Source organism: Homalodisca vitripennis, chromosome 4 (assembly GCF_021130785.1).
Source record: "Homalodisca vitripennis isolate AUS2020 chromosome 4, UT_GWSS_2.1, whole genome shotgun sequence".
NCBI lineage: Eukaryota > Metazoa > Arthropoda > Insecta > Hemiptera > Cicadellidae > Homalodisca > Homalodisca vitripennis.
This window is the reverse complement of record NC_060210.1, coordinates 93,738,934-93,862,183: the sequence shown is the minus strand read 5'-3', so window position 1 is coordinate 93,862,183 and position 123,250 is coordinate 93,738,934. Positions and strand designations below refer to the sequence as shown.

The 123,250-nt window shown below is 32.7% G+C and overlaps 3 protein-coding genes across 7 annotated transcripts; 2 read left to right on the top strand and 1 right to left on the bottom strand.

Moving 5' to 3' along the window:
* Positions 1 to 6,595: 6,595 nt before the first annotated feature.
* LOC124359781 (ras-related protein Rab-28-like) lies at positions 6,596 to 24,599 on the bottom strand. Of its 2 annotated transcripts, none has more exons than XM_046812805.1 (5): positions 24,280 to 24,599; positions 17,048 to 17,233; positions 12,321 to 12,444; positions 7,582 to 7,688; positions 6,596 to 6,806 (listed from the first exon to the last, which is right to left on the bottom strand). In XM_046812805.1, the coding sequence occupies exons 1-5, from the start codon at positions 24,343 to 24,345 to the stop codon at positions 6,636 to 6,638; spliced, it is 654 nt and encodes a 217-aa protein (XP_046668761.1). In that variant the 5' UTR covers positions 24,346 to 24,599; the 3' UTR covers positions 6,596 to 6,635. The 2 variants fall into 2 exon arrangements, with proteins under 2 accessions (XP_046668761.1, XP_046668762.1); XM_046812806.1 differs by having other exon boundaries at positions 17,048 to 17,137.
* A 6,117-nt stretch (positions 24,600 to 30,716) lies between these two features.
* Positions 30,717 to 51,126, top strand: LOC124359780 (TGF-beta-activated kinase 1 and MAP3K7-binding protein 1-like). Its single transcript, XM_046812803.1, has 8 exons — positions 30,717 to 30,982; positions 35,087 to 35,324; positions 37,315 to 37,447; positions 38,097 to 38,331; positions 38,425 to 38,581; positions 39,963 to 40,065; positions 45,159 to 45,432; positions 48,488 to 51,126. The coding sequence occupies exons 1-8, from the start codon at positions 30,901 to 30,903 to the stop codon at positions 48,679 to 48,681; spliced, it is 1,416 nt and encodes a 471-aa protein (XP_046668759.1). The 5' UTR covers positions 30,717 to 30,900; the 3' UTR covers positions 48,682 to 51,126.
* Positions 51,127 to 64,088: 12,962 nt separating this feature from the next.
* LOC124359778 (P protein-like) lies at positions 64,089 to 120,756 on the top strand. 4 transcript variants are annotated; one of them, XM_046812801.1, is made up of 20 exons: positions 64,089 to 64,174; positions 66,572 to 66,693; positions 75,149 to 75,304; positions 75,504 to 75,608; positions 77,044 to 77,179; positions 80,571 to 80,649; positions 82,078 to 82,259; positions 84,455 to 84,567; positions 84,698 to 84,857; positions 85,812 to 85,883; positions 87,212 to 87,373; positions 90,454 to 90,578; positions 92,369 to 92,507; positions 92,660 to 92,801; positions 97,105 to 97,249; positions 109,404 to 109,452; positions 113,579 to 113,809; positions 115,951 to 116,209; positions 117,538 to 117,631; positions 120,458 to 120,756. In XM_046812801.1, the coding sequence occupies exons 2-20, from the start codon at positions 66,596 to 66,598 to the stop codon at positions 120,534 to 120,536; spliced, it is 2,526 nt and encodes an 841-aa protein (XP_046668757.1). In that variant the 5' UTR covers positions 64,089 to 64,174; positions 66,572 to 66,595; the 3' UTR covers positions 120,537 to 120,756. The 4 variants fall into 4 exon arrangements, with proteins under 4 accessions (XP_046668757.1, XP_046668758.1, XP_046668755.1 ...); XM_046812802.1 differs by having other exon boundaries at positions 77,041 to 77,179; positions 92,660 to 92,795; XM_046812799.1 differs by having other exon boundaries at positions 77,041 to 77,179.
* The last annotated feature ends 2,494 nt before the right edge of the window (positions 120,757 to 123,250 follow it).

Below are 123,250 nucleotides of genomic sequence, written 5' to 3'. Positions count from 1 at the left end.
TTTATTTAGAAGTTTTGCTCTCTTAAAATTCTTTAACTCTGCCTAAAACTTAAAAATTCCAACTGGTTATAGGTAATGTCAAAAACATCCTAACTGCAATTTCAAGATGTGACAACGTACTTGATAAATTGTTTATAATATAAGAATACACTTTAGGTAAGACTTGCAGTCCTTTTATATTCAACATACATTTAAAAATTTACACTCTTTTACAAATCTGGACTAATGTCTTCAGGATACAGAAAGCAAAGTTTCATCACTTTAGATGAACGAGTCAGTAGAAGCGTAACACTTTAAATCTAGTAGTTATGACTTCATATGCTTCTTTCCTGTTTGTCAAGTTTGCTAAAAAAAGTCCATTATCTTAAGGGGGGAGTTCACACCAAAAATGGCCAAAATATGAATTTTTACAATTTTTTATTTTTTTTAAATTATATATTAAATTCTGAACATAAAACAGTTAAAACCAACCTTATACGATTTTTTTTTCTCATAAAAAAAATACTTTGAAGTTGCACTTTATTTTAGTGATTTTTGCAGCATTACACAATCTTGACATAGTTTGCTTTTGTAGATTGATTACTTATTCTAAACTAAATCTAGCCACTAATTATAGTACTAGCATATAGTATTATGGATTTACTTCCAAAGCTAGAACCCATCAGCTGACTGAGAAACCAGTTCCAGGGAAGGGGGGGAGGGTATTATTCTATAGCAGAAATGTTTTCTGAACAGCTGACTCACTGTTTTGTTTACTTTGGTACAGTACAATAACTAGCTCCAGTCTTTGTTGTTGTTACCATGAAATTCAAAGTTTTCTTCATTATGTGTACATTTGTAGTTATTACTGAGTGAATTAGCCGGTTTAGTGAAGCTGTATGACTTACAATTTGATCTGTTGAATTTCACCAACAAATTTGTTTTGTTCCTGTAGTGTATAATTTAGTACATTTGATAAAGTGCTTTAGAGGTTAGATTTTTTTAGTTTACTAGTTTTTGCAATAACTGTTGACTATGCCTCCTGTGAAGCAAGCTGTGATAAAAGAACTTGGTACAAAAACCCGATCTAAAAAATCTAAGGCTGTGTTGGCAGCAAACAAGCGATGGAAGAACATAGGCCTAGCTCCAAACCTAACTAGGCCTAGTGAACCTACACATTCCACATCAAATCAAACTCAGGCTGTGAATCCTGTAGTTGAACAGCCAAGTACTTCTCAGGCAAAAGATAAGTATACAAACTACAGAAAAGATAACCTAAATTTGTCAGAAACTGAAATAGATCGAGAAGTAAGCCTAGGCCTACCAGCAGACACAGCTGCGGAGTACTTGCTAGTTGATGTAAATAGTTTGCGTACCAGTAAGATTAAACGCCGGGGCGGCAAATCACGAATTTGACGTTACCAACGTATTCTGCTCACCCTCCTGAACAAAAAATATATATAGTACTATGGGGTGCAAATGACAAATAACATGATTTTAGGGGGTATATTGATAAGTGGTTAAGCTCCTAATGTTTTAATGTTCAGTTTGTGTGTGCTGTGTCTGGATAATCTGTTTACTTGAATATTATCTGCGGCCGGGACTGATAGCAGCCTGATAACGTACCTGTTATCTGAGTTCTCCGGGCATGGGTCAGTTCTACACAAGATATCGTGTTCAGTAGGTCGGATTGAGTGAGTGCGTTTACAATGATGAATCAACCATCCACTAGTTCAACCAACCCTAGTGAATTGTGTGTTTCGTAGGGCACGTAAAGAGTTTACGTTTTAACCGAAACGAAATTATCTCTTTTTTAATTGAACATGGAATTTTTAAAAATGAGTGTATGTGTTCGTCGTGCGGTCGAGTGGTGTTTTTAAACCGGGAGACTTTATCGTTTCGTTGTGATAGACGACTTTTTTGTTGCTGCTGCTCAGCTGTATCCGCCAACACACTTATGGTATGTGTTCTCTGATCCATCTATATATTTGAGTTTTTCATGATTTATTTAGTTTTTTAACTTTACATAATTGCCTTCGCATTACATTTCAATTTATATTTTTGATCAGCCCCTCTAGTATTTTATATTTTACTGATAGGTACTATCTCGAGGGATGTTTTTCTTTTATTGACATCAGCGCGGGGCAGCACCGAAGGTGCCGAAGCCCGCGCTGATGGCCGGAGGCACTCGTAATTAATTTTTTTCTCGAAATTAAGAAAAACATTATTTATTTTGATCAAAATTCTGCTCATTTCTGTATTATTTTTCATTTACGTTTGCAAAGATGGCGGCGCAACCGATGACGTCATCACGAGGTTCAATCATTGGCCACAAAAGGTCACGTGACGCTAGACGTGGATGTAGAACATGGAGATATTACTGAAAAGTTATTTAATTTTTCATTTTCTAGAACTTTTGTCATTTCTCATTTCCACCCCAACAAACCTTATACTTTTTTGTTCTATATGACGATTCCAATAAGTTTTTAACGCAAAACTCGTATTTTTCCGCCCCGGCCGTTAATATGATAATTACCGTTTGAACACTTTAGTTGAGCAGCTTGCATGCAATGAGTGCTTTGAATGTGAACTAGTTTTAAATATAAAAAGGAATGTAGGCTTTAGTACCTCTTTATGTGTGGAATGTACAAAATGTAAGAAAGACGTAGCGTGTCAAGCTCAAAAAAGATTGCAGAGGATGACTCATATGATGTAAATAGGAGAGTAGTTAGATCTTTTTTGAATATGAGCAAGGGTTATTCTGCAATAGAAAAATTTTCTCTTATCATGAATATGGTTTGTATGAGTAAAGGGCTATTTCATAAAACGTCGGCCGAACTCCATAAGTTATCCCTAATGAACGGCACTGAGTATTTGGCTAAGGCAAGAAAATGTGTGAGAGACTACTGTAAAGAACATGACAATACAGTTACAGACAATTCTGTAATTGACTTAGCTGTAAGTTACGATGGTTCGTGGCACAAACGTGGGTTCACGAGTAATTATGGTGTTGGGACTGTCATCCATATCGATACTGGTTTAGTGATTGACTGTTGTGTGCTTTCTAAGTATTGTCATAATTGTGCGCTCACCAAAGAACGGTTGGGTGAAACGAGCCCAGAGTTTTTTTTTTGGTATGAAGGGCATCAAGCAGAATGTGACAAACTACACTGGATCGTCACCAGCAATGGAAGTCGCTGCAGCTGATACACTGTGGAGGCGCTCACTGGACTATAACTTTCAGTACACAACTGTTGTCTCTGACGGTGACTCGAAAGTATTCAGCCACCTGATGGAGATGGATGTCTATGGTAAAGATGTGGTAATAGAAAAGGAGGAATGTGTTAACCATGTCTCCAAAAGGCTGGGAACAGCATTACGGAAGTTAGTGAAAGACGCTAGTAAAGTGCATAAAGTTACTCTTGGAGGTAGAGGGTTTGGATGCTTGACCGAAAAAGCGATTTGTAAACTAACTAAATATTATCACAATGCTAATTTGGAAAATGTCCACAAAGATGTCATATCCATGAAAAAATCCATTCTGGGTACACTGTACCACTGCATTTCTACCAACCAGAATCCAAAGCATTTTAAATGTCCCGAGGGTGAACACAGTTGGTGTTTTTACAACCGAGCTAAGGCCAATAACTTACCTCCAGGTGATCATAGTCAAAATGTAAAAACACCCATAAACAACACAGTTCTAAAACATATTGTACCAGTATATAAGAGACTAACAGAGAGGGAACTTCTAAAAAAGTGTTTGAGAGGGCAAACTCAAAATAGCAACGAAAGTTTGCACAGCCACATTTGGCGCAGATGCGACAAAGCCAAGAATACTTCCAAACGTTTAGTAGAAACTGCAGTTTATAATGCTATCAGTGAATACAATTTTGGAAACGTTTCCACCATAGCAGGTCTTGTGAGAGCATCGTTGAAGCCGGGCGCAAACACCACAAGAATCGCCAAGATCCGTGACCGACGTTGTTGCCAAAGAATAGAAAAGGCTAAGTGTGAGAGGTTAAAAAGACGAAGACACTACTTAAAGTTGAAGAAAATCCATGAAGAAGAAGCAAAGAAAAAAAATGAAGGAGTCACTTATGGACCTGGAGAATTTTAATGTAAGTAGGTCTTTGTCAATCACTAAAAGCACCGTGTTTTGGTTTTCGGCCGTTTTTCAAAAGTTTACTTTTTTCGCATGGGAACATAAATATCTCAAGTTCTATACTAGATAGAAGGATGAAATTTTTTTATTTTGTTCAGTTTGACAAGATTTACAATCTCTAGCATGGATTTGTAAAAATAATGTCATTAAAATATTTTAAAAAATAGTTTTTACCAGTTATTTTGGGGAAAAAAATATTTTGAAATTTAAAAATTTACTGTAATTTTATTTTATATAATTTCCTTAAACCCATGCTAGAGATTGTAGGTATTACTCTCAGGAACAGATTAAAAAAAACAACCCTCTATCACTTTAAAAACCTGAGAAATTTATGTTCTCGCAAACCCTTGCAATACACAAAAAATCCCCCACCCTTGGGTAGCGGAAAAAAAATTTTTCCAGTTTTTTGTGTATGTTTTATATAACTTCACCTTAAGGTGTAGTATGAGTAAAATTGGTTTGTAAATAAAGATTTTCACTTTTTATTTGAACTCCCCCCCTTAAAGAACACATTATTTTTTAAATTTGTTCTGTTATCTAGGTATGTTTCAATAATACATTTCATCTGCTAATCATTTCTATTGCTTGTCATGTAGGTTTTTGTGAAGCATTGTTTCAAAATACTCCACTTATATGATAAGAAGAAAATTAGTTCCAAGAAAGATGAAGCTAAAGAAAACTACTGTAAAAGTGCAGCAACCAGTCCAAGATTTAGTGAATGTGATGCACATTGTATGTATTCAGCAAAAGGACTTTCTTATTTTATTTAGGCCTAGAGACCTAAGTAAGGTGCTCCAAAAACTTACAAGAAAGCCACCTTTTTCTAGCAGATGTATGTGATATTCCAGGCAGAGTCATTCTACACGTTTTGCCTCCGTTTGATGTAGGTATCGCAAAAGAATATCCCAATTGTTCAGTATGAGAACAATCAGGTATTGAATCTACTATAAGAGAGTAGTTCCTAACTTCTTTTTATTTCATTAGTACAGTTTTAAGCACACAGTTCCCAACAACTTAAATAAATTCATAACATATTTGAGTAGATAGGTATGAGGTATTCCCTTGACCTTTGTTACCAATTTCCTAATTTGTTGGGCAAGCAAAGAGCCTTATTCACTATTTAATACAAACCATTTGAAGTTGATCCAAAATCCCCGTTGTCTCCTTAGAAAGGTAAACTCCTAATTGCCAAAAATGTTACAACAGAAACTATTTTTAAAACTATTATTTCACCATTAGCTTCCCTCTTCTTCATACTATGAACACATAATTTTATCATCCTGCATTAATAATGAACAATTATTGTTTTTGTCTAGTGGTCTAGTAGTTCATAGCAGTGCTTCTAGCCGTTAAAACCAGAAGAAAACTTAGTTTTTCATTATCTTGATGAAATACAACAGATTCAATACAAACAACATTGAATACAAAATACTTTCGTAGTACACTGTTGGTATAATAACCAACCTCTTAAAACATCTACATTAGGGGCAGTGCCCTTAAACATATTTTGAGACAATGTTCACCTGGTAAAATAATACATTCTTCTTAACTATTTCCTCTTTTATCATCATTGTAAGTTTACAGAGATTTGGAAAAATTCACCATTATGTTTTTTTTTTTTCAGTGTTTAATAACATTCTCAACTACCAAGTGTAATTTCAGCCTGTGATTGTAAACTACTTCCAAATGCCTGCTGAAGAATTTCCAATCCAATTAACACATGGCTGATTATTCTTTATATATATATATATATATATATATATATATATATATATATCTAGTAAGTCTTCTTGTGTAAAGTTAGACGAGGTTGATGACGAAGTCGAAGGTCTTGTTGAGTCATCTTGGCATTCATAGATAGATGATGAATGAGTAAAGAACGTACCTATTTTAAGCACTAGTTCAAGTTCGTCACTCTGACTTTTAACAGTATGTTTTTGTAATCAGCACCACTTAACTTTTTACTCATGATAATATACTCAAAAACAGCTGAAAATTACACAAGACAATGAGATTAGTAACTGAAATTATTTGGTTGATGAGCTGACACAAACAATTACGCACACAGCATAACTGTTGTTGACAGAGCAGTGATGACAAGTTAGATTGGTGGCAGTGTGGCTCAAGCCACCAACTATAGAGCCAGTTGCAATTTTCCATCTGCATACAGGCCGTAACTACCTGGTCCAAATGTTCAGTTTGTCCGATTGTAAATTGGGGCCTGCCCGTACATTAGAAATAAGCCTGAGTTCCTGTTATCCTGTTTACAATATCATTAAAAGTACGGATCTGTTTACATTAATAAATAAAAGTCCCAATTAAATTAATGTTTTATTGCTCACTGAGGTATATTCCGAATTTAGGTTTAAAGTTTTGGAATTGACTTTAAGAACCTGGACTGCTTATAGTAAAGAACATGACAAAATATTGGGTAAAGAAAACAAGATAGAAGACAGCACAAATATATTTTTATTAACATAGATTGTTGGTTTCACTGAAGAGAGCAGATAGTAGAAGGCGGTGTCTGCAGGCCAGCGTATGCCTGGTTGTGGTTGGCTGCAAGAATTTCAGCCTTGACTACACTTAACTGCTCCTCTTGGTCCACACGGCTCAGACGCAGCCCCAGCAACTCCGCCAGGATCCTCTGGAAAGCTAATGTCACCTGTATCAAAAACGTTACTACTATTAATGAACATCAAGGTGTTATTAGTAACTAAACATATAGAAATATAGATCCAACTCCCTCATTCAGATTTTGAAAAGTACATGATATTACGATCTCTCTACCGATCTCAATATAATTGTGATACATTAATGGTTTTGAATGACCTTTCATAATAAAAAAAAATATCTAAAGCCAAATGAGGCGAAATTTTAATGTTTATAAATTTTCTTCTTGTACAGGAGAGAAAATTTTTCATGCAAAACCTGTTTTGCAAGGTTTGTTATGAGTTCACTGTAGGTTTTCCTTACACCAAAAAGTAGTATTTAAAAAAGTGTGGTTCATGTATAAGTGGTATGAAAGTTAACCTACAGACATTACCACTGTAATAATTACGTTAAGATTGGCATTTACCTGAGTAAACTTTTACTCTGTCTTTTATTTTTATAGTGTTAACAGTTTTACACCCCAAAACCATTATTTGTCAAAAATTAAAATTTTCTAAAAAATAAGATGGTTTAGAAATTGGTGATTTACATATTTTATACTTAGCTTATACTTAGAAAACAACTGACTTGATCAACACTACTGCTAAACTAGGCTTTCTAGAACTCTCTGAAATGTTTGGAAATATAAGACACAGTTCATATCCGTTAAGAAAATATTTACCGTATTTTGTAAATATTGTATAATATGATTTTTGTGTTATAGTATTTTTATATACTTTTCTAATCAATTAGCACAGCTTTTTTACTTATTTATAAATATTACATACATTTTCTCCTGTGCGAGCTGAAACAGAGTGAGTAGAATGGATTCCAAGTTCATTGACAAATCTCATCTGTTTCTCTAGACTGACAGCTCTCTGATGTTCCATGTCACCTGAGAGAAATGATAAGTTCAAAGTTCAAGTTACAATGAGACTTAAATGAATAATCCATTTGACACTTATTTTGAGTTAGTATTTACAAAAATAATAAACTATGTGACCTTTAATTATTATCTTGGTAATATTTGCATCACAGGTTTTAACATTTTGCCTTCATCCAATTCTAAATATAGAAACTGAATGTCTCCTTATGTTTAAAAAAAAGTAACAACTCCTATTTCCATTGGCGAATGGTATGGAATGCATCTAAAGATGTTCACTTTTTGAATTGTATGTTGTATTACTTAATCTATCAAAAATATACTATTTAGTTTTCAAAAATAATTAAAAAAAACTTACAACACTGCCATTTGAATAGTGACGGTATAATTGTTTTGTTCATAAGCATTGATCTGTTTTTAAGTTTTTAGTGCACACTGTTTAATTTAATAAGCATAAGATGATGGTTATAATTTTTGAAATGACGATTCCTGATTGTGAGATCAAATAAATGAATTAATAGTTTGATTAACACATGTGTACACGCATCCACTTTGTGTACACAGCAAGTTGTGCAAACTTTTGCTCATGCTAAATTTTTTACTATTTGGGATTTCTCTTTGATGGAAGATCATCTCAAAAATGTATTAGTTTGAATTGTTGTTTCTCAGAATATATTAATTTAAATAATGTACATATATATAGCTCAAAGACGTATTACACGTACTGCCAAATTTACCTAGAATTTACACTACATGGGATGTCACTTACGACCAACAACAATCTGATAGGAGTTGATAGCTTAGCACCAATCAAAATAGCTTCTTGGCTAAATCATTCTTCAGAAAACTTTATAAAGATATCTTGTATGAACATAGAATTAATTATAGAAACAGACCTTAAGAAGTTAACACTTTGACAACTAGATAGAAAAAGAGTCAACTCTTATTACCAACTTGAAGAGAGGATTAAAAAAAAACTAACAAGTGATACATGCAATGCGAAAATTGTGTAAAACGTGTTGCGTGTGACAGCTAAAAAAGAACAAAGAATTATCAAATTAAGAAAGTGATGAGAGATTCAAAAACAATTCATTTATATCCACTTACATACAAATATACTACCCTAGGTATGGAAATTATTAAGTACATTTACATTAACAATTTTATCACATTGAAATCTATTCAACAATGCCCGTTACTATAGCTCACTGTCAAATCTTATTTTGTCAAAAAATGAATTGTAAATCTAAATAAATTTATTAAAATCCAACAAGATATGGAGTCTAACAAAAGCCGAAGTGGGTTCACTGTATCTGAAAACACAGAAAACAAAATCACTCGTGTTCTCAAAAGGACCAAAAATCCATACTTAAACTTCACACAAGACTTTCTTGCCCACTTCTCTGGAGATAATGTTTCTCAACAAGCAAAGATCTGCGAGGCAGGAGAGAAGTGGCGATCGATGTCAAATGAGGAAAAGAAACCTTACATCCAAATGGCGGACAAAGCAAGGAGGAAAAGGAGGAAGTTAATGTAAACATTGAACCAATACAATAACCAAAATCTCTGTCTATGCAATTCTTTAGCATTTTTTAAACTTGTTCTACAACAAATACAGTTTTCTATTTCCAACTATAGTTTAACTATTATCTTCATTTATTTAAATTGTATAATTATTCTAGAATGTCAAAACATTCTTAACCTTCCAGACAACGGAAGTTACAAATGTGCAAGATTGTATAATTTTCTTTGATTATTTAAAAGGTCATTTGTGTTTTTTTAGACTTGTTGAAAAGAACATTGACGAGGTCAGATAGAATGGTTCTAGATTAGTCAGTGTTGAAGAAAAAGGTTTGCCAAATTCAACGTCTAACTGGAACATTTAGGAGACAGTTATTTTTTTATGAAGGAGGAGATAGCAGAAACACTAATGGCGAAAATAGGAAGGAGAGTACAGATGAAGATCATGGCCAGAATGAAAGAGGGGAAGAGAATGGATCGGCAATGTAAATTATAAAGAAATCCCGCACATATTTCAATAAATAAATTATAAGATTTATAAAATATCCCATTAATTGTCAGACAACATAGCAGAATTGAGAGACAAACAAATAGTAATCTTGTATACACAAGAAAAGAAAGAAAAACACTTTTGGACCTGCAACCAAAGACACAAAATAGAACAAGAGGAAGAAACATGTTGAGAATGCATGTAGGGAATATTGATAGAAGAGGTAAAGAATGCACTATTGCTTTACATGTATGAAATCTTCTTTACTGATGAAATGATTGTAGATAATACTAATATTTGGATTGAAAAAATAAACATTTTTCAAAGAAAAGAGATTGTAAGGTAACAAAAACATCTTAGCTCAGAGCAGTTTTTGAGTTATTGTTTATGGCAGGACTGATGAAATTGTCTCAGGAAAATTTAATAGATGTTTAAGCAACTGATGGCACAGGAATTAAATTTTTCCCTCTTGTCATATTAAGAAGTAGGCTGCAGTTTTTGCTCAGAGTTCTAAGGTTTGATAATTAATAGAGTAAACTGCTGGATAATTTAGCTGCTATAGTTGATCTATTCATAGTTTGTCAACAAAACTATGTTGTCAGTGAGTTTGTCACTATTGACGATATTTCTGGAACCCTTTAAATTTTGTGTTTACATTTGTACATGTAATTACATTTTTTTTCTTTAACATTTTATACAGCAAAAATGGAAATATATCTTGGTAGGAAACCTGACGGACCGTTCAACGTTGATAATTCAGCTGAAAGTGTTATCACACGTTTGATTGAGCCGATTACTGGGAGTAGGCAAAATAACACAGTCAACAATAGGTTTTGCTCTGTTCCCTTATGTTAAGAGCTTCTGACAAAATCATCAGCTTACCTTAGTTCGCACGCTACAAAAAAATAAGAGGGAGATTCCACCAATGTTCGTAAAAATGGTTTAGAAGCTCCATTTTTTCATTCTAAGATGAATACACTCTTGTTAGTTACCAATCACATAAAAACAAGAATGTGATTCTCTAATCATCAATGCATGGCGGTGAATTAGTTGACATGGACAAACATTTAAGAATCTATAACAAACGAGAAATTATCGTTTGTTATAATTCAAGTGAAGATGGAGCTGACACAATTTAAAAATATAAAGAAACATTCTCCGTTGCCAGAACAACTACCATTGGATTTTGGGGGTTTACTACACAATGTTGGATATTGCAGGACTGAACACATGCACAGTTTTAAAAGAAAATCTACAAGATCCACGCATGATTCATTACTTAAAGACATTCGCCAGGATGGAAAAAAAAATACATCAGCTGTTAGGTGTTCAAGCTCCTCAGCCGCAGCCTGTGCCTCCAAAAGACAATTCCTGGACGTTGCTACTGTTGTGACTGGAGGAAGAACTGCCTGTCGAAGACCAGATGTCAAGAATGCAGATTTTTCATTTCATGAGAACATTCTTCTTCTGCCCGTGTCAACTGTATTCCTGGCAATGAAGTTCCTTTACATTTTGAACAAGTTTCAATTTGTTTGGGATTTTTTATGGGTAGTTATCATTTCCAAAAACCACATTATATATAAAAAAATATATGGTTGCCTGTAAAGTCGGTTTTACGGGCGAAGATTTTACGGGCGAAGATTTTACGTGCGAAGATTTTACGTGACAACGTCTTTTTCTCGGTAGAATATTTATTGATATGAATATTATTAAATTGCACAATAGGAACAAGGAATTGAATGAAAATAAGAATTGCACAAATTTTAACTATAGAAATATATTTTGTTTACTAAAACATTGTACATAATTTGAAATTAATTAAAATTTGTAAATTTTGTAAATGGTAAAGTTGAATAAAACATTTACTATAATTGGAATTTGAAATTCTTGCTAAACACAGTTAAATTCTAACTCCGCGCGTGGTGATTGGTCGGTTTAGTTCGTTTGTTTGGTCGCACTGTTATGACAGGTTAGAGGTTATAATTTGTTATTTTAAATGTTTGACTAGCAATACGCGCTGTTTCTTCTCAATCGACTGAATTACGATTGATTGCAGAGTGATTTAAACTAATAATTTACTTAACACTATCAACATTTGTCAATAGTATGACATAACCTATAAACTCAGTTTCTCAACTTTTGTGTCAATCTAACAATTAATCAATCAATCATAGTTTACGATAATGAAATATCAGTGTACAATTATTTACCTTTATTGTTGTAGTTGTTGTAAATGACGAATCTAAGCACTCCACATTTTCACGAATAAACATAGTTATCTGCTTTATCCCGTGCGGCGGACCCACAGTTATCTGCTTTATCCCGTGCGGCGGACCCACTGGACGGGCATCGTAACGTTACCGGGCGTTACACTTTTTCATGAGTGACTCCGAGCCGCAACCTAATTTAAGACGTTGTCACGTCAAAAAAAAAATATATATATATAAATCTTTGGAACCCAGGTGTGGTTTTGCGCTTTGGTGATGAGGTTACGTGGAGATATTCTTTAAGTGCTGCTACCTTGAGTACAATTGCAAATTATTTGAAAACTAATTTTGAAAATATAAGTGCTAAGTGTGTAGTGCAGTGGCTACTGAGGGTGCCAAACGTGAGCTATACATGGAGGAACGAACATTTGTTAGCTATGAGGGTCACCAGCGGCGGTTTACCAAAGACAAAAGAAGATGCAGCATTTAGCCATTCCATCAGGTGGTTGAAGCTTGTTAAGTTGGTAATGTCAAATATTAATAATATAGCCTGAAATAAAGAAACCACAGACTAATTCAAAAATAATATGTTGCTTCTAAACATTTTAGGATAATACATTTTATACATCAAATATCAATATAAATTAGAAAATAAAATTAAGGATTGTTGTAAACATTGGGCGGGTAACATAAAAAAAATTTTAAAAATCAAAATTATTGTAAAATACACACAAGGCATTTACAACTCTATCAGAAAAATTCAAACCTTTTATGGTCAACAATAAGCATAAATACATACTACATACAACAAGATTTTTTTAACAAGAAGAAGAATATTAATAAATAATAATATATATATATATATATATATATACACATTTTATATATATAATATATATATATATATATATATATATATATATATATACATTATATATGTATATATAGAAAACAATGTTGGAAATTATTTTGTGAATACCTTCAAAAATACTGAAACAACTAAAATGTGTTAATTTGGATGTGTATTAATTATATCTTTAAAACGAGACATTTTCATAATTCTGTGACTAAAATAAGTTTGTAAAAGTGAATGAGGTTTAATATTTTTATGGAGCTACAATCAAGATGGCAACCAGAACTACCAGTTCATAGTAAGGCAAAGTAGTTTTGCCATCAACATGTTTCAGGACTGAGCATGTGGTCACAGATGTAGTAAACTCATAACAAATACGAGGGAGGGTCAAAAAGTTTTGCAACTAAGGTATAACGAAAGGTGTTAACAATATGAAACTAATTTACTTTTCTACATAACACCACTTAATTGAATACATTTGTTTAACCTGTTTCGAAGACTACTTATGACTTTGTAAAAAAAATGTTTTCTCCTGGTCTGCAAACCACTTTTCTGTAGCAGCTTTTATAGTCCCTTAAGTCTTAAAATCTCCTTTCTGTAAGCTGTTTTTTTCAAGTTGGAAACATGAAATAGTCACTAGGTGCCAGATCTGGACTGTAGGGTGGGTGGTTGAGCTACTCATAACCTCACTCCCACAGGGCAGCCTGTACAACAAAAGACTGATAAATTGTCATGCAGCAGGAGAACACCTTTGTTGATCATCCCTCGTCTCATGGAGTAGTTCAATATAATACTCCCTGTTATTGTTCTTCTGTTGTCAAGGTAATCAATTATCAGCTTATCGCTAGTGTGGCCCTGTATACAATAAATGGTAGTTTCGAGGTATGACCATACGATTGCACTTAATCAGTGTTCCATTACGCATTTAAGTATTAATGACGCTTCTTTATTTTGTTTTCTATACTAAATAATTTCTGATAAATCTAGAAATTTTCAACATTCAAACACTACTATTAGACAACTCCTAAATCCAGGAATGTACAAATTAAATTTCAGTAAAGTATAGCAATTTTTAAATTTGTTGAAATGTTGAATAAAATAAAATGGAATTAAATGTCAGCAAAACAAAGTATGTAAATTTCGATTTAAGAGGCTTTGACTTTGAAAAAAATATTTTATATCACGATTACACAATGTACAAATCGATTAATCGATTGTAACTGTCAATCTATAGAAAAAGTCAAATTTGTCAAATATTTGGGAATAACTTTAGATGAAAAAATAACTTGGCAACATCATATTATTGCATTACATAAATCTATTTCCATCAGTATTCGAAAATTTTATTTTTTAAGGAATTTTTGTAATGAATCTCTTTTACGATCACTTTATTTTGGGTTAATTCAGTCACGTATCCAATACGGAATAATTTGCTGGGGAAATGCTTCAAAATACCTGTTAAATAGACTGAGAATAACACAAAACCATTATTTGCGAATAATCTTAAACAAACAAAAACAAGAAAGTTCATTTCCGTTATTCGTTACATTAAATATTCTACCTGTTCAACATCTTTTTGTATTCAAAGTCCTAAGATTATTTTACATTAGAAGCGGAAATCAGGGGACAAACAACCTTTATTACTCTACAAGAAACACTCAAAAAATAACTTATAGAATTCCAAAGGTCAACAAAACTGTGCTCAGACAATCATTTCTTTATAATGGACCCAAGTATTTCAACCAATTGCCGCTTAAAATAAAACAAATTAGCAATGTTAAATTATTTTCAAAAAAATTAAAAGAATGGCTTTTTCAAAATAAGTGCATTGAGTTCTTAAACTCCTTTTTAGTCTAGTTTTGTACTTATATATGTATGTATATATATATAAAAAACCAACAATAATAATAGTATTCTCATAGTTTCATTTTATTATTTATTTATTCTCTCTTTTTTTTTAATTATAACCAACTACAAAGTCTTATGTTAAAAACATTACAAATATACACATATATATTATTTTGTATAAGAAGATAATACTTTGGAAAAGACCTATTTAGTTTAAGAAGAAATGCTTTGTATTTTTATTTTTTATTTAGTTTGTTTTCTTTTTTAGTTATATTAGATGCATGGTGTTATTTGGACGCTGCGGAGAGCTCTTAGTTCTTAGTTTTTAAAGTAGAACTGGACTCAAATTTGTTAATTTCTTTTTAAATAGATGTATATTTTTCTTCATGCTGGTCGCTTACTTGATACTGACCAGCATTATTTCCTGGGTTATAAAAGTGTTACTTTAAAAATTATTTTATTGATGGAAATAAATCATTTATTCATTATTCATTTATTCAATTGTATTAAGAACATTTTCAAGCCCTAGAATAAAAAACCAGATTTGCATGAAATAAAATCTTTTTAAACATTTAATTACACAATCTGATATAACCTCAATATAAATTTGGACATTTTAAATGATATGAAATAAATGACAAGAGTTAATGTCATGATAACGACCCTCAAAATCTATTACCTGTAGAAGACCCTATTTGTGCACTTAAGGCAGACATCAAAAGCTACACTTTTATCTTACTCTATACAACTTCTACCCTATTTTAGCTTGGCAGTGTCTCGAGCTATCAGTCACCATTGGGATCAAGTGGTTTGCAGGGATTTTAGCAACTGTTTTATTACTACTTACATTCTATCGATATTACAATCAGTATGATAATTTTATTTCATGAATAAGTATCTAACCACCACTTTCGAGTAAGTACTAAATATCAAAATTACACCATACTGGTCACAATGTAATCAATATGTAATAAGATTAGAAAACTGATTTATATTTTACTATGTTTTGGTATTGTGTCCAACACCAACGCAAATACAAATTTATCACCATCTGGCTCCACCAATCACCAATATGAAAACTCATCTACGACTGGATTGGAAGTGCTAGCGTCACATCTCAGAGAGCAGCAGTGACGATCTGAACCAAAAACCTCTGAAGAGGATGGTCGCACTCCCTCTCACTCTTTTTCACTGTTGTAAAAAAATCAGTGTACTAATTAAATCAAACAACTTTGTTCACTCAGCATTGAAGACATGTGTCAATACAGAAACTGGCACTATGCAAAGTCCATGCGATTTTTCCTAGCGTTTGTGTGATTTTTCTCTAGTTCCCATCTCTAATCAACCATCTGGAGCCACTTCACACAGGATTGCATCCCTTTCATGGAAAGGATCTAGGCCAAGAATCAAACCACAAACATCTTACTCCTCCCATTCGAGCTGACTCATTTCTACTGACTAGTAAGTGACATAAAAGAATATCTTGCTACTTCACGGTAAATTCAAATCGGTCAGGTAACTCCAGCACAACACTCATTATAATAACTTTCAACAAAATTCAAATTCATGTTCTTTATTGCCAGAACATCTTGACAATGTATAGCAGTGTCAGAATCACATTCAGCATAAACAATCATCTATGATATACATTGCTTAGGCCTAATAACAAGTGTCTATCCAATTATAGCAAAATAATCACTGATGTCATATGCGCTGATATTAATCAATAGCTTTTTTACACTTTTCTTGAAACAATTAATTCCAAGATATTTAAGATGAGAAGGAAGAGATTTGTAGAGTTTAATGCATGTTTCACCAAAACAATTCAAAGTGGTTTTAAGACTACATTGAATTATTCTAAGGGAATTTGAGTTTCTAGTCATATGATTATGAACAGATATATTTGTAGGTATGGCATGTCAATTTCTTTTTGTATACAATAGCCAATCTAAAATATACAGTGCAGGTAGTGTAAAAATACCATACTTCTTAAATAAAGGTTTATAGTATACAGTAATGAGGATGTCTGTTGTTACAATATATCTTAGCCTAATTAATATAAAAATACCCTTAGACACTTTATTGCATAATATTTCAACGTGCCTATCCCATTTGATGTTACTCTGAAGAATGACTCCTAAGAATTTGACATAGTCAATTTTCTGTTGGCTAGAAGGTCTTAAACAAAATTCTAGAGTCTGGGTTTTATCTTTATTAAGACAGAGTGAATTGGCAGCTGACCAGTCCTCGATAGTGTCACTAATATTACAATAAATAATTATTATTCTATTATATCATATTCAGTGCATTCTCAATTTTTATGGTTGTGTCTTAATAATGAAATGTAATTGAAAACATTATTGATTTTTAAGTGAAAAATCCAAAGTACAAAATTATACTTATACTTAAAAGTACAATTAACACTAACAAATTTAAATACAACTTTTTGTACCTGTGTGCCATACAGATAGTTCTGGAACATGGTTGTATCCAATGATTCGCCTCCCACATCCCACACAACTGCTCGGACTAACCTGTTCCCCTGTAACACAGTTCGTTTGAGGAAGAAGTCCACACCAGCAGTTGGGTAATATTGACGACCAAACTCTTCATGACAGAATTTAGATGCCAATGATGTCTGAAACACGTGGTAGAATTTTATAATTAATTCATGACTGTATACTCATATAATTAAAGTACGGTTCATACTATACCTTGTGAAAACAGTTCCAAATGCTGTAGGTTCCACTACATGTATCGGAACGTAGAACAAGCATTTTACTGGTGACAACTCACAATGACAAAGTCATCTGATCGGAACTTTTCAGGTAGTGATGAATTTACTCATATTATCAGGCTGATTTTTAAACTCTGTTGAAGGAATTCTGTTTCTCAAGTAGCACTGCCCTCATCACTTGGCCTTTCTTCTTCATAATAATTTTCAATGAATCAAACTCTTTTCATCTTTTGTTTTACACTTTAATTTTCTCCTGCCTGCTTTGGTCTGCTCCATTTCTTTCCATCACTTGTTACATTTCCCTTTGATATTTTTTAAAATTATTTTTCATCTTTCTTCTGCAGCAATTTCTCTGTATTTAATCATAACCTGCAACTCTTCAATGGACACACTTCTATATTCCACTGTAACTGCAAATATTTTGCCAGTAGTACTTGAGGCAACTCTCAGATCCCATTGTTTCTATGTAGTTGATGGGCTGATCCCCATATACTTGAAAAACTTGATACTGGTGTAGTTGCAGCTTAGCAACTTTTTTACATGTTCTAGTGCTGTGTCTGTGTGCCGTGAAAATCCCAGTGATTTAAACCCAGTCATGAGATTTTCTAAGTTATTAGTTTTACATAACTACAAAGTTTTCTTGACCAGATATTAGTTAAAAAACTTTTGAGCATTGAGGTCGCTAACCTAGAACAGCATTCCTCCACTGACTGCACACTTAGTGCCAATGGAATTTGAATGGAGCAAAATAGCTCACATCAAGTGGCTGCAGGAAATGTGTAGTTTTGTGGTAGAAAAATGGAAGAAATGTAGAAAAATGTTCTCTTGGCACAAATTATAGACAATATACTTTATCCATTATCATTGAGACAAGAATGGTGTCATTAAGCAAATACAATTTTTTTTTAAGTTGAGATAAATCACAGCGGTTCGAGAGATGTGGTCAGGTAATTAGTCCTCCAGTTCAGGAATTCCTCTATTGTATAAAAAGGCCGGTCAAGAAGCCAGTCGATCAGTTTTCGTCGGAGTTGTTGCTGTTCCGTGGTGTTCTTGAACTCTTGTGGCAGGATGTTAAGAAATTTTGCACCAGCATAGGTGGGTTGTTTTTCGTAAAGAGCCAGACGATGGGTGGGAAGTATGTAGTCGTGTGCGGATCTTGTGTTGAGGGTGTGAACGTCATTTCCTCTTGTCATACGTTGTTGACTTGCATATGGAACTACTTCTAAGATGTACAGGGCTACTGAGGTTAGTATTCTTAGCTGTTTAAAAGCACCTCTACACGATTCTAGAGGTCCTGTTCCCATTAGTATACAGATTGCTTTTTTCTGAAGCACTAGTACCCTTTGGGTGTTAAATTTAGAGGAGTTGCCCCAGACAGTTATTGCGTACCTCAGGTGACTCTCAAAAAGAGCATAGTATGCACATTTTACTATATCTGGGCTAGCAACATGTTTTAAGCGCCTTAGGACATATAAAAACTGTGCTAAGTTTCCCACATAGTTGGTTGATACGGTCACTCCAAGAAAGAAATTCGTCAATTAATATTCCAAGGTACTTTATGTTGTCCATTCTTTCAGCGTCCGGCAATTCCCGCACTTCTTCTTTCTTCCTTCCCATTATTAGTTGCTCAGTCTTTGTTTGATTCAATACCAGGTGGTTTGCTTGACAGTATTCTATTGCCATATTTATGGCAATGTATGTGTCTATTTCCAAGGACGAAGGTTGTTTATTTTGTAGCAGGAGTGTCGTGTCATCTGCATACATGAGCATGAAGCAATACCTTTTTAAGTAATCAGGAAAGTCACTCACAAAGATAATGTAAAGGATAGGGCCCAGGACTGATCCCTGCGGAACACCTCTGTCAACAGGCAAAGGTCTGGAGGTAGTTGTTTTTTTCTTTCCTTGGTCTGTACTTTTTATTTCTACTGACTGAGTTCTCCCTGATAAGTAGCTCAGAAACCAATCTGCAGTTTTTCCTGTGATCCCTCGGCTTTCTAGTTTTTTGAGGAGTTTGTCATGACTAAGGCAATCAAACGCTTTAGTGAAGTCTAGAAAGATAGCAGTTGTTGTATCGCCCTTATCAAGTGCTCTTATTAGATACTCAACGATTCTAACCAGGGCAGTTGATGTTGATTTACCTTCTATAAAGCCGTGTTGATTATCAGGGAACAGGTTATGTTTTTTTAAAAAAATCTAACAGTCTAGACAGTACAATTTTTTCTTTGATTTTTGAAATTGAAGGAAGTAGAGAGATTGGGCGGTAGTTAGTGACCTGGGTTGGGCCTCCTTTTTTTTAGTTTCGGATAGACTTTTGCCAGTTTTAGTTTTGATGGAAAAATTCCTTCTGCAAATGAGTTGTTGATTATATTAGTTAGGGGGTTTAATAGGGGCTCACTGCAAGTTTTTAATAATCTTGTGGAAATGTTATCAAAGCCAGCTGAGTTTTTCGTTTTCAATGTTCTTATAGTCGTCTTAACTTCCTTTTGAGATGTTGGCCAAAGAATAAGAGAGTCATTTACTTGAAGTCTGTAATCTGGAGTAACAGGATTCCCATCGTAGACAGCTTGTGCTAGTATTTCGTTGGCAATGTTTACAAAGTATTCATTTAGGTGTGTTGCTACATCCAGGGGAGCTGATATTAGTATGTCATTAGATTTAAGATGTATTGTTTCATTGGTGTTGTTGTTTTTACATCGTTCTTTATTAATAACACTCCATATTGCTTTACTTTTATTTTCAGACTTATTTATGAACTCAGATGTCATAAGTTTTCTTTGGACCTTGAGGTGAAGGTCATAGATTTTCTTCTTCTCTGTTGCTCTAGCTTTGTTTTCTTCTGTCCCAGTCAGTAGATATTCCTCTTGAGCCGCTAGATATTGGTTGCACTTTTCTATCGTTTCTTGGTCATTCTTAATAGGTTGTCTTTTTTTCGACTTTTTGTGAGTGCGGATGTAAGGGCATGCTATATCCATATGGTATGTCAAAGTATTCAGAAACTTGTTATAGGATTCCTCCGCTGATCTGGGGGTTATCACGTCACACCATGTTTCTTGTTTCAGTAGATTATTAAGAAGTGAGAGGTTCTTGTCGCTGAAATGTCTGTTGAATATTATTTGGTCAGGTGTTTGAGTTTTGAGGTTCTGTAATGTGGCTATTTGCCCTGTATGGTCAGAGATAAATGTGTTTAGGATGGTTACTACTGGTTCCGTAGGAAGTTTGTTAGAACAGACTATGTCAATAGAAGTGGAACTATATGGGGTGACACGTGTAGGTGGTAGCTGAAGTCTTGAGGTGTTATAAGACTTTAAAGTTTCTTGAAGTTTTGTGTTTTGTCTGTTTGTTTCCAGACAGTTAACGTTTTAGTTAACTGGCAAATATAAGTTCTAGGTGGAATTTGAAGTTGTTACACAATGACATGTTAAAAAAATTTTCTGGAAGCATTGAAGAATATAAATACTCCTTCAATGTAGTAGTATGCAATAAGCAGTACAGCAATGCGTTATTATAGCGTCTGTACTGTACTGTATAATTTGTTTATAATATAGTTTTTTTTTTTTTTTAATTAAGAACATGTAGGCTTAAGTGATCAGTCAAATTGGTCCCAATTTGACTTCTACCAGAAGTGTGTTTAACCTTTGTGAGAAAGTGTTAAGTAAATCAATCTACAAAGACAACCAGATCTGATACATTCATTCTTGACCATTTAGAGCCATGTAGTAGCCAGTCTGATGTGTTGTTTTTAGCCTTAGACACGAAATAAGGAGGCAAAATTTTTCCATCTCCACTATCACACATATCATAACAGTAAAATCAGATCACGTGAGTGCCCCTTTCCGCCCTGCGGCTAAACCAAAATGCCCCTGACCACAAGTGCAGGCTTTGATGGCATGGCGCGCACCCTGCACTGCTGGTAATAAAAAGAAAAACATCCTCATGTAGTACTTAAATTCAAGCTCAGATTACGTGAGTGCCCCTTTCCGCTCAACCAAAAAAATCCTTAATCATAATCCGACATTAGAAAACTAACTAGCCAAAACAATAATTGAAGTAATAAAATTTCAAATAAAAAGAAAGGATCAAATGAACAAAATAATAAAGAAATAAAAAAAGGTAAAAATAATAGCAACTTACAAATACTTAATGAAGAAGAGAATACAGCTCTCGGCTGCTCTGGGAAAGTTATAAAGCTGATCCAGTGGTCCATATTATTGCTAAAAAAATGGGAAAATATAAAAATAACTAATACAACTGAAAACAAGAACAAAAATAAAAAATTAGGATTAGGAGGATATAACTTGGAGGTTGCTATGAAGTGATGAAGCCGTTCCAGCGGTTCATAGAATTGTTTGAATAGGAATTCAGCAAGATATCCAATAAATAGCCCTATCTTGATGCAGTACCGTGGGCTGGTAGCCCGTACCTCTCTCCAAACCCGCTCAACGGTGTTGGTATGCACACCAGTACATGGATCCTTGAAGTTTACAGAATGATTTACTAGCAAATATCACAACCCCTCTTAAGACAAACAATCATAGGTCACTGATGATGGTTGTCCCAGGAAGAATCCACTCATTGATAATTGCCAGCAATGTAGTAGAGTCCCTTCATTCCACATGAACAAAGAAGGATTTCTTTGTAGAGGGGTCAATACCTTGAAAAACTCAATGCGATGTCCCCAGTTGTATTTCTCTTGCTAAATGTTGTCTCATCAATCTGTGCAATGTGTACTTGAGGCTCGCAAAGTTTTTTTGATTTTTCCATCATGTGATGGATAAAAACTTCTCTAGTAAAAGAGTACCAGTCGACCACTGTCCTAATGCTTAGATTTAATTCTCTTTCTATCAGGCTCCGTTGGGGGGGGAAGGGGAGGGGTGGAAGATGAAGAAGAAAACTACATAAAACAAAAGTATCCTGAATAGTGATGTGGCTACTTTCTTTTGCTTTGATTTAGTGACCGGGCGAAATAATAAAAAACAGTTATTCTCAGCTAGAGGTCAGTGGCCGCCACATCTATTAGGCTACACAATGTAGATCTATTCAAAACTAGCCATGCTGATGCAATTCAATTTTCAAATTGTTCATTGTTCCGCTTTTAAGAAACTTATGTGAATTAACAACTTGTTAATCACTGGTTCAATCACAAAATCACTTGTTTAAGGTAATCCCATTATTCCAGCAAACCACAAAAACATAACTGGAATCGAAAAGACGCCAACACAAAATGGCTAATAGCAACGTGAAAACACAAAGCACGTCTTTATTTTAGAATGTAAAACACAGAAAGTCTGACCAATCACGAAATGGCTTGGAATAAGTAATTAATCATCAAATAGTCAAGAAAAAAATGTCTAGAAACCGGAACAGAGGAGAGGATAGAGGAATAAATGTCAACGTAGAGATAGAAATTGATGCAAAAATGCTCGGAACTCTAAAATTTGTTCTACTTTGTTGGCCTGTTTCTTCAACTTTTTAGCCTGTGTTGATGCTGATTATACCCTCTACCTCTTTTCTACCCCTCCTTAGCTTGTTATCCCCCCACCCAGAAATCCCGATTCCCCCGACCCCCTAGATTGTTGGACTATTCGAGATATAACCTAAAAGTTTAAACATATTAGTTATTGTGCAATTATCGATCAGGATCATATAAAAATTTTTTCTGGATATGAAAACATACTATTTTAAGAAATTGACAAAAGTGATTTCAGATCGTTATAGCTAACATGGCTTAAGTAAATAACGACCACACTGAAAAAATATATAGGCCTATTATAATACATGTTTTGTATTTTCTGTTATAAATGTTATGTTGATATAATTTCATTATTATTTATGAGTTTTTCCTATTTCCAGTTCTAACTGTTTGTTTAATCATCATATCTTAGTTATTATTTATGAGATTGTCACTATGATGTGTATTATATTAATTATTTTAATTTCAAATATGATTTTTATAATGACTATAGTAGATATGTTGATATGATTTATAGATGCTTATTCGGTATATAAATATTAAGTATTAATGATTATACTAATCGATATGAAAACCATGTCTGCTTATTGTTCTCTACCCAAGGCCATCACTAGATACGCAATAGGTTAATAATGGAGAAACTCATATTTTGCCACTCGGACGGGGAGACTTTAATAAGCGGACTAAACTCATTTTTCAGTTGTTTTTATCAAACAATTCGATATATAACTTCAATATGTAGAAATCGTACAAAATAAGAGTTGGAATAAATTACAGTAACTAGAAGAATCTTGTACATTACAATTTTAAAAACATAAATTTAACAATAACATTACAAAACAATAAAACTAACTTTTGCCTAGACTTAGATATCAAGGAAGCCTTACAATATTTATAACTTGCCCAGCTTGATATAATTGAATAACCTCTTTTGTGAAATGGAGGAAATAATTCTCCCCATGGGTACCAAGAACCAAACCCACACACATAGTGAAGCCACTTAAAGAAATCTCGTCACTTGTAAGAAATATCTCACATATTTTTCTCATATTCATCGACATTTTCAGTCTCAAAATATTAGTTACTTCTTGCTGTTTATTGCTTAACCTACATTAAAATTACTATAACTAATAAGTTGAAATTATATGCTAAGTTAAATAAATTGTAATATCAAATGATTCCTTCCGGTAAAAACATCGAACCACTCGATAAAAACAATCGATTGATGAGTGTAGGCCGCTTATTAAAGTCTACCCACTCCGACCATTAAGTTCACAATTACCATCCCTCATATTGCCAAGGGCTATGATCAGACAATTTTATATAGCTTGAATTTGGTTACTAGGGCACCAGCAGTTCAGATTTACAATTATACTGATATAACAATAAAGTAACAATTAAACTACATATCAATAGGCTATTAACTAACTAAGCGTGAAGGAGTTAAAAACAATCTGCTGTATGATAACCAAGTTACCTTTCCAACAGACGAGTCCCCTAAAAGAACCAATTTCACACACTTCTCTGGCAAATCGTCTTCCATTTGAAAAAATACAATTAACTGTCTCAGTCACTGTCAACTATCATCAACTAAACAAATTTAATTTAGACCACAGCTTTAAAATATTTTTTCGTAACAAAGAATAGAATGTAAAATAACTTCATACATATAAACTCAAATACTGTACTGCTTTTTGTACCACAGACTAACTTTACTGTACGTTGAATAATTTGTTTTGTTTATATTCGCCTCCGTTGTTTCAGTTGTTTGACGTGTTGGCAATAAGCCAATGACAACAATTTTTTTATTCTCTTTTTGTTAGCTCTAAGCTAATAGGCTTCAGGAAATATCATGCCGCCTCAACGTACTATTTCATTTATGACATAGGATTTTGGTAAAGATTAGGACAACTCCTCACCAAGGGTCCACCAGGCATTCCTAACTTAACTAACAATAACAATATAACATTAAATAACACATAGTTTATTACAGTACTCTTTTTTATATGTCTAATGTTGTGGGGTTTTCATGAAAAAGGAAGTACTATCGCGGGGGGGGGGATATTGACATTACAGGTATATACTGCTGTATTAAAATAGTAACAATGCTGCGAATAATTTATTATTATAATCAAGAGCCGAATGAATCCTGTATTTATTATAAAAAAGTATGTCGCTAAATCACCATTTATTAAACTCGAGTGATGAAGATTGAAGACTGGTTCTCTCTTTAATTAATTGTGGTAGGAACACGGCTAAACCCGAGTCCCAACAACAGGTATGCCAGTTTATTTTTAATGTACTAAGCTTGCTATACTTTTTGTACAAATATCGTTTGATTTGTTTTACTCCTTTAATAACTTCCTATTTCGACATCCACAAAATCTAGCTCAGCTGAAGATTGATATCATAGAGTAACATCGCTATCTTTCTTAGGAGACATTTCTCTGAAATTCACAAACAAATAGATTGTATGCTTATTCAATGGGAATTTGGTTCTCGGTTCCAGACTACTTCCTCGTTTCCACAACACAATATTACTCAAACGTTCGTAATATTCAGCTTTCTTATACAATTTGACATAACGCCTAACAGGATACCACTCCAGGGCGCACTCTACACATATGTGAGGCGTTCAGAGGTCAATCTGACTAACTCCATAAAACAGAAATTTTCGTAACTAACAGTTAAAGTTACTTAAGAATAAAAAACTCTGCTATGGTTTTAGCACATTTTAAGTAAACTCATTCACTTTTTACTGTAAAGGAAAGCCTTTTAACACTTAATTAAAAAAAAGAAAAAATATATATCTTTAAAAAAAGTAAAAAATACCATTTGATATGGAGTTAATCACATTGCCAACTGAAAGGTGTTGACAAAAATTCTGAGTGGTTTGTATACAAGTTACTTTATTAAACAAATACAAAGCAAACAAATATCTGTTAAATAAAAAAGTAATCAGTGTTACTATAGATAACAAAAAATAGTAGGCTGGGTTTGGAAACTAGGAAAAATAAGTCCTAAGCCTAAATACAGATAACATTTAGGTTCTTTATCATTAGTCTGAGTAGGTAATGCAGTCATCATCACTTCCAGGTTCATTTTCCAGGACACCTCTTTCAGTTTTTAAGTTTTTATAATAGTTGTAATGAACTGGAGGTATAAACTTTAATAGGTCCATCATGTCCTTTTTTGCGATGGTGATCTGTCTTGATGTGTGATAAACAAGATCTTGTGGCACATTGGCTAGGTTTTCCAAGGGACGTCCATGTTCTTTCTTTCGGATGTTTATTTTTCCAAATGGCATGTCTGGTGAGAAAGTAACTTTATACTTTACAGCAAATGGTTCGGTCTTCTCAATTCTAATCCATCTAATTTTCAGCCAATTCACTGGTTCACCTTCAACATTTTTTTTCCTGTTCGTGATAGATTTTTCTAAAGTCTCTGTTGAATAGAAGCCTTCATGGTTCATTTCAGTGAGCAAATATTTGTTCGTTTTCCTGCAACTAAGAATAATATCATACCAATCTCTCGGTGAATAGATGTTGCTACTAGTTTTTGCTCTCTTTTCAATAAAAGAAAAATCTGAGTCGTTTGGGAGGTAACTATGACCTGGTACAAGGAACTTCAAGTCAATAGTTTCAGTGTTGCCACGCTGATTTTACAGGTATTTCATAAGAGATAAAACAACTTTGATGTTGCGATTCTGACCGCCACATGAGTCTGAGTACATGACAATATGTTTTGCATTATTGCCATGGATAGTCAGGTGTTTTGTAAGGCAAGAACTTATTTCTTGAGAACCCCTAGAACCTTCGGTTTGGCTATACATACATGTAGGCTTTCTTATTATTAAAATCGTGAACACCAAAGTCATAAACATACAGATTTCTTTTATAGTATGCTACAGATGTAGACATTTTTGGGAAAGCCAAAGCTTTCTGGAGATCGAAAGTTAACACGTAATAGTCATCCGAACATTTACCCTGGTCTTCCTTTAAACTGTCTCATGCCTGTTCTGCCTTTCTTAGATGTAGCTCCTTCTCAATTTCTATTAATTTCCTTTCATCTTCATTTGCTAGTGTAAGTCTATTCTTAAAACAATCACACACTTGACAAGTGTCTTTAAGTGGTGGTTTAAAATGCAGATTGAAATTAGTTGAAAATACATGATAATACATTTTTTCTTTAACCGGAGCTTTTTGGTTTTCATCACACCACCACAAGACATACAAGTCATACATTTTTTTAATTGTTAAGTCAGGGTGTAAATATTTTTTATTGGGGTTGTGTGACCTTGTATAGTGGCTACAGTAAGCAGGGAATGAATTTATATGGTTAACAACATCGGAAATGTCAACTTTATTTCCTGGAGTTGAATTTCCTCTTCCATCTACAACACAGTTTATTTCATTCTTAACACAACAATTATGAATTCGGCCATCAGACACTTGAAAGGTTTGTCTAAAGTATGTTTTACAAACCCGAATGTCGACGTTCTTGACTCTGACAAAAAACGAAAAACTATGGCTTTTTGGTGGCTTAGACTGATTGGTAGGTCGACGTCTGATAATACTATTTGATTTCACACAACCGTGGATAAATATGTTTTGTTGGGTCTGATTACCTAAACTGTAAAATGACTTGAAAAGAGTTTCCCTGTCCTCTGGTGATATTTTGTCATTGCATTTTCTTGCACACTTACACTGTTTGTCATTAAAGACTTTTTCAGCAATTGTATGCCCTGATCTAGTTTTATACTCTTTACCAGAAAGTCTCTTTTTATTGTGTTTTGTCCTCTTTCAACTAATAGGGTTTCTTTTACGTTTACGCCCTCTAACAGCTACAGGGCTAGGCCTAACCTCAACATTTAAAAATACAGATTCACTGATTTCCTCGAATAACCCATCATTTGACTGGTGAACCTCATTAGAGTCTGTACTTGAACTTTTTAGGCTTCGACTTAACCGAAATGAAGTATTATTAAGTTTTGTACTGTCTAAATCTGAACATGGTATAAAGTCTGGATCCGAGTCCTTGTTGTCACCAAAAATGTCACTTTCACTACTGAGCTCACTCATTGTAGGCTTTTTCCTTATTGAAATAAGCTTATAATATAATCATACAACATAAACAAACATTGTAAAGGTGTAAAACACCGTCATATTGCACAAACATAACCTTTTACACAAGCAGTTCAACAATAAACAACAACTGTCATGGAAACATGGAGTTAATCACTTTGGCCACTGAAACAACCAGTAAAATATTCAGTTGGCAGAGTAGATAGCGCATTCTAGCGGCAAACCATTGAACTGTGGAGTTAGTCATTTTGCCCACTGAAAATTATTCAATTGACAATTCCAACCCTGTTAAAACCCGAAAATTAAAAAAAATGGAGTTAGTCAGATTGGCCTCTGAACGCCTCATGTATTGATTAAAATAGCGGCCTTTCCATATTCAGTTTAAAAAAAAAAATAGCTATAATAGTTAGATTGTAAAAAATACAAGTTTTTTTAATGTTACGTTTTAAGCTTATGTGGTACTATGTCAAACTAAGTAAAGCAATGTGAAAGTATATTTAATATAGATCAATGCGGTCTTAAAAAGCCGTTACTGTACGATAAAATGATAAATTGAGGTCACTTGTAAAGTTGGAACTTGAGATACTTACATCACAAAAATGTTACAGTTGAAATTTAACACAATTACTCTTTCACCACGCAACTGAAGTTTAATTAGTGTAATAATTTATAGGTTTATAAATATCTCTACAATTATACAGTTCCTCCCTTTGGCATTGTAATTTCCCGTTTAAAAATATGATAATATTCAGAATAGAAAAAAATTATTGAAATATTACATTTCTTACCCTTGTTAGAAGCTGTTTATTTCAAATCATTCTGTAATTAATTACTGTTTTGAACCAAACATCTCAACATAGGTGGTGCCAGAGAGTAATTTAAACTATGTAGTTCGTCATAGTATTATTTTAACTTTTCTATCAAACCTAGTTTAGTGAAAACTTTTGAAAGTGTTCATGTAAGCTACTTATTATTGACTTATTTGGTATTGTGCAATGATTGAGAGAGAAAATAGAAGGACGGTTTAATATGATCCAAGAAGTCATACTCATTTGAGACTACAATCCGAAGTAACGAGCTAGCAAACCAAACTCAGATTCACTGTATATGTCTAGTATATTGGGATAATCATACAAGCCTAATTTATACATTCCCAAATAAATTTAGTAGTAAACGTACAATACCTAAACACATTTATCATAAATACCCAAGCAGTTGTTTTAATAACTACCTATTATCTCAGAAGTGTCAAGAATGTCATAGAAAAAGAATACGTAAATATACTGTCCTGTTTTTCTGTGTATATGTATGTGTGTGTGTGTGTGTGTGTGTGTGTGTGTGTGTGTGTGTGTGTGTGTGTGTGTGTGTGTGTGTGTGTGTGTGTGTGTGTGTATATATATATTGATCAAAAGTTTTTAGGTTGTCATTCTTGCGAAGACAAGCGTTGTGCTACATGCAAAATTCTAAATCCTTCTAACACTTTTACAAGTAGCACAACTAATAAAACATACCAAATTTCAAATAACATTAACTGTAAATCGAAAAATGTAATCTATCAGTTGTCTTGCAAATTTTGTCCCAAGGACTATATTGGTTTAACGACAAATCCCTTACATATTAGGATGAATAACCATCGGTCTTCATCCAACAGACAAGACGACAAATTGGTTTCGCAACATGCATTGGCTCATAACGAAATATTTAATAATTGTTACAGATTAAAAGGGATTTGTAAAGTACCAGAAGATTCTTCAAAAATTCAATTAGAAAATTTAGAACAAGCATATCAATTTGTCACTAAGTCAAAATTACCTTTTGGATTAAATAAGAAATTATCTGTTAAAATAGTCTAAATTAATCTAGCAAATCTAAAACAATGTATTGTCTATATTTAAATTTATTAATTTTATTAAAATTTTGTTAATTTTTTATGAATGTACAACTACAAAACTACAAAATTGTTAATATTTAATTTAATTTTATGCTGTTATTAATCTAAATTTTAATTTTAATATAAATCCCTTTTTATTATAATATACCAAGGAGTTTATAAATTACAGTATAAGTCAGAATAGAATATTTCAGCTGATTATAAAAATTCATATGTTTACTTTTAATTCTTACATTATATACACTTTTTGTACCTTTTTGAAAACGACATAAAAGTCGAAATATTAAAGGATTTATATGAAGTCTTTTTCTTCTATTGTTTAAAGAAGCCTCTGAGCATTTATTTTCTGCATACAGTATATATATATATATATATATATATATACAATATACAATTTATTCAATGTATTTAATATAATTTCAATAAACATTTAATCGCAAAAAGTTCTTGCTCCACCGGGACTCGAAACCGGATCTCTCACTTGCCGAACCTCTCATATATATAAAATGAGGAAACAAGGCAGAATCAACTATAGAACAAAATATAAGACCAGAATAAAATACGATGACCATAAACATACACTTTTAGATAAATATTTTTTATCGTGGCAAAAAGGCAAACTCGACGTTGGCATGGGAAATATAATTCACTAAAACCAGAAGTGCCCTACACGTGAAAAGCCTACGAATTGCGCGGGTAATTGCTAGTTATTCATAAGGGGCAAATTCATTTTCGTACGAAGTGTTCACCATTTTAACAATGCATGCAAAAAGTATTTGCACAAAAGAATAAAGAGTAAAAAATCATTTGTAGGAAACAACGTATTTTATAACACAAAATATTATTTTGTATCACTCTTTTATTGAACTTGAATTGGCTATATATAACCTTTGTAGGTGGAAAAACATAAAACAGCTGATGCCCTGCCAAAGTCTCTGAAAGAAAGTAGGGTAGAATTCGTCTGATTCTGTCTGATTGTTCTGTTGTTGTTTGAATGAGAATAACATTAGCCTGTAACTCAAAGTAACAGTCTCCTTTGTTGATACACGAAAGCATAGGCTGCTGTTTAGAATTTGCTAAATAAATTATAGTGTTAATATATTTCAACTATCCTAAGTAAGTTATGCCTACTAGAGCTGAATTGCCTAGAACTTGTCAGGACAGTAATAGTTGGACAGATGCTTTACCAGTTTGCAGACTATCAGGTAAACATTTACAATTATTTTAGTTAGGGTACTTAATAATTGTGACACATATCATTGGAAGCCTGGGTTGAGGCAAATAAACTGTTGTTGCACTTAGACCTGACATATATTGTTTAAAATATATATGAGTATATAAGATTGGTTTTATGTGATAACACAGGGATTCATTTTCATACTTTTAGTTTACTTACATTAATAATGAGTAATAAAGCCTAAAGGCCAGGCTTGCAATCATATGACTTGTGCTATAGTATAACTGTTTTAAAGTTAACAAGTTTACGGTTTTAATTTGGTTCTAATTTACTTTATCCACGTTAGCTATAAGGATATCGAACCACTTTTATAAATTTCTTAAAATGGTATGTTTTCATTTCCAGAAAGAATGTTAAAGGTGGCGATCTATAATTGCACAGTAACTGATAACATGTTTGAATTGTAGGTTATATATCAAATAGATCAAATAGTCCATCAATCTAGAAGACTGAGGGGAATTGGTGTTTTTGGGTGGGGAAGATAACAAGCTAAGGAGGGTTAGGCATTGGTGGAGGGGATAATTGCGATACCAACATTCAGGCAAAAAAGGTACAAGAAATTTTGGAGGTCAGAGCATGTTTGCTACAGGTTCTACCTCTATAGTAAAGATTGATTGACCTTTCTCATCAGATTCTACCTCTATGCTGACATTGTTTTGATCTTGTTCCTCTTTCTAGACATTTTTGTAACTTTTTTTAATGTGCTCTTGGTCTTTTTCCTCTTTTTCAACATTTTCTACCAATGCGCGTCTTATATTGCACACCTCGTTATTAAATTAATTTTATCCGTTTCGAGATTGGATCATATTTGCTTCATAGTACATTTCAAAATAATCACATTGTTCTTTGTGTTTTGTTGTCACCATTAGTTATTTTGTATTCGCGTTTTCTTCAGTTTGGTTCTTAGAAAATTCTACATAGAACAATGGAATTACCCTTTACAAGTATTGAAGAGGTTTTACCTGTGAGTAGTATGTGCAGTGGGTGTTGTATGATATTATGGTTGCGTTCAAATGAACAATTCGGAAATTTTATTGTTTTTAGATTGACATAGAGTTTTAAACATGTTAGCCTTTTTATGGGACTTTTTGAGTAGGACTTTATTAATATCCAAACGGTCAAACCCCTAAAGTGGTTTAAATACTTAGGTGATATCTTTGTAATTTGAATACATGACTTGTACTCACTACAATTTTACTTGATTTAAATATATTCATAGAAAAGTCAAAAATTGCACACCATTGTTGGTCCGAAGACCATCATATGAATTGGGATGAAGCCAACATAATACATCGGGAACCACATTTCTTCAAAAGGAAATTAATTGAGGCAACATACATTAAATTGGCAGACCAACCAATCAGTCAACCATCAGTCGAGATTAGGGCCGCTTTGGTTGCCAATTCTAAAAGATTAACTAAAGAGAAAACCAAAAGTATCAAATGGATCAGATATTTGCAATAAACCAATGCGGAGTCACAATATGGTTTTAAGAAGTTCATCTCGCATGAACCAATAATAACGAAAGGGCCCATTCCTGTCCACTTTCCCTTTTATTTGCGCCATCTTGTTTTAGCCAGCCGTGACGATCACCATTGGCTAGACCCTCTGGTCAGTAGGTGATTAGTAGACGAGTGAAGACGTATTGTGACCTGTATTCCGTAGTTCAGTTTTAATGATTAGTGTTTTGTATAGTTTTTTATTAAGTGCATGTTTATAGAGTTAGTGAATATGACAAACAACATGTAGGTTGTGATTCCTGACTAAGGCGTGCCACAACGCTTTGGTAAGATTTGTTTATTTTAACCTAGTTTGTAATTATGTATTAGGTTAGTTCTTTACCTGAAGAAGAGATCAGATTGCAGATCTCGAAACATAGTGTTGTTACTGATTTCTTGTTGCACTGAGCGATGGCAAATGTCCGGAAAAATCCTGTTTCCTTCACAATCCTTCCATCGTCAAAAATAACCTTCAAACAAAGAAGTACCTATTGAGGTTTCGCTGAAGTTGCTAAATGCAAATATTAAAATCTATAGCTCATTTCTTCTTGAAATGTCTTGCAGACGGACAGTCAGACAGAACAGAAATTGTTTGTAGCTCCTAGTGAAATTAAGCCACCCTTTTGACTGATAGACTTAATAACACTTAGCCGAATCCCATGGATGTATACTATAGTATTTCTATAGTATACATCATGTAGAACTCATTCCTGTCTATATAGAAATAAGTTTTATGCAAAATTGAGAATCTACATATGAAATTTATCTTGGGATATCTTATGAATAGTAGGCTATGCAAATGCTCAGCCAAATCCCATAGAAGAACATGACAATCATCAAACACGGTCTTGTGTTTATAGAAATGAAAGTAGATTCAAAAATGCATGTCCATAGCTCAATTTACTTGCCTATGGCTGATAGATAAACAGAAGAGAAATTTTGCCAGAAGCTTTATTAATATGTAGTAAAATATACAAAATGTCATGTTCAGCAAAATTCAATGGAGGGACATGCACCATCATTGAACTCTATCTTTTCTGTACAAAAACTGGCATATATTGTTGAAGTATCAAAGGATCTGATAGAATGCAATGAAAGTTCAGCCTAACGAAGTAACTTCATGATATGTATTACTATGATATATGTTAAAATGTCAAATGAATATGCACAGTTTAATTCTATGATTTTCTCGTCATCATTGTCACCCATAAGACTAATGTAAAAATCTTCTCTAAATCCCATGAATGACATGCACATTATTGATTTCAATGTTACATATATAAAAATAAAGCTTTAGTTCAAAATTTATGTTTGAAGTTCAGTTTATTCTTATACTATTATTAGGCGAAATGAATATTCAGCCAAATCACATAGAGAGACATGCCTATGTAGGAATGAAGTTAAATTCAAAGTATCATGTCTATAGCTTAATTCGTTCTTGAGAAATCCAGTGGAAAACAGACAGAAAAGCAGATATACAGGTAGAAATTAAATTTGTCCAGCCCCTCAAGTAATTAACTTTGCTAATGTTCATCCAATAAGGTTGTAGACATATAATAAAATCTTAGATTAAGTATGATTTTGAAGAAAAGAAGCTGTTTTGTCTGCTGTGAGAAAAGTTTTCTATACTCAAAAGGTTATATGTATAACAGAAAAAACAGAGTACAGCTGGCTTCATATCAGCTCCAAAAGTCTAAAAACATACAAAATATAACATATAACAAACATATAAACACAAAATACCAAAAAATAAAAAGTTGTTCAATAATAATAACTTTTTAAAAGTTTAATAGAGTCTTTGTTTGGAAATTTTGTAAATAAGGCTCGGCCTAAAGATAACAACCATAATTAGGCTATCACAACATTTATAGTAAATATCACTCTCAAAGAACGAAAAGTTTAGACACTAATGCTGTAATTAAACATCAAAGTCTTTATGGGTTGAGACTTTAGTTTTAAATAGATGGAACAAGTTATAAAATAGGAAACTAATTCATACATACATACTAGATCCAGCCATTAGTAATATACAAAATTATAAACTTAGAAGTAATAAGACCTAAAAGCGGAAGTTGTAACAGACATTACAATTTAAAATACACATTACGCAAAGACGTATGGAAAAGAATGAGAAGAACTTGGTTCAACGAAAGAAAGAAAGCTCATCTGGAAGGTATGAAACATGTGTGGGCACAAAGAAAGGCCAAATGATCAAAACAGTGTTGATTGTACTTTTGATAATTATTACTTCAAGTTTCATTCTTGATATCAACTTAATTATATTGATTCAGCTATTAATAGTTATTCTATAAATACTTGTAGCTAGTTCTCTATAAATAGATGATTGAAATTGATCCACAATATATCAGAACACCACATACCGTCCCTATTTAATATTTTGTTAATTTATTTACTAAATTGTAGAAGGTTTTCAAGCACCCAGATTTTTGTCTGTAATGTTTCATAAAACTTATTAAGTAGGTTTTGTCCTTACGTAAAATCTATATCATGTTTGTGAAATAATGAATATTGTTTGTTATTGTTAGAACTTAATCATCTAACAATTATTACAGGAATTGGCTACTCTACTAATCAGATATACCGTGAAGATGGACACAGGCTAGAAGAGCACCCATTTGAAGATACCAGTTTTCATTGGCAACTAGATGACAACACCTATTTATATGGCGTATTTGATGGTCATGAGGGCATTCAGACTGCATCATTTGCTTCACAAACAATGCCAGTTGAAATAACATTTGGACAGCTCAGTGACAAGCAAACTGATGAGGAAATAAGAGATGTCTTGAGGTAAGATTCCTGTCTTACATTTATTTACATTATATTCTTGAATACATAATGAGCTTGTTTCGTAGACAACCTCTATAAGTGAAGTGGAGGCTGACAGGTAGCACTAGGGTATTGATTTTGATTAACCTTTAACCGCTGGAGATTGTGCAGCCAGCCGAGCCAGTTGCGCTGAGTTTATTTTAGCCAAAATCGCTCAGACAGCGTAACGCCTTGATTGTTTCAGTCAATTTTGGTAACCATTTATGTGTATTTAACTATTTTGTTGCTATTGTTCATTATTCTCTCACGTATATTATTTCCCCTCAAAAAATCTTTGAAAGTGTATTGGCCTATTTTAATTGGGTTATAATTAAGACAATTTTATCCATGGTTGTTTTAATATAGGATAATTGTAGTATACAATCCTAGAAGTTTTTAGTTCATGGTATACTGAAAAACATGGAACATGTGCTCCTTCCCCTCCTACCATCCCTCACCACACAAGACCTTACTTTAAATCTTAACCAATTAGAATACACATCAGCTGAATGGCATCGTAAAATAGCTCACGTGACTTTGCCAATAGTGTGGTGCGAGAAAACTCGACAGTAATGATGATAGCAAGTCGTCTGCTTGTTAGTATACTTGTCTACAACAGTCAAAGGGTTAAATAAGTATTGCACGTATAGATTTGTATTTATAATGTCATATAGAGGTCAAAATATTATCACCAAGTGATGGGCCCATAATGAAAATATAGTTAAGAAACTCTTTTCATCAGAGGGTTTAGGTTGTCCGGATTTATGACCTGCAATTGGAGAGTTTAAGTTAGTTTTGTGAGGCTTCAATGCTACCCTCACCCTTTTCTCATTGATGTCTACTTAGTCAGACAACCTATAGCAATTCTTATAAAAAATATTTTATCTTTCCTAGATTATTTTTCAGAAAATTATGCACTAACTTCATTTATAAATCCTCTTACATCTACTTCAGTTACAAACAAATTCACAGAGAAACTATGCTTACTTATAATACCAAGCACCAATTCTTCTCGTCTGTATTTTCTGAACACAGCCTCTTAATAATGAACATTGAAAAATGGGTACATACCTAATGCGTGGTATATGACTAATTCCATTTTTTAAATATCATAGTCTCTATCGTATTTCACCACAAGTGTTTTCAATATGAAATTTGACTTTGGAGTTGGCCTAAAATAGTTCAAGTGTTACTAAAATCATGGGAGCTATTCAATGAAATACACAGAATATTGGAATGTGTGGGTATTTGCTATTATTACATAATACTTTTCGGTCAGTACGTTTATGGTACCTATTATGGTATTAGGAGTACACCACACCATGTGTTGCATAACAGGCTTCGCTGAGGCTGCATGCAAAATTATCTACTATTAAGTCTATAGTTCAGTTCATTCTCAAGATATTCTACAGACAGGCATCATACAGAAAAGACATTTTTACATCTCCCTGGAACAAAAAAAAGAGAAATAGTGTCAGCCTAATGAGAGATATTCTTCAATGACGCTCAGTCAAATTCCATGGTTGAACATTCACTATCATAGGCCTCATTCTTATATATGTAACAGTAAAGTTTCATGCAAAATTAAAAGTACAAAGATTTAATCTTATGATATCTTGCCATGCAGATTTAATCTTTGTTCACGATATCTTGTAACGTGGTTGATTAACATTTTATGTTCATTGAGTTAAGTTTCATAGGAGTGTTTAAATAATAAAAGTTCCGTATCAACTCTCTCTGTTCGTGAGCCACATCAATCAGCTGTTTTAATTTTATCTGCTCAGATCAGCTGATTATAGCATTACATTGTTGAATTGTAATATAATATAATCCTTCCTTATTGTAGGATTTAGAAATTTTTCCAGCTCCATGACTGATGTGCTTTGCTAACGCTCAGCTAAATATTAATTATAATGGCACATGAATTGAAATAGTTTAAATTTCAATGTACTTACTAATTTTGTTATTCCAGACAAGCTTTTATTGCTGTGGAAAAGAGTTATTTCCTCACTATTGGTGACAAACTAGCGGAGCGAACGTGTGTGAAGTGCGAGATACCAGAAGGATTAACTTCATATGAAGCTTATCAAAAGTATCCTCACTTAGTAAGTAAATAGATTATTCTGCACAACATTTTTTCTTTTATATATATATATATATACATATATATAAATTTATATATATATATATATATATATAAATTTGCAATACCAAAAAAACACAAGGAAATTACAATTACAAAGTAAAATTTCATAAATTAGAGTATATATATAGTCAAACCTGTATCCAGATTTTTTTATGGAGACACACAAAGTATTTGTTATGGGATATAAAACTACTTTTATGAATAACTACTTATTTTATTCCAAAATGGTTACAACATTGGTTTTGTAATATAATATAATTCCTCTTTACTTTTTATACTGTAGTACATGCATGATTTATTAAAACATAAGTATGGTGTAGCAACTCGGTTATTTTATTTTGCCAGTTGTCTGTTAGTTACAACAAAGTAAGTCATTTATTGTTAAGTGAGTTTTGCAATGCTCTTATAAAATAACTAAGACTGCTTGGATATAATTTCTTTACATTTTTATATTTTTTCCATATAAGTTTTTTTTTTATTTAGAATAATGTTATTTAGTTCAGTTTTTTTCAGGTGATGTGGAGTCAATTACTTATTTTGAAAAGTACTGATTATACAAATCTGATGATTATAAATTACATTGTATTAACTCAAAACTGGTGCTGAAGGTAGATAAGCTGAAGAGGCTGAATGGAGAGTTATCAAGTGGGACGACAGCTGTAATTGCACTAATTCGCAATAACCGTTTATTCGTGGCCAACGTTGGTGACAGTCGAGCACTACTCTGCCGTACAGACGAGAACGGAGTCATGAAAGTGCTCCAGCTCAGCTCCGACCATGACCTTAGCAACGAAGATGAGCTGCTCCGCCTCTACAATCTTGGCCTAGAAAAACTTACTCAAGGTGAATCTTTTTTCTGTAATGTGTTTCTCAAAACTATTCTATAAATTTGACATTTGCATGTCTAAACTGTGAACGTTGCTTACATTGTAACAGGCTCACGGCTGGGGAATCAGGACAACACAAGATGTTTGGGCAACTACTTGGTGAAGGGAGAGTACAAGGACTTTGAAGAGTTGGCCTGTGCAACATCTGAGCCTATTATAGCTGAGCCAGAGATCAGTGGGGGTATAGAGCTTGATCAGTCTTGCAGGTAATCATAAATAATACAGTAGAAACTCAGATTATCCGAGAATAATAGTTCTAACGAAGGGTACAATATATACATTACTACTAGTGTTAAGCTAATATCAAAGTTGCATTCACAATATAAGTTACATTGTTGTCTTGTGTAGTTTGAGAGTAGTTAGTTCCACAACTGTTACTGCACTGCGTATATCCATCTGCCTAAATTTTTGCCATTCATATCAGAACCTTTTATCCTCCACCTGTTACTATGTCTACTTACAGCATTTCAATTTCCACACACAACAAACTGAATAGTATTGAAAAATATGTCATAAGAGTGTTTCCTTCAACTATTTACTATAGTTAATGTTAATGTTTTTATTGCCAATTAACACCCAGCAGTACCAGTTACACTAGGCATGCGTTAATCCGAAGCTGATGAAACCAAGCCTATTTCGGATAAGGCAAACCACAATTATAACTTGCTTTCAGTTTTTTCTTTTAGGACAAGAAGCTTATAAATTACATTTAGTCCTATAAAAAACTTAGCGCTGCTTCTGGTTTGACAGGATATTCAGGAGGTAGGGTTGGGGGTATGGCCGCCTCCTATTGAGATCGATGAGGAAGAATTAGGGCACTAATCTTAGTCATGTCCCCCTGGAAGAAGGGGAGGCCAGCTCTGAACCAGCCCCTCCAGTCAAAGCAGGCAGGGAGTGGCACCCTTGTTGAGGCTAGCAAGAACCTCTGATACTTAAGAAACAAATCAACCCCACCAACTCCAACAGTCATCTCCCGAGTAGACTAGACCTATCGAATTACCCCAGACATTTGCGGTTAGTGATGTGCCGCTCCTGGACATCCATAAGGTTGCTTAGATTTAAGTGACACATTGGTTTTTGCTGTGCCCAGTGGTAGGTTCAACCGGAAGGTATAAACCAACCAGAAATGATCCCTGCTGGGTGCCTACTTTCGATTGGTTGATATCTAAAAACTAGCAGTGGCACTCACTACGAGAGTCGGTATTACTTATTAATAGCTACAGATAAATTTTAAAACTAAAAAAGAATCAAAGATCCTGTTTTCAACCTGTTGGAACTAAAATTTACTGTCACAAATAATAATAATAAAATGATATTTAATCATTTGTTGAAGTTACTGAGTATTATACATTTTTGTTTCTCTAACAGTGATATAGTTATCATGTGTGAGAAATAACACCTAAAAATACATTTCTTTTTTGCTGTTGTTTTATTGGATGGAATCATGCTAAAGTTAATTGGTTATAGGTTATGTTTTTATAACTTGGAGACCAGAATATAAGAAATGAATTTTTATTTATCCTATTTTTTGAGAAAACAAATAATATTTTTGTGTTATTTAAAAATTATAATCATCCTTTTGTATAGGTTCCTGCTGTTGATGTCAGATGGTCTTTACAAATCTTTAGAGGAATATGGAATTCTAGAAGATCAAGTCAATATAGAAATTGCACGACTGACCGTCAATGAGGTAGGACTATTGAAAATGCAATTTATTGATATATCAAATAAAATTAAAACGATTAAATTGTAATTAAATTTTATAAAATTTTTGCAATTCTAAATAAAAAATATATTTTGTATGTAAAATTGTGATGAGATGTTAAATAACAATTGAATGTGGTTTTATCCCTTTTTTACAAACCACAAACCATACTCATATATCTTATCCTTAGTCTTGTTATGAATGACCTGTTTAACTAATGTATTGCTCACAACTAATGAAGTTCAACGTTGGTATACAAAGTCATTTATCTCTCCAACATCAATTAACTAGTTGTGGTTTAGTCATAACAGATTAGTACTAAACATTTCACAAAATAACTAACAAACAAAAACACATACCTTAAATCCCTAATATCCCACCTTCAACCTGAATGAACACCACTGTTGTTATTCTAAAAACAGTTTTTCTCATCCTGAAGTGAAGTTTTGTTTCAATTATTTTCCAAAATCCTTTAAGCAATGTGGAACATTGCTATTATCAACAGCATGTTAATTAACCCTTCAACGCGTTATTTTTTTTTCATGGTCATACCCCCTCCTGCATTGATTTTTCTGGCGGTTTTTTAGAGATTTTGTGTTTTATAAATAATATATTGATATATATATATATATATATATATATATATATATATATATATATATTATAATATATTGATTTAAAAACATTTTACAAAAATGATTACAGTTTTAAAATAAATTCGCTAAAATATTTCCCTAAAAGCTAGCTAACCTACAAACCATTCCCAACTCATGTTTATAAAACACAACAAATTGTTCCTGTCAAAACGGGATTTCCTTCTTCAAAACAATATAGTTAGCTTTTAAAACTAATAATAAGCATAACTAATAATAATAACTAAACAAAGGAACATAAAACACACAAAAATATGTCAGTAAAACATAACCACCACACTAACAATGACTGTAAACAACAACAAACGTAAGCTGACAAACGATCGGCTGCACGGCAATGACGTCGTCTTGAATGCAGCTGATTTCTCAGATATTTTTTCTAAAGATATCGACTCAATTAATCTTCTCCTTTCGATTGGTATACATTTCTCATTGAAAACATTCGATAGTTGTCTGTTACAGCTACAAAAATAACCGACTACTCCATGACGTACTCAGTACGGCAAAACGCGATCTCAAGTGAAAGTGTGATGACGTACCAAGTACGGCAAAACGCGTTGAAGGGTTAAGCTATTGTTACAGTTTTGTTTTGAAAAGTTAATAGTTCATATTATTTTATGTTTGTTTATAAAAGATTAATAAATAACTTAGGGGTTTATACCACATAAGTACACACACACACAGGAATCCATACAAGAAGAAGAACATACACCCATGCAATTTTGATAACTTACAATAAACATATATAAATTAATAGATTTTAAAATTAAGAAAAACTAACAACCTATTTTAGAGTTAAAATTAACATAAAACAAATGATCATACATATAAGATAGAAATACATAAACTATTATAAAATTGAATCACAGATAAAAAAAAAAATTCTTTAGACCAAATACCACAGAATACAATTAAATCTTAATATCAAGGAGATTATTATGCAAAGTAAGTTTACAACACCTGGAGTTATAAAGTGAATTTAGATCAGCTGGTGACTTTACAATAATGGAATTTTATTCTTTTGATTGATGGCTTAATAGGAGGCTGAGAAGAAGCATTTCTCATCAAAGTTAACACTTTGTACCCTGGGCCATTAATGCATGTTTCGGCGTGGCTCCCTGGGGGTTTTATGATGCTTTAAAAAATTCTGTGTTATTACAGTAATTATGTTATAAACTCATTGAGATTGAGATACATACTTTTTTTAAATGTATACAAGTATAAAGTTTATTTTCAAAATAAAATTATTACATAATATTGAATGTTATGTAAAAAATACGAAACAAGTTTTTGCTACATAGCTTGTTAGTTCAGGTAGTTCGCCTTAGTGTGGTAATTTTTAAAGCACAATGGTCTGAATCAAATACAGGATCTCGCACATTTTCGTTTAGATCGTTCATAAAATCAATATTTGGTCCCAGGTGTGTATCAAAATCATCGTCACTTTCCGACTTGGAGTCAAACAAACAAAAGATCGCGAATTGCATCACTTTTGATTTCATCACCCATATTATTTAAACTCGAAAATAATAAGTAAAGAATATAAAAGAAAATCAACCGAAAGTCAAGAAGAAAGAACAAAGCGAGTGTAAATACGAAACAAAACTCACGGATAACCCCACATTGCGTTGCATTTGCCTTTACTTCATTCAGTAAGAAACTAAAGTTCTGATTATTTACAAACAGTTAAATTCATATTTAGAATACATTATAATAATATTTGCTTCAGTATTTGTCGGCACGATGTGTTGAAAACTTAGTAAGACATCACTAAGACTCACGACAATACACAACGTGAAACACTACAAAGCAAACTGACAGTACCGACGATCAGCCGCGGCGCCTACGATCAGCTGTCCAGACTCGCTTGTAGTACGATGAAAAATATACGTATTTCATTACTAAAACGTGACCCAGGGATCTCAAAACCAACAAATACGAACTTAGACAACCAATGAACATAATCAAAATGTTTAAATCCAAAAATAAGATGACTGAGCTAAATAATACAATTAAATAACACGACCCGAGCTATACTCGGGCGCTGGTAGCAGGCGCTGCCGACGCGGCCCGACCTATACTTGGGCTCAGGGTACAAAGTGTTATAAACATTTGAGTTATTAAATATAGTAATACTTTCATTATTTGTATTAAATTGGTGAATCTCGATTTTTGAATCCAAGAACAGAAAAGACATTTACTAGATGATGAACACTTGAATATTGGATGACAACCAGAACTCTCAGATCTGCAAAGATTACTACTACCAGTATTAAATCTACACTAAGCTGACAAGGATGATTGGAAGATGAATAAGTGTCAATGGAACATACAAAGTAAAACTGGATTTGAACTCAAGTAAGATCTACCCAATTTATGATTCCAAAATTTTCAAAATTTAAACCTATTTTTGTATAAATTCAAATTTAACATGTACCTCAATTTTTCCTATGTTGGATATAATTTTTTTTATGTGCCCATGGCAGTATAATCCACAAAACCCTGTATGTGACAAATAAACTCAATAGCAATTATTGTAAATCAAACATTTATTTATTTATATCAATAGCTAGTTAAGTAAGGGCAAAGTACGGGTTAAATAAATAAATAAAGTAAAAAGAATAATTTAACACTATCAACACTCAATCTGAAAGTGTAAGTGCTGTGAAGGTTTCCGGCATTTATGCTTTCATGTCTTATTATGCTAGTCAGTAAACAGATATACTGTTGATAGTCCTCATTGTTGTGTGTGAACACACCCAATCTTGACAATGTAATACTGAAAGGAGGAGAGTACTGTCTTGGTGATTCTACACGCTTAGTGTGATAAAGACCTATGATACGATGTTGAAAGAGAGACCCACTGTCACAGTAACACTGAGGGATGTAGTGTAACAACCTAGACAACCTGGGTCATCTTGAGGCAAGTGATAAACCGCTTATGTATGTGGAAACTAAAAATGCCATCTCTGCAGGTTTTAAGAATATTCTGTACATGTTTCTCCACCTAATCAAGACAATTACGTAGAGTCATAAATCACGTGTATAGCAGGCTCCTTGGACTTCCTGTAGAAGCGATAAATTCAACTCTGAGAGACCAATCTTAAACAGGTGGTAGTTAAGTGGTTAATGTCCAGTTATCAGACTAGAAAACAATGAGTCTAAATACTAGATGTCTGGCCTACTGAGTCCAAGAATAGCTTAGCTCTCTTATTGGTTGGAGGTCTATGACAGCTTTCACTTGTCTCAGACCTGAGAAACTTTCCCTGAAGAGAAAAGTCTACAGCTACCCATTTCATGATTGCATTCACAGTTTGACACTCAGCCAAGCCAAAAAAGGGTTCCGGGCCTACGAGTTGCGACATAGCTCCAGCTCTTGCCAATCTGCCTGCTGTCTAATTTTCCACAATCCTCTCATGACCCAGTGCCCACGTCAGAGTAACTACGGGCTTAGATCACTTTTGACACAAAGGTGTAACTGTTTTGAGAGATTTCAGTGCAGCTCGACTGTCAGATAGGATATAGATCCTAGCACTCTTTGGTTTCCTAGATAAGTTGATCCAGTCACACAGGTCTATTGCAATCATTTCTGCTTTAAAAATGGTCAGAAAGGGATCCAGGGTCTTAAGAGGCCCAGAAGTTGATCTGAAGATGGAAGTTGGTCTTTTGACCACCAGACCCACCTTTTCAGCTCTCCTTGATCTATCTGACTAGTAGATCTCTGCTCCTTCTGAAAAGAAGAGCCACCCACTACATTTCTTTGCACTCTGGTATGATGATCACTTGGAAAGAGTAATAACTGAGCAAAAAGATCTAAGTTCAATTCTTAACGTGTAAGTTGAAAGTATTTTTTCAGCAGGTTCACCAAAGCTAGTCAGAATTAGTCCACCAGAACCACATGTATCTAACCTCCATCTAACACAGGGAAGATATGTTTGAAATTTTACATATATCAAGAGCATTAGAAATAAGAGTTTATCAAAATTTGTTTTCAAACTTGGAAAGGGCAATGTAATTGATTACAAAGTAAACAATTTAAATCCTTAAGAGATTTTTAGGTATGTTCCTCTACTTAAATTTCCTCAGACCGTGTACATGATATTAAGTTACTAATACTTGTGTGTTGCAGCACTTAAAAATTCACTATTTTATTGCATTAGAGTGCTAAAAATAATTAATTATTTACACATAAATGTTTAATCTGTTGTTATATATAAGTCATTAATTAAGATAATGAAAAGTGAAAGGAAATCACTCAAATATGCATTATCATATTAGTTCTTCTACTTTCTTTACTCAAACTCTTTTTCTTATCTTACCTAATTAAATACAGTTGCAAAAATTATCTTGAGTGAAAGTAAAAGCACTGATGATAACCACTTTGTAAACCCAAAACATTTCAATCTTTTGTGGATCATTGTGCAGTTCCGGATGCAGTCGACTCTGACAGGAGTAGCACAGGCTGTGGTAGACCGAGTGGTAAGAATGCATCATGACATATACATGCGAGGCATCACAGCGAGTCAGCAGGACTGTAACACAGCGGTGCAAATTGGTAGAGATGACATCACGTTGCTGGTCCGCAACTTCAACCATCCCCTGCCTAACGCTCTGGCCAGCCCCACCATTAACGTCAGGTTCAACCCTAACCCAATAATCAAGACCATCCCCCCGTGTGAGAGTTCAGCATCAGATCCAGGTAGGGAAGTGTCAATAAAAATGTAGCCTATTTATTCAATAAAGTCACATAGGTGACATAATGGTGTCATAATATTAAATATGTAGGTATTGCAACAACTTAAGCAGTAGAGAGTTATGACCTATTAGAAAACGTAGGAGTACACCAGACTATGTGTCATTTAACAGGCTTTGCTATTGATAGCATGATAGGAATTCGTCATGTAGCTAGAGATTATTCTTGAAATATCCTACAGACAGATAGTCATCTACACTGACATAATTTGTAATTATTACAGGAAAAATTCTCCACTGACTACAGAGATTTATTAAGGTCATTGGCATGCTAATTTTCACACACAGAAATTTAGCACATAGAAATTTGAATTTGTTATTGTTATCGCTTGTTTTACAAACAAATTGCAATAATTTAACCCTTATAACGTCACAGGTGCCGTATGGCGCATAGACAAACTATCTCCAAACAGCAAAGACGCGGTACGGCGCATCGGCACAAAACTGCGTCTATAGCAAATTTAAGTTCCTTTTAAATCCGATCAATGTCACTAACGGTATGCGTCAACCATGTGTGTGAGTTGTTGACCTATGTCAAGCGTCAAAATATAGCTGTCACGTTACATTGTTTGAAACAATAGACGCGGTGTCTAGACAGTCTCCCCGCCACACAGCACAGACGCCTTACAGCGCGCGCGCTTTTGTTTGCAGTTTGGCTTCAGGTAGTGCGTGTCTAACCATCGCTGAGTCGGTTTCCTTCGTCGTGTTTTCTGTTTATATGGTTTTTATTTATTTTTAATTTTATTACATATAATTTATTATAAATATAATTTATTTTAATTATATTTATATAATTGTCTGGTAATGTTTATAGTTTAGCTAATAAAATTTTGTGTGCCTTTTATTTTGACTTTATTTATATCTACAATTTAATGTCCTATAAATATATGTACGTACAAGATAATTTTAAAATTTTTACTTTTTTATACTTACCATAATTATAGAAAGTAAAAATAAAAATGAACTTTACACATTTAAAATTTTTTTTTTTTTAATATTGTGCCGTTTACTGGAAGTCGTGAAAAGATATACTGACGTTATAAGGGTTAAGTTCTGTAGGAGATATTATCAAAACTTCATCAAATTATATTGTGTTTTAAGCTTACTACAAAAACAAAAAATGTGTGTATTCTTTATTACATCATATCAACACTCACACTCACATACATATCAAAAAGCCGATATTTGTATTGTTACCTCATTATTACCAGATCCTATTGCATTTTATTTGGTAAGATTACATTATAATAGTTTGTTTCAATTATATTTTTCATTTCCAAATTGTTTGTACGATTAAGTTGGATTTACATTGTTACATATTAAAAGAGAATGTCTAAAACGTTCTATGATTATTTTTGTTTAAAAAAGTATCTTAATCTTTCACCTCTAAGATACACTACATTGGAATTTATTTTCTGGACAACTAGTCATCCATTTTCTTGGTCTGGGCATTTAATAACATGTTCTAAGAATATATTGAATTTTAACTCCTTATCCTGCCATGCACGTAATAACACAGGCGATCCCACGTTGCATTTATACTCCAAGCTCTGATACAAAATAATATTTCAGGATACGTACTTATACTTATTATGTGATAATTAATTATTTTAAAGTAAAAATTCACTTGTTGAAAATAAAGGAGTTTATTGAACAAAATGAAACCTAGATTTAACACTTCTCAATTTAAACTTTAATGAATTAAAATAACAAAAATAAAATGTTTCTTCACAAAATTTATTCAAAATCAATTAGTCAAAATAAAATTTTTCTCACAGTTCTTATGGTTTCTAACGACTTCTGCTCTCCTCAACTTAATAGTGTTGTACTTGAGTATATGTTTTAGCTACATTGTATAATGTGAAGCAAAACTACACCTCACAATTACTTTAACCCTTTGACATGGTTTGACACAGCACCTCACAACCACATTATGCGGTTTGACGTTCACATAACGTCAGCCATAAGTATATCATATTGTTCCATCTTGTGAAATATCCTGAGTACGTCAAAGGGTTAACTTTACAAATGATATCACGTTCAACTGACACACACGTGTTGTCACGAGTCAAATATATGCTTCGCAACATGACTCCTGGTAGCCGCACGACGATACATATTGGCCTCTATTAGTGTTTATTTGAACTACTACAAATCCACAGTAGTGCTGTCTTATTGCTACTACACTGATGGTTGACTAAGGAACAATCACGAAATCACATAATAAAGTTTTACGTGGATGTTAGAAACACATTATTGTTTTCTAGTTTTTTCAGTTGTGTTTCTCGTGTTGTTACTGTAATTTTTTAATTTTCTACTATGATTGTTGTTGGGTCGGTATAACAGGAATTATCTGTAACAATAATAAGGGCGTTTTATCAATTTTAGATTTATCCAGATGCGTTGTTGTGAGATAGGCATGCAGCAGTGTAACATTTCTGAGAATGATAGCGATCGGGATGGGAATTCAATTTATTAACCATGATCTGAAGTGATAAATCAGGAAATTCTAGCAGCAGTTTGGTTGTTTGATGTTGCTGAAGTTGATCATGGTGGGCGAGAAACATGACCCTATGCTGTACATGTGTACTGATTGTGTAGCAGCTCTGTGCGAGGAAAATAAACTTGTCTATGCAGATGATAGCATCATTTAAAACTTGGTACTTAAAATGTTATGCCTAATTTATTTTGATCTTGCAAGTTAAGGTTTTTCTTCATATACGTCATGAGGCAAAGATAAGCTATTAGTAGTCGTTCTGAACATGAACTTAATAGTAACATCAGAGTATTACATTAATATATGAGAATGAACTAATTTTATAAATATTATTATTTTTGTTGTGTCAGCTAAATTCAGTCCATCATATTCTCCAGTCTTAAGCAATAAGGTCTATTTTCTGCACTTTAGTATTTGTTGGAATAGAAAGCTCTTTTAGAACTTGGTTTGTATGGCCCAAATTATGATCAGTAAAATATTGAATAGAGATACTTTGATGTTTTAGAGACTACTCGAAGCACCAGCTCGGGGATAGACAACACCAACACAACAACTACCTCAGAGGACAACAGCGACAACTCGAATGTGGAACGTGTTGAGCGCATACCAGCGTATGTGGATTTCACTGAGTTCTTCCAGAATGTAGAACAGGCAAGAAGAGAAGGAAATCTTCCACCTGGAATCGATTTTGGATTCTGAACATTATTGTTGTTTATAAAGTTAACATTTTAACTTTTTATAATTGGATGTAATTTTGCATCAAGTCACCTTAAAGTGGTTTTTACAAACCATGCTCGTGCTCGCAAAGTCCACGAACATTATATGCAAATGCTGCTGCTCGTGGTGATGATTGCAACAACTGAGCTTTCCACACTAAGAGGAGGGTGAGCTTGAGCTAAACTCAACATCCACATTGAATCAATCCCTCCCACCATAGCTACATTATGTGGATGTGTGTTGTTGAAAGTTTCAGTTTAACACAAGGCGGCTTCTACAGTGGGATTGATTAAATTGTGTGAATAATATTTTGATGTGGTGTAAACCAGAAAACTTAGATGATAGTGATAACATTTTAAGAACTAAGAAATTTTAAACAATTTAGTTGCAGTAAAAATGGTGGATTTTCAACTGTTCAAATTTTGAAATTATTGAAAACAGAATATTAAGTCTCATCATTATGAATGGCCTCTGCTTTCCTTACAATTTCTGATAGTGGTTATATGTATTTTATATACATTAAAATCAGCAGTCTTCCAACAAGAACATGCATGACAAGAGGGCATTTTTCGATTTTTGTAAATGTTGAGTTTAGCACCAGTTCACCTTCCTCTTAGTGCAGCATCTGGAATCTGACGCTCTCACAGACTTAACTCCTGGAATCAGAAGTCATGTTCATCTGAAGAGATCATAAAAAAGTTTGTGACAAAGCTTTAAACTCTTTACATATTTTCAATATCAGGAACACCTAGACTACAAAATATAGTGTAATCTAGGTGAAGAGGTATTCTCATTGCTCATCAGTTGCAACATAATGGAGCTAAACTCAACATTCACATTAAATACACCCTCCCTATCATATGTTATATAAAGGAAATTTGTGTTTACATCTTCAGTGTCATGTATTGTAGACTTCCATGCATGCATCACAAAGTTGCCATAGAGGTTTTCACATTAACCCTCCAAGTGGAAAGATCATAAATATCCAGCCCAACATCTCTTTATTTAAAAATGCAATATAATGTATTGAAACAATGTCAAAAGTATAAATGCATACTAGTATATGATTACTTGTCTAAACTACAGTGTACAATCTTAAATGTGCCATATATAAAGGCATCATTTGTTCAGTGTTTGTAAATATTTTGGTGGCAACTATACTACTTTTCTGAAACTTTTATATAGGTTTTAACTATATTTTCTCTATTGTTATATTTTTATAGTAGATAAAAATCAAACCAAATTTATATAGCCATACTATATAATTATACACATATTTATATCTATTACTTTTTAAATTTAATTATTATATTCATAGTGCATTCCAAATACAGTTTGAACCAGACTACCTGGCCCACTGATTGTAGTGGTATATTAAGTGAAGATAGAAACTCCATTCAACTGCTCTCTCCTATTTTGTAGCCAAAAATTCAATAAAATTATTTTGGATCCCCCAAAAATATCTGTAACGGGTATTTTTAGGGAGTGTGGGGTTGTTTTAGGAATTTTTTAAATGTAAAGGTGGGGCATGTGGTACCTTATTTTAAAGGTCTCTTGACACAGATTAAAAAAATATATATACTGTACCTACAATCTCCGTACAAATAATATTCCAAAACATAAAACCTTTTGAAGTGACTACTTCTTTTGGCAGGCTATGGATGTATGTTTCTCATGGGAATAAACTGTCATTTCGCGTCACTCATGTTGTTTTCCACATGCTTTCAAAGTAGAATGACAGCTTTACTGATTCGTAAACAAACCGTTATATAAACATCTGATCTGAACTAACAAAAGTTGACGTTAATGAAAAATCTGTTAGGAGAGATTAGAAGGGAATATAAATCACAATAACATACAACACTATATATGATAATGATAATAATGAAATGCCTCTAATTTAGTAGTGTTTTACCACAATTTGTTTTCTAACTGTTCGGTTAGTTTATTCATATTGTTGCATTGTCTGGATCTATCCGTGCTTCTGCAGACTTTCCTTGGTTATTTAATTTTCAGGTTAGGTTACTTAAGTTCCAATTTAAACCTGTCAAAATGTACAAAATCAATTCATACTCTGCTATTAGTAGCTATGATCAACCTCAAACAATCATGAGACTAAAAAGAGACTAAAATATATAGTAAAATAGACCTACTGGTTTGAATAAATCTACGAACTACTAATTTATTTATTAATGAATCCAATGTAAAATTGATTAACTTACTACATCATTTAATAGCAGTATTTAAAACTCATCAAATTCTAAATTGAATTTCAGCATAGTTAATATATTTAACTACTAGTTTCATCCTGACCGTATTTAAAAGAGGATTAAAAATAAATTGATTAGATCTTTTTCTAGCTAACAAAGCAGTATTTTAATATAATCTTAGAAGAAAATTATTCTTTCTGTTAACTATAATTATAACATTTACTTAATTACAAGGGTCTTAGCTTTTTAATTCACTTAAAAAATAAATTATGTAAAAACAGATTATAATACAAATTTTACTGAAGAAACATCTAAACTATTTATTGATTTTTTTAAATAAATTTAATTTAACAATGTCAAACGGAAAAACACATAAGTACAATGAGATATGGAACAACAATAAATTCTGTATTTACAAGATATATAACGAGATTTTAGTCCAGAATTTTTATTTTATTTCAGTTCTTATAAACCCCTAATTTCATTTTTAGAATTTATTGACAATGAAAATGAAGTAATTATTTCGAAAATACAAGATTGTAGTGAAAATGATACTGACCAAATTATAGAAACTAACAAAAACTATAATAATAAAAATTATATGAAACGTATAAAATATTACAAAATTATGTATAAAATTAATAGAAAATATAAAACTTTTTTGTGTTAACCGTTTGAGTGCCACAGGTATTCTACCAAGGCATATGCATAAAGTGCCAGGCTGTTTTTGGCATATTTGTAAGCTTTTGGGAAAAAAGCTTTTGTAAAATAACTACCCAACAGATTTTCATCGCAGCCCATTATTTTTGGACGAGTTTCCTTATCAGGGACCAAAATAAACTTCATTGTAAGTTCCTTCTTCCATATTAATCGAAAAATACTTGATGAGTCATACTTCCTATCGCCAAACCGATAGACACACAAATGACCTGACATTTTCAAATAATAAAACGTTCTTTTAGTTTTTGTTTTCATAGACTGTCATAATAACTTTTTGATTCCAAAATAGTTTAAAGAAAGTCTCTCCTTTTTAATACTGTAGTTTATTTTGTCCCCAATAAGGAAAACTTGTCCAAAAATAGTGGCCTCTTGATAAGTACCCTAACAACATAAGTTTCACAGATAGTAGAGAAACAACATAAAACTTGTATTTATCGATAGTTTGGAACCTATTGAATACAGCTGTCTGGTTATTCGGCCAAAATAATTTTGTACTATAAAAAATATTATCGGAATACGAAACGTCAAAATTAGCGATGCTATGGCACTCAAAGGGTTAAAGAATTGAGTGTCTCATATTATTTTATCATATAAGAAATAACCATTTAATAATATTATCAAACATATTTTTTCAAGATATATTCTCAGCTCTTTGTAAGAAGTAGTCACTTCTGTCTGGCTGACCCAAGACTGCCTTTAAATTTTTTTCTATGAGAGTCAGTAAGTTGACAGTGGTTCTAGGCTCTTCAACTCTCTGCCAGATTCGTTGAGGATTGAATGTGCTTTGAGAGGCAGTTAAAAGAGTTGTTGTTGCATTGATATATTAAACCTATGTATTCTTTTAATGTTTGCATTTGATGTAAGTATGCATATTTGTATGTCTGAGAGAAAACAGTATTTCTTATAAATAAAAAATTAAAAAAATGTGTATGATGCCAAAAAAACTGCTTGCCACCAAAGTTTTTACGACTGTCAGTCAGAAGTTTAGTATTGTATGAAACACAGTGGTTGCAAATATATGTGATGTTGGTTGAATTTTGAAACATGAAGTTTGTTGGATAGTGATCAAGGATGTCGTGAAGGCTGGTATGATCCGTAAGAGATAATTACATGTGTATTATTGTTATAGACACTTGGGTTGTGAATAGAATTTTTTTCATTCAGTCGTTGGTATATCAGAAAAGTGGCTAAGTATTGGGTATAACTGGTCTCTCTGATACTGACTTTCTCAGAAACAGTCTTCAAGTAAATAAAATTGTTTTTCCTTTTATTTTTGTGTCAGAATAAGGCCTTACATCTCGGTTGCTTAGGGCTAATGATTTAAAAGCACACATAACCTAGGTTAATAAAAAAAAAGATGATCATGTGAGCAAGTAGATGTCTTATGTGAGATAGTTTGTCGAATATGTCTCACTTGTAGGGCTTGAATGAATTTATTGTGACGTTCCAGTATTGTGAATACTTGTACTTTCTCATAGTCAATAGTGAAAATATTCCTAATATTTCTGCTGAAAATATTCTCATTAACCCTTATTGACGCTTGACACAAGTGTTAGTTATAAATATTGTGATGGCCTTGGCTATAAAACATATGTTTTTAAGTTTTAAATTGTGAGCCAGGGTCCCCACTCAACCATGAAAACCGTGAAACCGGGAAAAAGCCGTGAATTTAATGTACTAACTGTGAAAATCTCTACAACTTGCAATTAAATGAATCAACATACTCTTTTGTAAGGCTTGGTTCATCCATGAACGAGAATCATGCATGCATAATCGCAAAGACTCGCGGCTACCGGTCTTGGCGCATTTACTAGTACACCAGATTAAATGGAGCGGTTTACTTGAGCTAGTAAGACCTGGCCAACTGCTGCGTGTAGGAGCGACGATCGTAATTAACCACCGCTACTACTATATCGCAGACGACAGCGGCGTGTTGCAGTCCCGGGGACATAGTAGTGTTTGGGGTAGCATTGAACTGTTCACACTGGCTATATTAGTTGTCACAGTCAATCAGTAAACCTCGTGGGTGTGCAAATGTTTCTCGGATGTGGATCTCAGTGGATTAGGTTGGAGAGGAATCCATAGATGCCTAATTACGTATACACATTAGTCTACTTTTTGTACACTGTAATGTAAATATGTTACCGTTTTTTTTATTTGCAATATTACATATGATATATGTAGACTAACCACTAAATCAAAACTTCTATTTATTTTTATTTGATTGTTTTTATCACTTATAATCAGATAGATCACCTTAGAAAAATATACCCATACTTATGAGTATCTGTTTACCTGACAATTTATTATTATTATTAATTTTATAATTATGGTACTTTATGAGTAGATTTTCTCACCAGTGTTAGTAGTTTTGCATGGCAAGAAAAGTGCATTTAATTATGATTTGGTCATTTTACTAAGGGGAACATGTCAAATTACACCTAAATTTCGGTTACTAATTCGTGTGATAAAATGTTATTGTAAGATTATTATTTAAATATAAACTTCTTTCTTTATTCACACAAGACGTTTTATTTATGTAATTTATTTTAGCGGACAATTAATAAACGTTATAATATTTATTGCTACAAAACATTAATAATTGTAATGTCCAAGATGGTCGGATTATTCATAATTTCTTCTACAAACAGTTCTACGTTGAACACACTGGCATTCATATTACAAGGTGCCGCTATCGGCGATCGATTGGCAGCTCCTCTAAACCCTTCCAATGCTCTCACTTACCTACTAAGTCGCCGCTGTCGGCTGTGATCCTGTAGTGGTGGATGGTTGTTTGCGATCGTCGCGCCTGCACGTTGCAATCGGCTGCGACTGGCCAGGTCACGCTCGCTCGTGTGAACCGCTACATAATGTGATTCAATACGCTACTTAGGCAGGTCTTACATGGGCCATAAAAAGCGCAACTCAGCTTTTCGTTCTCTATCGCCTGAGTCTATCGACTGATCGTCTGTTGGACTATGGAGTTACAAAAAATCAGTGAGCATTCATGTTTTCACACGGAGTGGCCGGTTTCAGTGTTTAGAGTCAAAACATGCTACGAGCGTTTGTAGTGGCCCAGCACTTTGCACTAATGGCGTTGCCTGTTCTCGCGTCTCAACTCAGCTTGAATACAGATGTGTTTCATTTAAGTTCTGATGATATTAACATTTTTAACTGTTAAAAATGTGCGACTTAAATTTTGTATGCTTATATTATGTATAATGCAGTATATAGCTTATAATAGAAGTAGAGTGTTATCTTTTGTTGTGGAATCAAGAAACAAGTTCATATTCCACACTTGTTTGTTGAATGATTTTTCAGACATTTGGTAATAATTTTAAAACGTTCTGGCATCTTCCTTAAGCTCTGAGTGTAGTAGCATTAGGTAAAACTGATTTGATAGAAACCTGGAACTCAAGATGGAATAAACTCTAAACGGTCTTGACACTTTTTAGTCTCTTCTGTGTTGCTTTAAATCACGAAACAGCGAAGCATACTACTGCTGAATGTGGCGGGGAAGGGGAACTTGAGTTACAGTAAAACACCAAAACGTGTCTTGGCCGTCTAAAAGGGTTCCACAGTCAACAGCTTTTCTCTGTGTTTCGTCTGCATTTTGTAGCCTGTGTGAAATCGTGACAGGACCAATCGTCATGATTTGCCGTGATTAGGCTTGTGTAATTCTCTTTCGTGTGAACCGCTCCGCTCCTACGGGCCTATTAATAGTGAGAGTATAACAACTATTCACCATGAAATTATTGTTGAGTGGGGGACTCCTGTGTGATATAATTAAAACATTTTATGTATAAGTCACGAGTGTGAACCAGATTAAGTGGATGATTTAAAATGTATTGTAGAAAGTGTGTTTTTTTTTTTTTTTTTTTTTTTTTTTTTTTTTTTTTTTTTTTTTTTTTTGCTGCAAAATTCCTGCAAAATCTAGTAACATATTACCATCTGTGAACAATGGTATATTTTACTTTAGTTGTACAAAGTAATTTAGGTTTTTCTTTTCGTTAAAGAAAACTGCAATCTCATTGGCCTAATTATAATATTGTGACTATGGTCTGGACTTAAGTCAATAGTGTCATACTAAACATTTTACCTGATTTGGATTGTTGTCAATTTGTATTTTTTTCTATTGTAGTTTTTATAATGATGTTAGTAATATTTTATACAGTTTCTGACAATTGTAGTATTTATTTACTTGTTTAAATAAATGTATAAAAATCACTGCCTTCAAATGTATATCATTACTTATCCTTCCTTCAAAAGTTTATAACCAAGAAGAAATTTTTCATAAAAATTTAATTTAATTTTTATTTTGACGAATGAAAAAGTTGTTTATTTTCTGACTTTATACCAAATGTATTATAGCAAGTATATAGCATTGTATTGACATTCATAGTATGTTCAACAAATTAATAATATATACTGAAATGTTATATCTAATAACATTTGTGTTTATGGTAGTCAGTTTTGTACCTTTGTTTACTAATAAATACATAAATTAGTAGTATTATTTTACCAAATTTACATATGTATTCCTCCATAAAATATATTATAATGTAATAACGAGTTTTGTTGAGTAAAAAGGTTTTAGGTATTTATAGAGATTTAAATTTATAAAATAAAAAAATTACTTTTATTTTTACAATTTTTAAAGATCAATATTTCATAAATACCATTATATGTCATTGTTCTCCTATTAAAATAAAATGAGACCAAATTCATTATTTTATCATAAAAGAGTTTAGCGAATTGAGAACGATTTATGTCTGTGTGTGTATAACTTGTAAAAATGTTTCCAATGCTATTGCGATGTACCTAGCGGCTTCCGATTGGACACTGCACCAGTAATTCTGGCTTTATGTGACGTGACCTGCCCAATAAGCTTTGAGCTAAAAGTATTGCATTATTTTTATGGAAAAAATTAAAATTGTACACACAAAAACTAACAATAAAACATTATTTTCATCATTTCCATGGTAATCAGAATAAATTTTATTATTTATTCCAAATTCAAAATTGAAGGATCAACATGCTACAACTTTTGGGCTGAATTCAATCAGTTTATAAACCTAGCTGTCACACCCATTGAATTTTCCTCCATAAGGTATAATAGTTCGACTAGACATTAGCGGTGTTGAAATTCTTCTTGGACAAACCTCCTGTGTTTTCCCGCTGAACCCAAGCTGACTGAACACCAGCAGTGTTGAAATTCTTCTTGGACAAACCTCCTGTGTTTTCCCACTGAACCCAAGCTGACTGAACACCAGCGGTGTTGAAATTCTTCTTGGACAAACTCCTGTGTTTTCTCACTGAACCCAAGCTGACTGGACACCAGCTTATTACATATTCTTTATGGCTAGGCCTTTCAAATTGTATGTGGAAGAGTCATTTTAGTCTTGTAAGTAACACAAGATTGAGGGATGGTGTAGGGTTGATGTAATGTAACTATGTTCCACTGTTATCTTAATTAAAATACAAAAAGAAAATTATGTACTTTTGAATGGTTAAATTATTGAAATTAAAGAATTGTATTGATTAAAGAGAGAGAAAATTATGTTCTCTTAGGAAAGTTGTAATAGAGTAAGAGTGGCAGTAGTCATATTTAACCCTTTCCGGGCCAGGCGGCAATATATTGCCACCAGTGACATACGCGAAAAGCGCCAGGCGGCAATATATTGCCGCCTTGATATTCGTCGTTTTCTTAAATAAATACGACGTCAAATGATTAAAGTTTTATGTTTTTTTTTTATTCCCTGGTATATTTTTAGATAATTAATATGAATATCATTTTTATTTTGTAGGTCTATGCGTTTTTATTTCGTAATTGTCACGTGACATTATCAGCTGACTCGATCTATTGTTGTAAATTCTTTATACTTTAGTGTAATTGTATTATTGTATGCTGGATTCTTCTTCATTATTTTATTTTGTGGTTGTAAATATTAGTAGTGTTAGTAGTTACCTGCTTAGCTATTGTGTGTAGTAGTTACAATGACTGACAATTTGCGATCTCTCGGGAGTGAAATTGTAAGTAGCATATTTGTAAATAGAAAAAGTGTAAATAAATTTCAAATAAAATTGTGTAAATATTTCTTGGTAAATAGTGTTTTTAACTGTATTGAAACTGTTTATGGATCCTACAATCATCTATTTACCGGTACATCCATAATGTGAATATTTATTTTAAGTTTCTTGCAGTGTAAGAGTCAGTTGCTTTATCATTTATAAAATGTTGCGAAGTACAATTATGCCTATTTATACAAAATGTGTCATAATAAATTTATTTATGAGAGAAATAACACAAAATTTTGTATGGTTGTTCCTTTCTAAATGTATAATATAATAACATAGCTTCCCACAGTAAAATTATTTTTTCTTTTTTAGTTATTTACAAAAAAAATAAAAAATTTGTTATGTAATCCATTAAAACATCATTTTTTCTAAATTTTAAATTACTTAAAACTACATCTATATATTTTTTTGTTGGTAGTATATATCTATACGAGTAATTTGGTGCAACTTTTAGGTCATTCTCTAATTTTTATGAAAAGTTATAAATTTTAATCTAAGAGACTGCAAAATCGTCAATTTTAGCCTGGCACTTTTGACTAGTCACAAGGGGATATGATATGTGAAAAAATTTGGCAACACCTCACATTTGGTCCTGGCCCTGAAAGGGTTAATAATTAAAATTTCAATCCTCTTTTGGACTCAGAAATGAAGCTGATTATAATAGAATATTTCATGAGGTAATTTTTTCCCCATCAACATGTATTTTAAGTTCCTGGATATAGAGGGATATCACAGTCATAATTCTGAGGTCTGTAAAAGATCCTCTGCAGGTGTCTCTTGGTCCCAGGCAATTTAGGATCCTCATCGCTTGCATCTGAGGCACAGAATTCTTTATAGGTTCCCTTTAGATGTTCCTCCCTAGATAGCTTTACCATATTGTATGTGTGTTTCAAATAGGGCAAAGTAGTACACATCCCAGGATTCTTATGTTTAGTATTAACTCATGCTGAAGGTGATGTTCCATAAGTATGACTGTTTGGTTGTGTGTCCTCAAGAAGTTGGATGATGCGGTTTTTCTTGTTTTGCATCTCCTGAACATTCTGATGAAGAATCTGTACTACTTTGTTAGAGTTTTGCCCCTATTTATTGCTGTGCATTGGAATATTCTTGTGTACTGGGTTTGCTCTAAAAAATTACTGCTTGGAGGGGTTGGGGTAGAAATTTCTATGTCAGCCCTGATTTCAGTCGTATTTAGTGGTAAGTTCAATTTTGGAATTTCCTCTTGTACATTTACTAAGGAGCTGGAAGCTACTGTGTTTTTTTCAATGCTGTTAATATGTTTGTGGAAGAATTTTTCAATAAATTAAGCTTACCAGACCATGTGTGTATTTTTTTATTTTGGCAATAATGCAAATTCTACTTTGGTGTCTGAAATACAGGGTGCATTATGAACATAGTGTACATGATTTTATTGTGACGTATCATGCTTGGACCTGTCGGATAATGTGGTGCGGGTCTTGCTCTTCCAAATACGCCCAGTCTCAGTTTGCTCCAAACAATTAGAATGGTAGGATGAGTCATTCCATGAAGTCTGTTCTTTTGGAACAGCATTTGCTGGAACTGCGGTACTTGATCAAGTATTACGTGCCATTTGGGAAGAATACAACGGAAACTTATCAAACGGTTCAAAAAGCCTTTTAGGAGGAATGCATTTCAAGATCTCAATGCGGAAGGTGGCACACAAAATCATCTTCCAAACCCAAAAAAAACGTGCGCATGAGCAAATATCGCATCAAAACAATGCTGATGGTCTTCTTTGACGTCCAAGGAATCATCAATTTTGAGTTTGTGCCACAGGGAAATGAAATGAAAATCTTCAACCTCCAACATGACAATGCCCCCAGGCACATGGCGTTTGTTGCTACCCACTACCTGACTCAGAACAAGACCCCTGTGGTGCCCCAGCCTCTTTACAGTCCTGACAGGTCCGTATGAACTTTTTGTTCTCCTGATTAAAGAGAGAGCTGAAGGGAAAGCACTGGGAGTCAGTGGAGAACATCCAAGCTCACGTACAAGGTTCCTCAAAGGCATTCCAGTCGAGGAGTTCCAGGGTGCTTTCCAGGCATGACAGAATCAATTCCGCAAGTGTGATGACCCAGGAGGACACTATTTTAAAGAATTTTAACCATTTGTAACAATCCGATGAATAAATGTATTTTTATTACAAGATGTGCTTTACTTTCATAATGCACCCTGTATAATCGGTTCAAACCAGAAATGCCTCTTTATATGCTTAACCTGAAATAAGAGCCAATAGACATATTTTTAAACCTCTTAACATTGCATTGTGAAATACATTTGTCTTATCAAGTCTACTTCAAATTCAAAGTAACACTATAATTGCTTAAACTAAGATTTCTATGGACTTAGTATTCCTCCACTCTGAGCTAAGTGTTACTGAAATTTTTGGAGCATTTCATCAAAATATTATGAAATATTGCAGAGATATTTGTGCTTTTCATTGGTACTTATAAAAACTGTTTTACTCTCAGACTTCAGGGCCACAAAACATTGTCCTTTAAATGTATAACTGTAACATACCTATAATTCAATAAGAAATTGTGTACAAAGCCTTGGGTAACTGCTATATTACTATACTATATATATATATATATATATATATATATATATATTTCAATAAACATTGAATCGCAAAAAGTACTTGCTCCGCCGGGACTCGAACCCAGATCTCTCACTTGCCGGGTGAATGTGCTACCATTACACCACAGAGCCCTCACTTTTTACGATTCAATTATATTGTATTTGGCCACATCTGTCACACATGCGTTTAAATAACCAAACTAACATATGATCGGAAGACCAAATACCTGTCAAATGACTTTTATTTACGTTAAATCTATTGCCACTTATACAAATTTAACATATATATACAGGGTGATTCAAAACTAAACGGCAATCTCTCGAGAGCTTATTCTATAGCTAAAAACAAGTAAAAAAGTTCATATAACCATATGCCCGGAAACGCTTCGTTAGCGAGTTACGCCTAGCGAAAGATTTCGCCCGGGATTTCAGAACCCTTGGTGAAGTCAGGCCGTATAAAAAATGGTAAAGGTAGTTACAAAGATACAAATACGATTGTTTTTTTTATGTTTTTTATATCTGAAAAATTTATTAAAATTCGTCCCAGAGCTGTAAATGCAATACTTTCAGAGATATCTTACGTAAAACACAAGAATTGGTGCAAAGAAATAACACATTTTTGTGTTTAACGTAAGATTACTTCCATAAATGTTAAATAAAGGTCATTTTTTTTCTTAAACAGATTTGTAGAACATTTTAATTCTGAAAAGATTCATGTGAATTACTTAGGAAAAAAATTAATAATAGGTTTTGAAATCTAGCTTTATTTAAAAATAAAACAGACGCACAAAAATGCATATTCTTATCTGCATAAAATATTAACTAATGTTTAGGTTGTGAGTAACAGCTGATCATTTATTCAACACTTTTTATCGTCATATTTTCTTTGCAAAGGTTGGCAATATCAGCTGATCAACAATTAAGTTTATGAAGTAATATTTGAATAACCTTTATGGAGGTTTTTGTATTGTGGCGTGTGAAGATTGTATTTTTGTGAGATCCTGGATTTATTTGGAAATATTTTATACAAGTGTATAAAATATTTTATTAAATATTTATTTTTTTAAAATATTTTATTAAAATATTTTTTATAAAAGTGTATGTAATTATCTTAGTAAAATAATGGCAGATAATGTAAAATGGTATGTATTCGTTTGAAGAGTATACGGGCATGATACTGATTTACGGCAAAGTTAACAAGAATGGTTTAGCTGCAGTTCAGGAATATCGTGATACTTTTCCACATCGAAGAACACCTGATCGCAAAACATTTTGAAGCTGTGGAGAGACGACTTAGAGAAACTGGTAGCTTTAAACCGAAGCGAATAGATACTGGTCGTCAACGTAGCGCAAGGAACTATAATAATGAACAAGCAATAATAAATGCTGTAGAATTATCACCAACCACAAGCACCAGACGATTATCACGTCAGTTAAATATTTGCCAGTCAAGCGTATGGCGGACACTTCATGAAGCACAGTTGTACCCATTCCATATAACACGTGTTCAAGACTATATTACCGCAAGATCTTAATAAACGGAAGATGTTCTGCCGCTGGTTAAGAAGAAATTGTTTACGACATCAGTATTTTCTTCGGCGTATTCTCGTTACTGATGAATCCTGTTTTACTAGAAATGGAATTGTAAATTTTCGTAATACCCATACTTGGGCGTACGACAACCCACATGAAACTGCGACGAGGCATTTTCAACATACATTTTCAGTCAATGTATGGCTTGGTGTTCTGGGTGATAATTTGATTGGTCCATTTTTTCCTCCCTAATCGACTTAATGGAGTAGCGTACTTAAAATTTTTTTAAGAACAAACCTGCCTACCCTCTTGGAAGATATACTGTTCAAAACAGAATAAATGCATGGTTTATGCAACGACGGAGCACCTCCACATTTTTCTAATGATGTGAAAAACTATTTAAATGATACATACGGTAGACAATGGATTGGTCGAAATGGACCAGTAAAATGGCCACCACGTTCTCCTGACCTCACGCCAGCAGACTTTTTCTTATGGGGTTGGATGAAGTCAATTGTTTATTCAAAACGGATTAACACCATAGAGGAGTTACGTAATCGCATTACAGAGGCGGCAGAAACTATCAAGAATGCTCCAAACGTTATGAAACGCGGTAGAAAAGAGTGGATTCGTCGTGCGAAAACGTGCATTGCTAACAACGGAGGACACTTTGAGCAACTATTATAGGTGATTATTACAGTTTTATAAAGGTAAATACATTTTATGTTAATGTTCAGTCTAGAATAAATGATCAGCTGTTACTCACAACCTAAACATTAGTTAATATTTTATGCAGATAAGAATATGCATTTTTGTGCGTCTGTTTTTTTTTTTAAATAAAGCTAAAATTTCAATACCTATTATTAATTTTTTTCCTAAGTAATTCACATGAATCTTTTCAGAATTAAATGTTCTACAAATCTGTTTAAGAAAAAAATGACCTTTATTTAACATTTATGGAAGTAATCTTACGTTAAACACAAAAATGTGTTATTTCTTTGCACCATATTCTTGTGTTTTACATAAGATATCTCTGAAAGTATTGCATTTACAGCTCTGGAACGAATTTTAATAAAATTTTTCAGATATAAAAACATAAAAAACAATCGTATTTGTATCTTTGTAACTACCTTTACCATTTTTTATACGGCCTGACTTCACCAAGGGTTCTGAAATCCGGGCAAAATCTTTCGCTAGGCGTAACTCGCTAACGAAGCGTTTCCGGGCATATGGTTATATGAATTTTTTTACTTGTTTTTAGCTATAGAATAAGCTCCCGAGAGATTGCCGTTTTAGTTTTGAATCACCCTGTATATATAGTAGCTTATATGCATTTGTAATTTATATAAATTAAGACAGTCTTCAGCCTTATAACTAAATTTTTCAGAGTATTTTACGTCAAAACAAAAATTATGTTGCTCGATGCTTTTGTTTGGTTGAGAAGGGTAATAATGCTTTTATTTCTAATGTAAAGGGTGAGAAGTATACAATTAGACATAATTTTAAAAGCTTAGTTTTCCATCCAAGATTTTTGAATTGAAAATTTACAATTAATCCATTACTCAAATTCCTATAAGAATCTCTATTTTTAATATAAATTACAAAACAATTTAATTATATGTGTTAAAAGAAAATCATATTTTTAACAATTTATTAGCATTGAGGCACTAAAATCTAAGTTTCTGAAGTAATACATTTATGGATTTGAGCCGGGTTTCTATTTATAACATAATCTTAAAAATTGTCTTCATGTTAAAAGCTGAGCCAAAGGTTTACGGCCAACAGCTAACTAGTGTGCTCTTGAAAGTATCAACAATTTTTTATGGATCACATTTTTATATTTATTGAAATGATTTTATTGTACATTCATTGTAAGGAACAACAAAGTTTTTTAAAAACCACTATTTGAAATAAAAAAAATTGTTTTATAAAAAACTAGGTCTAATTAATTTCATAAAAGTAACAACGCTGCAACTTATAATAATAATGAGTTGAGAAATGTTAACTAAAAACAGCTACTTTTTACATACAGAAAGACAGAATAATTGTCTTTGAATAAAAAGTCTTTGAAATATTTTTATATAATATTTAATTTTTGTTCAGATCTAAGGAACAATCTCCTAAAATATTCTAATTGACTTCTGAAAAACATTGTATGGATCTCAACAAAATATGTTCCAAATTAATAACCAGTTAAATATCAGAGAAGGATTTGAAAGGTTAATCATGTTTGTACAAGACAGTTTGGTGATATCATTGAGTGTCCAGTCTTCATACAGGAATTAACCAGTTTAGTTCAGTTTAAGTTTACTTCAGCATTAGATATCTGGTCTGTAAGTACAAGTTTATCAATTCAAATTAAATATATCCCATATTCTACTGGGTGGAAATTCTACTTATGTATATTCATTCTGATATATATATATATATATATATATATATATATATATATATATATATATATATATATATATGGTAGTATCTTATTGTATAATTTATTTCATTATTAATATTTGTCTATTTACTTTAGGTTTGTTATATGAAGAAGCACCAATGTTACCTATTTGAAGAATATACATTGAGGAAAATTAATTAAACCGTGAAGAAACATTTAATTCATTACAAAACCAAGCACAAATATCCTTATTGGAACTCTTTTAAGGTAGACAGCTGAAAGTAAACACAAATAAAAACTCAATAATACGTAATAACATTATTAATAATTTAAATTTCAACAAAGCCGACAGTTTTGTTATTGGAAAATACATTAGTTTATGTTTAAAATTTTAGTAAATCAAAGCTTTAATTAATAAACTAAACTGCTGGCAAAAAAGATAAGAACAAGTATTAAAGAAAGAAGTGGTATATTTCTTCCATCAAGTAGCATAAGCATTGTACAGAAATATGAATTATGTAATAGGATAAGCAAAGAATTCTAATTCATGCCTTGTCTTCAGAATCAACCCATATGATCACTGTGTCAAGTTTATAAAGGACTATGCAGTAACAAAACTTACAGAAAAGTGTTGTTGAGCATTGTTTTCTTTCACTCCCGAATCTTGCCCACTTAATTCCAAACTATCAAATATCAATTCTTGATTGAGACACGAACCATAAAATATTCATGCTTAATCTGAATAAGATCCATAAGAAATAAGACAGTTTAATTTACTGTTTCCATCCTAATGTCTCACCCGCTTTGAACATAATTTGATTGAATATTTGTTTGGGATCAAACAAACCATAAAATGACCATGTCAAGTTTTATTACACTTTCACTAATAAAGCTCCCATTACAATGTAACTGAAAATTGTTCTAAGTCTAGGGTTCTTCTCCCTTCACCTGAATGTATTTAGCATCAATGCTGACTTGAACCATAAAATATTCACACCGAATCTGGGTAAGATCGATCTAATAATAAGAGACCTGTTACTTACAGTCTAGAAGGTGAGAGCCATTTTACACTGTATGAATAGCACAATATTTTGTCACAAATCAAAGCCAACAAACAAATAATAGTAGTATTGGAATCAGGTAACTAGATAAAGAAATATTAACTCTATTAACTCTCTTTATCGTGTTACGATACTAATCTACTATTTTAATGTCTTACAGTTGGCTATATGTCAAACTAAATATATGACCTTTGAAATTATTTATTATCTATAATTACACATATTATTATGCTAATCCATATCTCAACCTCATTAAAATTAGTGTGGCTGATAATCAATTCCTTTCTTACAAGAAATTCTTTGATCAATTTAAGAACTAGGTAGTGTTTTACATTGCACATTTTCATAGACTATTAATACACTGATTAAACTGTTCGTATCATATTTTTCCATTGCAGTTACTATAAATTGAAAGAGTAAGTATATGATAAAATATTTGATGACATTAGTTTTTTTTTTTTTTTTAACTTAGAACAAGAAACTGAGGAAACCCCTCATTGCACTTGTTTTAGCCTTTTTTTCAAAATGATATATTTATTTGGCATGAATTCTAAAGTTTATACAGAGAATCAAACTAGTCTTAAAATCAGTGGTGTAACTAGTTCTTTGCTTTCGAGGAAAGACTCTAATTGGAGAGCACATTGCACCAAGAGTATGGAATGGATGTAACTAAATTAGATAGGTTTAATTCAAAGTAAAACATTTAACTGCTATATTTCAACCAAGCTGGATTACAAGCTGTTATATGTATAATTTTGCAAATTTCTAGGGATTTGGGGGTTCCATCCTCCTCATCCCCCCTTAGTTATGCCACTGCCTAAAAGGTTCTTGGTGCTTGCTTCTAGAGTGATAGGATTTTCAGGATGGGTAAGGTTGGTGGTAGAGGCTGTCTCCTATTGAGATCCCAAGAGAAGAGATAGGATGGTCTATGTCTCAGTCATGTCAACTTGGAAGAAGAAGAGGCTAGCATCTTCCAGTGAAAAATGAGTTGGGAAAAGTGCAGCCTTATATTAATTCTAGCAACAGCATTTACCACTAAGGGGATCCACCCATTACAACAGTTATCCTCACTACAGAAGTAAACCCTGGTGTTAAAAACTTTCCAATGAGTTGATGTAATGAGGTTACCACTGGATAAAAAGAAATGTTTAACATATTGTTTTATTATCAGAATAAATACAATATGTAATACACACATGTATAGAGTTACAAGCTGTATGTAACATTTTATGCCAAACTTAACAGTGTTTTACATATCCCTTTTAATATTGTAGGGTTTATGCCTTTAAAAGAAGATTATGAAGAAAGAAGAAGATGAGATGAGGGCAGGACCAAGCCATAGGGCCAGTGAGGATTTAGAAGATTCTGATTTCATTCTGAGCTCCCCACGGTCCAAGTATGTATTTATGTATAAAATAGAGAAACCTTTATTCGTGATCATTGAAAACAGAATATTTGTCACAAGATAAATTAATAGTGAAAAGAATAAATTGGTTACAAATTACAATCGAATAAATTTAAACATAAGAACAAAATAAAGGAATACAACATTTTCCAATATATAATTTTTTTTTATATATATATTGGAAAATGTTGTATTCCTTTATCTAGTGATACTACAATAAACAGTTTTTCCAATGCTCCAAGATTCTAGATAAGAACAAAAGTTAAAGGTCGAGGATACATTAGAATTCTTCCATACTGTTGATGGACTTCTTCACCAGCCAGTCATGTAGTTGTCTTTCAGGTCTTCGGGTTACAAATTTTAAGGTCTTCAGGAAGTTTGTTAAAAGCTTGGCTATAGCAAACGATGGCTTTGTAATGTAGAGAGTGGTTCTGTGAGCTGGTAATATATACAAGGTGTTTGAAAAGTCTGGGTACGGCTTAATATTTTAAAAACCATAGCAGATAACATCTATAAACTTTGCACAGTGTCATATGGCTATGTAAACTATTTTTCCTTGCTATTACCATGACATGCCAACCATGGGGGGACGGCCCACAGAGGAAAACATGGAAATCTTAAATTAAAGCATGGGTCGAGTGATACCTCATTTGAAAGAGCTCACTTAGTAGAGTTGAATGCCGCAAACCGCATCTCAAAAGGTTTATCCAATCAGAAATGGCGGGTTGTTTTAGGTACACATTGTGAAGTACATTATGCGCTGCCATTTCTGACTGGATCGTCGTATTCTGATGCGGTTTGCGGCGTTTCATTCTACTAACCGATGTCTTTTCACAGAATTTTTTTAATTAGCAAATTATGTCATAAATTTATAACACAATAAATAAAACTACTGTAAAATAAATTCGTCGTCTTTATGTTTATGAATTAATTAAGTTCTACCATTGTTCTTTGTTGGTAAAATAGTTAACTTACCACTTAATTTTTGAATTAAATTTTTTTGTTATTTTTTATAAATACTAATCAGTGAAACCATTGATTAGTAGAGTGAAACATTAACGATTTTATTTCAGGCGACTTCACAAATAGATGAAATCATTGATTTCGCAATTGCTTTGCACAACATACTAATTTATATGGGAAAATTGTGTAATGATTACTAGTTGTATCAAATAAAAAATTTCCCCGAGGATATTCACTTTTAATAATTCATTTTGTCAATTTTTTATGATTAAGTACAAAAAGATATTAAATCTGTTTTCTAATTTTCTTTATTTTTAATTGTAAGATACATTTAAATCTTCTAAGAATAAAAGTTGCTGAATGTTTTTTTTTATTATCTAAAAAATTCATCTCCTATATCGACAAGTGAAGCGGCAACAAAAGTCAGTGAAAGGCAAAAGTGAATTAGTCTCAACCATATTCATGTGAAGTGATTTTCATGACTAAGGCATGGTCAAAAGTTTAATTATATACATAAAAACCACATTGTAGACCTACACAGACAGATACTTAAAACAAAGTACATAAATAAAAATTTTACCTTGGTTGGCCATTAAATTAAAAATATATGGTTAAAAGTATAATTGTATGCCAAGCTAAGCATTACGCACAGACTCTTTGGTTTGTAATTTTGGTCCTCTAATGTGTTTGTAGACACACATTGTGTTCTTTTATTTATGTAAGTGTGCATGACATAAATCATAATCATACAGACCGTGTCACGCAAATAGAACCTTAACTGATTGCTTCAAAACATATGTACAAAATATAACATTAATACCAGCAATCTCAAAACCACATTCAGTTAGAAATTTTGAATGCACATAAGTAGATTACTTTCTTCAAATTAAACAATGTTTATAATATTGCAGAATCAGAATCAGAAATTTATTGTCACATAACGTTACATAAATGTAGTAGATAAAATCTACAATGAACAGGTTGACTCGTCAATATAGTTTAAAATATACTAAACCTAATTAAAAAAAAGTTATAAACATAATTAACAATTCATTGATAAATAATCAATTATTAATCGCACAAACAGTGATCCAGTATATAAAACAGTAAAACTCTAATGATACAGGTACAGATTATAATTCATATTAAAATTAAATAAAGATAGATGTAGCTATTATTACACTAAAATAAAATAATTTACAAAACATAAAACACATTTAAAAATAATTAGTGATAAAATAAATACAGTGGAATTAATATATATACATCAAAATGTTTTTGATACGGTTGGGGGGCAATTTAATTAATGAAGGTTGCATCATTTAGAAAATCAGCCTCTGAATAATATCTTTCTCTATTAAAATATGTTTTAATTTTACAGAGAACTTTTTCTGGAGGCAAAGAGGATAGAGATATTGGAATTTTATTGTAAAATTTTAGTCCTTTGTAATTAAGGGGACATTTCAAATAATTTAGTTCTATGGATTGGGTATGTAAGTCTGTCTCTCTGTCTTGTATTAATAATCATGATCTTTTGTGGTGATATTTATTAAGTAAGTTTTTATGGGTATACATTAAGGACCTCATATATATATTAAAGTGATGGAATGGTCAATAAATTTAACTGTTTAAATATAGACCCTACAAGATGATCTAAAATTTTAATTTTGTTATGATTCTCAAAGCTCTTTTTTGCAATATAAAAATAGAAATTGCTTTGGGGGAAGAAACCCCATGCCAATATACCGTATTTCATGTGAGGAAAAAAATAACCATAATACACTGTCATCATCACTTGAAAACTCACAATATTTTGTAAAACTTTTAAGGCAAAACACGCAGAGCTCAGCTTATTTTCCAATTTTTCAATATGATGTTTCCAATTAATGTTTTTTGTCAATGTATAATCCTAAAAAACTTTACTGTATTAGAAACACCTACCGATTCATCATTGAAATTCACGGTCTGAAGAATAGATTTATTTTGGTGTGTTTTTTTAAAATGAACAATTTCTGATTTTTTGCTGTTTAAAAATAAACCATTTAGATTGAACCAATTATTTAATTTTAAGATAAGTGATGAGATTTTACAATGCAAACTTACAGTGTTTAGGTCTTTTACTATTGCTGTTGTATCGTTCAGCATACAATATTAAACCTTCATCCTGTTACTTCCTGTAGGTCATTTATATAAATTAAAAATAATGTTGGGCCTAAAATGGATCCCTGAGGCACCCCCTTACTTACAGACTTCCATTCAGATTCATATTTATTTTATGCTTCCAATTTTAATCAAAGTTTTTTGTTTCCTAGATTGGAAATAAGACCTAAACCAGTTTAATTCTCTCACACCATAAAAATTCCAATTTTTTAATAAGATTGTTATGTATAACGCAATCAAAAGCGCTAGATAAATCGCAGAACACAACCAGCAGTGGCCCGCGACTCATCCAAGGCTTGAGAAACCTCATTTACCAAATGAGCAAGGGCCCCTTCAGTGCCATGACCTCTCCTAAAGCCAAATTGATTTTTATGAAATAAGTCATATTGTTCCAAATATCCAGTCAACTGAGAATTTACAACACTTTCAAAAATTTTTGAAAAAACTATGGGAACTGAAATTGGGCGATAGTTTTCAATGTGAGCTCTGTTTCCTTTTTTAAATATAGGTGTTATCACCGAATATTTCAGTCTGTCAGGAAATTCGCTCTTCATAAAAGAGAAATTAATTAATGTACATAGTTGGGTGCAGATGTAGGGATTCACTTTTTTTATAAGGAAGGTAGGAAACATCATCCCATCCTGTGGAATTTGTATTTTTTAATTTCATTATGGCTTTTTGATACATCTTTGTTTTTTACAGTTAAAAATTTGAATTCATGAGGCGTTTGTTTCATATTATGAAAAATCATATCCTTGTTATAGGTTATACTTTTGGAAGTTTGTTTAAGTTTCTCTGCAGCTAAAGCAAAATGTTCATTGAATTCTTGAACAATTCTATTTGGATCAGATATTGTATCATTGTCAATAATTAATTGTCCAAGACTTTTTTCCTTTTGACCGAATCCCAATTCAGATTTAACAACTGACCAGACAGCCTTAGATTTATTTCTTGAGTTGGAAATTAGTTCGTCATTAAACATTCGTTTAGCATTGTTTAACAACTTTTCTAAATATTCCTCTGTATGTTCTATAATATTTTAAAAGAAATGGTGATTTGTTTGTTTTGACTAAGCTGTGTAACTCTCTTTTTTTTATACTTGAAATTTTTATCCCCGTAGTACACCAGGAGTTTTTAGTAATTCTCGTCATCCCACTAATGGTTTTCATTGGAAAACATTCATTAAATATTAACAAGAAATTCTGACAAAAAAGCATTAAAGTTATTGTTTACATTATCAGGATGGGTCCAAAGTCCAATTTAGTTTTTTTATTCTTGATTCAAAATTTGAAGACATTTATTGCAGAAAAAAATCTTTTACTTATTAAAATTGATTCTCTTTTAGTTTTCTCAGGTAACTGGATGGAAACAAACAAAGAATTTATGATCTGACCACCCCATGTCAAAATTTATTTTATCTTTTACCATACAGTTCATACTTGTGAAAATGTTTGTCTATGCATGACATTGTGAAATCAGTAATTCTGGTTGGTGCCAAAAAATTATATAAAAAACCCATTTTGTGTCAGAATGTTTTTAAAAGTTTTAACATTGTTACAATTTTCATTCAATAAGTTGATAATTAAAAATCAGAAGCCACCAATACTCTGTTATTTTTATGTTTGCTAACCAAATCTATACCAATTCTGTATTTTATTTAAAAAGATTTCTGTGGAGTTTGATGAACAATATACAGCTGGTGGTGGAGTTCTATAAATAGATGCTATTGTAACATTATAATCAATTAGATTTATAAAGCAACCTTCAAAATGAAAGTCAGCATTAAAACATCTAAGGTTAATGTTTTCTTCAAACTCAATACCAGATTTGACTAAGATACAGATCCACCTCTAAGAGCTGTTTTTCTTACAAAGTAAGGATGCAAGTTTAAACCCCTTTAATTTTTTCAAAATTTCAATATTTGATTCATTTAGCCAATGTTCATTAAAACAAATAATAGATATGTCTTTGCCTTCATGTTCAAGAAAAATTTCAATGTCATTTATTTTACACAAAAAACCTTGAGTATTACAAAACATTATCCAAATGCTGTTCCTGTAATTAAATTTTAAACCATCAAATATTTTGTTATCTATACAGCATTTTTGCCTGTGAAGGTTAGTATTATTATTGACATGGGGTGCAATCAATTCTAAATCTAAACTTCTATTTAACAATTCCTTTCTTGACATTTATTTTATTCCTAAAAAATGTCTACCAACTTCATCAGGACAAAGGTTTTTGTGAATTCACATTAGAGATTTGACTTTCACTCACACTATCACCAATCACTAGAGCCCAGACCACAAACTGACTGCTCCTCTCCCATGACACCAGACACAGCAGATGCGTAGCTGTGTTCACCCGGCATGACGATCAGAGATGAATGAAATGATTCAGCTGAGAGTCCAGTAACAACCACAGAAGAGCAAGATTGTTTAGTTGGCAATGGATCTTGTAGTTTGTTTTGAAAATCTTCAGGCAATAAATCACACTTCTGGATCCCAATGTTGTTTCATATTTGCATCCCATTACAGAAGTCCTGTGAGATGGAGAGAGATCTTTTATTAACTAATTCTGCCTTTGCATTTTTTGTCTGAAATTTGCTTTTTACAGGAAGAAGCTACCCAGTGAAATAGTTCGATTAAGATGATCAGTGCCCTTGTAGTTTTAAATGATATGCCATCTTTGGCCAAGTGTAAATCAGATAAATTCCTACTAACATCCAGAAAAACCACACCAAGTTCTCTACAAAGCCATCTTAGGTTTTTATTTGAGCGATTAATCAGATGATACTCTATGTCACGTCTTGGTAGAATAGCATTTAAAATTATTTGAGCACTTGGAAACTTGTATTTTGCCGCCTTTATAACATTTCCAACCGCCCCCATTACATCTTCCGGACTTCTAGTCTGGTGTAGGTCATTTGTACCGATATGTAGAAAAACACATGTAGGCTGCACCTTACGTTCAGTGAATTTTAGTATTTTGTTGCAAAGTACATTAGCTCTTGCACCACGAAATGCGCCAACATAAGCATCAGGAACTGTAACATGTTTCAGAATGGAATCTCCCAAAAACAAGGATAGATTTCTTTTTTTTTAGTAGTACAAGAAAGACTGCTGTTTTTCCAGGCAAATTTATGACTATCCAGAGATTTAATATTGGAATTAATCATTGTTTTAATTTTGGTTCCTATATTTAAATCCTTTGAATGTGAAACCGAGTGGTTATCAGGTGGCTGTAAAGCAACTGTAGCACCATCGACGTTGGACTGCTCACCTGAATCCATCAGAAACACTGTATCTGTTAGAGACCACAGTTAACTTGTCATTAGTAAAATTTTTAGGTTTGACAGTTTTATTTAAACTTTGCTTCTCAAACAGTAGTCCAGCCAGGTAAAAGTTGTAGTGGACTCCCAAATGATTTACAGTACCAGTCTTCAAAGTGGACAATCCCTCATAGGGTTCCCGTTGCAGTAGCCATCAAGTAACAACCTAGCATTCACCAGAACATCTAAGCCACACTGGAAGCCATTTTTTTTTTGCTGTATACATGGCATTTTTATTAATATTGTCTGGATTATAGCCTATATTTTTGGCAAATTTATCTGCACTGTTTGCATTCATTCCCATTATGGAATCAAAGTGTAAGAGCGACATATTGATAGTGTCAACTACTAACAGACTCCAGTGTGATCCTGAGTCATCTTTATCTGGGATTAAAACTGTCACTAAGGCAACAAAAAACAAATTTGTGTAAATTAAAAGAAAGTTGTCTCATAGTACAATCAACATCCATGCCATCAGCCAGCTTCAGGAACTGAGTCGATGCAGGACCCAAGAACAATATAGACTTTCCAACTATAGATTTTTCTCTAAAAGAGTCAAAATAACATTCCATCATGGAGTCGTTCAGCCAGTTATTTCTATTAGTTAATGGCACATTATAGATTATGTGAGGATAGTTTTTGTTTTTTTTCCACTAGAGAATTTTGCAGCACAGTTACTTTTTTACTTTGGGTTTTAAGTTGAGTTATCAGGTCTTCATTTTTAGTTTCGAGGTCAGTGACAAGAGCCCTGCTATCAGCTAGCTTACTTTTAAGGGAATACAGTTCTTTATTAAGTATCCCATAACGTTTTTCAATACTTTCAGCTTTTTCTAATGATGCCTTACTTTCATCCTCCAGTTGAAGTGTAACTAACTCAGCACTTAGCTTCATATGTTTCATTTCATTTAACTTTATATTCAGCATATTATTATTATCATTTTCCAGAAGTTCTATTTTGGGAGTTAAGAGATGTAATATTATCAAAGAACTTTTCCTCAATAGCATTTTCTCTGAGTGACATGTTAAATTTTGTAGAATGAAGCTCCTCTCTTAGGCTTTCATTTTCCTCTACCAAAGAGCTCAGCATTTCGTCTTGTATTGAAATGTTAACGTCATCTTTATTAATATTATTACACAGTTTCAGTTCCTGATAATTTACCAGATGATGAAATGGGGCAATGAAATTAAAACAGGAAGATCATTACTGTCATTGCTGTTTAAGGGTTATAAATAGTTATAATACAAACATTATTTAGTATAAATAAAATAATTTTCTAAATAAATAATATGGGATTACAATTAATTCATTTGGCAAAAGGTTTAATTAATTACAGTTTTACATGTAAATATAAATTGCCATATTTCTAAAAAAATAACATTTTAAAGCTTACACAAAAAGCTTGCTGCATAAAAATATTTCTTTGGCACAGAATGGTCACTGAAGTTATATATGACACAATGAAACTGTAAAGAAAAAATTACTCCTATATTATATTACCTTCAGTAAACTATGCCCAGATATTTGTATATTAGTTAGTTTTTAATGGAATATTCTATGAATACACATAGTTCCTAGGATTATTGTTTATAAGGGAAGGCTATGAGAAAACAAATCAGTCCACCAGGAAAAAAAATTTGAACTTAAACTCCTTTGACCTTAAAAGTCTTAAGTAAGACCATTACACATTACACATATCAGCCTCCAAGAGGTATATTATACACTTAATTTTGCAAAGATTTAGAACTTTTTGGGGAACCATGTTGTGTTAATACCATGCACACTAATTTTAAACCATGCATTTAATAAAAACAAAGCATTAATTATTAAAAACTAAACTACAGAATACAGGTCAAAATAGGTCTGCACTTATCGACGAACCATTTAGAACAGACTGTATCATTGAACAATAACAAATGTCCAGAAAAATCCTTTTTCCTTCACATTCCTTCAATCATGAAAAACAAACTAAACTTAACACTCTTGTTCTGCAGTAAGGGATCGATGAGGGGAATGTACGACGTATGGAACACGTTACCAGAGGTGATCAAGCAGGATCCATCATACGAACCGTTTCGGCGCTATGGTGCTCGCCTGGCCCTCGAGGATTATAGCCCCAGTGATACTAGCAGCGCTAGCAAAAAAAGAAAGTAAGAATGAACTTCACACTAAAACTGCATAAAGTTTATTTAATTCAGTTAAGTTGCAAGCTCAACTTAGATATTTAGGTAAAATAAATTATAAAGATGGTGGTTCTACCATTGCAACGTACACATTGAAAATGTTTTTCATATCCTCTCAACAAAACAAAGTAAAATTAAATCTTAAATTGTTATGTATCTCTTGTAGATCCCTTAAATATGGCGAGGAGTCAAGTTTGACTGTGCCTTCAATTGTCATCGACCCAGTGGCAGGCGACAGTCCAGGATCCTCCCAACTAAAAGATGATTCTAGGTAAATTAGTAATAATGTATAATATAATGCAATTTAATTCCACTAGTCAAACACTATTACAATTTACATTTAATATTAATTAAAAACTTTTTCATATTGCTGTTATATAGATAATTATAAATAAAAGTAAATAAATTGCAATTTAACAGTTTTTACAAACTTTTAAGTTGGCCTATGTAATTTATAATGTGTGATTAGTGTTATAAAAAGCTTTACAGATTTTTGTAACTTTACAAATGTTTAATTCTTTTCACAATTTTGTGCATAAACAGTGATTGGATTTTAAATCAAATATAAAATAATTGTCCATTAAGCTACAAATAGTTAAAAAAATATATTTAGTATACTGTATTTTGATTGATCTTGAAATAGTTTTAATAATATGATATTTTCCAGAGATTCCTTGGCATTTCTTAAGGAATTTGAAGGGGGTGTGTGACTTATCAAGTTTTGTGACTGAGCTACTCTCACACTCCCTTGTATTTAGTATCACTTTGTTCAAGTGTGTATGTTCATAGACCTTCAGGTGTATTTTGAATCATTATCTGGTCGGTTGTCTGTGGTTGGTGGATAAGAGTAAATTTGGTAAGTTGATGTGAGTCTGACCAGAGAGAATAAACAAATTATAAGTTGATAAGGGTGTTGTTTGTTGAACAATAATGTCATAGCCAGTGCTCATGAAACCTTGTCATACAATTCAACTTCTTAATTACGTATAAATGTACAAAGAACTGCTACTATTACATGTATACAAGGTTTTCACAAAAGAGTGTCACAAACTTCTGTGGCTGGTAGTACTCATCATTTAAAAAAAATTCATATAAATATAGGTTGAATAGAATCCTATAAAATTCAGATTTTCTCCAACATCAAAAAATGTATCAACTGAAAAAGTTTTATCTTGCATGCAGTAACTGAAATATTCATTCAATGACCTTAAACCTTTTACTGCCAACTTTTGATAAGCCGTATCTTTGCAGTCTTTCATCACAAGAAACTCCCTCCCCTGCCCCCAAACAAGGCAGTAAAGGGGTTGTGGCCTTTTTTAAATTTGATTTTGATACATGTAAAAAATGATCACTAAGACATTTTTTGACTATATAAGTAAGAGTTTATAATGTTATCAACAGTTACATCACTGACTGGAACTCTACTTGATCACATATAGGAAACAACCAGTTTCGTTTAATTCTTGTACAATCAATGGTTGCTTTATATCCAAAAGAGACCTTCACAGAAAATGCGGTAATACACTGTACCAAATGCAAAGGTAAACTTAGCCATTTAGTACATTAGACTTTTTCTCGAAAAACCTTTTTATATTTTTGATTGTTATTAACAGTTGTTACAGAAGAAAACCAACTGACAGTGTTAGGTTTCATGACTTTATGAACTCACTGAATATACAGTGTAATTTATTGATTATGTGCAGCAGAAAAACTGTTGTTAAGGATGGCGAATTCATCGAAGATTCAGGAAAAAAGCAAAGTTGCTGGAATAGATTCCATAATTCAATCTACTTCCATTATTCCAAGATGACCATTCTGTGTAGTGTATGGGTCTTTTGTTGTGTAAGTACAATTGCATTGAAATAGTACTTTATAAGTATAATGTTATCTTTTATTATATTTAATGTATAGTAAAAAAAAACGTTATGTCTTAACAAAGAAAAATAATAATTGCAGAAAATGTTTTGTTTTTTCTATTTCAAACAATCTTTATTCATACAATTATACATAGAAATACAAATAAATGAATAAATCATCAATTTATATAACATTTTTCTAAATTTAATTGAAATAAAAGCTTTGAAAATATTAGTCCTACATAAAAAAACTACTCTTAAAACCTCTTCAATAAAATACAAAGACACTAAAATTATATAATTATAGAAGTTTCTTCAATATTAAAAAGATTTGTTTCGTTATTTACAATATTAGTAAATAAACTAATTATATCGTGTAGTACATTATTTTTAAAACATTTAAATGTGAGTAGCTAAGGAAAAGTTCCCTCTGTGACTTGTTACATACTGTATGTATGATTGTCTCTCAAGTTTCACCAATACTCAGACAAATCTCATGAAGGAACATGCATGAACTTGTTACTTGATTGTATAGAAATGAAGTTTCATACCAAATTTAATGTGTACGCTCAATTTGTTCTCAAGATATCTTGCAGACAGACAGACAAATTCCCTGCCAGAATAGACTGACAGAGATTTTGCCAGTCTCCTGAATAATAGGCTTTGCCAACTCTCAGCTAAGAAAGCAGTCCTGCCATTATATCCACCCAGTTTTATTTGACTCGAAAGGTTATTATTTTAAGGTTTTTAATTAGCAGATATTTATAAATTGTATGTCATCAGGCCTTTTTAAAAGAACTAATCCCAAGGCAATGGAGTTTTGCATGCAATCTTCAATTTTTATGGATTATTTCATTTATGTGATTCTCAAACAACAGCAGATTAAATATTCAGTAACAATTAAATAATTTATTGTTTTATAGTATTCAATTTCTTGTCTGAATAGTATAAGTAACCCTTCAGGTCTTTAAAACAGTGCACTAGAGAACTGAACAGTAAATTTGAAAATACAAGCTAAATCTATCAATCCAAGTATTATTTGACATTAGTTATTTTCCTTATGAATGTAAATGAATTGTGAAAAGTTAAAAACACATGTTATCTCTGAAATTAACCCAAATTGCACATTTCTTAAGCATAAATGTTCTTGAGGAAGGGTTGCCTAAACACCTATTATTGGTTTCATTTCCGAGTCTGTCTTCCTGTTTTGGCTTACACTTCCATGTTTTATTTTCTAAACTCACATATTATGAAAACAAAATTAAATACATGTACCGATTCAGTATGTTTTAGCACTGGATTGCACATAATTGGAAGTTTTTGATCTTCACCTGTTTTCTTGTTCGACTTATGGTAATTTTATTGCTACCTTATGTCTGTGTTCCTTTTTAAAGTTTATTGAGAGCCGGCTTTGCTGTTGGCCATCTTGATTGTAGCCCTATAACAACAAGGACCTTAATGCAGTTTTGCAACCTTATTATTTTAGTTGTATAATTTATGGGAGATGTTTCATTTAAAATATATAATTAAAAATCCACATGTTTAAAAGTTTTTTGAAATTTGTATAGGTAATTGAGAAAAAAAATCCAAAACTGTTTTTTATTTATTGTAATTGTTTAGATATTTATTAAATATTCAAGTAGTAGATAATGTGCAATAAAAACTATAAACCCTTTTGCTTTTGGTGTGTGAATTACATCTTTCTTAAAATGAGACATCTCCATAATACTAAGACAAAATAGGGGTACATCATAGAACCTGTACTTCCTTGTATATAATTAAGTCATAATAAATTCATTTCTATATAACTTTTCATGGGGAGAAAATTAAGGTCATTTCATTAAAGCAATTTAGAATCTGACAGAGCCTTCATAAAATAATGTTGTTGTCCATCCGTCTGTCCATCTCTTGGACTTGTTTGTCGTAGAAAGGCCAAAGGACAATGAAATTTGGTACATAACTTTCTCTTAGTACCAGGAGGAACTATATTAATTTTGGGGTCCAATATATATTAAAGGTCAAATGGCAGTCTTGTCTGCCTGCCTCTTGGTGTAAAAATTCCTTCATTACATTCTGTTGGGTCTTTCGATAGATACTCCACTGTGTCAGTTTATATTTTACAATATCAATAACTAGAATATGAAGGGATGTACGAGTTGTTTCTAATAGTCCAATAATTACATTTATTTCCTATGCTTATGATTTCTTACATAGATACAGTTTTCAATTTTTTTGGCATTTCCAAAACAATTAGGCAATTTTGTATTTTACATATTTATATAACTTGTATAGCATTTTGGTTGAATTTCGTACCTAATCGACATGTAGATGAAAATATGATACCATTACAATATTAATAAAATCACTTTATGAAGAAATCAATTAATTGCGGATGTGACACTCAGACTCACTTACACGCCAAATACCTTCAGAAAAACCAGTGTGCATAGCTTTGCAATACTTTGCATAACATATTCATATAACAAGGAATATGTTAAAAATTATCAATCAATTCATTGTATGTACAATTTATTTCAAAACATGTCAAAAGATAATTTTTAAAAGTAAACTAAACTTAATAAATTATAACAACTTTTTACTGATTAAATATTACACAGTGTATCATATACTATTTACATTGTCTCAACAAAATGAATATAACAAATAATTCATGTGTACTTGTTCGCTCATACAAACAATGAGAATAAATCTGTAAATTTATACTCCATTGTTTACCAAAAATGATGCATTGGGAAAAAGTTGCAGTTTGAACCACCTTTTGAATTTAAAATGATTAAATTTTACTCGTTTGAACATTTTTCTTGGTACAGTGTTATGTATATTACAGTACAATTAATTATACTAGATATTAATATAACATTCAGTCATTAGGTACGGTGATGTTGGTCACAGTAATATCTTTACTGTATGATTTACTTATTACTTTATACTTTATTATGCATACTATGGACCAAATTTTGGTTAGTCTGTTAATGCAAACGTTTTAATCAGTTCCTATATGTGTGTAATGAAGTTTTTACTTCTGGTAATAACTAAACAATCTTGCTTTACCTAACATAGTCTCCCCATTTCACATGGCTATTTTGTCACGTGACTTCCCCCACCATTCTGAAATTATTACTTTGGCTAATTTGAATTAACCCTTTTTCATAATGTGTAGTAAAGTGATTATTTCTTGAGAATATTATTGCTTTAGTCGAATCGCTTTAATCATTATGCATGACAGGTTAAAGCAATTAATTTAGCACTTTGGACAGTGAATTTGGTCATTATGCATAATAAACAGGTGTTATATTTAATGATTGATTAATCATAATGAATGTGACATATACATAAATAATCTTTTCATGATACAGGGCGCACTAATGGTGATGAAGACTTACAAGGACATAACCACCTACCACCAGATCTCAATCCCTGCACACGTCACTCGTGGTATCCTTTTTTGTCATATAATAATAACCAAACTATCAGTTATAAAACCTCACATGCAAATATTTATATTTCTGTCAATAGTGCCTCTAAAGAGATATTTTGATGCCATCAGTTCTTATGCTTGCCATATGCTAAACAGGAGCATATTACTAACCACTTATATTGGGAGACTACATAGAAGTTGAAGTCCATTGATGGCTGCAGAGTATGATGATTAGTGGAGATGAGACTTCCTGCTGAACAATCCCTTCCCTATCAGGAAACCATGTCACTCTGAACATGTACAACAAAATTTCTAAAACACATTCCTCACCCTATTTTATTTTGATCTGTATCGATTTTGGCACCAAAGTGTAATTGACAGACTTTGAAAATAATGAAATGTTTTTGCATAAATTTAAAATTGCAGTAGATATAACCAAGAAAAAAAATCAATTTTAACACAAGAGGTGTTAGTTATTACTTAATGCAAAAGGTGACTAATATTTAACTTTTATAAAATATAAATTAAAATAACCTTTCAATACTGCTTTTGTAAAAGATTTAAAAGTAGTACACTGTAAGAAATTTATCTTACCAATCGTAATATAATCTACAATTAAAAATAAAATGTAGATATTTTTACAGTAAAATTTGTTTGTAATTACAAAATAAACATATACATAATGAACGCAGAGTATAACCCCCCCCCCCTCTTGCCAGCTAATTTTAATATGATTGGCGATATTTCACTTTTTCAAGTGTACTCCCCTCTAAATGGAGGACATCTCCCAACTCAGATTTTTAATTTGTAAACCTGCTTTTGTGGTATATCTTTTGTAAAGGGATATAAAAATAATGGTTTTAGTCCAAACGAAATTTACTTACCTTCTTTTGCTTTTGAGACATTTAAGATCAAGGTTAAAACTGTAAAAGTAAATATAGGATCTAAATACTCAGCTTTGTAACCAAACTGAACACAAAAATACAGGATAATCTTTTTATTCCAGGTTAAAATGAAGTTAATCTCCTTGTATTCAATTTATTTTTTTAACAAGGAAAAGCTTATAATTTAATATTAAAATTGTCCCTTCAAGAATCAAATATTAAAGTAGAGGTTTCATATGTTAAAATTACATTACAGTTTTTGGACTAATTTTCAAGTGTTGAAATAATGTAAAAAAAGTATCTCTATACTGAATGAATCTTGAGCTTTTAACAATCTTAAACCAAGTCCCTTCAAAAGGCTACACCTGAAAATGTTTTAATATTTCAAAAATAATCAGTATTGAGATACAGCACTCCCCAAGTATCATTTTGTTTATCTGCATTTGTTCAAAAATTATCAGAGAAGAATATTTTTAAGATTACCTTGTAAAACAAAATGCATCGAAACATGTTTTGGAATTTATATTCTTCAACTGCAATTACATTCCTTAACTCTGTCAGACTATTGGCTGGAATGTTCCCCTACAATGAAAGAGATCCGACTGGAACTGGAAGGAGCGATCCTTCCGATTTATTATCGCAACTTGACAGACAAGTTCTTGAGAGTGTGGATGGAGATGGTAACACCTAGATCACGAGTTGAGACTAACAAAGTTGAAGAAGCAAACGTCATGTATCGTACAGTAAGCAAATTCCTTGCACCTAATTGTTATTTTATCTTGATAATATACTTAATCATTGTGTTTTCAACACTGAATAACATGAAACTGTGTTTTAATTTGTTGATACAAATCCAATATTCTATTGTGAATAATGTAAGATTTTCATAGCTATTCAGCTGTTTACAATATGTAACACATATATGTATATTTGATGGTGTTTCCTTATGGGAATAGTTAAAAACAATGGATCGTTGTCTACTTAAACTTAAATAGAGTGTATGCCATTTTAATTTAATTTCATTGGTTGTATCAGTTTACTAGAGTTTGGTTTAATACATCTTGAAAACTGATAACTTATTAAATGGGGCTTGGAAAATATTATGCTAATTTTCTATAAACCGTTATCATTATGCCAGTTACTGTATTTATCTAATTGATAATGGTATTACATAAAATAAGGCTAATTATCTTTAAAATCTTGTTGCTCACAATTCATGAGCTGAGCAATATACAATGTACAAACATTTCAACCATTTCATAAACAAAACGATTTTTATGATTCAGAGGTACATGCGTATTGTAATTTTTATGTGGTTAAATTGTAGTTCTGTGTATTTATATAACACAAAACTTGCTTTTCGCATAGTAAAACTGTGTTGAATTTTCCCTGTGATACTTGTTTGTAATTGATCAGAATCAGAGTCAGAAAGATCCAAATTCCAAATTGACACATAGTGCAATGAATAGTGCAGTTTTTAAAATAAGATCCAATTACCAATTTTTCAGTTTAGATTGAAGATAGTATCATTAGCTGAATAAATATTTTCCCCACTGTTACTTTACATTGCTAGTCTCGCAACAGCTTGTGTATCAATGATATTTAATCGTCTTGCATGTTTTGATACCACTAATGCTATGAAAATGTTATTAGTAACTAATCGTTAAATTGTTGAAAATTTAAAGGCTATTCAGAAAAAACATATGAATAGCAAACATATGATATTATCTTTAAAAAGAACTCCAATCTCACCATTAACATCAAGTGTTCTTCCACCACCAAAACAGTTTAACTGAGTAATGGAAGAAATGTAAAGCATATCTCATTTTACTTCTTGTGGCTTTCATAAACACAAGTTCTTATTCTTACTAGGAATATGCCCTTGTATCATTTGCATTTTCTGCAATTTACTTTAAGCATTTAGTATGAGAAGTATACAAAAATAAGATTTCTTAATCTTTTCCCAATCTAAACTAGCAGACGTGATTCCCTTACAGCTAGGCGTTTTTATATAGGCTTTGTATACAAAATCAGCCTGTTGCAATTGTCCTCATGGTAAGACTTACCGAAAATATCTGCATATCTTCTCACCGAACATGACCCCAGAGCCCAAAACCGCACTCCATTAAAAAGTTATATAAAAAACACACACACATATATTTATAGCTTTTGATTAACAAATAGCTGATACCTCTTATAGCTGGGACATGTTTCTTGCTCCTGGCTTGTGCAAGCGTACCTTTAAAGTGGTCGTGATTGCTTATGTGTTGACGGATTTTATTGAAAAAGTACCATTTGAATTCTTACAAAATAGTTAGCAACTTGTAATTTGTGATGCAAAACAGCTTATACCTTTCAATTGACAAAGTCTTTGTTGCTCCTGGCTATACAAAGACAATAAATTTCTGATTTCTGATTTAGTTTGGATGAGTTATCATGATAATGGTCTTATGGCCTTGAACTGATCTCATCCACGCTGTATGCAAACCAGTTGTAACTGGGACATTAATCATAACGATGTGTTTCAGCAAGTTGTGATCATTCTCAGTGTTATTCATATTTGGACTGCAAAAACGAAATTATGGCTAACATTTATTATAAGATATGTAGTGTTTATGGTGATAAGGTAATGTTAATTTAAATGGGAAACAATGAAGGAAGTGAAAATGCTCATCATAATGAATATAGCTGTATGTCAATGTCCTGAACATCAGTACTGGTTGGAAGTCCAACGCACACAACGAATAACACATGGAGTCTTTGTTCTACTTTCGACATTTTACTTAGATAAAATATCATCTTAGAAATTGATGGTTTTAGATAGTGTTGAAGTAATACACACAGTAAATTGGGCTAAAGCATTTAGCAATGAATTTGTTTGATGTTGGAATAAAGATGATGTCAAATTTTTTTATAGATGTAAAATTTTATGTTGCAGGAAATAACAGACACATGGTTAGTCTCAACTGTACTTGAAGAAGTAATCGATACTGCTCCTAAAGTTCGTAGATCAAAAGTTTTGGCATTACTTGAACCAAACGCCAGTTTTGAGTAAGCATTTTACATTTATTCTAAGAACAATTATTATTTAATCATTTAAAAATACAGTTGATGCTTTTGTTTAGAAATTAACAGCTGTATAAGTGAAAATGCTCCAAATAATTATAACTTTTTCTTTTAGAATGGTGAATAACAGCAAAACGTGTCTAAGATTCTCAACAAATTTGGATGCAAATTTTGCTATCGGATTGATTTACGACGCTTCACCTATCAACATTAACCATGGCACTATCTATGCAATTTTAATTTTGGGTGGACTATATTTTTTCATTATAGCAGAGGTAATACTTAGATTTTCAATATTTCTAGTAAATTATATATTCTAGCAGAGTATAACTATGAAGATCTTGTTACCTAAATATGTTAAATAATAAGTTCTCATTATCACATCCCCTCACTTCTAAATATGTGTCCATAACGAAACTAATATACCAGTTGTTTTTATAAAACATGCTTATATGTGTGCGTTAATTACGTATGATATCCTTTTTATCATGTGGGATTATGAAAGTAATTTTGGTGATTGAAATAAATTTATAGTGTCAAGATACTAGTGATATGTCACTCATAATACTAAATTTTGTTTTGAACTGACCGAAAATAAAGAACTGTTTTAATACTGAAAAAAATAATAATTTTTAAAAATTTCTGGTTTTTTTAAGATTGAAATAGATTATGGATGTTCAGCCAAGCTCTAGTAACACTAGAACATTTTTGAAACAATAAAATTGGTTTATAACTAACTACAAAACTAGATACAGCATTTTAAAATTTAAAATAAAATTTTCATCATTCACAAAAATACTGTTTATATGAGTGTAAAATGTTTTAATAAAATTCCTATCAGTTTTTAACCTTGTGAAAAGTATTTTTTAATGCCTTTAAACGATTATTATTATTTAAAAACTATTATGACAGTAACATTTTTCTAAATAATTAAGTTTATAAATTAAGTTAATTTTTATGATTGTTATGATTTCAATTTAAAAACCATTAATAGCAAAGCACGACTTTCTTTTGATTTGACAGTGTTATGAATTTTCTTATGTGAATAAATATTGTTTGATGAGTAAATGTCCAGATCAAATGATTACAAATTTAAAATAATTAACATTGCCTCTTACTGAAAACCCATCCGTAAAGAAAAAGTGAATTGAATGTAGCAACAACAATAATTTGTAAATAATGGTCAGTAAAATTTAATGTTTAAATAATTTTTTATAATTTTGTTGCAGCTTATTCATCGAACTGTTGCAGCAATGTTAGCTGCCTCTGTTGCAATTGCTGCGCTTGCTCTTTGCGGAGAGGTACTCTTTGTTTTCAGTAAATAAATGTATTCATTGTACCGATCACTCATTATTCTTATGTTTAAATCAGATTAGTGATCGTTTCAAAATTGTTTAACTCAATGGTGTGACTATTAATTTCCCAGAATTTTATAGGTTTCTAGTGTCATAAATAACCAGTTCTTAATGTCAATGATAATCTAAATTTTATTGATTAATTTCTTAGTTTCTTTGTTTATGAATTGGGATAGTAAATAATTTTTAAGTTCTGTGTTGTATTAGATCTGCTGCACAATTATGTATTTTAATATGTATCTAAGCCTTTTGAATCTGAACTCTTTTAATGCCATAAGCGAGTTAGTTTGCAAGCATTGAAATCTATATGATGCCTAAAGTGAGTTAACCCGCAAACTACATTTGAAAATATTAGGGGTCATATTAGTTTACAACCCCTAATATTTTGTAATATATATATATATATATATATATATATATATATATATATATATATACACACACACAGATTGGGTAATAAAATTGAATTTGCTGCTAGATGGCAGAGCAAGTCAATGTTGATGTCTACCTCCATCTACTAACGTACAAACTAAACATCAGAGGAGTAGCGACTGGGAGCAGTTGTTCTTTTGTTTTTTACCATGTCGGCTGTGCTTCTTATAGTGCCCATGGCGAGTATACTTCGCTGTCATTATTTGAAGCTCATTTTGTGCTCTAGCTTTATCAGATGTTTTCAAAACTTTCCTTGGTCTAATCATAAATTATTTTTTGAAAAATGCACTTCAACCATGATCAGGGTGCTCCCATACCTTATTTTGGCTGTTGTAGGTAGGAATTGTATTCCTGTCTATTGTAGAAAGACATGCAAAAAAAGCTAGAAGAAGCTGATAGAGATTTACCGATATTCTGACATTAAACTCAGGAGTTTATTTTGAGGTTTACCATACTATGGAGGTTTTTTAAACAACTAGAAAAAACTGTCTTTTTACTATTTTTCAACATTTACATTTCTCTACTTTTCAGATAATGTTTTGTTTATGTCTGATTTGTAAAAACTATGTTTTATAAAAATAACAGTGTTCATAGTACTTATAATGTGTCTTTTAATTTGTTAAATCAACTACCTATTCAAACAAATAAAAAATGGCAAAATGACTATAAAATAATTTGGCATTCAAAGGGTTAAAAAAAGTCAAGTCTACTGTAAATGTATATTACAGGTGTAATCAAAATCAAATAGTGTAATAACAATAGATAGTAAGCAATTGTAGTTGCAACAAATTTTTCAATATATTGTGATATGTTCTATCTCAATATTGTGTATGTCTATCTAGCGGCCCAGTCACCAGGAGGTGGTGTCTTGGGTAGATCTCGAGACCCTCACACTGCTCTTTGCCATGATGCTCTTTGTGGCAATATTCTCAGAAACTGGGATTTTCGATTACCTGGCTGTGGTTGCCTACAAACTCAGCTGTGACCTAACAACGAACTTCAAGGTTGGTCTTAATCACTCTGTACATCCTATTTATATATTGTTTATCCTTAATCCTGGACCTGGCTGACCGATTTTTAATCATTTTGTGTTATTTTAGATTCAAATATTTGTTAAAAGATCCAAAACTTGTGTTTATGATATTGTTTTGTACTTTATTCTTTTCCGTTAAAAACATAAAAAGTTATCGTTGGTAAAGTTTCATAATAACTGAAGTTTTTGTAACACTGGGATTTACAAATAATATACTCGTATATTGTAACAATTAGGAGATCATGCCTAAAAATCATTTGATTCCAAGCTAATCACTGCAGAATCTAGGTTGTGAAAATATGTACTTTATGTAGATTTCATGTTAAAATAAGAATCTACAACAATACAAGTAAAATTATATACAAAATATTTTCACAGACAATAGTACATCATTGGAAGCTTTGGTTGTGGCAAGTAATTTTTATTTAATGCACTTAGGCCTGAAACACAGGGTCTTTGAAAAATAATGCTGGGACTTTGAACAGCTATTACTTAAAAACTATTCAAGATAACTAAACGATTTACGTCAAATTCAAGGAAAAAGAAAAAAATAGTTTTTATACCTTCATATGTTTTGGTTTAAGCTCCATTTGTTGCTCTGCAGATATCAAAGCAGTATTTAATTTCTCACCATGCAATCTCAATGTTTTATGAATAACATAATGGGCTGCCCACAGCAGAGCTATTCCGCAAACTTTTAGGTATCCTCTCTTATACCTTTTTTTCATGCCAATACATAGTGGCCATACAGAATCCTATACAAACATTTTTCACATTTTGACAAACTGGAAGGAGCAGGAAGTCAAATCTCTTTTGATACAATATACCAACCAGCTCTGTAGAAACTTTCAGATTATCCTTAAAATAAATTTCCTCTTCAAAGCCTTGATTTCTATATCTTTGTAATCTTTAACCCTATTTCAGATAGAAGTGAAACTATACAAAACAAAACAGAGTAGCAGGATTAAGTATAATATAATAATTGCACTACACAAGGCATTGACTGCTATTCAATCTAAAACAAATAAATTCAATGCACAATGTCTTTTTCATCATTTCATCTGTTTTCTCTTTTTACTGTTTAAAGAGTCTCAGTTTTTAAGTAAAACCCAGAATTTTATTTTGGCTCTATATATTCACATCCAATCCCTTTAAAGAAGAAATTTCAAATAGAAAATCCCTTTGCTTAAAACAAACTGCAGTATTGAGAGCAAACACTAAAGGAATGAGTAAATAAAAAATCTGCACCCCTTCACTAAAAAAGATACTAACTGCAGAAAGAGAAATTTCCCATCTACTAACTGCAGAAAGGGAAATTTTCCATCTAACATACCCCTTTCTGAATATGTTGATGGTAACAACAAAGTACTGATAAAAAGCTTTAACATCTTAACTGTGGCACTGTCCTGAGTGATCCTAAGTATAGTCTCATAAAACAGCAAGCACACTATGATGTCTGTCACTGTCAATATGTTAAAGAAAGCCAAAAATTAATATTTGCTGATCATCAAATGTCAGCATGTCAGGAGAAAGTCATATATCAGCGTGGTTAACAATTGGTTTATTCTGCAATTTTCTCATTGCTGACTTGGGTACCAGTAAGATCAACATAGATGTTTTGTTTTTACCTTTAATTTTGATCTTTTGAGCCCCAAACTCAATGCAAGTTCTTCCTTGGTCTAGGAGAAAACTATGTACCAAGGTTCAAGTCTCTAGGAGCTTCCTAATTAAGAGTTATCACATGGCTGGACACACAGATAGATAACACAATTTTAAGAAGGCGCTGTTGGGTCCTTGATAAGTTTCAACTTCACATATAAAGATTAAACAGTAATTGGGAATGCCAATGGCCGAGCGTCTGACATTGGACTTTGGATCTGAGTTAGAGATAGTGCAGGTTCAAATCCTGTCTGTGACCATAGTACTATCAGTACAATTGATCTTGTACTGTATCTATCGACTCTCCCCCTTATTCTGTTTGATAAGATCCTCACACAGGCCAGTGGCCCATAAGGATGGACAAAATAAGGCTTAAAAGAAGATCGGCCTCTCATTAAAAAAAAAAATAAATATTAATTCTTATTTATTTTCTAAATTGTAGATTAACAGATATGGAACTTAATAACTCATGCTCATATTCCCAATTATTTTTTTCCAATATTTTGGATAATTATGTTTTTTTTTTAATCCAACTGGTAACCTCTTTTGATTAACTACTTTACTATACATTTTATAAGTTTTATAAATAGATTTTTCAGTCTTCTTTAAGCACAGAAATATAATACGTTTGTTTATAGAATTAAATGAAATCATACTTTGATCATACATAAGATTTATTGAACTGAATTATTAAATCTATATTGGTAAATTTTGTAACAATATTAAAGTTGTGTTATTGCTCTGTTTTGGTCTTGTTATATATAGTTGATTTTATCATTTTCAGTAAATTATAACTTTATGAAATTGATGAAATGTTATAGTCATAAGTTGAATTATATCCTTGTTGGAGGATTTTATTATTTTCCTCAAACAGTTTGGTGAGGGAGTCTGGACCCCCACTTTGCATATGCTGCTGATAGAAGGAGCTATATAGTATGATAACGATGCTACAAGTCCAATTCTATAAAACAACCATTGAACAGTGTGATTAGTGAGTGTGTTGCCTTCATTATGTAGTTTGCATGGTATACATTTGGTTAAATAATGCAAAGCCACTTAATGAGTATGCCTTTTCTCAACAGAAAAATATTGATATCAATAATATTAATTTTTGTCCAAAAATACTGTTTGAAATCTCTTTAGAGAAAGGTTTCTGACAAATTTGAGCTTCAAATCAATCAGAAGATATATGATTGAGTAGAAGAATTATGAAGGATTTTTTGTAGCAGCCACATGAATTTAAGTAGGCAACAAATAATAATATAATATCTGACTATAACAGGTGTCAGACAGTTTGCTCACTTATCCCATATTTGGTAGTTGGGTGAATTGAAAGTATTAATTAAATTTCCTATAAGTAACAATTCAGAGAAGAGTTATGTTTTAATTTAGTGTTTCAGATTGCTGGGAGGCAGAACTTGGGTTCTCATCAACCTCCTCTGTATCAACATAGTGTTAGTCTCTTCTTTCCTTGACAACGTCACAACAATTCTACTGATGACACCAGTTACTATCAGGTCAGTTTGGTGAGGGTCATTGGATGTAAAATTGAAAATTCCACCTGTAAAATCTTGTTTCTACTCACACACGTTTTTGTGAAACAAATCTTGACTTTTTTGGCCATATTTCTAGGGAAAGAGATACCAAATAAAAATGTGAAAGACTATTTTGATTCTATGAAATTATTCAAAAATTTATAAAAATAAAGAGTCTAAAAATTATTAACCCAGCACAGTTTTTAATGCAATACTACGTTTATAACGATTGCGTAAAAGGAAACTGTTAACATAATATTACGCATCATTGTATTGTTCCTGCTTTATTTTTTTGTCTGCTGTAATATTGCGCAAGAAACATTTGTATAACAACCACACATTGCGCAAGTAGTTCTGGCATACTATTTATCAGCACTTATTTAGTCCTCTGTCATGGGCATTTGCACCTTGGTGAGTTCGCTATAGTTGAACAGTGCAGACAGCTACTGCGTTTTGTTGTTGCATGTCATCCTGGAGTACTTTATGGTTTTATTTCAAGTGTTTATTGTACCATGGAAATATCCGACACAGAAATACTACACACTGGCTTCGTTTGAGTGATGATGACACAGAAAAGGGTAGAGAAAATAACGTAGTGGACGATATATGAAATATAAACAAAATTTGAAAAAGACACTAAAAACTATTTTTGCACAATTATATATATATATATATATATATAAAATTATGTATTTATTTATATACAATTATATATATACATCGAGTCTACATACTTGTGTCTGTAAAAATCAGCAAACAAATTCAGCAAAACAGTATAGGTACAACAACAACAAAAACCGTCAAGGGGTTAATTGGTCAAACAAATAAAATCATTATAGTTTCTGATCATTGGCTGTTAATTTGTAAACCTTTCAAAGAATTACTGGACTATAGATTATTATTTTAGATTAAATACTAAATAGAATCCATATTTATGTTATACATCATTCATTAGAATTTTCCAAGACCTAAATTTAACAACAGTGGTTATGTCTATATCATTTTGTTGACTTTGTCTGTTGTGGCTAGTATTTATTTCCTTTCTAAGCCATGGAGAAAGAAACTATTGGGTTAAAAGAGTGAGCCAACTTGCTGATATTGGCAAGTAATTATTCCAATGATCCCCATTTAATGATTTTATGACATTATTTTGGTTGGCTCAAGGTATAAGGCATGAATGTAGGAGGATATAGGAGGTTGTAAGGTGTATCCAAATTTATTTGAAGTTTTAAAGTAACAGTTTTGGAAATAAAGTACAAAACAGTACCACTAAACACAAGTTGAAAATATAAAAAAACTAGCAAAGTTAAAATGTTAAAAATGTCTTTTAAACAACAAAAGAAAACATAATTACAAACCAATAATTGCTTTTGAAAAGCAGCCTACATCATGGTGCCAAATTTCTTAACATCTTACCTGAAGAAATACAAAATGTCAACAGCCATAAAAAATCTGAAAAACATTAATTGCCTCACTCATGAATCTACTCCCCTGGCTCTTCTATGTAACTGAAGAATGCATGACCTGGAGAGAAGTTAAAACACTGGGATAGAAGCACTAAATGAAGATTTTTCCTATGCTGAACTGACTCAACAAATAATAAGACATTTTCTCTTTCCAATTGCATAAATTCTTGTAAATTATGTTATACTTTGTTTTAACAAGGTAAAGATCTCAATGATCAAGTATAGGTATATAACAAATAATTGTGTTGGTCATAAAAAATGACATAACATTCTGCCTTAGGAATTATAGATGTTATGGCATTGCAGGTTGTGTGAGGTGATGAACCTAAACCCTAGACCAGTTCTGATAGCTATGATGGTATTCTCCAATATCGGAGGAGCCATCACACCCATTGGAGATCCTCCCAATGTCATCATAGCTTCAAACAAAGATGTCATAAGTGCGGTGAGTTCATTACGTACTCTGGAGAAAGATGGAGAATGTGTCATTGATTGTACGAGGTTTTTCCTTTTTTTACAGATTATATTGTTATAAAGATAAGATTAATAACTACTTGTGTATTTTCATGTATAATAATACATGCAGTTTGGTTCCAGGGGGTGACGTTTTCTGTGTTTACTGTCAACATGGGTATCCCTCTAATCATCATCATGATACTGGTCAATTTGCAGTTGCGCTATTTGTTCCGCAACAAGGAAGACCTCTATGTCTCCCAACCGAGAGATGTCCAGGGTAATGGTAATGAGACCAACTTTGATCAAATATTCGAAATAGTATAGTTTTAATACTTAGTATTAATCTTTAAGCTACTCTGTACTCTGTTTACGTAGAACCGTGTAGAAAACTCAGTTGTTCCACCGCGCTTTGGGGTCGTGTCTGGAACATCGTACTGCACTCAGTTGTGTACTGGATGAGACTGAGAACATCTCTTTACTTAGGTTACACTTCATTTGTAGTCTAGGTGTCTCTCATGTCGAAACAAAAAAAGTTAGTTTTGAGCTTTTTCGTTGCCGATTTTTTTTATCTCTTCAGACATACATGACTCCAGATTCCAGGAGTTAATTCTGTGACAGTGTCAGATTTCAGACACTGCACTAATCAGAAGGTAAACTTGAGTTAAACCTGATATTACATTTTTATGTATTTTAAAAGAGACAAACAAAATTGAAGAAATCCAGTTCACAACCATTCCCAAGTCAGGTGGTATACTGATTAGCATGTCATCATGCTAGATATGAGTGCATATTTTTATGATAGGCAAATGTCATGGTTTTGCTGAAGATGCCTCTATAAGTGGTTAGCCAAGGGCTGATATTAATTCACTCAGCTGAAAGGTTCTGTAGCATGAAGTAACAAACTACCTTAATTGTACACTCGGTTGCTCCATCATGCTTTGGGATCGTGTCTTGAACATCGTAGTACATTCAATTGTGTATTGATGCTAGATGTTACTTATAGTCCTTCTATATCTTTCATGGTTATATTATCAACTTAAGACTCTGCATTACTAAAGTACACACATTAAAGTAAATGTAAAAGTGATGTTATTGAGGTGTAATCAACTAAGTTTGTAATTAATAACCCAATATGAGTATTAAAAGACAAATAAAAGAGTCTTATATCTGTATTACAGGAATTCTATATTTGGCTGTATTGATAGACTCAATGAAGTAAGTAGCAATTAATTTAGATTAGTCCAGATTCATCTTATTTTAAATACAGCAGTTAATGTTTTACTTTGAAGCCATTAAATTTTTATTTATTCTCTACCCTGTGTGGCTTCCATTAGATGCATAACAAAATAGCGCAATGCTATATTCTAATAATTCTTTTCCAAAAAATTATTATAGAGAAAGACTTAGATGAATTAATTAATTAGATATAATTAAACAAAATAGTAATTAAGACAATTAGATGTACCATAGCTTCCAAGTATGGTATGCATAGCTTCCAATTCAAAAGATGTATCCACCTCATCTCTGAACCAAACAGGTATTATGTCCTGATGTTAGGGTTGGGTGGAACTAATCCAAATTGCTTCTAAATCAATATTTATACATTTGATTGACTTCTTGAAATTGAGATTTCATAGACTGTACAGTTTTATCCATACAAAATTTATTAGTTGAAATATAGCCATTTCATAAACATACAGGGTGTATATTATGTCTGGAAACACCCAAATATATCCTTTAATAATTTAAATATAAATTTGAAACCTCTTACAATCGTGATAGAGATTGGGCATCTACTTTTTTGGAACAATGTTTTGTTATGTCACACCAACGGGGGACGTCCTGCCGAGGGTATCGTGAATATTCTTAATGGAAGCCTATACCTTGTGATACATAATTTTAAAGGTAAATAGCTTACTGAATTGAATGCCACAAACCGCATCTCAAAGGAATTATTCTATCAGAAAATAGAGCATTTTTAGTATTGAAAATTTACTGATGTTTCAACAATGTAATTTTAACATGGTTCTTGCCACAAAATGTGTTACACTAATTTTTTAGCATTTTTTTAAATGTTCAATTAAAATAAAATAAACAATTTATTTTTAAGCTGGTTTCATTTGTACAAATTTACCAGTTTTTTATTACAATGAATAAAACTTATGAGTCACTTTCTCTGATGATTACTTATGAATCTGTACTTGGTGTTTTCCAGTCAGCAGGAAGGTTTAAAGAGACAAAGGTCACTAGCCTATGAGAAACATTATTGTGTTATTAATCATCTGGTCTACAGGTTTTCAGTTTGTTGAGCATGGGAGCTTTCACTAGACAGGTCTAAGCTTGGGAATTACAAATGGACAAAGGTCATATCATTCCTGTCGAGTTAATCAGTGTCTCTGAAGCATTGCTGTCAACAAGTTATCTAATTACAGTAGCTCAGTTTTTATTTGGCATTTTAATGGAATTGTCTGAAAGAGAACGAATTACTCTGTTGATGATGCGAGGATATGGCGATCGTCAAAGATCTTATCGGGAAGTTTGTAATTTGTTTAATGACACTTTCCCAGAAAGGAATCCCATAAAGTGTTTCAACAATATCAAAAACTATTGAACGTTTTGAAATGACAGGGAGTGTACGTAATCGGCCAAAGTCGGGTAGGATACAATCTGCAACAGATGAAGAACATGCACTAGATGTTTTGCAAACATTTATTGAAGACCCACATACATCGCTCAGAAAAGCTGCACAGCAACATGATATGCACCCTATGTCTGTGAGTAAGATTTTGAAAATTAATAAATACAAACCATTTAAAGTTCATTTAGTCCAACAGTTAAGTGAGGATGATTACGACAGAAGAGTTGAGTTTTGTGAACTTGTGATGCGCAAAATGTGATGACAATAGAGATTTTCTGACCAACATACTATTTTCTGATGAGGCTACTTTTTTTCCTAAATGGCAATGTTAACAGGCACAATTGCCGTTACTGGGCTAGTGAAAACCCACATTGGATTTACTGAGTCCCATTCACAGCAACCACAAAAACTGAACGTATGGTGTGGAATTTTAGGTAACAAAATTGTTTGGACCCTTTTTTCATCAATGGAAATTTAAATGCCGAACTTTACTACAATATGCTCCAAAATGAAATAATCCCAGCTATTCAAATTGCATCAGGAGAATACTTTGATAATGTATGGTTTCAGCAGGATGGTGCTCCACCCCATTATGGGAGACAGGTAAGAGAGTATTTGGATTTAAGGTTTCCTCATAAAAGGATTGGCCGAAGAGGAGAAATCGAATGGCCTCCAAGATCTCCGGATTTGTCACCAATCGATTATTTCCTATGGGGTCATTTAAAATCCAATGTTTATATAAGAAAGCCTCATAATTTGGAAGACCTAAGAAACAGGATTATAGAGGAAGATTGCTTTGATAACTGAAGAAATGTTAGGCAACTCTGTCGAATCATTTTACACAAGATTGGCTCATTGTCAAACCGTAGAAGGAACACAGTTCGAACAATTGCTTTGACACCAAATGCAGGTAAAACGTTTGTTGTAAGACTTTTCTAACAGCATACATTATTTTTTATTTGTAATAAGAAATCAATAACATAAGTATTTCCATAATTGTACTGTAATAAAAACTGGCAAATTTGTGCTAATAGAACCAGCTTAAAATGAAATTTTTGGTTTTATTTAATTGAACATTTAAAAAAATGCTAAAAAATTAGTGTAACACATTTTGTGGCAAGAACCATGTTAAAATTACATTGTTGAACATCAGTAAATTTTCAATACTAAAAATGCTCTATTTTTCTGATAGAATAATTCCTTTTGAGATGCGGGTTTGTGGCATTCAATTCAGTAAGCTATTACCTTTAAAATTATGTATCACAAGGTATAGGCTTCCATTAAGAATATTCACGATACCCTCGGCAGGACGTCCCCCGTTGGTGTGACATAACAAAACATTGTTCACAAAAAGTAGATGCCCAATCTCTATCACGATTGTAAGAGGTTTCAAATTTATATTTAAATTATTAAAGGATATATTTGGGTGTTTCCAGACATAATATACCACCCTGTATATGGAAAGCACTGTAAGGTGGTGCATATTACCATGTTCTATATGTAAATCTTTTTAACACAAAATTCCGTTAAAATGGCTATGCAGCAAAGTGATATTACCTGCCTTTAAATACTAAGCCTTCATAACATAAATTTTTATAATATACACTTTGTAAATTAAATTCCCATAGTGATAACACGAAGAAACAATTTCACACCCAAGCAAGTAAACATGTTCCATTATGAAACTGCTTGATACTATTGAATCTTTGTAAATAATAAAATCTTGGTAGCAGTGTTCTTAGTAAGATGAATTAATATATATATATATATATATATATATATATATATATATATATATATATATATATATATGGGATTCAAATTTTTAATGCTATTTCTGACAAATATTGATTCCTTTCTTTGGGTATTTATTTGTTACACAGTATTGCTTTTTCATGTTTCATTAAATATCACTTTGAGCTACACATACTTTGCAATTATTTTACAGATATAAAACACGAGATATTAATCTGGCAGCGTGCTGCTGCCTCTCTTTCATCTTACAGCAAGGAGGAAGACTTTGTACGTGAATCCGTCATGAAAAAGGTCCAGGAGCTTTTGATGGAACTCAAAGGAAAGATGTTAACTGGCAGGTACTGTAATGCGCTGTTTTAATAAATAGTATTCAGTCCTTGCAACATACAGCAATTTATTACAAAGTTAAAAAATCATTATCTTTTCATGAGATTGCTGTTATCAATTTTTAATTACTTAGTATTGACTTTGTTATTTAAATATTGAGATGGTGATAAATCCTCTAAAATATATTCTGCCATTCAATTGTTAATTCAATTCAAAATATCATTATTTCAATGTTTATACAATTGTTTCAATAGAACAGTGAAATATATACATATGCTTTTACTCAACCAAGATACCACCTGTTAGATAGCCACATATTAAAAAATAACAATCATAGAATCAAAAATAAACTACATACATATAAAACAGTTTAACACATTGACTGTTGTGGACTGTTGCTGCTATTACCTAGGCTGTCCTATCAAATCAAATCAAAGAATTCTTTATTGTTAATTTCTTCAAGAAATAACATGGCGTCAAGCTTAAAATGCAACACATTACGGAAGTAAAATTGTACATTACAAAGTTGAGACTTGCTTAACAAAGTCTTGTTTGAGTCCTTTACTAAGTCAAAATATTCATTTACGGTGTAGAAGGGTCGCTGCACGAGCCAGTCTTTGAGTTGTCTTCCAGTAAAATTCTTCAAATCCAGAGGGAGTGAGTTGCAGATCTTGCGTCCAATGTAAGAGGGTTTCTTACTGTATTTAGTGGTGTGATGTGCTGGTAGAATATAATCTTTTGCTCTACGAGTGTTGTAGTAGTGTACATTACTTCCTCTTGTAAAGTCTATTTGGTCTGTGTACATGACCACTGCATGTACAGGGTGACCAGCGGGAACCGGACGTTTTTTAAATAAACATAAACCACTTATTTTTTAACATAAAACTTATTTTATTACATAGAAATGTTTGTAATTACATGCCATTTAAGAACAATGTTACTTATGGAATATAACGTCAAATAGATGGTATCCATTTTCTTGAATGCAGGTTTCTAACGTTTTAAGAAAATCCGCATGTACACGTTCGAGAAGCTCTTGATCAATTGCTGTCACTTTGGTCTTGATTGCATACTTTAGCTCTGCCAAGGTGCGAGGTTTGTTGTTGCAGACTTGTGATTTGAGGTACCCCCACAAAAAAAGTCACAAGTCGTCAAGTCTGGTGACCTTGGGGGCCACTGGATGTCGCCGAAACGGGAAATGAGCCTTCCTGGAAACATCCGACGGACCACAGCCATTGACAAGCGAGCAGTATGCGGTGTGGCACCATCTTGTTGAAAATAAACGTGTTCATTTCTGTCTAGACCTCTAGACAGGATTTTGCTTGTTAACTTCTCCATTTAAATTAAAATGTGCCTCATCACTCATAATGATTATTGTGCTGTCATTATCTTCGAGCAACACTTGCATGTGAACGGCGAAGTCCTCTCGCTGAGCGTAATCTCTTTCCTATAGCTTCTGAACAACACACATTTTATAGGGATGAAATTTTAACTTTGCAAAATTTTCCGCACTGATTCACGCTTTAACCTTTGTTCACTTGCATGTCTTCTTGCTGAATGACTTGGGCTCCGAATGAGGGCTAGTCTCACCCTCTCGACGTTTTCCGGCGTCCTTACGGTCTTCCTTGGGCCAGGAGATTTTTTCTTTAAAATAACTCCTGTCGTTCTCAGATTTTGAACCCACCTGAGAATAGTATTGCGGGTAGGAACCGTGCCATGGCGTCCAAGGTTGAAATGAGTGCGAAAAATCCGTTGTACCGTTGTAACAGATTCGCCATTTTGCACATATGCGTCGTATGCAAACATGCGATGCTCCACTGTCCACTGCTCCATGGCTACTGAAATGGCATTGTATAGCGAAGTCATTCACCACACTCTCCCCCCTCTCCCATCTTGGCTGAGGGTGTACTAGCAATTCCAAAAACGTCCGGTTCCCGGCGGTCACCCTGTATATACAAAGACACAACTGTCAGAAGCTTAAGTGATTTATATGCACTTCTGCAACTCTCTAATGGACTAAGGTCTACTAGTGCCCTCACTGCTTTCTTCTGAAGTATTAGTATTTTGTTAAGGTTTTGTTCAGAAGTGCCACCCCAAACTATTAGACCATACCGAATATGGGATTCTATTAGGGCATGGTAGGCTACTTTTGCAGCGTCCAGCCCCCCTATCCATTTTATCCTACGCACTGTAAAAATACCAGATCCAAGCTTTTTACTCAATATTTACCTAATAGTTTGAATTTGTCCTACACTGTGATGTCATTGATATTGGGTATAGGTTCAAGTCTTCAGCTAAAATTTAATTGAGTTGTTTTGGATGGGTTTATTGCCAAGTAATTCTGAAGACAATACTGGAGTGCTTTGTTTGTGGTTTTAGTTATTCCGTTATATTATATTTTTTATAAGCAGAGTAGTGTCATCAGCAAACATAATAGTTTCAATATTGCAGTCACTGATGAAATCAGGGAAGTCGTTTGTAAAAAGCACAAAAAGGAAGGTCCTAATACTGAGCCCTGAGGGACTCCTCTATTTATTGGTCTTGGTTTGGATCTGAATGTAGTTCTATTGCAATTTGATGTGTTCTGAATCTCTTCAATCTGACTACGTCCTCTGAGATAGTCTTTTATCCAGTCTTTAGATCTTCCTTTAAAGCCCAAGGATGTGAGTTGTTCTATAATCAAATCATGACCCAAGCAGTCAAAAGCTTTACTATTATAGTCCAATAACACAGCTACAACATGATTATTTTCTTCTAGCTCATCCAGAATAGATTCGACTAAGCCTGTTAAGGCACTGGTTGTTGATTTGCCTTTTAAAAAAGCATGTTGTTTTGTGGTTATAAGATCTTGTTCTAAGCAAGTGTTTCAGCATTCTTGAAAGTGCAATTTTCTCAATTATCTTGGAGAAAGTAGAGAGCTGAGAAATAGGTCTTTAGTTTTCAGCTCTAGTTGTAGAGGGTTTTTTGTGTTTAGGGTATATTTTTGAATGTTTTAGAAGAGAGGGAAACTGACCTGTACTGAAAGATTTATTAATTATGCTTGAAAGTGGATTGGCTAGTTGGTGTGCACAATGTTTAACTACTTTTGCTGGTATTTCATCCATACCACATGATAGCTTAGATTTAAGTGAGCCAATCACTTTAATTATCTCTTCTCTTGTGGATGATGCAAAATTGAACAATGGTTAAACAGTTTGATATTGGATATTTGGGGAGCCAGCTGAAACTAAATTTTGAAGTTGATTCCTATTATTCTTAAGGGTTAAATCTGCTATTTGAGAGAAGTATTGATTAAGGTGTTCTGCTATTAAAATGAGATTACTTTCCATTATTCCTTCTATTTCGATTTTTGATAAGGAGTCAGAAGTCTTCTTTGATGATTTCTCCGAGTTGATAATGGTCCATAGCGCTTTTGATTTGTTGTCAAATTTGTGGACATGTTCTGCTGCAGCATTTCTTCTGAGGTCTCTGAGTTTCAAGTCATGAAGTTTCTTTTTATTTGCCATCTCTTCCTTGTCAGTTGGTTCTCCTGTCATTTCATAAAAGTGTAAGGCTCTGAGAAAATTGTCTTAGAGCATCTGTACTTCTTCATTGTATTCAAACTTTAGTGTGTATTTTGGTTTTTTCTTATTTTCTTTAGTGAACATGCATTGTCTAGTGCTCTTCTAACAACCGAGTTGAAGGAGCTGAATGCTTCTTCAGCATCTGGAGCATTGTATACTTGGTTCCAGCCTATCTCAGCCAGTTCTTTGTTTAACACTTGAAGGTTTTGTTTACTGAAAATCCTTTTGGAAGAGGCTATACATTTGTTGTCGTTTTTTGTAGACAAGAGCAGATTGTACAGTTAGCCTGTGTGGTCTGACATTCCTTCCTGTATCAAGCGGAAACTGACCTTATTCTCAGGTAAGTTAGTACAGATAGTCTACTGATGTCTTAGAGGTACTGGTTATCCTTGTTTCTGGGAGAGGGAGGCGTCTAATGTTAAAGGTGGTTAGTAGTTCTTCTTCAAAAGTTTTTTTGTCAGGGTTTGTGGAGAGTCTGTCAATATTAATATCTCCCATTATAATCGTATGTTTTGCTTCAGCTTGAAATGTAGCTAATATATTTGAGATTGCATTAATTGATTGTTTGGTCGAGCTACTAGGTGGTCAATGTACTCCTAGAATGTATATCCAGTCATTTTTTAATTTTAATTTTACTAATGCTGATTCACAGTGTAGTTCTCTATTATGCATTTCTACTTTTCTTCAGCATCAAGCTTTGCTGCTTCCTTAATGTAAATTGCCACTCCCCTTAGTATATGTTCTTCTGTGCAAAATTCTGTTATCAAATTGTAGCCATGTAATTTTGTCATATGTAATCTGCTGAATGTCATTCCGTGTTCAGTTAAAATTAGCATTGTTGGATTCAAGGTATTCAAGCTATGATTTATTCTTTCATTTTTGTTGCTGTCCTCTTATATTTTGATGCATGATTAGGATATTGCTTAGGGGTTTTGCTATTTCTAGTTCTTGGTTTTTGCTAGATGGTATTGGTCTAAAAAATTACTTGATGACTTCTCAGAGGTTGCATTAGTACTGTAACAGTATAAATACTCCCACAATACCAGGAATAAAAATGCTGCATCTATTAATTTTAAGAGATTGAGCAAAACTTGTGAAATTGTTCTGTTATTGCACTGAGGGTGTACAACCATTTGTTACCCTTAGTCCAAAAGTACAGTAAAAAAATATTTTTGAATAAATATTACTTATGGCTGTTAGATAACCCATTTTATGCACTGGACGAGTTCTTCCAATTAAAAAACATTTTATTTTAAATTCCCCAATGCCACTGGCTGTATTTGAGTATTGTGGTTTATGTTTACGTAACTTAAGATATAATTAATCTAAGTTTTATAACTGACTTGGCTATATTCATAATAAAAGCTGTAATGAGACTTTGTCAATTATCTTTATTTTATGGCAATAAAAAATTTTGATTGATTGTCATTTTTTCTCATTTTGCTGTCTGATATTCTCTTGATTTCAGTTGAGGATTCTCCAATGTATTTGTTGAAGAAGTCTAAATAAATGTCATTGCTTTCATGAATTCTTGCTGTCATTGGAGGGCCTTTGTGTACTCTGAAAGTTCCAAACACTTTTAGTTTTTTAAGCTTTTCTCTGGAGTATATTTTGGGTCTTTCTCAAAATTTTGTGTGGGGAGGGAGCACTGCCATTTTCATTAATTAGCACCTGAATTTACTCCATTACATGGCTCTTCTGCTTTTTTAACAGGGTAAAGTACTGGCTGTTTTGATTTGGTCTTGGCCATCTGTAATGATATGCTGAAATGGTTTTTCTTGATGTTAAGAGTTTTATTTTTATTTAGGAGGATTTTTGTTAGCTCTCTTAAGTGTAAACAGGCTATGGATTATTAGGGGATTATGTGAAAGTATGCTGTAGTCTGTTTGCTTATTGCTTCCAAAGTAACTTCTTGTTTACTTTGAGTCACCTCTGTCCCCAATCTTTTTACTTCTTGCGCTAAAATATCTTGTTTGGATTTCAATTGAGCTACCTCTAGTAGTGTAATATCAAGAGATATTACATTTAGATTAATTACACCTAAAGTTGGTATTTGACTGGTGTCACAGTGAAGTTCTTACCAACGTTCACTGACACTAGAGATGTACCATAGTGTAACATATTGTATACAATGGACTGTCACTGCTACTATCTCAGTTATTTTAAAGTCGGTTAATGAATGGTGCCGCAGTGAACATGTTAAACACTTTAAAACCTGAAGAAAGTGATAAGGCAAATTACTCAATGAATCCACACAAGTGCATTTCATCTTGACATATATTTGACAACAATTACATATATTTATATACATTTTCTTCTTACAAATTATGAAGGTTACATTTCTGGGGAAGATGTAGTTTGAACCGTGATAGATACGAAATTGGTAATTCTATTTTAGGCAAAATTTTGCATTTCACTTCTTGTCAACGCCTCTTTGCTTTGTTTCGTTTACTTCCTACCTGATAAATAGTGTAGAAAAAAAACATTATGGTGATCTAAAATATTGAAAAGTTTGATTTTCATTAGAATTATTTATTAACACCAAACAAGTCAAAATTGTCTATTTGTATGTGTTTATTTGTAAACTTCTGCTGAGACCAATGATTTGTGTACAGAAATAGGTAATAAATAATATTAAGATTAGGTAATAAATAATATTAAGATTAGATAATAAATAATATTAAGATTGAATTTCTTATGTATAGCCTATTAGATTCATAACAAAATAGCACAACAGCATATTCTATAAATTCTCTTCCAAACATTACTAACATTCCAAACAGATAGTTAAGTTTGTGTAAAATGCAATTGAAATTAATGTAAGAAATCAAATATATAGTCTAATTTTGATGAAATCTTTCATTGTGTCTAATTGATATCTTCATAAAATAGTTTCTTTATTTAACATTTCAAATTTTGAATATTTTAAATTTTCAATGCTTTTAGATCTGGTGTCAGTGTTTAACATGTCTCTTTTACATAAGAAAATCATTGCTAATATAAAAAGAAACACTTGAAAATAATTTTTAGTAGTTTTAGTAAATTACATTTTTACTTATAATTTATAGCCCATACAATGGAAATGGAATAAACAACATCTGCATAAAAACTATTTTTTTAAATAAATTACTCAACTGATAATTACAAAAAATTATCAGGCAAAGAAAATATAAAAGTCTAACTTTATCAACTTTTTTAGGTTGATTCAACTGCTGGTTCTAGTATTATCGTAGATACTTTGGCAGAAAGTAGCACAACACTAGTGAATTCTGTTGAGTGGTCGTAGTTATTAACCTCTATGAGGCATCTAGGTTTGGATTATCTTTGTTTTTTGGCAGTAAAGTGATGGTGCCAACTGCTTCTTATATATTCTGTTACTATGTGGTCTAAAATATTGTAGATGTTAATTTTTAATTCAGACTTATAACAATGGTGTATCCAGTTTTGATTAAAATCATCACTGTAACATTTTTGGTTGTACTATAGACAGAATAGTGTTGATATCATGTTTGCTACCAAAGTTTACCAGCAGTGTGTGTCTGTTTACATTAGACATAAGGTATTTGATATTTAGAGTGTTTTTTTTTTTACCTTAAAAAAATGAACATTAAATTAGTTTGAATAATATTTTGTGTGACATAAATTTACATAGCTATTTATTCTATTCCTAACTTAAAAAGGTATTCCTTTAAAAATTGTTGAGAAAATTCTTAAAACTTCCATAATTTTCAAGTCAGTAAATAAATTACAGATAGGTAGGACACTAATTGAAATACTAAAAGGCAGGCCCGTGCGCATGGGGGGGGTTTTGGGGGTTCAAACCCCCCCCTTGAAGATTGGGATATATCATATTGTTTCCATATATCAGTTTAATTGTGCTCTATTGCGCCGTCAGTTTACGCGCATGCGCGCGCAAATATTTCCAATCGTTTGATTGCGCGCGCTTTCCGCCTGATTTGTGTTATATACTGTTTAAAAATTGGAGCTCTGACGCGCTACACAATTGGTCTATAAAATAAGTATAGAACCCCCCCCTAAATAAAATTCTGCGCACGGCCCTGCTAAAAGGTACTGCATTAAAATAGTTGTAACTTTTTATAAACACTGAAATAGAACTTCTTGTTGAATAGTTAAAGAAATAATAAATAAATAGTTTACAGGGGATTGAAAATTCTCTAAATACATTTAGAAAATTATCTAGTAAAAAATATACTTTTTAACTGTACATTTTAGCAAATATTAAGTATGCAGTACTCGTTCAGTACTGTAATACAGATATCAAAGACAAAGTTACTGTTGCTGTAACGTTTACTACAAATATAAAACTTATAAAACCCATCTTAGTTGTCTTTTGACAAAAGTAGGTTTCTCAGACCTGTGTACATACGTTTTCTTGATTGGGAAAAGAAGACAAAATCAACCGTGAAAAAAATACCAAGACCGGAGTGAATTATAGTGACTGGCCATAAATATAACAAATTTTCTTGATCATGGCAACAAGGAAAACTCAACATTGGTGTTGGAAATGTAATTCACTTGAACCAGAAGTGCTCATACATGTGCAAAGCCGTGGGTAACTGCTGGTATATTAATATATTGGGCGGTGTGAATAAAAACGAGTACGACGAGTATTTACTTACAAGTAAAGTGCAACGAGTATTTAAACCCCGAGTAAACCGATGTGAATAAAGCGTCGAGTTTACTTGTAACCCTGTACTCGGCAACCCGAGGGTATACTAGCAAGTATTTACTCGCGAGACAACTGAGTGCATAAGAAAGGCAAGTAAATACTTGTAGCGCCACACAGACTACACGCATCCTTTCTTGTTGTGACGCAAACTAGTGTTGGACAGTTAAAAAAGCTATTGAACAATATGAAAACCGCAGTCAAGAAAAAAACTGATGTCAACGCAACAGGAAATAAACCAATAACATTGTTGTCATGGGATGCAGATTTCATAAAAATTTCCGAGTCAAATGAGAACCCAATTTATTGCAAAATACCTGGGGCTTCATGCGTTGGATTGGGAACAAGTTCTACGTCGCCATTGCCTTAACTCAATGAGGAGAATGAGAATAGTGAAGACGAAGATGACTCTGTTGACATGCTAGCATCAAACCAGCCCATCACACCAGTGACTTGCAAACGTAATAGCGATGCGACGAAGTTGAAAAAAATATAAGAAACTTTTGTTGTTGAAATAAATTGTATCCTGTTTTCTTTCCTAAAATATTCCTTTTCTGTAAAAAAAGTAAAATAAAAAAATAAAATAAAAACTAATAAAATAAATAAAAAACAAAAATTAAAAAAGTATATGATGTACGTCACATGTGCGCGTATACGTGATGTAGGTATGAAACCAAACAGCATGGTTAAATGCGTAACGTAGGCACATTCCCAGGGCCCGTGGTCTGAGCAGATGGAACTGCGCCCTAGGAGCGGTATGTAGGCCCACGCTCACACATGCGCACATGTGACATACTTACTTAAAAAGATATATTTCAGTTTTTTTAATATTTTTGTATTACTTTTTTATTTTATTTTTTCACATATGGGATTGCAATTGGAGTAAAGGAAATAGGATTCAATTTATTTCCATGTCAAAAATGTGTACTTATATCATCAGATTATTACTAATTTCTAATCGTTTTTGCTGACCACGTCGTCTATTTCTAATTATATACAGGTACATTTTCTTCAGCTACATCATTTTCAATTTCGTCTTCCAATTCCCAAGCATCATTCAAATGTTTTGCTACATTGTGAAGCACTGCACAACTTATTACTAAATTGGGAACATTTTTGGCTGCTATTCTAACTTGGCTCGATAGTATGGGAAAACGACGTTTCATCTGGCCAAAAACTCGTTCAATTATGACTCTTTCCTGAGCATGGGTCAAATTGTGAATTCCGCTCACGAGCATTTCTTGGTTCGTCAAAAGGAGTCAGTAACCATGGAGTAATTCCATATCCGCTATCACCAAGGAGACAAACATCACCATCATATAGGCGCACCACGTCCTGAATTCCACTCACTCGCCAAATCCTGCCATCATGTACACTCCCTGGCAACACCACTTTGGAATCCTGGTTCACTAACGTATCTCAGAAAAATTTCCATTTTTTTCAGTGCAGTTAATCCTCCACCTCTTGCATCAGTGTTTTCATCAAGAAAGTGCGAAGTGAGAAAATCTATGTTTTCGCTCTCAAACCGTAGTAGTCCCTTAGATAGATCGGGACTTATATCACGCCGGTCTCTATAACATTACACACCACGCAGGTTCATAAATGCAGCCATCTTTCGTGTACAAGTACGACTGCAAGTCTGGGGTCGGGTTGACTTGCAAATGGACGAGTATTTACTTGCTACAGAAGTATTTACTTGCGTTTATTCACACCAAAATTGGCATTTTTCGTGGGTATACTAGCCTCTCAAGTATTTACTCGCGAGTAAGAGTAAATACTTGTTTTTATTCACTTCAATTTTTGCGTTTACTTGTCATTTTAAAATGTTCAAGTATTTACTTGTCCTACTCGTTTTTATTCACACCGCCCATTTTTATTGTTTGAGGTAACACTAGTTAGCTACTGGCCACACAGCTGAGGCTCTGATTTTAACTTGGGGTTAAAGTTAAAACTGCTTTTTATAAAGGAGTTCGTCTCAAATCAATAAAGTTTTCACTTGAGGAACTTTTTGGAGAATTTTTTGTACTATAATGCATTATTATTATTATGCATTACTATATTTAGTAATAATAACTGAATATAAATGATTAGTTTCTCGGTCTTAACAATAAATGGCATAGCAACTTGTTCATGATAAGACAGTAGTTCCTATCTCATCCATGTAATTTTATAATTATAATTGTTATGTACAATTTCAAGATTATGTAACAGTTTTTTTATCTTCTGACCACAAAATATTTTTTTCTGAAAAATGTTGTTTTCAATAAAATTGGTTCTATTATTATTTATTAATGTTTAAGGAGCAATACAATTAATATAAATCAGATTATATGTATAAAAAATGTGTACCTTAGTGAGAAAACACAATTTTTGGATAGCAAGAAAAGATACTAAAAACTTTTACAATTTTATTTTTATTACTTTGTTGTTTTTAGAAAATTTCAGTTCCATAAATGGGTCCTTCTTCATTATCAATATCTTGCTGTCTTCTTTTAGCAGTTCTCTTAGCTTTCTGGCTCTTTTTTCAACTTCTTTAAATGCTATCCCCACCTTCTGCAGTTTAATATCTTCTGCAGTTGAGTTTTATGGGGTTTACTATACAGTGTTTTTCCAGCTTCACCACACATATTTTCAAGTACTTTCACTTTCCCTAAAAAAATATCATTAAAAGACAACACTGCATCTATAACACTAAATATTAATGAAGCCGACTTTCAGAAGCCAAGTCCAACATAAATCAAATAAATACACTAATTCCAATCTGTCACTTTTTGTTGGTGTTAAATCTGGTTGGCGAACATGAAAAGATACAAACATTTATAAACCATTTGAAGTTAGAAATATTAGGCTGTATTATAACAAATAATTACGGCAACACTGACGAGTATCACAAAACAGGTCTGAAACACCCAAAACATGGTAGGGATTAAGAGAAATGGTTGTAAATCATAAAACATATAAAAAATTAAAATATTTAATATCTATATGCTCAGGGAAAACTGATCTACAAAATTAAGTATCTTGTTTATTTTTGACTGTAGCCTTAACTTAAACAGGTACAATAATTTATACAAGCTATTGTCTGAAATGCACGCAACATCAGATGATGTCATTTAAATGCAGAGCTGTATTGTATGCTTCGTCAGGAACCCTCTCCTGACTCACCCACGATAGTGGCACTGCATAATACTCTCTCATTGTTAATAACTTTGAATCTAAAACTTTAACTATTACATCAAACAAGACGTAATTGTTGTTCTATACTATAGACGAGCCGTTTTGAAAGTGACTTGTGCGAATATTTCTTGCTCATAGGGGGAGGAAGGAGCAGAAGCTTAACCATGCTGGGTGGTGGTAACCCATTCTTTCACTGCTTGGATATATTTCCTTTAGAAGACACGATTGGGAACCGAGTGCTTTGCTTCCCTACGTTGGTGTTTTGGAGCATCACGCTATGTTTAGTTATTATCATTGTTATTGTATAACAAATATTATTTCTTATGTTAAGAATAGTCCATTGCATCTATTTAATATGTTAGTACGAGATAAAGTATTTTAACAAATTTTTATTACTAACAGCTGTTGTTATTATTACTGGGTTTGTAAAACAGCTGTTATGTAACACATACCCTATGGGTGGTAAAGTGGCGACTAATGAGTGGTTGGTAAGGAATTTGGAGGAGGAAGTGAGTCCGTGCTTCTTCTCCCTTTCTACATCTCTCTCTATCTCTCTCTCACTCTCCCCCCCCCCCGCAATGTTCACTTAACAGGTCGCTTTCAAAGCGGCTCATCTACAGGTATAGTATACATTTTGTATTCAAGATACGGATTTATCTAGACTGATCTGTTAAAATCCTTCTTATAAAATAAGTTTTGCAAACCTAAGTTAGAATTAAATCTTATTTTTCTTTTCAGCACTGTAATGGACACTTACAAAGAAGATATAGAAGAATTATCAAGAAAGGTAAAGCTCATAAATTAGGTTTTATTTTTGAATATTAATTGTAAAATACTTGTTATACAGCTAACAACATAATTGAAAAATATTAGTGATGCAACCTTCACATGTAGGAGGAAATGGTTACGTCTTTGTAGTCTACATATATAAAGCTTGTTTAACCCTTAACTGACATCATGTAATAAAGAAACACAACAAACATCATACGTCTGAGAGACACCATTATGTATTTTAGGCATAAATAATACACAAATGAACACAAATCAAATTTAATTGCCTAATATACTAAGGTGAATACATTTTAAACGTGTTTCAAAATTATTTTATCTCCATTAGTAAATTAATAAACAGATTGTTTAAAATATTTATCAAGTGAGACGTATTTTAGGCAAAACTTATAAATATTTGCTATATAAACGTATATGCATATTATCGAATATCGTTATTATTATATTTAAATGTAAATTATTGATCATAGGATAACCCTAAAGTGTAATAATCACATTAGCTATAAGGTTATAAGTACTTTTAAGGCATGAGTTTGTTTCTCTTTGTTGAAGTACTTTCCACAAATCTTTCTGGCACATTCTAGACAAATGGCTGCTCCGCACTGCTGGCAAGGGTATTTTGTTCTCCTTTTTAGTTGCGGGGGACAAGTGGAACATGTTTTTCGAACTTCAAAGAATTCTGGTACATCTCTAGGCTCATCTTCAATCTGCAGAATCCTCTTCATTGAAAGTGTCAGCTCACGCGGCAAATTTCTTACGGTTTCCATTCTGCGTACCATGTGAGGATGAGTCAAGCTGTTTGCTAAGCACTTCATGTACTCAAACCGACCCAATCTGCTAACATCTCTGTAGCTTTGGTGAAGAATATAGCTATTTATACCACATCCAACGTCAACAAGAGTAAAAAAAATCACTAAGGGCCAACGCCGGGTTCTTCGGCTTGTTGTGTAATTTGCCACATTTTTGGTCTACTCCATCTACCCCACCCTTTGTCATGTTATAAAATGCGATTATTTCAGGCTTTCGTGAGCAATCGTCAGTAGTAGCAGGTGCGTGGTGCATAGATGAAATCAAAATCACAGCTTTAGATTTTTTTGGGACATATGAGAGTAGGGTCATGTCTTCTGTAAAAGCATACAAGGATGAATTTACTACTCTTGATTTGTCAGGCTGAAATTGAGGTGGAATCTCAGCTTTGTTCTTTTTAAGAGTCCCAACATACGTGAGATCTCTTTGAGAAGTTCCTTTACAATTTCTATAGAACTAAACCAATTGTCAGCTGTAATATTCCGACGTGACCCTTCAATTGGTTTTGCCAATTTTACGACTGCTTGAGATGGAATAAGCAGTCTTTTTTCTTCCTCAGATAAAGACCTGCCATCACTTCCTTTCCCATCGTATATGTACCAATTATAAACATAATGGGTCCTAGCGTCAGTCAAGCATAAAATTTTGATACCATATCGAGCCGGTTTTTTCGGCATGTACATTTTTGAAACTACAACCACCACGAAACGGAGCCAACATTTCATCAACACACATCAATGGACCTGGAGAGTAAACAAGCTGGGAATTTTCAATAAACATCTTGAATATTTTTGACACAGCTGCTGACGGATCGTTCTTTTTTCTTTCATCACGGTCATCAGAGTTGTCAAACCGTAATGCCAACAGTAGAAATAAAAATCTATTCTTTGTCATTGTGCAACAAAATATATCACGGGCCCGTTCCATCAGTTGCAAACAGACTGTCAATTGATTCGTTGCTGGACTTGAATATTGCGGTATAAAAACGAATAGACCAATTAATGCTTTTAACTCCATCATATCCCAAATCAGACAAATATGAAAGAGATTTGGAATAATTACGTCTGCGCGAAGAGATCTTTCTGTTGGTCCATAACAGAACCTCCTCCAATAAGCCTTGACTGAACAAAAGACCCCATACCTCCTCAACAGATGGTTTGCTCCCTAATTGTTTTGGCTCTTTGTTTTAGTCCAGGAAGTTGAACTATAATATTATGTCTTCTAGTTCGTACATTGACTGGTGGACTTTCTTTTCTCCATTTGAAGGGTTCCCGTTTTTCCTACTTTTTTTCCAAAGAAAAAAATTTGTTTGTTGTGGTGATTGAGCAATATACTCATTTAAATTCTCCTCCTCAAAATTTGCATTGCCCTCACTGTCACCAGCTTCCTGTTCTGACTCAGAGTCATGAGGGCTATCAATTTGATAGTCCGGATCTCGATCGCTGTCATAAGGATCAGGTTCTGAGCTAGGATTGTCCAATACGTTAGATACCATTTCTGCTAGATAGCTATCGAATTCTTCACTACTTAGAGTTACTTTACTCACAACTGGTTTTCCATGTGATGGGCCAGGAGTAGGTAAGTCAGCAGAGTTCATTTTTACGGTTAGAATAAGATGACGGGCAAAATTTACAAAAAATATTAGGTTGGACCACCAATCACATAATACAGTCTAAAAACAGGAAAATATTGTCACACAATAACCAACATACGTCTGTGAGACGGGGAGGTGGACGAAAAATAGAGTCACTGAACAAAACATCATACGTCTCTGAGACGGAACTCGGCAAACGATCGTCACTGTGATACGCAATAAACGGCCGATAAGAAAACTATCTTAACCAAACAAAGGAATCCACTCGACTGGAAGGTAGACGGGCGGACAGCCACCCGAATATGAAGTGGAGGGGATATATGAAGATTTTTAGTTCTGCTTCCGTCTCCCAGACGTTATGATGCCAGTTAAGGGTTAAAAGACAAACATAGACTCTTTAGTAGGTGATATCAAAATAATGTAATGAGTTTGTTTTTAACTTCTTTGTCGTCGACTTTTTTGTATCTCTGTAGACATAAACTTCACATTCCAAGAGCCAAGTATGCAATTGCTTGTAACTGAGTTGTAATTATCAGTACAAGCAATTAACTGTTCATCATAGTCAGTTTATATTCAGCACAACATAAATTATTTTCCTGTTCCTTGCAAAATGTAAGTCTGTGATTATTTAGCGTGGCTTTTTTAATTTTTGTTGTCAATATGTCATCAATCCTCTTTTTTTCTCATAAAATTAGAGAATGAAAAATATTATAGATGAGGTGTCCAATAAAAGGGGAAATCTACTGTTTGTTCTGATGTATCAGATGAACATAAAGAACACATCTGGTAGAATTTGAATATAACTTGTAATAGTATATTGTTTTAACAGTAAAGAATTGAACATTTGCCTCCACTGCATGTGTATGGTGTACTTGAGGCAATAAAAACTATACTGGTTATAAAACTATACAAGGCTCAATTACTGCTGGCTGCAGGCACTTAATGAGGTAACAATGTTTAAAGCTGTGAGATTTTATCTTATAATAATTATCTTATAATAATTTTCTTACATGATTGGTGTTTTGTGATGAAGTTTTAGATAGCATTAGAAATATTCAGAAGTATAGTTTCTTAGTTTAAATATTTCGTATAGTTATGACCCAAAACAGTGACCTAAGTAACTGAGTAAGACAGTCATGAGAAAATTCCCCTGCTGTCTTTATATCCTCTCTGGGAAATTTCCAACAAAGTTTTTTAAAGTTTGATTCTACTTATTTCAGAATCAATGTGGACCTACAAACTTCACACACTCATTATCAACTCCCTTTGCTTCTTTAACACAAAGCTTTCCTTTGCTAGATATGTTTTGATATTACCTCAAAATCAATGAGTATTATATTCCTAGTGATCTGGAGTAGTGTTTTCGAGTCTTCAATCCATAATTACTTAGTTCCGAACAAATAAACATTGTTGACTTTAAAATTAGGAAACTTAAAAGTTTGTATACAGTCTCTTTTTAGATCAAATAATCGTGATTAACGCTTTACTCTTTGGTCCAAATTCAGGCTGACTATGGAACTGTTGTCTGCAGGAAGAGTAGATTTATTTCCCTAGCTTATTTTTAGTATAAAAATTCACCTATTTTCTCCTTCAGATCATTACATTATGCTGTGGCTGACATGTTTTGCTCCAGGCAAAATGAAAAGTTGTAATAGAACATCAAGACAGTCAGTATCCTAGTTTGGCCACTAAATCCTGATTGTTGGGACTCATTCTGTTTCAGTTTCCGATCCGAGACAAGCAGCTGTTGATCAAGTCAACATTCTGCCTTGTCTTTGTGTTTTTGATGTTCCTGATGCAGTCGGCACTGGATCTGAACATGTCCATGGGCAGCATTGCACTGCTTGGGGCTATATTGCTGTTGCTACTTGACAGAGACGACATCGTAGACACTCTGGCCAGAGTGGAGTGGAGCACTCTCATCTTCTTCACCTCTCTGTTCATTCTAATGGAGGTAACCAAGTAATATACAGAAGTGACAAAAAGCAATACCCTTTACCTAAATGTACATTGAGGATTTACGTATTTTGAAACAGTGAAAACATTGTTAACTTTATTTTATTTTTCAACAGATACTAAAAATGAAGTATTGCAATTTTTTTTTATAAACTCACAATTTATTACAATATTTCATAATAATTATAGTAAGATGCCTTTCTGTCTTAAAATTATCTTAGTGCTTCATCATATTACACATGTGACCTCACTAAGAAAGATATGGACATAAGGACACCTCCCAACTGATCTAAAAGTGTTTAAGTTCAACTGTAATGGAGCTATTTCATAAAATATTATGAAATGTTTCATAGAAGTTTTCAGTTATTTTTTAATTACGGATTATTAAGTATTTTACTTTCAAACTTGCAGGCCTAGAAACATCTATTAAGCTTATAATCTAATTATTCTAGAGTGGATCAGAACCTTCACCATAGCTATAGAGGCTGTGGCTCTGTAACTGAGAGATAATGATTTCCCAGGGAAGTCAATGTAAATTTACAAATAAATGGTTTTGGACTATTTCGCCCAAACATTATGTAGTATACATGAGTTAGTAAAATCGCATAGAAAGGATCCCCTTCAAATAAAAAAGGAGATAAGAATATCTAACAGTGTCCCATTACTAATCTCAGGAGTGCTATTTATTTGGTATGCTATTTAAAAAGCATATGCTAATCATGTATCAGTTACTTAGGATCCAACAGAATCATCTTAAAATCATGTGCAATAATCATGTTGTTCGTCCGAATGTGCAATAACTTTGGATAAAGTCTTAGAGACTTGGTACAAGGAAGAACTTGACCTTTTGATTTTGGAATCAAAAGTTAGAAGGTCAGTCGATCAATCTGGCTCTTCAATAACTCTTTCGTTACATTCTGTCTAGTCCTTCGATACTTCATTGTATTGGTTTATTCAGTACGAATTCGTGTGCATTGCTACCGGTTTCAACTAATTTGTCAAGCTTCATAAATATTCAACTTGTATGTTAAGGTGGCAAAACGTGTAAAAATACTAGTTGTCTCAAAACAATAATAAGACTGAATTAAATATAGTTTTTTCAAATATAACAGCAATGAAAGGCCAACAATTTTCCATTATTAATGTTGCAAAAATTAAACGATTACAAAACAAATATTAACTACGGCAAATGATCGAAAACTTGTTATCCTTTCAGGTCATTCACCATCAATAATAAACTTTAAACAAAGAAAATATTGTAAGGTCATAGGTAATTACTAAAGCTACATGGCCTGGTATATATGCTATGCATGTAATGGTCCAAGCATATAACAATGGCAACATTAGAACTAGGTGACATCTTTGGTTGAGCATTTGTGAAGTATATCACTTGAGGGGACAGACAAATTTTATTTCTGTCTGTCTGTCTACATGATATCTCGAAAACAAACACCGAGTTCAATTATGGTGCATGCCACTCCATGGGACTTGGATGAGCATTAGTAAATATTTTTACATTAGTCTTATGGGTAACTAACAAAAAAATAGCAGAATAATTACATTTTTAACAAACTTAGAACAATCATACGAGATTTTAATATGTGTCATATTAACATTATGTAGCTTAATTATCTCAACTTATACATCTTTTGGTGATTTGGAATTCAGCTTCAGACCTTCATTATTTAAACACTTCAATGAAACACAATTTAATAAACAAAAATGTGAATATATCATTTAGTAAGATAACTCGAGAAAGATTTTATCTGTAGACTTAAATTTTTGCATGAAATTTCTCTTTTGTCTACCAGGAGGTGTAAATATTTCTTCTCTTCATGATTGTCTGTCTGTCTGTCCAGACAACATCTCGAGAATGAAATGAGCTAAAGTTCAGAAATTTTGCAAGCAACCCCTTATACCTGTTACGTGACATTTTGTATGGTGTACTCCTACTTTTTTAATATTTACATTCTAAAACTAAAAATCACATCTGACTGTGCATGACCATACATAGGAGGGTGTGTTTTAGAGTACCTTAGCTTTTTGTGATTTTTAAAAACATTGATCAAACTTATGTCTAGCATAATAATTTATAAACCAATGTTAAATCTTCTAACATATAACTCTCACTGTGCTTAGGGACTCTCGAAGTTGGGCCTGATTGCCTTTATTGGTAATTGCACAGAAAGTGTTATCGCAGGAGTATCACCTCCTTACCGGCTTGCCTTTTCTATCTTGATGATCCTGTGGGTGTCTGGCATTGCTTCCTCCATCCTGGACAACATCCCATTAACTACGATGATGGTGCGCATTGTCGTCGGACTCAGCCAGAAGCAGGAGCTGGACCTGCCCCTGCAGCCTCTGGTGTGGGCCCTAGCCATTGGCTCTTGCCTCGGAGGTCATTCTCAATTCATATCTATTTTTAATCAGACGTGTTTCACATTTCTAATCACAAAAAAAGCATTAGGGTCAAGTAATATTAAATGAAACATCTGAGAAAGAATTAATTTATGTAATTATGTGTGTAGTGTAACTATTATTTTCTTTTAATTATAGTAAGTTATCCTACCAACAAACTATAACATGAAAACGCACACAAATATGGAGTATGTGTTGGTATGTTTTTTTTAAATTTTTTTTGTAAATATTTTCAAAATTTTGTCTATTTATAGCTAATCCAAAGTGGTGTTAAAAGTGTTGTTTTTGACTTTTCATTACAACAAAATATCTTATGTGGGTATGTTTTTTTTAATCTCTCTTGTGATAGAAGAGTAATTAATAACCTAAAAATTAATGAATGGAAGAGTGCTCTTTTTTGTGCCGGTGGATGATTTTTGACAGGTTAGAAACTTTTGAGAAGACGAAATGGCGTCACAGCTCATGGCAACAATAAATCCAAGATCATATGGGAAGTTATAAATAAAACATCAAAACAGGAAAATTAAATTGTAGAAAAAGCTAAATTGGTGGAAGCTAAAGATAAAGCTTGGAATTGATGGGGAAATAATTGATAGAAGTTGCTGAAAAACTAAACTTATACTTTGTACTCACAAATCACTGATCTAACTAAAATAATTATTCCTAAAAAAATGTAAATGAATTATGGTCACAAAAAGTAAATAAACATCAGCTGGAACAATTCACTGGCATTGACCAAAACAAATAATACTAAGAAGCATAAAAACTATTTATTCACAACTGAAGTTGATTTCAACAGTCATAGAGTATAAAATAAACATTAGACAGTGTTGGACAAACTGTTGACATTATATAACATTGAAAAAAGACAGTACCATATCTTATAATGGCGGAAATACATAGTGTCGAAGAACGCCACTGCACGAACTCCGGGTGGTGGCGGATCATCACTGTGCTGCCCAAAGGGTTAAGAAGGAACTTAAAAGATTTTATTGTAAAAAAAAAACCACTATACACCTTGTAATCCCTAACAATGCCAATAGCTCATACTCTGCATTATGTATGGTGCTCCATGTAATGCAATTCATTTCTTATTACATTGTTTTTTGCCATCTCCTATAATAGTAGTACAACAAATATAAGTACAAATTTTTAAAAATATAACTATACTTATTTAGCTGCTTGAGAAGAATTTATAACCTAGTTAATTATTTCCTACTAGAAAATAGAAATTCATACATATTGATAGTGTTGTAACTCACAAATTAGTTTATACAATTAATACACTTTGCCCTCCATTGTTTTCAGGAAATGGAACTCTGATTGCCGCTTCCTCAAATTTGGTGTGTGCCTGTGTAGCTGAAAGGCACGGCTATGGTTTCACTTTTACGGCCTTTTCGAAGTATGTAAACTAATTATAAACTTTAGGTGTACAGTAGAAATGATGCAATTTAATTGTGATGTGGGAAATTTTGGTTTTTGTATTATAGCGAGAACATATAAAACATAGTGTAATATTTCAAAGTTTACTAAATTTATGTGTGCTACTTTCCCAATTAGAGTAGAATACTTGAACTTCAAGTTATCCAAATTATGGCACACAACTTCAAATTTACTTGTTTCCAATAATACATAACTAACTCTACATAAAAGCATAGCTTTAAACATTGTAGAAGGAGTAAAAATAAACAGTATAAAATTAGTAAAGTTAGAAAAAGTAATAAAGTTAAGAAAAAGCATCAATGAGGGAAAGTCTAGAGTTTAAAAAAGGGGTCTTTCTACCTAATTCTGGGTTCCTACTCTATATTTAGTTTATGTAAATTATTTCAATTGTTTCACACTTATGGATGACACATGTCTATGCATGAGGAGGAGTCACCTTATCAACGGTAGGTTATGATGGTTTTTTTTTAACAAATGGACAAATGATGGTTCTTTAATGTTTGGGACAATTATTTTTAAACAAATAACAATTATTGTATAAAAATGTATTATAAAAATAAATTTCAAACGTCAGAACAAAATCTCATAATATTTTAATTCAAACTACATGCAAATTTAATTGAAATCTGACCAATTACTCTTCAGAAATTACAAGGAACAAAGCATGGGCTCACATTCACATAAAATTAATTTATATAAGGCTTCCAGTTTTGAGATTCTAGGTATTACATACATCAAATTGAGTGCATACATCAGATTGCTCACAAAAATTGATTTCTTGTCATTTTATTAAGTATAGTTACTAAAATAAAGTCCATATGGTGTATCAGTTTTGTTTTCAACTATTAAAACAACACTTCTATTCCAATGTTTTTTTCCATAAATTTCGTGTTTGAACTAAGGTTAGTTGTATGCAATTTATTATATTATTTTGCAAAATTCTTTGTTGTTTTTTGGATTAATTATAAATAATTATACTATAATCTAAGACTTAAGATTTAAACAAAGTTCAAACATAAAAAAAATATATAAACATCCCCCGAAGTAAATGACTCCATCTCTATTCATAAGAAAGTTAATACGAGGGGGAGGGGAACTTTTAAGACACTCAGTATACTCAGAAGTGACTTAAATGTGCTGTTGTGTTAGTGGTGCTCCACATCTCATTGTGTGAATTAGCATCACAGCCTATTACCAACTTCAAGCCGCTCCTCCCAACATGGTCTACCAAGGCAGCCATCTCCCTGGAGGGCATGGAATTCACATCATCATACAGGAGATATGAAGATTTAATCAACAGGGTTCATCTAGTCTCAGTCCCAATCACCCTGACTTGTGTTACAACAATACAAGCTCTAGCATTATTAACATGGGTGCTAAGAATTTTGATTCCTGTCATGGAAAGCTCAATTTTACCCTTACAAATCCAGGGTTTCTGTATCTGAGCCACGTGAAAATCTTCCGCCAGAAAGCACCTGCAGAACACAGCTGAAGCCACTTTATTGTCCTGCAGATTGACCTGAAGGACCTTGATCCCCATGATCAGCCACCACACCTTGTGTCCTCAGATGGACCTACCCTACACTAATGAACACCCTCCAGTTCCTCACTTTAAGTCATTGCAGACTGCTCATCTACCAACCCATTGTCCTGAACCTCCCGTGTGGATATCTCTGACAACCTTCCAGTCAGTAATGGAAATCCCAGTATTTTCTTTGGCAATGGCCTTGAAGATGATTGCAGAGTCCTTCCTGGCCACAGACCCATCGATCCTGAGGAAAACCTTGACAGATCTAATGAGGTCTCTATAATCCCCAAAGACTACACCTATCCCCCTCAGAGCCACTGACCCTCAACCTCGGAGCCAGTCCCTAGTCTCATCCAACTAGAGCTCCTCTTTCAGGAATAAACCTTTTAAACTACACACACCCTCTACTGATAAACCCTCGTCAAGGATGCACCCTTGCAGCTCCAAAGCCTCCTCCTCCGAGAAGGGGGCGCCCAACACCCAAGAGCTCTGTTTGTGACACACAACCCCTGTGCAATGCATCCCTTAGGCACAGTTCACTTCACATCGTGGAATTGGTCCCAAGTCATGCAAAAGCATATGTGTGGTATGATTCAGGTACCACTAGGGGGGCAACCTCTGCACAGAGTGCACAATCAGGTCACTAGCCTGGACCCTAGGGCTTTGTCAAAAGCAGGGCTACTTCATGCAGGACGCGTAACGCGTTTATCCAAGCCCGACCATTGGATGGATTCGAATCCTCCATTGGTCTTGAGTGGCACTTATCTGAAATAATTAAGCCTTGTTTGAAGAAGCTGTAGCAGCTGCACAAACTCCTTTTGCAGTGTGGTTCCTATCAGGAGTGTAAACTAAAAACCTTTAAAATCAGAGGCAACATATAGATAATAAAAAAAACATGGTCTGCTACCTGATAGTGGCATGATATAGACTGGTCGGTTCCCTTTCTTCAGCAACTCCCCTTATCGGAAATACCTTACTAGATCTGCAAATAATCACAAAAGGGTCTTTTCACATGCACAGATCCTCCACATGACCCTCTGTAACATGACATGTCTTGTTCTTACTGATGGTAAATCCTACAAATTGTAATAACCAATGATTTTTTGAAATATTTTCATTTTGAAACAATGCTATTTGTATTTAATTTGAAATTTAGGATATTTTTGCACTCTATAAAATTATACACATTAATTCTAGTCATATATAATGGATTTATTATACATATCAATCACTAAAATAGAATTTGAATGTTTCTAGGATTGGTTTTCCTGTGATGATTTGGAGCATGACGATTGCCACAGTCTACCTCATGATTGTATACGTTTGGCTGGGATAAACTTTCATTTATACTTAAAAGTACACATTTTTGGAGCATTGAACAAAATTGTTAAAAGAGCAATTCTAGGACTGTGATAAAACTTCAGCATAAACATTATGGTAATGTAAAAGATACAGTTTTAAATTTAATTATTGTTTTATTATAGCTGTTGTTATCAATGTTGATTTTACATATTTTTAATTATGTTAATAATTAAATTAAAATATACTTATTTCAATAGCTTTCTTTTCATTGCCAAAACATTTATTAACATGTTGAGTCCCGTGTGTGTATTTGACATGTTTGTCGTTCAGTCCCATGGGTATCACCGGTGATTCCAAGTAATTGCTGATAACCCAAAGGTATAACGTACACCCTTTGTAAAAGCACTCTTTTAAAATGAGACCAACACATTTTTAAATGAAGAAAATTTATGATCTGGCTGCGCGTTTCTATGATGTACCCAAAAGGAAAAAGCAAGAGATAGGTATGACTCACACTATTTACCTACAGTTTCCTGCTCATTTGCAACAGCTGGATGGCATAAAACATCAGAGTTCCAAGAGTAAATCAGCTGTGAATATGGGCATCTTGCAGAATTATTTTATTATAATCTGCTCATGGGTATCCACCAGTGATGCCTTTTTGTTCTTCAAAACATTTTAAAACCAATCCTAAATCAAATGCACTACATAAAGGTAAAATATCTAATATAAGTAGGGCAACTATGGGCTACGAGTAATACACTAGGCTGGGTGGAATCACTATAGGGGATCATCAGTACTCAACATGTTAATGTACTACTCTATACATTTACTAGGCATTCCTTTTCATTATAATATGTTGGTTGTAATATAACATTACTTATTCAATAATTCAAATGTTAAAACCACAAGCTGTAAGACAGCTTACTCTCTGTGGGAATGTTAACCCTTTTAGGATGATGAAAATTAAAATTTTTTTCTAGTACATACTTTTGAAGTGACTACTTTTTATACAGAATGGTATACTGATGACAAAAGTTAAAATAGGAAAAAGCAAACTTTTATAAATACGTCATTATAAGTATAATACTTATATAATAATACCATTATTTAATAATAATTTATAGAGTAGAAAATTTAAAAATTTTTACTTCCTATTCTTTTGTTTACCATTAGTTTACTATAGGAATAAGATTTTACCATGGAAACAATTTCTCAGTTTCTTATTTTATTTTCTATAAGAGTACAAAATGTTATATTGATGGGTTCCTGGTAAAATCACCCAAGTCCTAGTTTTTAAATTTTTCAGTAGACCGAAAACAAACATTAGAATTTCCCTGTAAAATCACTGTTGATGTTTAATAAGAAAAGGAACAAAGCAACTAGTAGTCAAACTAAAACTACCTTAAGTAATTTAGTTTTTAACCAAAATATTATTTTGTTTACCTGCTTAAAAAAAATAAGAAAAATAGTTTACGTGACTTGGGTTGTTTTACCACTACGAAAATGGGGTTTTAAGCACATTACTCAAGAATGACAACGGAGCTGATTAAGTTAAATTTTATTTTAGACAAAATAAAAACACCTAGTTGTATAAATAAAAGTTTACTATTTGCTGACAATTAACAGGTATGGCGTAGTAGGTAGACTGTATACATCTTAGGCATAAGAATTTTCTTGATCTTCCTCAAAAAAGTACTCCTCGGTGGTTGGCTCTGGAATTTTGTCCACAGTGTTCTTGGGTCCAGATGTCTTTAACTTTTGTATCCAAGAATGGTGCTCTGTAGGAAAGACATTTGACTTACATAACTTCAGCAAGTCCTTCTTCTTTGCTTCTGAGATAGAAAGCTGTCCAGAATAGAGATTCTTAAGATCGCACTGCTTTACTTGTCGTCCTGGTTTGTTTTCCACCACGTGTAGTTCTTGATAACTGTCCCCCTTACAGTTATAACTGAATAGCACAGTTCCAGGTTTCACTTTTTCATACCGTAAACGTTTTATTTTCAGCCAGTTTATAGTTTTTCCATTTGAGTCAGTAGTTCTATTTTCAATAGTGTTTTTTGCTAGATCTTTTAAATCAATAAAGTCGCTAAACTGAAGTTCTTTTGTTAAATACCCGTCTTTTGTTGGCTTCTTCCTTTTGTGAGTATGCCTGTTAGATCTGGCCATAGCAAAAACTGTTAACCAATCTCTCATACACATTATAGAAACATTTTGTTGTGCATGCTATATTGCACTGTGCATTGAGTCCACTTCCATTTTTGTGTGCCCCTTCTCTAAAAACTTGTGCTCAATAACATCAAATTGGAAATATTTTACTACGTATAAAAATAGAGCTGCTACAAACTGATTCCTATTTTGACCTCCACATGTATCAGAATACAGAGAAACTTCCTTAACATGTGCAGGTAATGTTTTGAACCACTGTAGAAGACAAGTTCCGATCTCACAACTACCTCTCTTACCGTTATTTTCACTCCAACAAAAAAAATAGGCTTTGTTAGGTGGTGCTGCTTCATACACTGTTAGGTTGTATACACACAGTTTTTTACTATAGTACACAGGACCAGCATTTGAAACAGGAATTTGTAGAACCTTTTGCAAGTCAAAACTCGCAGTAACAAAAGCTGGATCTTCAGTTGCTCTTTTTTTTGTCATAATCTTTGCTGTCGTTCACTTCGTTTTTCCTGATAATGTATTCGTCATACGAAGCTTGGAGCAGTTTCTTTTCATCGTCAGTAGCACTCT

Excerpts from the sequence above, each read along its gene's own strand:
- LOC124359778 (XM_046812799.1), top strand. The coding sequence starts at position 66,596 with ATGAAGAAAGAAGAAGATGAGATGAGGGCAGGACCAAGCCATAGGGCC. Across the intron at positions 77,180-80,570 it reads GTGTATGGGTCTTTTGTTGT|GGCGCACTAATGGTGATGAA; the intron begins GTAAGTACAATT and ends TTCATGATACAG. Across the intron at positions 113,810-115,950 it reads CTCTGTTCATTCTAATGGAG|GGACTCTCGAAGTTGGGCCT; the intron begins GTAACCAAGTAA and ends CACTGTGCTTAG.
- LOC124359780 (XM_046812803.1), top strand. The coding sequence starts at position 30,901 with ATGCCTACTAGAGCTGAATTGCCTAGAACTTGTCAGGACAGTAATAGT. Across the intron at positions 35,325-37,314 it reads GAAATAAGAGATGTCTTGAG|ACAAGCTTTTATTGCTGTGG; the intron begins GTAAGATTCCTG and ends TTGTTATTCCAG. Across the intron at positions 38,582-39,962 it reads GAGCTTGATCAGTCTTGCAG|GTTCCTGCTGTTGATGTCAG; the intron begins GTAATCATAAAT and ends CCTTTTGTATAG.
- LOC124359781 (XM_046812805.1), bottom strand. The coding sequence starts at position 24,345 with ATGGAAGACGATTTGCCAGAGAAGTGTGTGAAATTGGTTCTTTTAGGG. Across the intron at positions 7,689-12,320 it reads GACCCTCATAGCTAACAAAT|GTGACATGGAACATCAGAGA; the intron begins GTTCGTTCCTCC and ends CATTTCTCTCAG. Across the intron at positions 6,807-7,581 it reads CAGCTCGCACAGGAGAAAAT|GTGACATTAGCTTTCCAGAG; the intron begins GTATGTAATATT and ends TTTTTGATACAG.